Source organism: Rhinatrema bivittatum, chromosome 1 (assembly GCF_901001135.1).
Source record: "Rhinatrema bivittatum chromosome 1, aRhiBiv1.1, whole genome shotgun sequence".
In the NCBI taxonomy this organism is placed as follows: Eukaryota; Metazoa; Chordata; class Amphibia; order Gymnophiona; family Rhinatrematidae; genus Rhinatrema; species Rhinatrema bivittatum.
The window spans coordinates 204,059,902-204,204,080 of NC_042615.1; the positions used below are offsets into that span (position 1 = coordinate 204,059,902).

The 144,179-nt window shown below is 43.6% G+C and overlaps 2 protein-coding genes and 1 long non-coding RNA gene across 3 annotated transcripts in view; 2 read left to right on the forward strand and 1 right to left on the reverse strand.

Annotated features, from left to right (window-relative positions):
• Positions 1 to 27,198: 27,198 nt before the first annotated feature.
• ZNF518B (zinc finger protein 518B) lies at positions 27,199 to 60,102 on the reverse strand. The gene is made up of 2 exons (XM_029590907.1): positions 59,982 to 60,102; positions 27,199 to 33,828 (listed from the first exon to the last, which is right to left on the reverse strand). Exon 2 carries the CDS (start codon positions 33,605 to 33,607, stop codon positions 29,834 to 29,836), a length of 3,774 nt encoding a protein of 1,257 aa, XP_029446767.1. The 5' UTR covers positions 33,608 to 33,828; positions 59,982 to 60,102; the 3' UTR covers positions 27,199 to 29,833.
• An 8,833-nt stretch (positions 60,103 to 68,935) lies between these two features.
• LOC115080256 lies at positions 68,936 to 84,839 on the forward strand. Its single transcript, XR_003853548.1, has 2 exons — positions 68,936 to 69,037; positions 84,599 to 84,839. It is a non-coding gene; the product is annotated as an uncharacterized LOC115080256 (long non-coding RNA).
• A 53,264-nt stretch (positions 84,840 to 138,103) lies between these two features.
• Positions 138,104 to 144,179, forward strand: part of WDR1 (WD repeat domain 1) — a 102,097-nt gene continuing 96,021 nt past the window's right edge. The window contains exons 1-2 of the mRNA XM_029590919.1: positions 138,104 to 138,308; positions 138,894 to 139,015. Of these exons, the coding sequence (XP_029446779.1) occupies positions 138,293 to 138,308; positions 138,894 to 139,015 (138 nt within the window). The 5' untranslated portion in view covers positions 138,104 to 138,292. The remainder of the gene's footprint in view (positions 138,309 to 138,893; positions 139,016 to 144,179) is intronic.

Here is a 144,179-nt window from a genome sequence, read left to right on the forward strand (position 1 = left end):
TCGAAGAGCTCTGAGATGAGTGGAAAGGGGTAGCGGTCCCTTATAGTGATCTCATTCAGACCTCTGGAGTCAATGCATGGACGTAATATGTTCCATCCTTCTTTCCCACGAAGAAAAATCCTGCTCCGGCAGGAGACTTAGAAGGTCTTATGAAGCCTTTCTGGAGATTGTCCTGGGTGTATTCTGACATCGCTTTATTTTCCACTACGGAGAGAGAGTAGACCCCTCCTTTGGGTGGTTCCATATTTGGCTTCAAATTAATTGTGCAGTTGTATGATCTGTGTGGAGGCAACACATCAGCAGCTTCCTTCGAGAACACATCTTGGTAAGATGCATACTGAGGCAGCAACCCAGGCAACAACAGAGTAGTTGGTATGCAGGGTATTGGAGAGACCTCCATTAAGCATTTACCATGATAATCTGGACCCCAAAGTGAAAGCTCCAAAGTGGCCCAGTTGAATTGTGGCATGTGTTCTGCAGCCACGGTAACCCCAGCACCAAGGGGTGCATGGCCTTCTCTAGCACAAAGAAGGAAATAGTCTCAGTCTGAAGAGCATCAGTACGTAAGTTCACTGGCTCTGTCAGCAGGGTAACTTCACCAGGTAAGGGCTCTCCATGAATAGAGGACAAAAGTAATGGAGGCGTCATAGTAGTGGTAGGGATCCGCAAATGTTCCACTAGACGTTTCAAAATGAAATGTCCCCCTGCCCCAGAGTCCACTAAGGCAAGGGTCTGGTATTCCAAAGGCCCACAGATTAAAGATACTGGAAGAGAGAGTGGAGGAGAGGGTGCAGTTAGACCTAAGAAGAGTCCTCCCACAGGACTTAGGTGCAAGCCCAACTTCTTTCGAAATAGTCTCTCTTTAGAAGTCAAATGACTGTGGCCCAATTGCATTGGTTCTTCTTTGCCAACAACAGGCACTGGGTGTGTAGGCATGGGTACAGACTTGACACAAGTCTCTCCCTGAAGTGGTCTTTTGGACTCTTGACCTCTTAGACCTTGTTGTGAATCCGGCGATCAATTTTTGCTGCCAAGTTCATCAGCTCCCTTAAGGTCTCAGGCATCTCACAAGTCACCAGTTCATCTTTCAACCAGGAGTTCAGGCCTTCAAAAAATAGGGTTTTCAGGCACTTCGGGACCCAGTGTAATTCAGAAGCCAATGTCTTGAATTCTATGGCGAAGTCTGGTAAAGGTTTATAACCTTGTTTTAGATGAACCAAGGTTGATCCTGCTGTCGAGTACCGGGCAGGGTCATCAAAGACTTACTTAAACAGTTCAAGAAACCAGGCAGGATCATTCAGGATAGGGTCACTGCATTCCCACCGTGGTGAGGCCCAAGCCAATGCTCTTCCATCCAGATATGAGAGAATATAAGTGGTCTTGGCATACGCTGTGGGAAAATGATTAGGTTGCAGAGAGAAGTGCATGCAACATTGATTAATAAATCCTCTACATTTCCAAGCTTCTCCCGCGAAGTGTTTCGGAGCAGATAGAGGCACTGTAGACTTGTCACTTCTGGTGGTGTAGCTTCTTTACCTGCGGTCGGTGTATTCATCTGTGCGTGTATTTGGTTGAAGGCAACAGTCAAGCTGTCCAACGAATTCTGTTGTTTAGAGATTCGCTGGGCCAGGCCCAGAATGGCCTGCAAAGCAGTGAGCTGAGCCGAATCCATGGAGTTAGCAATCTGTTATCATTTTGAGATGTTGAAGTGGATTCTTGGGCACTGTGGTGATGGCCACTCCCATGGGGAGGAGCCCCGTGAGGAACCACAGTACTAGGTTAGACTCTGTACATGCAGACACAGAGAATTTGTATTTATTATACAGCTTGATGGTACTGCCTGGGTTGGACAGTAGTGAAGGTAACTCAGTAGAAGCAGTCCAGGGGTCCTCGGCAGAGGAGACCAGTCCCACTCTTAGGTAGCTGAAAGGCAGCGCAGGGTAGTAGAGACAGAACCCGGATGTAGACTCCAAGCGCTGAAGCTGAAGGTGAGGCAGACAGAGTGTTAGTACTCACTGATCAGTTGGCTGTATTGATGAAGATCCTGGCAGGCAGAAGCAGATCGGATACAGGCACCAGGTTAGTGAATGCAGGCCCTCGAGGAGCGAGTACCCAGTTTCCCAGATAGGCACCTGAAAGAGAAGAAGGGTCCCCGAGGAGTGGGTACCCAGGTTAGCAATGAATTACCCCGAAGGGCAGAGAGAGAGAGCTTCCAGCTGCTGCTGGGAAGCTACAGAGCAGCTTAGACCGGAGCATTCCAATCCTTGCTAACTCGGTTTGTTAGCAAACGAAGGGCAGGCTAAATACCAGGATATGCTGACATCACTCGGAGGGGACACCCCCGAGGTTCCCACCATGACGTGGATAAAGATGTGGGTGGCTTGCGCGCATGCACCCTAGGAGGCTCTTAGGAGAAACATGGCAAACGCCGTCGCTGTAGCCGATCCGGGGACGCCGGAGAGAGCGACATGAGGACGCAGTGGCAGCCAGCTTCCCAAGGCTTGAGGAGAGAGAAGGAAGATGAGGCACAGAAGTCGAAGCCGTCTGAGACCTACGGACACAACAACCACAAATCTGTTTAAAAACATTTTTCTCAAAAGAGAAATAATTTTTGGTGAGAGCAATCTCAAATTTTGTGTAAAAAATCAGATGAAATCCTTTGTGGTCACGGATGGAATTAAAAAAATAAAGATACAGCAGTAGTAATTGTTTCATTATTGGGGTATACTGGTGTACAACACTTCAACATTAAGTGTGATGAGATATAGATCTCTGGTGTCATTGTCAAACCTTCTAAAAAAGTGATCATGTCTTGCGAATCACAAATGTATGAAGATAATTCCGGTATAAAGGGAGCTAAATAGAAATCAATAAACCATGGAAGAGGTTCCAATAATGAGTCTCTACTTGAGACTATCGGTCGACTAGTGGACTGGATAATCTTTTATGTACTTTTGGTAAAATGTAAAAATACAGGCATTTTTGGATTGGCCTTGATAGGAAAAGCTTCCTCTTTTGAAGTTAAAAAGTTAATATGGAGACCCTCTGAGACAAGCTGCTCAATTTCTAGTTTTATATTTCCCATAGGATCTTGGTCTCGAGGTTTATAAAATCTAGTCTCTCCAAGTTGTCGAAAAACTTCAGTTTCATATTGAGATCAATCCATTAATATTATTTTGCCACCCTTGTCAGCTGGTTTCATGATGAGATCAATCATGCCATGTATCTCACGAATAGCCATGAATTCATGATGATTAAGATTGCTATATAAAAGAGTTGATCTAGGTTAGTCGAGATCTGATGGATCTTCTGAGTCACAAATTGGTGAAAAGCCTTAATGGCTGCATCTTCAGGCCATGGTGGTATCCAACAGGATGGATTCCTCAAAATAGATACTTCTTCCAGTAATTCCACAGATTGAAAATAATGCCAGATCCTTGGATTTCTCACAAATGGTAGACACTCACTTCCATCAGAGTGATGTCAACTGATATCGAGACAAATTCAACACTAAAGATTCTTGTTGGCTTTCAATATGGTCTGGTGTGAGAAGAATCCCGAATCTTTGTAAGGGAACTGTGTTCTGTCTGAACCTGGATGCGAATAGGAAGCATTGTGATTCCCTCAAGTGCATTGCCCTAAAAAAGGAACTCCTGATTGACTGCTAGTTCAGAACGAATGACTTTGTCCATGTAATGCATTATCTCCAGACGAGTCATCACTGTTTGAATCAAACGTGACCTTTTTATTGCGCAATTTGGACGTCGCTTCATTTGTCCATGGATAAATGGAACCTTTGGAGTAATCCTGTTCATCGTGGCTAAATTTTTCAAATTTAATTTTCTTAATGTCAGCCCAAAAGTCAACTGATATCGAGACAAATTCAACACTAAAGATTCTTGTTGGCTTTCGATATGGTCTGGTGTGAGAAGAATCCCAAATCTTTGTAAGGGAACTGTGTTCTGTCTGAACCTGGATGCGAATAGGAAGCATTGTGATTCCCTCAAGTGCATTGCCCTAAAAAAGGAACTCCTGATTGACTGCTAGTTCAGAACGAATGACTTTGTCCATGTAATGCATTATCTCCAGACGAGTCATCACTGTTTGAATCAAACGTGACCTTTTTATTGCGCAATTTGGACGTCGCTTCATTTGTCCATGGATAAATGGAACCTTTGGAGTAATCCTGTTCATCGTGGCTAAATTTTTCAAATTTAATTTTCTTAATGTCAGCCCAAAACTTGTCAATCAACTCTTCTAACAACTTAAGTTGCATATTATATCTTTCTAAATCCTCAGATTGTAGCAAATCATGTTTAATGGTGGTAATTTCTCCTTGCATCTCAATATTTAGATTATTATATTCTACTTTTGGGCACTTCAAAGTGTACTATAGGAATTTCTCTATCCCCACAGGGCTTACAATCTAATTTTGTAAGCGATCTAAGGGGGATCCTTAAAAATAATATGTAACTGTAGAATATGCATTCAGATTCCATCCAGCCAGCTCATACAAGGTGCCACTGGGTCTCACCAACCTTGTGGTACTTGCTTGGTTTGTTGTGTGTCCAAGAGCATCAGCACTCTATATGTGGCTACAGCCAATAGGACTGCATCACTTTACCAACAGACTTCCTGTCTTTCTTAAGAGTTATTTATGCCATAGAATGTCCCTGTGGTAAATTTTACTTTGGCAAAACTAAATGTGCATTTAAAATACGCATTATTGAACACTATTCGAGTATTTCCACTGATTGACTGAATGCAGTGTTAGTGCTACATTGCATTGAATTATCACATGTATTTATTAATGACCTCTGTTTTTCTGTTCTACAACAACCTACCCCAAGTTGGTGGGGGTGATTTTGTTCACAAGTTGCTATGCCTTGAAAAAAGACAGATTTATAAATTAAACACCACAATTCTATCTGGTTTAAATCTTGAGGTGAACTTTAGAGTGTTCCTGGGTTAACAAAATGTTTTTATTTGATATTGTATGAACATGTTTCATTTTCCTTCTTTTCAAGATGAAAACATTGTCACAAGATTTCGCTGATTGGACAAGTTTTTTCACTGATGTGAGAGTATTGACTGCACCATAGGCAATTTTGAATGGGCTGCAAGTTCAATTTTTGGGATGATGTTATAAGTCTGTCACATACCACTAGAAGATCTCTATTCCTATTGGACACATCGTTATCTACGTTAGCATGTTGATTGACATCTTGGCATTTTTATAACCAGTGCCTTTTCCCATGTTCCCTGCTGTGAAACGCTTTTGTCTGGGTTGATGGTACAAGTCTGCTTTCAGCTAAGTATTATTAATTCTTTTAATAGAGAATCTATATTAATTAAATGACATTTATATGACTATAGACAATAATCTGCTTCAAGAAGTATGGATTCACATTTGGTTATATACAACTCCTGATGAAGCTTGTTGTGAAACATTGGCCTGCTGTTGTGCTGGGATAGCAAACTTTGCAGGACTGTTTGTGCTTTGTGGACTGGTTTCTCATTTTTAGATTGCAACTAAAAAAATTACAATTGTCAATCTTCCAGGCGTGATTGTGCTGTCTGAGTTGCCTGTGCAATACAGGGCACACTGTCAGGCTTGCTGATGTGGAAGTAATTTTATAAAATAACATCATATATGTAACACTACTCTAGTGAACAAAATTTTGGCATATTGTTCCCTTGTGTATATTTGGTCTATTTTTTTGGGATCTGGGGTTCTCTTTTGTGTTTATTTACTGTATCTTATTAATGTCATGATTCTGCATTAAAATTTGTGGATAATGCATATTTTTAAATCGTTAGTACTTGGACTCCATAGTGATAAATTGTTTGTGGCCAATAAAGTAATTTATCTTTGATAAAAATAAAGCTGAAAGCTTTTCAGTTTTATTTTAGTTTCTATTTTGGAATGAATTCAGGCTATAGATAATTGTTTCTGAATTAATTTAATTTAATTTGAAAATCAAACTGAAAGTCTGACTGTTAAAGTTTGACCCATTTTAGTCTCAATGGAAAACGTTTGTATCTTAGGCTTCTCATTATAGTCCAAAAGGATGTAGAACACAATATAATACAGACATATTGCACTGACATGCTGATTCCAGTAATCTTTTTGTATAACATTTGGCTTTCAAGAAGTGAAGAAATATTTAAAATAATAAGGATAAAAACATCAAACTTATTTAACTATGTATTTAAGATCATATACCTATGTTTTCTGTATCACACCCCCTTTTATTTTCATTATATTCTATGTACTCTGTCTTATAGATGTAAACTCAATAATTCTCGATCTCGCTCTATGTATTCCAGCAGGAGAGAGCAATAATTCCTTGTAATAAATAGATACATGAACATTTATTGCCATCTGCTGGATCAGACCAAACTTTGCACTTTTTTTTTGTTCACTGTAATGGCTGGTTCAGCTATATGTTGAATAAAGCAGTACACAATTTTGTTTTCTAAATCCAAATGTAATACTAAAAGCTGAATATAGAGTTAAAAAATGTTAATCCACAAATATCATGTTAGAAATATACATAGGATCGTATTTAAATGGGATATTTTCTAATTCTATGCCTAGGGAAAAAAATCTTTATTAATCTCCATCCTTCTGCAAATTACAATTCAAATATTTATTTGTAAAAAAGATCAAATTATCTTATAATTCATATTATGACAAGGGGTAGGCTACTTTCAGTTCTTGTGGACACAAATCTACACTGGTTGTCAGGAAATCCTTAATGAATATGCATGAGAGAGATTTGCATACATATTGCTTCAACTATATGCAAATGTCTCTCATACATTTTCAATAGGGATATCCTGAAAATTCGAATAGATTGGTTTTATGAGGACTGGAGATCGTATACCCCAATTATTACGTGGTATATGTTAAAGTTGATGATGTTTGGTCAATTCCTAAATAAAACATATGTGCAAGTTAGTAACAAAATATTGAGAATGTGCCTAATTTCTAATTGTCCTCACATTGAAGATTATAACTGTTTCTTCTTCCACGGACATTCACTGATATACCATAAAGGTACCAGAACATAAGAACATGCCATACTGGGTCAAACCAAGGGTCCATCAAGCCCACCATTCTGTTTCCATCAGTGGCCAATCTAGGCCATAAGAGCCTGGCAAGTACCCAAAAACTAAGTCTATCCCATGCTACTGTTGCTAGTAATACAGAGGCTATTTTCTAAGTCAACTTAATTATTTATTTATGTGTTTGTTTTTCTATACCGATGTTCAAACATAGACTTATTTTACATTGAAACTTTGTAACATGAGTATCAATTGAATTCACAGCAGGTAATGGACTTTTCCTCCAAGAACTTATACAATCCTTTTTTAAACACAGCTACACTAACTGCACTAACCACATCCTCTGGCAACAAATTCCAGAGTTTAATTGTACACTGAGTGAAAAAGAACTTTCTCCGATTAGTTTTAAATGTGCCACATGCTAACTTCATGGAGTGCCCCCTAGTCCTTCTATTATCCAAAAGAGTAAATAACCGATTCACATTTACTTGTTCTACACCTCTCATGATTTTAAACACCTCTATCATATCACCCCTCAGCCGTCTCTTCTCCAAGCTGAAAAGTCCTAACCTCTTTAGTCTTTCCTCATAGGGGAGCTGTTCCAGTCACGTTATCATTTTGGTCGCCCTTCTCTGTACCTTCTCCATCGCAACTATATCTTTTGAGATGCGGCGACCAGAATTGTACACAGTATTCAAGGTGTGGTCTCACAATGGAGCGATACAGAGGCATTATGACATTTTCCGTTTTATTCACCATTCCTTTTCTAATAATTCCCAACATTCTGTTTGCTTTTTTGACTGCTGCAGCACACTGAACCGACAATTTCAATGTGTTATCCATTATGATGCCTAGATCTCTTTCTTGGGTGGTAGCACCTAATAAGGAACCTAACATTGTATAACTATAGCATGGGTTATTTTTCCCTGTATGCATCACCTTGCACTTATCCACATTAAATTTCATCTGTCATTTGGATGCCCAATTTTCCAGTCTCACAAGGTCTTCCTGCAATTTATCACAATCTGCTTGTGATTTAACTACTCAACAATTTTTTGTATCATCTGCAAATCTGATTACCTCATTCGTCATATTTCTTTCCAGATCATTTATAAATATATTGAAAAGTATGGGTCCCAATACAGATCCCTGAGGCACTCCACTGCCCACTCCCTTCCACTGAGAACATTGTTCATTTAATCCTACTCTCTGTTTCCTGTTTTTTAGCCAGTTTGTAATCCATGAAAGGACATCACCACCTATCCCATCACTTTTTACTTTTCCTCGAAGCCTCTCATGAGGAACTTTGTCAAACGCCTTCTGAATATCCAAATACACTACAACTACCAGATCACCTTTATCTACATGTGTATTAACTCCTTCAAAAAAGTGAAGCAGATCTGTGAGGCAAGACTTGCCTTAGGTAAAGCCATGCTGACCGTTTTCCATTAAACCATGTCTTTCTATGTGTTCTGTGATTTTGATATTTAGAACACTTTCCACTATTTTTCCTGGCACTGAAGTCAGGCTAACCAGTCTGTAGTTTCCTGGATCACCCCTGGAGCCCTTTTAAATATTGGGATTATATTAGCTACTAGGGGTGTGCATTCATTCCCTACGAATTAGCAATCTGCAACGTATAGGGCCAATTTCATTGTATTCGTGGGGAAGCGAAACGTATTCGTGGGGAAGCGAAACGTATTGCGATTACCCACGAATACAACAAATCTTCATCCAGGTGATTTACTACTCTTCAGTTTGTCAATCAGGCCTACCACATCATCTAGGTTCACCGTGATTTGGTTCAGTCCATCTGAATCATTACCCATGAAAACCTTCTCCGGTACGGGTACCTCCCCAACATCCTCTTCAGTAAACACCGAAGCAAAGAAATCATTTAATCTTTCCACAATGGCCTTATCTTCTCTAAGTGCCCCTTTAACCCCTCGATCATCTAACGGTCCAACTGACTCCCTCACAGGCTCTCTGCTTCAGATATATTTTAAAAAGTTTTTACTGTGAGTTTTTGCCTCTACAGCCAACTTCTTTTCAAATTCTCTCTTAGCCTGTCTTTTCAAATGTCTTACATTTAACTTGCCAGTGTTTATGCATTATTCTATTTTCTTCTGTTGGATCCTTCTTCCAATTTTTGAATGAAGATCTTTTGGCTAAAATAGCTTCTTTCACCTCCCCTTTTAACCATGCTGGTAATCGTTTTGCCTTCTTTCCACCTTTCTTAATGTGTGTAATACATCTGCACTGTGCTTCTAGGATGGTTTTTTTTTTTTAACAATGACCACGCCTCTTGCACACTTTTTACCTTTGTAGCTGCTCCTTTCAGTTTTTTTCTAACTATTTTTCTCATTTTATCAAAGTTTCCGTTTTGAAAGTTTAGCACGAGAGCCATGGATTTGCTTGCTTTCCCCCTTCTAGTCAATAATTCAAATTTGATCATATGATCACTATTGCCAAATCCTGTGCTCCACTGAGTAATAGATCTAAAATTGCTCCCTCTCGTCTGTTCCTGAACCAATTGCTCCATAAAACCATCATTTATTCCATCCAGGAACTTTATCTCTCTAGCATGTATTGATGATACATTTACTCAGTCAATATTGGGGTAATTGAAATCTCCCATTATTACCGTACCACCAATTTGGTTAGCTTCCCTAATTTCTCTTAGCATTTCACTGTCCGTCTCACCATCTTGATCAGGCGGACGGTAGTATACTCCTATCACTCTTCCCCAACACACAAGGGATTTCTACCCATAAAGATTCAATTGTGCATTTAGTCTCATGCAGGATGTTTATCCTGTTGGACTCTATGCTATCTCGGACATAAAGCGCCACACCGCCTCCCGGGTGCTCCTCTCTGTCATTGCGATATAATTTGTACCCCGGTATAGTACTGTCCCATTGGTTGTCCTCCTTCCACCATGTCTCTGAGATGCCAATTAAATCTATGTCATTATTCACTGCTATGTGTCAAACAAACTGCCAAAAGTACCAACAGTATGTTAGTGAAAGACGCTTAGTTTTATGATTGACCATTCATAATAGGCTTCATCGTAAGAGCTGTATCGCTATGTGACTCTGTCTTATTTTTAATCATCGGTCAGTCTTAAGTGAACATATTTTTTGTTTTTTGTTGAGAATGAGAGGCTTCAGTGTCAACTCAGAAAAACAGTGTGCATACTCAAGTTAAGTTTGAATCACTCTTAGCAAATACAAAAAATATATGTTCACTTAAGACTGACCGATGATTAAAAATAAGACAGAGTCACATAGCGATACAGCTCTTACGATGAAGCCTATTATGAATGGTCAAACATATAACTACAAATGAAAGAATCCACTAAAGCCAGGAAAATGATGATTTCAACTATAAAAAACGATCCTGTATTAAATAAAGAGTGGGAAAGCTCAGAGAGACCTCATAAATCAGTGCCCACAATTGGGCTGATATAAAGCTTATAATGGCTCAAGCTTTTCTTGTTATAACTTATAATCATTGGTCTCCATGAGCTGTTAATAAACGGTGCTACTCCGATATGTAGCTACCTGAATGCACTGAGAGTCTCTATATGTACTTGTACGTACTCTATATGTACTTGTACGTACAAGTACATATTGTACGTACTTGTACGTACTTGTACGTACTTGTACAAGTACATATAGAGCTTGAGCCATTATAAGCTTTATATCAGCCCAATTGTGGGCACTGATTTATGAGGTCTCTCTGAGCTTTCCCACTCTTTATTTAATACACAAACATATAACTAAGCATCTTTCACTAATATACTTTTGGTACTTTTGGCAATTTGTTTGACACATAAGTATCTACCATAGTCCAAGATATTCATATATCTTTTGGGATCACATGATTTATTGTCAGATTGATCATTCACTGCTATACATTCTATTTCTCCCATCTTACTTCCTAGACTTCTGGCATTAGTATACAAACATTTAAAAGTTTACTTTTTTTTTTTATTTTCATTCTGCTTTTTAATTGATAGGGATAAGTTAGAATTTTTTAGCTCAGGTGAGTTTTTAGTTACAGGCACTTGGACTACTTTTCTTATTATTGGAACCTCACTGTTGGGATGCCCTAATTCTAATGCATCATTAGTACCCTTTGAAGATACCTCCCTCCGAACCATGCGCTGCTGAGCGACTGTCAGCTTTCTCTTTTGTTCTAGTTTAAAAGCTGCTCTATCTCCACTTCAGACTGCGTAGCTCTCAAGTGGCAGGCTGGGCAGAGGGCTTGTCCCTTGGTTTTCTTAGCTGGAGGTGCCATGGTTTGTGCTCTGTGCGCTTAAAAATCTACCTGTGTGCGTAGATCTGTGCTCCAGGAGGCTTAGATGTGTGCTCTGGGTGCGCCGAGCGAGCGGCTGAAAATGTGCATGCAGGTCACTAAATTGTGCGCCTGGGCAAGATGTGCGTGCTGCTATGTGCCCAGAAATATTTGTGCGCTTGGGCCGTTTGTGAGGGCCGCTATGAATCCAGCACTGTTGTGCGCACGGCTCGGATGTGCAGACAATGCGGTGGTCAAGGAGAGGAAATGGCGCCGACAATCACACAGGCAAGATGGAGACACCCCCCCCCCAGAGAGTCTCCATATGTGTGGACCCTCGGACCGGATTGGGGTCTAGCCCCGAGTAGGCTGCTCAACCTGATTTAACCAGCGCTGGGACGATCTGGGCGGCGAATCGAGCCTCGGAGACTGGAGACGTAAGAGAGGTTTTCTACCTTACCTGGTCTAGGCGTTTCCCGGTCTGGTGTCGGGCAGTCTCCAGCTGCGGGGGGGGGAAGGGAGTTACCTTCACTGCCACTCTCGAGACTGCACCCACTGCCTCTCAGCCACCCTGGGGCCTAAGTCCACGCCAGGAACTGGCTACTGGACCGAGGCTTGCCTCTAAGGGATCTTGGAAATCACCTCAGGAATTCTCGACTGGGGGAGGGACCCTTAGATATCATCGCAGGAGAGCGGGGCTCGTCTTCTGGAGGTAAAATGTCTTTCTTCTTGGTTTTAAATTTGTTCACACTGTTCTAGTGTGTGTAGAGACCCAAAGTGCTTAGGAGACAGAAATACTGAAGAGCTGAGCTTCCTGCATGGGTATATGTAGGCTGACGTCAGCTTTGAAATTTGACTCCGTTTCCCAACTGCTATCAGGAGCACATTATACCAAATGGTCCTGAGTCCATCTGGCTACACGCTAGGAAATATATTTATAAATCTATGAGGTATGTAGATTTTGAATTCTTTCCTTGGTAGACTTCTGTTGTTGAAAGTATAAAAATAAACCAGAGCAATTAGAAATTACTACCACAAGATCTAATATGATGCTACCAATCAGCTCACTAGAAATTTGCTTAATTTGTTCTATTTGCAGAAAACATAAAAATGAGCTAATTCACTCCTTTTTCTGGTACCAAGCAGTACTTTTGTCCTTTATCTTGAAAATAAATTACTTGAAGTATCTACTGTGGTATTATTAATTAAGTGCCTTCTGAACTTTATTTAAGTGACTTGATTCCACAATAATTAAATTGTATCTAAATTACTTCCGTGTTATACTCTGCCAACCTAGGTCATGTTATTTTGTGTAATCTAACCCCCTAATTAGGGGGTTAGTCTATAAAGTTTGAATTGAAGGTAGGGGGTGAGATGGATCTCCTTCCCTGCTACTCTTTCTTTCTAAAGCTAAGTAGAAAAAATGCCTAAGAAACAAAACACACAAAAAAAACCAGATATAGCATAGAAAAAATAAATAGCAAAGTTATAATGATCCTGCTATATAAACATAGTAAGGTTATTTCTAATTTTATAGTGATCTCATATAGCGCCACTAGAGTCTGCTGGCTTTATAGATTTAAGCTCTGGAAAGCGCTAGGGCTTTTTAATCATTGGTCACTGCAATAAGTTAAAGATTCTTCAATATGAAGCTATCATGCACTTATCTGAATGATAGGTTAGAGTCCACCTTCTAGTCGAACTTCTAAACGGTCCTGAATGCTGAGTGTCGTTGTGCAGTCCACAATTAGGTCAGACCGGGCTTTATGATGAAATGTCTTATTCTGTCCGACACTGCAATGTTTCGGAGGGTGCTCCTTCTTCAGGGAAACAAAAACGCTTGATGCCAGTGAAATGAGAATCATGGACGACCTATAAGATGTGCAGCAAACACCTTTTAAATTAATTATTACGTTTTAATATTGTGGCATGAGAATTTTGGAAAACACTTACTCGGTCTGTGCAGATTGGTCAATGTACTGTTAAGACCAAAGCATCATTAACGCTGAAAAGAAAGGAAATAACCATAGCTTTTAATGAACACATTATAAAGCATCCTAGTTATGATTTTATCCACAACCTCAAACTTGGACTTACATACGCGGTGTGCAACGTCTACCTGCTGTATCAAAGTGCTGGGTCTGACACTCACAAGTGGCTGCTGAAAATGCCGCCGTTTTAAAGGAGAATTCCACCAGCCATAAAAGATTGATAGCCGGATGTGACGTCTATGCCAGAGATGTGTATGTCCATAATTGGGTACATAAGTAATAGGGAAGCCATTTTGTGATGAGAGGCATTACCATGCTGTCAAATTAAAGAATACCATTCAACTTTTTCGTTCAATCCAAATGGTTCAACAGATGAAGCGATGTATCCACTGATTTTCCTTGTAATTGAGGATCAATTGTCTATCTCCACCGCACCATGCGAGGGGAACATGTTCAAAAATTAACCACTTAAATTCTTCAAAATTATGATTTGCTGTAGCGCAATGCTGAACAATGGGCGCTTTTAAATCCCTATTTTTTATGCGACTTTTATGTTCAGTCAGTTGTGTCCGTATTTTACGCTTTGTGTGGCCCACATACATCTTGAGACATGGGCATTGTAAGCCATAAATCACAAAGTCAGTGTTACAGTTAACGTCCTGTTTTCTGAATACTTTTGTACCACTGTTTGGATCGCGCCACTCTATACCAGTATATGCCTGTATGCAAAAGGTACATTTACCACATTGAATTCGTCCTACCAAGCTGGCAGATGGTTTAATCTGTGGGGATGCCCTAATAACATGCTGCTTGATATTGGTACCCCTTGAGTAGGCAAACATAGGAAGTGTTTGAAAGATGGGATGTGGGCTTAGCACGTGCCAATTTTGTCAGATCACTTGCTTGATCTGTTGAGTTAATTCAGTATGTTGTAAAACTGCTACTCTAGCCTCCAGCGATCGGACTTGCTCCCTGAGAGCCAGGAGCTCTTTGCACCGAGTGCACACATACAATCGCTCACCAGCTGGTAAAAAATCATACATGTGACACTCAATGCAAAAGACTGGAAAGCCCCCCCTCTTGCTGCTGGACTGCTGCCTTCATCTTAGTTTTATTGAGTTCCTAGTTAAGTTTAGGACACTAAGGGAGTTGGAATGAGAGTACTTTAAATTTACAGGTGAATTTACTAAATAATCGGCTAGTGTCCTACAAGGGGATGATTAAACGTTCAATAAGGGCTGGTACAAAAGTATGATTTAGATAAGACCTTGATTGATTTTTAATGAGAAAGTGTCTCGTGCCTAAAAATCAAGGGTTGAGTGAGTGGGAAAGACAGACACTAAAATTAACTATCTCTGGCTTGCTTATTACCGCAGACACACACAAACTCTAAATAATATATCCCTTAATTTCACCTTTCACCAAACTTCTACAAGCCCAAACATTTCAGACAGCTATACTTACCAATCCTCTTTAACTACTGTTAAATTAATCTTCACTCAGTTAATGTAAGGGTTTGAGATGCTGGGAGCAGTATGCAGATGAGCCTTCCAGTCCTCCTCTACTGCAAAGAGTGCGGGGCCTCTGGAAGCTGGGGCTGTGGAAGTCAATCCCTGGATTGCTTGCGGTGACCTCTGGACTCCTCTTCCAGGGGGAATGCTGGGAGCAGTATGCAGAAGAGCCTTCCGGTCCTCCTCTACTGCAAAGGGTGTGGGGCCTCTGGAAGCTGGGGCTGTGGAAGTCAATCCCTGGATCGCTTGCAGTGACCTCTGGACTCCTCTTCCAGGGGAATGCTGGGAGCAGTATGCAGATGAGCCTTCTGGTCCTCCTCTACTGCCCCATTGGGCAGATTGAGACAGGTCTGAATAGAAAGCTAAAATTCACCAAGTTGGATGGTGAGAAAACATGAGAAGTTCCATGGTGGGTCAGATCAAGGTGCATCAAACTCAGCATTTTGTCTCCCATATGGCCATTCTGGGTCACATGTACCCAGCTGAAACCCAATAGTTGATCTATTTTTTTGTGTATCACTCCCAGGGATAAATGCTGACTTTCCCAAGTCTCCCTGGCTAATTAAAATTTATGAACTTTTCCTTCAGGAACCTGTCCAATCCTCTTGTGAACCTCATTGTTTTAATTGCTTTGACCACATCATCTGGCAACATATTTCATAGCATAATTGTCTTAAATGTATCACCTAGTAACTTTATTACATGTCCCCTAGTCTTTTTATTTTTTGAAAACATAAACAACCGATTCATGTTTACATGTTCCACTCCACTCATTTTATAAATCTCTGTCATACCTCCCTTTAGCCATCTTTTCTCCAAGTTGAAGAAACCTAACCTCTTCAGCCTCTTTTCATAGGGAAAGCATTCCATCTCCTTTATCATTTTGATCACCCTTCTCTGTACGTTTTCTAATTCCATAATAACTTTTTTGAGATGTGGTGACCACTTGACAATAGTGATCATAACATGATCAAATTTGAACCAATGACTGGAAGGGGGGCAATATGTAAATTTACAGCTCTAACACTAAACTTTCAAAAGGGAAACTTTGATAAAATGAGGAAAATTAAAAAAAAAACAAAAACCTGACAGGTGTAGCTGTAAAAGTTAAAACATGTACAATAGGTGTGGGCATTGTTTAAAAATAGCATCTTAGAAGCACAGTCCAGATGTATTCCATGCATTAAGAAAGGTAGAAGGACAAATGATTACCAGCATGCTCAAAAAGTAAGGTGAAAGGCAATTTTAGCCAAAAAAAAAAAAGAGTCCTTAAAAAATTGGAAGGATCCATCTGAAGAAAATAGGAAAAAGCATAAGTATTGTCAAGTTAAATGTTAAACATTGAAACTAAAGAACAAAATCACAGAACATATAGAAAAAAATAGTTTAATGGAACACAGCCAACATGGATTTACCCAAGGTAAGTCTTGCCTCACACATCTGCTACTTTTTTTGATGGGGTTAATAGTAGGATAAAGGTGAACCAATAGATCTATATTTGATTTTCAGAGGGCATTTGTCAAAGTCCCTCATGAAAGGCTTCTAAGAAAATTAAAAAATCATGGGATAGGAGGAGATATCCTTTTCATGGATTGCAAACTGATTAAAAGATAGGAAACAGAGAGTAGGATTAAATGGTCAATTTTCTCAGTGGAAAAAGGTAAACAGTGAAGTTCCTCAGGGATCTGTACTTGGACCGATGCTTTTCAATATATTTGTAAATAATCTGGAATGAGATACAAGTGAGGTGATCAAATTTGCATATTCAGCATTGTTAAATCACATGGGGATTGTGATAAATTGCAGGAGGAACAAGACAGGAATATTGAGCGTCCAAATGGCAGATGAAACTTAATATGGACACGTGCAAGGTGATGCATAAAGGGAAAAATAACCCATGCTATGGTTACACAATGTTACTGTAGGTTCCATATTAGTAGTTACTACCCAGGAAAAAGATCTAGGCATCACAGTGGATATAGCAATGAAATCGTTGCCTCAGTGTGGTGTGGCAGTCTAAAAAGCAAACAGAAGTATTACGAATTATTAGGGATCACTGAGAGGAGAGGAGAGGATCACCTTGCTGGTGGCTGAAAGGAATCAGTAAGTTTTTGCTTGGGACATTGTCTTTTTTAAAAGTATTGGGGCAAAGTTAACTATTTAGGAATATTATTTAATATGTTTGTGTTTTTGCACTTTTAATAGTCAGTAAGGCACGGAATAAACAGAAGTTAGACTGTATTTTTAAATAGTCAGTCAGTAAGGCAGCTAGTAAGCAGAAGTTAGAGTGTTTGTATATTTAAAAAAAACCAAAAAAAAAACACAAAACCAAAGTATCCAGAAGCTAGAAATAAGCTAGGAGCAGTGTACATTAAGTAAAAAGGTTGAAAAGTTCATTTCAGTTACTCACCTTGGAAAGGTGTTGAGGTAGTGTGATTTGGTTTGATTAGGTACCAACATTTGTTATTCAAGAGAGCAGCGAGTCACTCTGGCTGACTTACTGAAGTTGGACTGTTTGTGTTTCCCAACCCTCTCACCCCTAGCTCATCATTTAATTTATAGGCAGGTGCCACTTACAAAAAAACAAAACAAAAAAAAAAACATATTGAGAGTTTGATCATTCTGCTGTAGGCCACTACTAGACATATAGTGAATTCACTAATACTTTTAAAGAACATTAATTAGACACATTCCTACTCCCATATCAACCTAAAACTTAAGTAGGAACTGAACAAATTTGAGATGAAGGCAGCAGTCCAGCAGCAAGAGGGAGGCTTCCCAGTTTTTTGCATCGAGCGTCACATGTATGATTTTTAACACGCCGGTGAGAAATTGTACATGTGCATGTGATGCAAAGGGCTCCTGGCTCTCAGAGAACGAGTCCGATCTCTGGAGGCTAGAGTGGCAGACATGGAGGAGCTGAAGCAGACAAAGAGGTATATAGATGGCTACTATGTCCCTGAAGGTCTCAAGTACCAACTTAGACTGGCAGCCCTGGTGCTGCCTTGGAGGAAGAATGTCTCATGATTGGAGAGCATCAACCTGGTGCAGCAGGAAAGGATCCTGTAGCAAGGACCTGCTCTGCAGGTGATGCATTGTCCTTTCTCACCGAGGATATCTCCCCAAGGCCTACTGCCCAGGAGGGAAGGGTTAGGTCGGCCGTCATAGTTGGTGATTCGATTATTAGGAATGTAGACAGCTGGGTGGTTGGTGGGCGTGAGGATCACCTGGTAACATGGCTAACTGGTGCGAAGATGGCGGTCCTCACATGATAGGATTTTTGACAGTGCTGGGGAGGAGCTGGCTGTCGTGGTACATGTGGGCACCAACGATAGGAAAATGTGGGAGGGAGATTCGGGAAGTCAAATTTAGGCTCTTAGGTAGAAAGCTTAAACCCAGAACCTCCAGGGTAGTATTCTCTGAAATGCTCCCTGTTCCACGTGCAGGTCACCTGAGGCAGGCAGAGCTCCGGAGTCTCAATCCGTGGATGAGACGATGGTGCAAGGAAGAGGGATCCAGTTTTGTTAGGAATCAGTTGGACCGTTAGATGATCGAGGGGTTAAAGGGGCACTTAGAGAAGATAAGGCCATAGCGGAAAGATTAAATGCTTTCTTTGCTTTGGTGTTTACTAAAGAGGATGTTGGGGAGGTACCCGTACTGGAGAAGGTTTTCATGGGTAATGATTCAGATAGACTGAACCAAATGACGGTGAGCCTAGAAGATGTGGTAGGTGTGATAGGCCTGATTGACAAACTGAAGAGTAGTAAATCACCTGGACCGGATGGTATACACCCCAGAGCTCTGAAGGAACTAAAAAATAAAATTTCAAACCTATCATTAAAATATCCATTGTACCTGATGAATGGAGGATAGCTAATGTAACCCCAATATTTAAAAAGGGCTTCAGCGGCGATCCGGGAATCTATAAGAACATAAGAAATTAACATGCTGGGTCAGACCAAGGGTCCATCAAGCCCAGCATCCTGTTTCCAACAGAGGCCAAAACCAGGCCACAAGAACCGGGCAATTACCCAAACACTATGAAGAACCCATGCTACTGATGCAATTAATAGCAGTGGCTATTCCCTAAGTATAATTGTTTAATAGCCATTAATGGACTTCTCCTCCAAGAACTTATCCAAACCTTTTTTGAACCCAGCTACACTAACTGCACTAACCACCTCCTCTGGCAACAAATTCCAGAGCTTTATTGTGTGTTGAGTGAAAAAGAATTTTCTCCGATTAGTCTTAAATGTGTTACTTGCTATCTTCATGGAATGCCCCCTAGTCCTTCTATTATTCGAAAGTGTAAATAACCGAGTCACATCTATTCATTCAAGACCTCTCATGATCTTAAAGACCTCTATCATATCCCCCCTCAGCCGTCTCTTCTCCAAGCTGAACAGCCCTAACCTCTTCAGCCTTTCCTCATAGGGGAGCTGTTCCATCCCCTTTATCATTTTGGTTGCCCTTCTCTGTACCTTCTCCATCGCAACTATATCTTTTTTGAGATGCAACGACCAGAATTGTACACAGTATTCAAGGTGCAGTCTCACCATGGAGCGATACAGAGGCATTATGACATTTTCCGTTCTATTAACCATTCCCTTCCTAATAATTCCTAACATTCTATTTGCTTTTTTGACTGCTGTAGCACACTGAGCCGACGATGTTAAAGTATTATCCACTATGATGCCTAGATCTTTTTCCTGGGTGGTAGCTCCTAATATGGAACCTAACATTGTGCAACTACAGCAAGGGTTATTTTTTCCTATATGCAACACCTTGCACTTGTCCACATTAAATTTCATCTGCCATTTGGATGCCCAATCTTCCAGTCTTGCAAGGTCCTCCTGTAATGTATCACAGTCTGCTTGTGATTTAACTACTCCGAATAATTTTGTATCATCCGCAAATTTGATAACCTCACTCGTCGTATTCCTTTCCAGATCATTTATATATATATTGAAAAGCACCGGTCCAAGTACAGATCCCTGAGGTACTCCACTGTTTACCCTTTTCCACTGAGAAAATTGAACATTTAATCCTACTCTCTGTTTACCTGTCTTTTAACCGGTTAGTCTGACTTCAGTACCAGGAAAAATAGTGGAAAGTATTCTAAGCATCAAAATCACAGAGCATATAGAAAGACATGGTTTAATGGAACAAAGTCAGCATGGCTTTACCCAAGGCAAGTCTTGCCTCACAAATCTGCTTCACTTTTTTGAAGGAGTCAATAAACATGTGGATAAAGGTGAACCGGTAGATGTAGTGTACTTGGAGTTTCAGAAGGCGTTTGACAAAGTTCCTCATGAGAGGCTTCTAGGAAAAGTAAAAAGTCATGGGATAGGTGGCGATGTCCTTTCGTGGATTGCAAACTGGCTAAAAGACAGGAAACAGAGTAGGATTAAATGGACAATTTTCTCAGTGGAAGGGAGTGGACAGTGGAGTGCCTCAGGGATCTGTATTGGGACCCTTACTTTTCAATATATTTATAAATGATCTGGAAAGAAATACGACGAGTGAGATAATCAAATTTGCAGATGACACATAATTGTTCAGAGTAGTTAAATCACAAGCAGATTGTGATAAATTGCAGGAAGCCCTTGTGAGACTGGAAAATTGGACATCCAAATGGCAGATGAAATTTAATGTGGAAAAGTGCAAGGTGATGCATATAGGGAAAAATAACCCATGCTTTAATTACACAATGTAGGGTTCCATATTAGGTACTACAACCCAAGAAAGAGATCTAGGTGTCATAGTGGATAACACATCGAAATCGTCAGTTCAGTGTGCTGCGGCAGTCAAAAAAGCAAACAGAATGTTGGGAATTATTAGAAAGGGAATGGTGAATAAAACGGAAAATGTCATAATGCCTCTGTATCGCTCCATGGTGAGACCGCACCTTGAATACTGTGTACAATTCTGGTCGCCGCATCTCAAAAAAGATATAATTACGATGGAGAAGGTACAGAGAAGGGCTACCAAAATGATAAGGGGAATGGAACAGCTCCCCTATGAGGAAAGACTAAAGAGGTTAGGACTTTTCAGCTTGGAGAAGAGACGGCTGAGAGGGGATATGATAGAGATGTTTAAAATCATGAGAGGTCTAGAACGGGTAGATGTGAATCGGTTATTTACTCTTTCGGATAGTAGAAAGACTAGGGGGCACTCCATGAAGTTAGCATGGGGCACATTTAAAACTAATCGGAGAAAGTTCTTTTTCACTCAACGCATAATAAAACTCTGGAATTTGTTGCCAGAGGATGTGGTTAGTGCAGTTAGTATAGCTGTGTTTAAAAAACGATTGGATTAAATCTTGGAGGAGAAGTCCATTACCTGCTATTAAGTGCACTTAGGGCTGGATTTTAAAAGGGGTACGCGCGTAACACTTTTAAAACCCCCCTGCGCGCGCCGAGCCTGTTTTGCATAGGCTCGGCGGCGCACACAAGCCCCGGGACGCGCGAAAGTCCCTGGGCTTGCAAAAAGGGGCGGTCGGGGGCGTGGCCAGGGGGCACGATTTTCAATCGGGGGCGTGTGGGCGGTCCAGGGGCGTGGCTGAGTGCCCCGACACAGCGGCCTGTGTCAGCGCCTGCCACGCGTAACTTACTACTGCCCGGAGGCAGTAGTAACTTTTCTGATAAAAGGTAGGGGGAAGGGTTAGGTAGGGCCGGGAGGGGAAGGTGCAGGTGGGTGGAAGGAAAGTTCCCTCCGATGCCTCGGAGGGAATGGGCAGCGTGCGCAGGGCTCGGCCCACGCAAGTTGCACAAATGTGCACCCCCTTGCGCGTGCCGACCCTGGATTTTATAAGATACGCGCTTATCTTATAAAATCCAGCATACTTTTGTTCGCGCCTGATGCGCAAACAAAAGTACGCGCGTGCTCTCTTTTAAAATGTACCCCTTAGAGAATAGCCACTGCCATTAGCAATGGTAACATGGAATAGACTTAGTTTTTGGGTACTTGCCAGATTCTTATGGCCTGGATTGGCCACTGTTGGAAACAGGATGCTGGGCTTGATGGACCCTTGGTCTGACCCAGTATGGCATTTTCTTATGTTCTTACTATAAGCTAGATGAAAAGTATGCTCCTTGAACAAAAAAACCTCAAAAAATACTAATGAAACTGCATTCTCACTAAAACACAAATATGCAAATTTGTTGTACCTATGTAATTGTATTCTCTAGTTGACCTGCTTGTACAATGAATTTTAAAACAAATTATTACTACTTATTTAAACTGCTAGGGGCTCAAATTTCCTGAATTGCTGAAGCATATGCCCTTTCCCCACTAAGCATGGGAAAAGTAAATAGCTTATTACTACTACTATTGGTAAAATATATAGTTCTGTGTGAAAAATGATTTTCCTTTTAATTACTACTTACCTGATAATTTCCTTTCCTCTAGTAGGGTATGTGAATCCCCACGAGTGGGTTATGCACTTCTGCCAGCAGATGGAGACAGAGCAAAAGGTGACATCACAGCCATATAGTCCCACCCCATCAGCATGCCAGTATTCTCTGGAAAAGCCAAAGTGTGGAAAAAACTGATTATAGTTGAACATTACTATTATCATCTATTCAGGCTTCCCAACTAACAGGAATTCTGAGCTCAACCAAAAGAAGTAACAGATCTAATAAACTAAGGACTAGAGAAGCCATTTACCAGTTTTCAACGAAGAGCAAGAATCATACTCTGGAAAGGTCACCCAAAAAAAAGGCTAACCACATATTTAAACATTGACAGCCGAGGGTGGGTCAGGGATTGATCTGCCCTTACTAGAGGACAGGAAATTATCAGGTAAAGTAGTAATTTCTCCTTCCTCAGTGTTCAGGCAGGTCAGTCACTACGAGTGGGATGTACCAAAGCTAATGTCACAAAGGGCAGGAAGCTGCCAGCAGTTCAATCAATACCACCTGCGCAAACACAGCATCCTCCTAGTCCTAACATCCAACCAGTAATGCTTGAAGAAGGTGTGCAAAGTTGACCACATTGCCGCATGGCAAATTTCAGCATGCAACAACTGAAGGTCCGCCCATGATACCACCTGAGCCCTCGTGGAGTGCGGTCTGTTTTGGCAAAGCAACCTCAGCAGCTAGAGGTTGCCACGACGACTTCCTTAACCCAATGGGCTACCACTGCCCGCATCACCAGTGCTCCTGTTTACCTCCACCATGGAGCACAAACAAGCAATCAGGCTTCTGAACAGCTTTAGTCGTCTCCAAGTACCACAATAAATGACGCTCAACGTCCAGGGAATGCAAAAGACTGTATTCGTCTTTATCTCTGTCACTGTCCAAGGCAGGCAGGGAAATGGACTGATTCAAATGAAACTCCAAAACCACTTTTGGCAAAAAAGGAGGGCACAGTCCGTAGTTGAACTGCACCCGGAGTCATATGGAGAAAAGGCTGAAGGCAGGAAAGAGCCTGCATCTCAGAGACCCAACGTGCCGAACAGATTGCTACTAGAAAACACTGTCTGCAAGGTAAGCAGCCACAAGATAAGAGTATGGCAGCAGTCAAAAAGTTAAACCCACCAAAAACTTGAGGAACAAGTTAAGCTCCCAAAGAGGTATCAGAAGCCGCAACAGGGGGCAAAGATGCTTAACTCCCTGCAAGAAACAGGACACACCCAGATGGAAAGACAAAGGCCCTCCATTACTCTCGCCCTATAACAAGCCAGGGCTGCAACTTGAACCTCTCCAAGGTGTTAAGGGCCAAAACCTTAAGCAAGCCATCCTATAAAAATTTCAAAATCAAAGGAATATCCACCTTGAGTGGTTGAGTACCTTGCTCAGAACACCAGGTCTCAAAGACCCTCAAAACTCTAATAGAGGCTAGAGAAGAAGAAAATTTCTGGGCCTGAAGTAGAATGGAAATTACAGCAAGCAATTTATCCTGCTTCAACAAGCAAGCCCTTTCAATGGCCAAACCGTAAGACAGAATTGACTCGGGTCCCCTGAAATAACAACTCCATCTGAGACAGTAAACTGAGAGGACTATCCAGACGTCTCTGGAGATCAGCATACCAAGGCCTTTGAGCCCAATCTGGAGCCACTAAAAGGATAGTGTTGGTTTGACTTGCAATCTTCTGGACCAGTCTGCCTTTAAAGGGCCAGGGCAGAAACACACACAACAGGGCGCTATGCGGCCACTTCTAAACAAGAAAATCTATGCCCATTGCTTTTGGATTGGCGACAAAAGGACTGAGGCCAGGGGAAAAAGACATGACCTCTGGGAGAACCTCCTCTATAAGGCTGAAAATGCCGGTAGTCTTGAGAGCAACCACCCACTCGAAAAAATGGACAATGGGTTTCTTGTCCTAGGACAATCAAAGGACCTGGGTCTCTCCTCATTTATTTGCCATTTTTTCTAATTCACTATCAAACAAAATTGAGCCCTTGAAGGGCAACTTGGTAAGACTGGACTTTGAAATAGTATCCGCCGCCTGGCCACAATAACTGAAGCAGCTCCTCTAGCAGCTGGCAAGCCAAGTCACAGCCCGCATTAGCTAAGGTGGCGGCCCCCAATTCTATCACAGGTCTAAAATCGGTCACGACACTACCAGTTTCTTGACAAAGACACAAGGTAGCCCAAGCTACCAAGGCAAAACCGGAAGCAATTTGTAAGTTCATTGTCAGTGCCTCAAAGGCTTGCTTTAGGATAGCCTCAATCCTTCTATCCCAAGCATCCTTCAGTGCCGCACCTCCCTTTAATCGAGATGGTGGTACATTTCGTGACAGAACACACCATGGAATCAACGTTAGGGAAACTCAGCTGTTCTTTACTCTGTGGATCCAAGGAGTATAAACACACCCTCCTCTAAAGGACATCTCTGGCGTGCTCCATTGTAGATCAATCAACTTCTGGATTGCATCCACGAGGGGAAAGAAACAAAAAGCTTTGCGTAGGGTGACAAAATACGGGATCCTCCTTCTGCAGCCCCAAGGAGTCAGTCCCAGCCACTCCGAGGGTTTTCAAGGTCTGAGAGATCATGCTCAACAACTCATCTCTATGAAAGAAATGGAAAAGAGTTCTATAAGGCTCCAAATCTGGGGGAATGCCTCCTTCCTCACCAGGAGAACCACCATCATAATCATCGGTATCATAGAAACAGAGAAATGACGGCAGAAGAACAAATGGCCCATCCAGTCTGCCCAGCAAGCTTTCATACTTATTTTTCTCATACTTATCTGCTACTCTGACCGCTGAGTTCAGGGCCCTTATTGGTAACTTTATGGTTCTAATTTCCTTCCACCCTCGCCATTGATGGAGAGAGCAATGCTGGATCTGCAAAGTGAAATATCAAGTTTAATTGGTTATGGTAGTAACTGCCACAATAAGCAAGCTACTCCCATGCTTATTTGTTTACACAGCCTGTGCAATTCAGTCCTTGTTGGTTGTTGTCTGAATATAAATCCTCTTTTCTTCATTCCCCCTGCCGTTAAAGCAGTGAGCTGCACTGGATATGTATTCAAAGTCTTGATCTACCTGCATCCAAGCCTTGTTAGACTGCACTGAGCCTTGGCGCTTGACTGTGGAGACAGATGGAGGAGCATTCAGAGTGTACAGACTTACCTTAGTACATACTGCTTATTCAGAAGATCGGATCTGTAGAAATGTCTGCAATCCCTGGAAGAATTCCACCCAGGAAAAGGACAGGTCCATTCCAGGCCCCATAAGCCCGAACCTGACATCCTGAGAGCTAGTGTCCGCTGATGACCTGACCTGTAGATAGATCAAGGGAAGGGACACATCTGTCGTGTCATCTTCGGTCCCACTCCCCTCAGATAGAGGAGATGGACCTTCGTTGGCAAAATCAGGAGGAGGTAAATCTCTCCGAGCATCCAGATAGCACTGACATAGGAATAAAGAAAGCTCCAGCTGAATGGTCCTAATGTGGCATGCAGCACAAATAACTAAAAGCTTAGGCTTCTTCACCACAGGCACCATGGTTGTAAGCACGCAGACTGGCAAAGGCTCACACCTAGAGTACCCGTGCGTATAAGCCGTGGCCAAAACGAACACATAAAAAATATGCATCCAAGCACACGCACCTAGGTCATCTGTCCAACTAGATGCCCAAACTGGGTTCCCAGTGCAGACACTAAGGAAAATGCTTCAGCTAGACATACAAGATGTGCATCCAAAAGAGTGTCCAAATGGGGGACACAGGCAAGAATGGACATGCACATGGGGCATGCAGGCATGCACCGACGGCCCACAGCAAAAAATGCACAAAATTATCTCGGTCTACCACGCGCCAAAAAGGCAGAATTGTGGAAGCGGAGCCTAGCCCAACCCGCCGTGCCTGCACTACCTCCTCACCTCACAGAACTCCCAAGAGATGTGAGGTCAGCTGAATGCTGAGGAGCAAACCCTTTCTCCTGCTTTTTTTTTTTTTTTTAATAAAGTAAAAACCTTTTACCTGAGCTCAGCCTTCCCTGGCTGAGAGGAGGAACAGGTCCCAGATATGGGGGAGAGGGCTAAAGCCTTCACTGTTGAGCTTCTCTCTGCATGCAACTGCTAATTAAAATTTAGGTCCACACCACTCAAGGCTACCAGACTGAAGGCACTCTACCAAGGGAGGGATTGTATGGTATCACCTCAGGAGACAAGCGGTGCTATATAGGATCTCGTCTTTCCAATATCTCCTTTCAAACTTTTTTTTTTACTCACAGGCAATCCCCCAGAACGGAAATGCAAGTTCTTCATCTGCTTGAGATGGAGAATACTGGTGGGCTAATGTCAGGGCAGGACTATATGGTCATGACATCAGCTTTTGCTCTGTCTCCATCTGCTGGCAGAGATGCATAACGCACTTGTGGTGATTGAACTACCTGAACGCTGAAACATTTTGGTTTATTCTAAAAAGAACATTAAAAATAACTTTCAGAAAATGACTAAATCCCTAACAATCTTCAGACTCAACTGAATCAAGGGAGGTTTATTCTACCTCGACATTAGAACAGTGCCCTTCATTAAATCGCCAAGCAATATTTAATATTTAGCAGATTTTGATGAGTCAAATATATTTAATAATTTCCTTAAAATTACTCAAATTCAAAGGAGCACATAATAAAATCTCTTCCTTATACAGTTAGACCACATTTGTCTGTCCTTGCAGGAGACATAAGCAAAGTGAGACTCCAAGATTGATGATTTCACTAGTTTTGGCACTTTTTTGCTCTCCTGAAAAAAGTAGCAGCATCCCAATGAGACTGAAATTATGGGGCATACCAAGATTAATTGTTGCATAATTCATCTTTACTCTATGCAGATACCTTATGCATGCACAATGTTAAATTAACTTCAAATTAAAGGACAATTAAATATGTTTATTTTAGAACCTTAAAAAAAAGTCATTCGGAACAAAGATTAGTTGTGTCACAACATACAAGTTTTTTCTTTGAGTAAAAAAATTAATCAGTTTTTAATGAACTGTGTGTTTAGTGTTGATAGAAACATATCTTAGAAAACAATTCAAATTTGGCAGTTTAAAAACATATCTAAGGCCATCGGCTGCAGAATTATCCATTAAAAATAAAACCTTGTGGAGTACAGAAGTATGGTAAAACTTTGTGTTCTTTGTAGCATCTCTATGATTTGAGGTCCTTCCAAATTTTTCAGGCAGCCATTAAACATACATCAAGAATATCAAATCTTTTCCACAGAACAACATACATGGTCTAACTTATTATACATGAGATTACAATATCAAGGATCACCTTCTCCTACCTACCATTATTCTATGCTTGACCAAAGTTTCAGACACCTGTCCAACAATTTAGCTACCTGGATGATACATGCAATGTTAAAAACTAGTAAAATCAAAACAAAAAGAAAATGGCCATCAACAAATGAAGAAACTTTCCTGTCACCAACCTAATTAAGGCGATAGTATTTTCACAATTTGTAATATAGAAATACAAAACAAATGCATTCATTTTATCTCCTAGAAATTTGAGTCTGTCTTCACTAGATGGTCCCAACTCCTCAGAGCTTACTGTCTCCTATGTCTCTGTAAAGCAATGCATACTCCTGATAGCACTGTACTAAACTATTTTTCCAGTTTGAAATTATATATGGCCAAGTCACACTGTGGTATGGAAGCGGCAATGCTGAAAAATTACAATAAACAAAAAGTCTGCAACTTTTCAGGCATCTCCACAATTTTGGCTTTTAAAAGTTGTATTTTTCAATTTTGCTCTAAGCATTTAGCTAATCAAGTTCCAGATCATCTGTCCCCTGAAGATAAATGCACAATTGGGAGAGTTTACCAGCAGCTTTAAATAGGCAGGGCAGAAGGGCAAGGGTGAAGAATTGCTGAATGTATCAGGGAAAAGGTTGAGTGCCAATTTTTTTGAAACCATGGCAAATGACAATATAAATTGCAAAACTAGTATATTACTTAAAATCATTTTAAGATTTCCTGCTTGTTTTCATTTGATTTTTAAAGAGATTCTTCTTTCCAACAAAATGGTTTAGAATGAAATGTTGCTTTGAAAACAGATCAAGTTATCTGTATTTGAAGGTATATCTCATATACAGTTTTAGAGATTCAGGCAAATCTTTTCAACAAAGATTTTACATTTTGCTTCCCACCCTTGCAGAAGGGTACACAATATCACTAGGGCCTGAGACTCTCAAAGAGTTCACTTCTAAAACAGAGAACCAGAAAACTTAAAAAATGAAACTGTGCAAAATTTTCTAAAAAAATGAAAAGTTTTCCAAAAAACTTTCAATTAAAATTTCTAAAGATCTGCAATGTCTTGGGAATTTATATGGATATGAAACAATCTTATGGCCAATATCATTTGAGAGGAAAGCTCCAAAAAGAAAATTAAAAAAAACAAATAAATTCACAGATTTCCTGTGTTCCTGTACATTGAGCCACACCACTCAGTAAGATTTTCAAAAAAAAAATGGTCAGTATTAAGTTTGGCAAATATTACTAATCTGGTATGGCATTTTTTTGTGCAGAATAAAATATACCTTGAGAATGTTGAAACAAATTATATTCACGGTCTCATTTCTCGCAACCCTTTCACAATAAAAATACTTAAATATTTCATTGACAGAAATGAATATTGCTATGTGCAAAGTTATCCCACTTGACTCAATGTTTTGTGCCTGCACAAATCAGGAATTTCTTTTTTCTTTTCTGTAAGGAGGGTTTTTAAATCATATGCTGGTGGGTCAGTAGAAAAATGTGGATTGTAAAACAAGGTTTAAATTAAAACTTTCAAAAATATGAACACACCAATAGCTTGATTTCTTATCAAATTATTATAAATCAAGCAAGAACCCCTAGAAGCAAAGTTTTGGTCAAAATAGATAAATGGTATTCATTATTTGTAAGAACATTAGAAAGCAATTTTGATGACAATACTACCGTAGTGATGGTCATAAAATACTAAGCCTTTATTTGTAAGCTGCATAATGTCATTAATGCACTCAATTAACAATTTATATTTTTAATACATGGATAAAACTGCTTGAACCTTCCACAATAGATCCAAAATGACACTGAAGATTTTCTAGACATCAGTGCTCATTCACAGATTATGCAGCTATACCAAATCATATAAATTGATATAGCAGCCAAACCAGCTGGAAAATCAAGTCTTAGTATTTTGTCTCCAAGCTGAATCCTTTGCACATCTATTTACTAAATTATCCGGATAAACAAAATTGTTTCCCCAGTATCATGAAAACTGTTACTGATAAGATCTGCATCTTTCTTTTATGGGGATCAATCTGCTATGTATATACAATACATTCCAGGAGTACAACTAGTTTTGTTTGCTTTACTCCTGCCCATGGTTGCAGAATACACCCCTCAATGCCTGAGTTTAGAAACTGGATATATTGTATGCAAAGATGACTTAACACACAAAGTATGTTGAAATATTTAACCAACTGAAAGTCACAAACTTTATTAAATTAGTCTCAGTTCTAGGTCTTAGATGGAAAAGAAAGAATATCCCAGTCCCTTGTTGCTTCTATCAAATGGCGTTGTCCATGGCTTATCCATTCTTCTTGGTTTTCATACTGTCTTCCACAAAACCAGCACTTAAAAACACACTGCAAAAAATCATCCATTATACCACTTGCTACCTGGCAATTACTTTTTTGAAACTTTTTTAGTTTCATTTTCAGCACATGCTGCTCTTTCACTGGGGCCTTAACTTCCCAGCTCTGATATGTAAGTCTTTTTTGATGCTGTTTTATACCCAAGCAATATATTGTTCTTTCTGATAAAAAGACTTTAAGCACATGTGCCTTGTATTTGCTTATGGTTTTCATCACATTCACTACTTCAAGAGAATCAACATCAGGATGGTTTAACACAACAACAGGCTGATTACGACGAGGACATTTTATCAATTGGCTCATTGAAACTGGCATAAGCCTCAGGCGTCTGGCTCTTGTTAATGTTTCCTTCTCATTACAAACAGAACCTTTTTCAGACTGAAGTTTCACTTTCTTTTTGAGAACATGATCTTTGGAGCTTACTTGCTTTATCTTATTCAGTGGTGATGCTGACCTTTTAAGTTCAAACTTCTGTTTATTTAGATCATCACATTTCCCATTTAACATTGTGGTGCATTTTTTGTTAGACAGTTTGATATCAATCTCTTTTCCTAGTTTGTGGTCAAATGGCCTCCTTGGATTTCTTGATTTGCACAATTCTTTCTTCTTTGACAGAGGTAAGTCTGCAATTATTTTTGCTGATGTAGTAAATGGAACAGGTCTTGGAAGAAGTGTTTCACTACAATATACTGAATTAACTGAAATGCTAGAGGATTTATGTATTTTGACTGCATTATTGCTATTTGAGTTCACCACTCTCAGTACAGTTCCTTTAGGAATAAATATTGGACTACCAATATGGAGATTTTTAGCTAATCCACGTTTTGATTTTACTGCATGAACTTGTGGTTGTGCTTGGCTACAACGTAACTGTTCCTTTCTAGATAGTTCATGCTGATGAAAGACATTTTGGTCAGTCTCATTAACTGAAGTACTTGGTTTCATGATTGAGTTTGCTTCAGTTTCCAAGGACAAAGATAACTGCAACTGATCTTTTTCAGTAATTTGCAAAGCTTCAGTTATGGGTAACTGGTCATGAACTATTTTACCCTCCTTAGATACTAAACATAATTCTTGCTGATTTTTGGAACATGAGAGATCAGGTACTTGCAAACCTAATTCTATATTATCTCCACTAAGATTTCTGCTCTGATTTTCATCTTTTTCAATAACAGATTGTTCTCCCTTGGAACAATTTGCCAAGTTAAAATCTCTATTAGCATCTGAAGGACTTTGATTTTTATCTACATTTAAAACATCCTCATTTGTCTTGCAATTTTGAAGCTGGCTCTCACTTGCTTTGAATTTGACAGCCAACTCATTTACTTCTTCAGTTTTGGGCAAATGTGAAATATTACTTTGTGATAACTCAGTCTCACAGCTGAATTTTTGTTTACAAATAATTGTAGGGACACACTGTTTAGAAAGACTAGAATCTCTGCTGGCATCCATATTTAAACATTTATCATTATATCTTTTAATTTCAGTTGAAATACAATTATCCAAAGCAATATCATCGTGACACAATTTATGGACGGAAATACTTGAATCTTTCTGTGTGGCACTTCCTTTCGACAAAGGTTTACATCCACTATTCACATCAACACTTACCAAGTCATCCAGCAAATCTGAATTATTACAATTAATGGCTTTAGAAAGAAATAAAGATGAAGCAGATTTAATGGAAAAATCAGGAAATCTTAGCTCTGTTTTGCAAGATGGATTTTCATCCCATTCTATACCTTCAGGGATATTTTCTGTACCAGAGCAAAGAGAAAAGACAGATGAAATATAAGGCCCCTCTTTGACATTCATGTTGACTTCTTTATCTTGCTCTTCTTCTAAGGATGCCAATGGAAGGCTGCACATATCAAGAGATTGATACACAGTATGGTCATTGTCGTGGTTCACCTCTGAATATGATACATTTTTACTGAAGCTAGTATTTCTCTCCATTGCTGAAATTTTCAGAGGCTCTTTAGTCATATATGTGTTGGACAAACAATTGTGCAAAGATGTATTTATAGCATCCACTGAATCTTCATTTAGGGCACTTTTATCATTTATAAACAAGTCAGTCTGTGGAGAACAGTAACCATTTTTGCTGTCTAGAACTATCTGTGCTAAATCATCTTGGGGTGGGTTTACAGTGAACGCCAGAGATGTAGATGTACTATAAGTGTTATCTTTTGCTTGTTTATCCTTCATGTAAAATTTATGACAACCCTTTATTTCACTCTCATCTACTTGAGTTTCTGGAAAACTATTTGTGAAATTTGAATTAAGACGGATGTCCTCTAAAAGCTCTTCAGCCATATGTTTAACTTGTGCAGGTATTAGTTTCTTATTTGAAGAACTTAAATCTGAACAAAAACCCGAACAAGTGTTTTTGGTATCTTCTGATAAATGAGACAAACTACTGTAATTCTTTCCACAACATTTTTCTTCACATGCTCTGTTTGTTACTAATGGTCCACTTTGCTCAGCAGAGATTTTATTATTTAACTCATGTAATATTTGTCCTGAAATAGATGTACAACACTCTTCTGTATTTGCAAGTTCAAGACATCTTTCATTCTGTTGGAAGAGTTTAAGAACCAACTGTTGTTTACCATTTATCACCTTGACCTCCAGCAGCTGGGCAAAACTATGAGAAGGAACAACAAGATCTGGTGGTGCAATTGCTGTTAATGTCATTTCAGGAAGTAAAGGCTCATTTACTGGAGAAATTAGTTCAACTTCCAAAGCTCTACTCTCATTAATTTTCACACAAAGTCCTCCATCCATATTTGACTTTTCATCATTTTCTTTAATACAGATTCCAGAATCACTATTTTCCACATTACTATGCAACGCAACAGTATGACAGGCTTCAATCTGACTATCAGGAAATGAATTAGATGCTTTCTGAAAACTAGATTTTAGTTCTTCAACTTGTCCTTTAAGCACAGTATGCCGACTCTGACATTTAGTTGAGATGTTTACAGAATGAGCTTCATGAATACTTTCATGTAACCTTTTAGTGTGTTTAACTATATAGTCATTTCTGACAGCCCCATAGTCACAGTATTCACATTTATATGGAAAAGTTCCAGTGTGTTTCACCAAATGCCGCTGAAATTCTCCTTTTGTGTATGATACATAATTACAATGTGAACAAATAAACTTAATCTCGTCATGTAATAAAGTATGCTTCTTAAACTGTAAGTGATCCTTTGTTGTAAATCGGCATTTATCACAGTGATATTTTTCTAGCCTAATTGCGTTTACTGTTTTCTCCTCCATTTTACTTAAGGTACGTTTTTCTATGTCTTCTATATTTGTGCTGAAAGCATCAGTTATGTCAGAAAAACATGAAGGTAAACTTAGACTGCACTTGCCGCAAAAAGATTCATTATTTGCTTCAGTCCGCCTCAGTTGGTTCTGCAGCAAAGGCTCAAACGAGCAACAGCAGTTTTTACAAAGAACCAATGAAGATTTGCCACTTTCTGCTTCAGCTCCTCGAGAACAATGATGAGACTGATTTACTTTAACATTAGTTACTTGTCTAGGAGAAGAAACTAAGACATTGTTTCTTTCATCCTCCTGGTCAATGCACAAGTTTGGCAAAATTTCCCTCATATTCTTTAGTTGCATTTCTAGATGAAACAAAAACTTATGTTAATGGTAGCTAGTTCCATTAAAACACAAAACCAAATAAAATGATTTTTATGAGTCATGGTTTCCCACTGTATTTTAACATCTTCAAAAGAAAGGAAATATGGCAACGTGTACTCTTCACAGAAATGTAATGATTCAATCCGTATCAATTACATTCTTCAGTCTTCTTTAGCATTGGCCCAAGGTAATATGTAATGCTGAAAAAAAGAAGAAATATAAATAAATTATTTGGTTATCTAGAAACACCTTAAAAGTGTTATAAAATAAATTTGCATATTACTATTTTAAAAAATTAAAAATGAAGAGATTACTTACCTGATAATCTCATTTTCCTTAGTGTATGCAGATGGACTCATTACAAATGGGTATAGTGTGCTCGTGCTAGCAGTTGGAGACTGATCTGACGTCAGCACGGGTACATATACCCCCACAGGAAGTGCAGCAACTCAGTAATCTTCCTTGCAAAAGCTTTTATGGATATATGTGTGACTGACCAATCAATTAAATGAACATGATTACCCTGACCGATTGATAGTAGCTGGAGACCGCCAGTGTTCTCAACCGGAAGGCGTCGACACCCGGCAGGGTGGATGCCCTATATAAGAAAACATGGCTTACCGTGACTCGGTGAATTCCCATGTATACCGGCAGCCGGGCGGGATGCTGAGTCCATCTGCATACACTAAGGAAAACGAGATTATCAGGTAAGTAATCTCTACATTTCCTAGCATGTAGCAGATGGACTCATTACAAATGGGATGTTCAAAAGCTATTCCCGGACTGGGTGGGAGGCTGCCCGAGGTCCGTTAAGGATCGCCCTCGCAAATGCTGTGTCCTCCCTTGCCTGGACGTCCAGACGGTAGAATCTGGAGAAGGTATGGAGGGAGGACTACGTTGCCGCCTTACATATCTCTGCCGGCGACAGCTTCCTAGTTTCTGCCCAGGAGGCCGCTTGGGCCCTGGTAGAGTGAGCCTTGACCCGTAGAGGTGGTGGTTTCCCCGCTTCTACGTAGGCCGCCTTGATAACTTCCTTGATCCAGTGAGCAACAGTCGCCCGTGAGGCCGCTTCTCCTTGCTTCCGACATTTCCAGGTATCTGGACAGCAACCTGCCAATGTCGAGATGGCGCAGTCTTCGACCTTCTTCGGACTTCTTCAAACCTTCCGTGGTTGGTAGGATATGGTTTGGTTGAGGTTGAAGTGTGAGACTACTTTGGGTAAGAAGGAAGGAACTGTGCGAAGATGGATAGCCCCTGGAGTGATTCTGAGAAATGGATCGCGGCAGGACAGCGCTTGTAGCTCGGAGATGCGGCGTGCTGAGCATACGGCCAGCAAGAACACCATCTTCAAGGTTAACAAATGGAGGGACAGGCCTCGGAGGGGTCTGAAGGCGGGTCCCGCTAGGAATTCCAAGACTAGATTGAGGTTCCACAGGGGCACTGGCCACTTCAGTGGCGGGCGAATGTGTTTGACTCCTTTCAGGAAACGTGAAACGTCTGGGTGTGTGGCAATGCTATTGCCGTCACTCCTGGGGCCGTAGCAGGATAGCGCTGCCACCTGAACCTTGATTGAACTGAGGGACAGACCCTTCTGAAGTCCATCTTGCAGGAAATCCAGAATGATGGGGATTTTAGCGGCATGCGGATTGGTGCGAGTTTCGCACCAGGCTTCAAATACTCTCCAGATCCTTATATAAGTTAGTGATGTGGAGAACTTGCGTGCTCGGAGGAGTGTGTCTATTACCGGCCCCGAGTATCCCCTTTTCTTCAGTCGAGCCCTTTCAATGGCCAGACCGTAAGAGAGAATTGAGCTGGATTCTCGTGGAGGATGGGACCTTGTCTCAGCAGGTCCCTGTGTGTAGGCAGGGGAAGTGGATTCCCTGCCAGCAGTCTTCTCATGTCTGCGTACCAGGATCTTCTTGGCCAATCCGGGGCCACTAGAAGAACTAGGCCTCTGTGCCGCTGAATCTTGTGTATAATGGCGCCCAGCAGAGGCCAGGGAGGAAAAGCATATAGCAGGATCCCCTAAGGCCATGGCTGTACTAGAGCGCCGATCCCGTGGGAGAGAGGATCTCGTCTGCGACTGAAGTATCTGGGTACTTGAGCATTGGACCTTTCCGCTAGTAGGTCCATGCCCGGAGTCTCCCACTGATCCACAATCATCTGGAAAGCTGTGGGCGACAGCTGCCATTCCCCCGGGTTTAGGCTTTCTCTGCTGAGGAAGTCTGCTGTGGTGTTGTCCTTCCCGGCGATGTGGACGGCGGAGATGTCCTGAAGATTCGCCTCTGCCCAAGCCATCAGGGGGGCTATTTCTAAGGATACCTGTCGGCTTCTAGTTCCGCCCTGTCGGTTGATGTATGCCACCGTGGTGGCGTTGTCCGACATCACTCTGACTGCTCTGTTTCGAAGTCTGTGGGCAAATCGCAGGCATGCTAACCTGACTGCCCGTGCCTCTAGTCGGTTGATGTTCCACCCCGACTCTTCTCTGTTCCACCGCCCCTGGGCGGTTAGCTCTTCGCAGTGGGCTCCCCAGCCACTCAGGCTGGCATCTGTAGTGAGCAAGGTCCAGGTTGGGGAGGACATCCTTCACCCCCGGCTCATGTGGCCGGGCTGCAGCCACCACCGTAACCGATTCTGTACTCTGGCCGGTAGAGGTAGATGCACGGTGTAGTTCTGTAATCGTGGGCGCCACAGAGATAGGAGGGCACGCTGTAATGGTCTCATATGGGCCCGTGCCCATGGTATCACTTCCAGAGTGGAGGCCATTAGGCCGAGGACCTGTAGGTAATCCCAAGCTGTGGGCCGAGCGGTGCTTAGCAGATTCTGCAAGCGATCCCGGAGTTTCGATTTCCTCTTGGAGGTCAGGCTGATCTTGTCTTCCTGGGTGTCGAATCGGACACCTAGGTATTCCAGCGACTGCGAAGACTGTAAGGAACTCTTGTGTATGTTGACTACCCATCCTAGGCTTTCCAGAAGAGATATAACTCGGTTGGTGGCCTGGTGGCTCTCCTCCGGTGACTTTGCACTGATCAGCCAATCATCTAGGTAGGGATGGACAAGAATGCCTTCCTTCCTGAGGGACGCCACCACCACTACTACTACCTTGGTAAAGGTCCATGGCGCGGTGGCTAACCCGAAGGGTAGAGCCCGGAACTGAAAGTGATGATCCAGAACTTTGAAGCGTAAGTAGCGCTGGTGATCCCGAAGAATTGGGATATGCAAGTAGGCCTCTGAGAGATCCAGGGATGTGAGATACTCCCCTGGCTGTATTGCACTTCGGACTGACCGCAGAGTTTCCATGCGAAATCTTGTGACCCGTAAGTGCTGGTTGACTGACTTGAGGTCCAGGACGGGTCTGAAGGTGCCCCCTTTCTTGGGGACAATTAAATAAATGGAGTAATGCCCAGAATTTATGTCCCATGCAGGCACTGGGATTATCGCTTTTAGGGACAGGAGTCTCTCCAAGGTAGCTGCCAGCGTTGCCCTCTTGAGGGGCGGACAAGGCGATTCCACAAACTTGTCCGGAGGGAGATGAAGGAAGTCCAGGTAATACCCTTCCCGGACAATGGTGAGGACCCACTGGTCCGAAGTAATCTCAACCCACCTGCGGTAAAATAGGGTTAGCCTGCCCCCTATGGCTTCTTTCCCTAGATGGGTCGGCTGATTCTCATTGCGGGGTGCGGCCGGGATCCGACCCCGTGCCGGTTCCCCTCTTGTTGTGCCTGGTCCAAAAGGACTGGTTCCTGGGTCTGAGAACGAGGCGCTTGGTAGCGAGCCCTGTAAGGATTGAAGCGTTGAGAGCTTCTACCTCTGGATGGTCTAGGAAAAGGGCGCTGGTTCCTCCTTGACCTGTCTTCGGGTAGACGGGGTAATGGAGATGCGCTCCATTTATTAGCCAGTTTCTCGAGGTCGCTGCCGAACAGGAGGGATCCCTTAAAGGGCATTCTTGTAAGGCGAGTCTTGGAGGAGGAGTCGGCCGGCCAATTTCGTAGCCAGAGGTGTCTTCTGGCTGCCACTGAGGATGCCACTCCCTTGGCTGCTGTACGGACTAAGTCGGAGGCAGCGTCAGTGAGGAATGAGAGGGCTGATTCCATGTCTTCTCCCGGGGTGTTGTTCCTGGCTTGTGATAAGCAGGAGCGCGTCACCACGGTGCAGCAAATCGCAATTCGAAGGGACACGGCTGCCACCTCAAATGCTTGTTTCAGAACGGCGTCCATGCGCCGGTCATGTGCATCCTTGAGGGCCGCCCCTCCCTCCACCGGAGAGGTGGTGCGCTTCACAATTGCGCTAACTATGGCGTCTACCATCGGGCACGCCAGCAGCTCCTTGGTTGCCGGGTCTAGGGGGTACATGCTAGACAAAGCCCGACCCCCTTTGAATGAAGCGTCTGGCGCATTCCATTCCAGATCGATTAACTGCTGTGCTGCTTGTAGGAGGGGAAAATGGTGAGCCGTTGGACGCAGGCCCTCTAGCAGAGGGTTCATTCTAGGTTCCCCTGGGGTGCCCTGGCCCTGGATAGCCAGCTCCGACAGGCACTGAGAGACCAGGTCTGGAAGATCTTCCTTCGGAAAGAAGCGTCTCATGGTTCGATACGGTTCTATCCCCGAGGGGAATTCTCCCTCCTTGGGGGGCTCGCCTTCTTCCTCAGAATAATCCGAGTCCCCATAAGTGGGGCTTCCGGGTAGCCATGCTTAGGTCTTGAGGGTCCCGGGGCAGGGTCATCCGGTACGTATGGGTCCGGTCGGGGATCAGACTGCATCTTGACGAAGGCATGAATCCCCTTGAATAATTCCACCCAGGAGAGGGAAGCAGGATCTAGCCGTAGGGGCACCAGGTCTGTGGGGTTCCCTGGCTGCCCGTTGCGGCCTGCTAGGTTCGGGGTGTTCCCTGAGGAACTGGCAGTGAAACTGGGCTGAGACCAGCCCTGGCCTGGAACTCCCAAGGCCTCCTCACATTGGGCACATAGGGAGTCTGCTTCCTCGCTCCGTGTGGCTCTGAGGTGGCATGCTGAGCAGAGGCCTAGAGCTCTTATGCCTGAGTCTGGAGGTGCCGGCTCTGCGGCCGCATGGGCTCTCATACGCTCCATCGCGTCTGATCTGCTCTCAATGAGCGCTTATGTGCGCGTATCAGCGTGCGCGTATCAACCTATCAACTTGCGCGTAAGCATGCGCGCATCTCAAACAATGGGCGCCCAAATCTTTTACGTGCGCCTAACATACGCGCCCCTCGCCCTGCTTAGATCGAGGCGGCGAACCAGGGCTGGCGACGGCAAGCAGGCAAAATGGCGACCTCCTTGGCGGGCTGCCCCTTAGGCAGACCCTGCTAATCCTCGCTCTTCGGAGACCAGTAAGTAAAGATGTACACCTTACCTTCGGCGCTTCCCGGCTGCGACCCGGGCGGTCTCTGGCTGCGGGGGGAGAGGGTAATTACCGTCACCGCCGCGCTCAAGGAAGTGCACCCGCTGCCTCTAAGCCGCGCCCGAACTAGTCTCGCTCGGGGGCCAAGTCCTCACCGGGACCGAGGCTGCCTCTATGCCACGCCCGAGCCCTTCTCACTCGGGGGCCAGGTCCCTGCCACGATCTGGCCACCGGACCGAGGCGCTCACCTCCGAGGGACCACGGAAATCACCTCGGGAAACTCAACTGGGGGAGGGACCCGAGGGTATCACCGCAGGAGTGCGGGGCTCGTCTTCAGATAGGATTTCTTCTAAGAATTTGGAAAAACGCTCAGCGAGCGTAAGGGAGCTCCAAACTGCTTTGGAGACGGAAATTACTGAGTTGCTGCACTTCCTGTGGGGGTATATGTACCCGTGCTGACATCAGATCTGTCTCCAACTGCTAGCACGAGCACACTATACCCATTTGTAATGAGTCCATCTGCTACACGCTAGGAAATATGTTCTAATAAAATATCAACACTCTAAAAGAGCATACAATCTATAACATTAGGACCCTGGGAAACTTGCTTCTAGGCAGCAAACAGATTTTCTGCTTAAATCATGCCTTATAACAGAAGTAAGTTTGTGATTGGTTTGCATAAAAAAACATTGACAGCTGACTGCCAAATACATATTAGCATAGAACAGAAGGTTTATTTAAGTCCATAGCCTGACTGTTACTAAACCAGCTACCCAGGGAGAAATCCAGTCAAGAAAGAACTTGATGTGCTTCTCAAAGATCAGGGAAAGATTATACACTTCTTGAAGGTACAAATGCATAGTATAGCCTAGGAATTTAAACCAGAATCAGTGTCAGGAGCTGCAAAGAAAACACCTTGCTCTTTAACACAAGAGAAACTATAAAATAGCTGGCTCATAACCCTAGAAATTGGAAAAGCTCATTTTGTTTAAGGCAGCGGTGGCCAACTCTGGTCCTCGAGAGTTACAAACAGGCCTGGTTTTTTAGGATATTTACAATGAATTTGCATGAGATAGATTTGTATACAATGCAGGCAATTCATGCAAATCTCTCTCTTACATATTCATAATGGATATTCTGAAAACCTGGCCTGTTTGTGGCTCTTGAGGACTGAAAATGGCTACCCCTGGTTTAGAGCCAACAGGCATAGTCTAAACCTAGCACTGAAAGAATTGATCCTGTGCTAGTGCTCGAAGAGCAAAATGTATTTCTTCTATGCTTTTTATACCGTAGTATTGTCATCAAAATTGCTTTCTAATGTTATTACGCCGTACTGTCCACACAACTAAGCTGTGCGCACAGCGGCGCGCACAACTGGGCCGGGTGTGACAATTGTACCATGCACACAACAGCGTGCACATCGGAGTCGGGCGCACAAAGTTCGTATTCCGCACGCATAACCTCTGCGCACCCAGAGGGCACAACTAAGCGTTTCCGCGCACATACCTACATGCACAGCCGAGTTTGAAGCCCTCCACGTGCACAAACCATGGCACCGCCATCCAAGAAGGCCAAGGGACAAGCCCCTCTGTCCAGCCTACCACCTAAGAGCCGCACAACCTGAATTGGACTCCTGCCTATGCCAGCAGTGTGAAGAGGCCCTGGGGGAACCAAAGCAAGGCCCCCTACAGCCAGGAGAGGCATCCGGATTCACTGATGATTGTACCCCGTATCTATGTATCTCTAACTTGGCGCCACCAGCAGGTGTCCCTGGAGATAGATCCCTCATGGCGTTGGCGGAACTAAACCTGCAAGGGATTTCAGCCTCCCACATCACGGGAAAAGACAAAGCCTCTGCGGACTACCTCAGCAGAGAGAGCCTAGACCCAGGGGAATGGACGCTGTCAACCACAGCCTTCCAACTAATAGTAAATCGCTGGGGACTCCCAACCATAGACCTACTAGCAACCCGTCCCAATGCCCAAGATCTTCAGCCACAGACAAGAACCTCAATCCCGGGGAATCGGACGCTCTCGTCCAGACCTGGCCACAGAAAGACCTACTGTACACCTTCCCCCCATGGCCACTACTGGGCAGGGTCATCTGCAAAATAGATCACCATAGGGCACTAGTCCTGCTGGTGGCTCCGGACTGACCAAGATGACCATGGTATGTAGACATGCAAAGAGACTACATGCGGGGAACCCTCTGTGCTTATCCTCCACACAGGGACTTTCTCCAGCAGGGCCCGATCCGCCACGAAGATCCGACTCTATTCTTTCTTATGGTCTGGCCCTTGAGAGGACTCACCTGAAGAAGAACAGATACCGTAAGGCAGTGTTTGACACCCTGCTTCGAGCGCACAAGTTTTCCACATCCTTGTCTTACATCCGGATATGGAGAGTATTCGAAGCTCCCATGGACAGTCAAAATTCCCATGATTCTGGAATTCCTGCAGGACAGTTTGAAGGAGGGGTTGTCTCTCAACTCCCTCAAGGTTCAAGTTGCCACGCTGGCCTGCTTCAGAGCCGAAGTGGACGACAGACTATCAACCCATCCAGATGTCTCCCACTTCCTGAAAGGGGTTAAACAATTCCGACAACCCCTAAAGTGGCCGATGCCCCTATGGAATCTCAACCTAGTATTAGACTTCCTAGCAGGAACTTCCTTCAGACCAACATGCAGCCTGTCACCACGTCTCTTGACCTTGAAGACGGCATTCTTGGTGGCAATATGTCCAGATCGTCGCATCTCTGAACTTCAAGCGCTATCCTGTCGGGAACTGTTCCTTAGGTTCACACCTGGATCCATACAGCTGCGCACTGTCCCTTCTTTTCTACCGAAAGTGGCTTCTCAGTTTCACCTGAATCAAACCAACTCGCTATCATCTCCAGATGAACGTAAGGACTCGTAAGACTCATGCCTCCTTCGCCATCTAAATGTCGGCAGACTCCTAGTCCGAAAGTTCGGAATCTGTGCAAAAGACTGATCACCTATTCGCCCTTCACAGCGGGAAGAAACAAGGGGAAGCGGCCTCATGGGCGACCATAGCCCGCTGGATCAAAGAAGTAATCAAGGCAGCCTAAATAGAGGCAAGGAAGCCCTTACCTCTACAAGTCAAAGCTCATTCGACGAGGGCCCAGACAGTATCCTGGGCGGAAACCAAGCTGCTATCGCCTGCCGAAATCTGTCGAGCGGCAACGTGGTCCTCCATACACACCTTCTCCAGGTTCTACCGCCTGAATGTTCAGGCCCGGGAGGATACAGCCTTTGCAAGGGCAATACCAAGTGGGCCACAGGCAGCCTCCCGCCCTGTCCGGGAGTAGTTTTTGTACATACCATTGGTCCTGAGTCCATCTGGCTACACGCTAGGAATTGGAGAAATTACTTACCTGATAATTTTGTTTTCCTTAGTGTAGACAGATGGACTCAGCATCCCACCCACATATGCCCCAGAAACCGGGAACCTCGGGTAACAAACCTCGAGACTAAAACAAGTACGGGTAAGCCATGTATTACTACTAGTTCAAGTCCATCGGCTTTTAGCCCGTCATCTTTTCCTTTCTCAGATTCTCCTGCCTCTTCTGAGCCCCCTTTCGCAATGTGCTACTTCTCATATCCCTACGACCTTGACTTCCCTCTCTTGAAATGCTCCCTCCTTTAAAGATTTTATTACTTCTGCAATCTGCCATGCATTTTTCCTCATTTTTTTCCTTGCCCCCCCCCCCCATGCATTCACCACACGATTTTCTGTAAATTTAGTACTTTTCTTCTGCGTTCTCTAAAGTACTTCCAATAATCTCTATAAATGTTTCCTTTAATTAATCATTGTTACTAACCATTTAAGGCTAGTTTATTTAGTTAACTCCCCCCCTGTTTGCATTATCATTTATTCTTCTGTTATTCGCTTTCTCTTAGCATTGTTATGAAACATTGTTGACTGTCATTCTCCTAAGTTGAACATTAATTGTAAAGCACTGCCACTAATCTGTTTTTCTAGCGTCGATACGAAACATTAACTGTAAATAGACATGATGTTACTAAAGGAATGTCACTATATAAAAAACTTCAAATAAAATAAATAAGACACCCATAGTTTGCCGGGTGTTGGTGTTAATCTGTTGTGTGCACTGGCGGTCTCCAGATTGGAAATCAGTTGAACCAGTCCAAGTTTAATCAAGTTAATCAAGTTATTTAAGCACACATATATCCACAATAGCTTTTCGAGGAGAATACAGAAGAGCTAAGCTACCTGCACAGGTATATATATAGGGTGATGTCAGCTTGAAATCTGACTCTGTCTCCCATCTGCTATCAGGAGAGCACAATACCCTTTGGTCCTGAGTCCATCTGTCTACACTAAGGAAAACAAAACTATCAGGTAAGTTATTTCTCCATTTCACAATGATAACCCCGGGGCAGCTGGTGCTTTCGATGCCTGCCGGCCACAGACGGCAGACGCATTTGATTTCAATCTCATCCCTTTTATTATGTGCTAACATGTCCACCTCGGTATATAAGCGATGCCCCCCAGTCCATGAGGACTATGTCTATCACAGACCACCATGATAGATGTCCTTTGCCTTAGGACATTAAATGAGGTTGCAGCAAGTGCACTAGAATGAACTCAAAGGGACATACAATCTAGCTTGATAAGATGGAGCGCCTCTTGAGGCCAGAGAAGGCTGAGCCATTGGCATCGAGGTCCTTGCAGCTGCACCATTGGACACCAAGCCATGGACATCGGCAGGGCCATCTGTTCCATCGAACCCGATGGCTGGATAGGAACATCTGAGACCGGCCATTGTCGGGCTCCTCTAGATCGGGGATATCTGGTTCCTCGTCATCGACCTCGGCACTGGGAAAGCTGAAGAAGCATCAGCATCGGTCCCTGTTGATGCATGGGGCAAGGCACGGGGATGCACAGCTTCTGCTGTGATGCCCCGCAGCAAGGAGAACTAGTTCTTCATCGATGCCAGTGGTGTGCCATAGACTCCATCAGTCCTGAGGTCAGCTACTGATCCTCCTCTCAGTTCCAGCAAAGATCTGGTCATACCTCTTCCATCCCAGCCTGTATTGGCTTTGGTGATGTTTGAGGAGAAACTGAAGAAACATGCAACTGGCAGTCAAGACGGCGATGCGCAGCATCATAGCACCATTGCTCCTTGAGCACCTGCTGGAATCCCTGCATGCATTCATTGGCATTTTACCTCCCCAGCTGGCGCCTGTTCCCAGGACAGCATTGATGCCCTGTGGGGCACGGCTGCCTCCCCCTGCCAATCTTGTCCCCGCCAGTTTCTCTTAGGAGGAAGCCCCCCCATCTAGTTCTGTCGGTGGCTGCACTGAGGATAAAGGCCAAGCGCCTAGGGCCCTATGCCCTATCGATGACAGTGTGATTGAGGGTACCTATGAACCCTTGGGGGGGGGGGGGGAATGACTCATTGGGGTCTCCCCTCAGATCCATCTCCAGAGGAGCAAAGGAAGTTCCCACCAGAGGTTCTCCTTCTCACAGGGTTTGTCAGGTTGATGGCAGAAGCAATCCCCTTTCACTTAATAACTGAAGAAGGATACCAGGCACAAAATGCTAGATATCCTCCAGTTTGTGGAGTCTCCCAAGGAGATGGTTGTAGTCCCAGTACACAAAATCCTTGTGGAGTTACTTTTGAGGATGTGGAAACTCCCCCCCCCCCCCAAACACACACACACAGTGCCCCCCCCCCTCCCCACCATGAACAAGAAGGTAAATGCAGTTTATCTTATCCAGAAGGCTTTCAGATTCAACAAATGTCAGCTGCCCTTCCAATTGATGGTAATCAAATCTGCTCTCAAGAAGGCCAAGCATTTTTGGACTCATTCCTCGGCACCCTGGGGAAGGATCACAGAGGGATGGATGCTCTTGGGAGGAAGGTGTTACAATGGGGCTCTTTTTGCTTGCATAGCTGTCTACCAGCTCTGTATATGAGCCACTATACATGGGACATCTAGAAGCAGGTGTGCAGGATGTTGCCGAACAACTGCCTCAGCAGCAGCAAGATACACTCCTGTCGCTGGTGCATAAGGGCATGGAGTGCGGAAAACGCAAGGTCCACTCAACCTATGATGTTTTTGAAACACCATAAAGAGTCTCTACAGCCAGATTCGGCACCTACAGACTTGCATGGATCTCAGACTAGAGGTGCAGGAGTGACTAACGGGCCGTGCACTGGAGAAAATCTCTTTGGAGATAAGTTAAAGGACACAGTGGTTCAGATCTAGGACCACCATGCGACTCCTCAGCTCTCCACCAGCAGTCTGGACCTGTCCTCAATATAGGTCAGCAAGATCAAGGCCGAGGAAATCCATCTACCCAAAGAGGTACTATCATTTGTCTTCTCACTCCTGTCATCAACACCAGAGCTCTCATGGTCGTGTCAGTCAGCAAAGAATCCCAAAACCTCAGCTGGTGCCTCAGCTCCAGAGACAGGGTTTTGACTGGATTGTAGGTAGTGTAGCCCACTCACCCTTATTTGGAGTGATGGGAGCTGCCAGTCAGGGGCAGACTGCAGTTCTTCACAAACCAGTGTGGTAGTGTAACCTTAGATCAGTGGGTTCGTCCACCATGGGTACCAATTGAACCTATTGGATGCCCCAACAAATTGCCACCGAGCCCATTTTAGGACCCAGCAGCACATCAGGTGGTACTAATAAGGGAGCTCTCCTCCTTCCTAATGGCCAGAACAGTCAAACCCATTCTACCAGGACAAAGAGGGGGGAGAATTATACCTCCTGATACCAAATAAACTGGAGGACTCCGTCCCTTCCTAGACTTGGAGTATTGAACAAATTCATCAGAAAAGAAAAGTTCAAGATGTTCTCCCATGGCATTTTGATCCCCTACTTGCAAAATGCCCTCGATCTGAAGGACGTTACATTGAGATCTTCCCAAGTCACCGGAAGTATCTTCGAATGTAGTGGGAAAACAGCACTTCCAATTTCGTGTGCTGCTGTATGGGCTTGCATCAGCCCTACATGCTTTTACGAAATGCCTGGTCATGGTGGCGGCACACCTTTGCAGACTGTGACTGTGTTCCCAACTCTGGACAATTGGCTGGTCAAGAATACTTCTTGGGCAGGGGCCACCGGGTCCATGCATCCAACCAGCCGACTGTTGGATACATTAGGGTTCATCAGTTACCCCAAGTCCCATCTCAGCCCATCACCTCAATTGGATTTTACTGGAGCCCTGCTAGACACGGCTGAGGCCAAAACCTTCCTGCCTTGACAAAGGGACATCAACTGAATAATTTTGTATCATCTGCAAATTTGATAACCTCACTCGTATTCCTTTCCAGATCATTTATATATACATTGAAAAGCACCAGTCCAAGTACAGATCCCTGAGGCACTCCACTGTTTACCCTTTCCCACTGAGAAAATTGACCTTTTTCTCTATTTCCTGCCTTTTAACCAGTTTGTAATCCACGAAAGAACATCGCCTCCCATCCCATGACTTTTTAGTTTTCTTAAAAGCCTCTCATGAGAGACTTAGTCAAACGCCTTCTGAAAATCCAAATACACTACATCTACCGGTTCACCTTTATCCACATGTTTATTAACCCCTTCAAAAAAATGAAGCAGATTTGTTAGGCAAGCCTTCCCTTGCGTAAATCCATGTTGACTGTGTTCCATAAAACCATGTCTTTCTATATGCTCTACGATTTTGATCTTGAGAATAGTTTCCACTATTTTTCCCAGCACTGAAGTCAGGCTCACTGGTCTATAGTTACCTGGATCGCCCCTTGAGCCTTTTTTAAATATTGGGGTTATACTGGCCACCCTCCAGTCTTCAGATACAATGGATGATTTTAATGATAGATTACAAATTTTAACTAATAGATCAGAAATTTGATTTTTTTAGTTCCTTCAGTACCCTAGGATGCATACCATCTGGTCCAGGTGATTTGCTACTCTTTAGTTTGTCAATCTAGCCTACTACATCATCCAGGTTCACAGTGATTTCGTTCAGTTTGTCTGACTCAATACCCTTGAAAACCATCTCCGGAACTGGTATCTCCCCAACATCCTCATTAGTAAACACGGAAGCAAAGAATTCATTTAGTCTTTCTGCAATGGCCTTATCTCCCCAGGAGCCCCTTTAACCCCTCCATCATCTAATGGTCCAACCGCCTCCCTCGCAGGTTTCTTGCTTCGGATATATTTTTTAAAGTTTTTATTATGAGTTTTTGCCTCTATGGCCAACTTCATTTCAAATTTTCTCTTCGCATGTCTTATCAGTGTTTTACACTTAACTTGACAATGCTTATTGTTTTATCCTATTTTCTTCAGATGGATCCTTCTTCCAATTTTTAAAGGATTTTTTTTGCCTAAAATAGCCTCTTTCACCTCATCTTTTAACCATGACTGTAATCGTTTTGCCTTCCTTCCACCTTTCTTAATGTGTGGAACACATATGGACTGCGCCTCTAGGATTGTATTTTTAAACAATGTCTATGCCCGTTGAACAATTTTAACCTTTGCAGCTGCACCTTTCAGTTCTTTTCTAACTATTTTCCTCATTTTATCAAAGTTTCCCTTTTGAAAGTTTAGTGTTAGAGCTGCAGAATTACTTATTGTTCTCCTTCCAGTTAATAGTTTAAATTGATCATGTTATGATCACTGTTGCCAAGTGGCCCAACCACAGTTACCTCTCTCACCAAATCCTGCATTCCACTAAGAATTAAATCTAAAATAGCTCCCTCTCTTGTTGGTTCCTGAACCAACTGATCCATGAAGCAGTCATTTATTACATCCAGGAACTTTATCTCTAGCAAGTCCTGATGTAACATTTTCCCAGTCAATATTGGGGTAATTGAACTCTCACAGTACACTGGTGCAGGATAATAAGTCTTTAATCACCACAAATTCTATGGCAGTTGTAGGCAGTTCCAATAATGAAAGATCTCAATGCTAATAATGGCAACTCCAAAACGTTCACAATGACAATGATATTTGTTTTTATATCTTAGATTTAAATATACCCTTGGTCCCCCCCGACGCAGCCTGGCGAAACACGGGACCGTGTCGGGGGATCAATTTAAACGTTGTCATTGTGAACGTTTTGGAGTTGCCATTATTAGCATTGAGATCTTTCATTATTGGAACTGCCTACAACTACCATAGAATTTGTGGTGATTAAAGACTTATTATCCTGCACCAGTGTACTGTGATACTTGCTTACGTGCAAGGTTTCTGCTCCTTCTTCTTTTGGACTAGGTAATTGAACTCTCCCATTATTACTGCACTGCCAAATTGGTTAGCTTCCCTGATTTCTCCTAGCATTTCATCATCTGTCTGACCATTTTGTCCAGGTGGATGGTATACTCCTATCACTATACTCTTACCCAACACACATGGGATTTCTACCCATATGGATTCTGCTGAGCATTTAGTAACTTGTATGATTCTTTATCCTGTTGGACTCTATAGACTCCCGGACATAAAGTGCTACTCTCCCACCAAGTTGATCCTCCCTATCATTGCAATATAATTTGTACCCTGATATAGCACTGTCCTCCTTCCACCAAGTCTCTGTGATGCCAATTATGTCAATCTCATCATTTGCTGCTATACACTATCTCTCCCATCTTACTTCCTAGACTTCTGGCTTTGGCTTGCAGACATTTCAAAGTGTGTTTTTTGTCTGTATTAACATCCCGCTTTTCAGTTCTTAGAGATAATTTGGAAATCATTAGCTTCGGTGATTTTTACATATAGGCACATGGACTATGTTTGTTTTTAATAGAACCTCTCTATTGGGATGCCCTAACTCTCCTGTTCCATTAGTATCCTTCAAGGATACATTTCTCCAAACCATGCCTTGCTGAGTGACTTGACGTCTTTCCCCCTTGCTCTAGTTTAAAAGCTGCTCTGTACACATATCCTCCAGCCTCATTAGTAGCGAAGACTCTATTGAAGCTTTATGAAGATAAAGGGACTATGATTTTCATAGCTCCTTATTGGCCGAAACAGATCTGGTTTCCAGTCCTGCGGGAGTTATCCATTCGGAAAACAATCAGTCTGGGGATTTCCCCAGATCTCATCAAACAGGCTTGAGGCAGGATGTGGAATCCCAACCTCCAGGCTCTGTCGCTCACAGCCTGGATGTTGAGAGATTAATATTGCAATTGCTCAATCTCTCAGAAGATGTCTCAGGTACTGGTGGCTTCTAGAAAGCTTTCCTCTAGGAAGTCATATGGACTGAAGTGGAAGAGATATTCCATGTGTTATGAGCAGAAGGTGCTTGATCTTTTCTTCTGCTCCACACAAAAAATGCTTAATTACCTTTTACACCTATCGGAAGCTGGCTTGAAGACCAATTCCGTTAGTTTATCTGAGTGCAATTGGCACAAACCACCTATAGTTGTATGTTTCATTTGGGGCCTGCTTCAGTTGAAACCTCCCCTAAGGCCTCCCGCTGCGACTTAGGACCTCAGTGTGGTATTAATTAATTGATGAACGCTCCCTTTGAGCTGCTGCGCTCCTGTGACCTGAAGTACCTAACCTACAGGCTGATACAACCCGCCATTGGACACGCGTTTTTGATGCACTACCGTTACCCCTTATTCAGTAAGGGGCCGAAAACGCGCGTGCAATCCCCTGAACCTAATAGCGCCCTCAACATGCAAATGCATGTTGATGGCCCTATAAGGCATTCCTGCGCGATTGAGAAAACAAAATGTGCAGCCAAGCCGCACATTTTGCTTTCAGAAATTAGCGCCTAGCTAATTTCTTCAGGCACCGGGAAACTGCACAGAAAAGCAGTAAAAACTGCTTTTCTGTGCACCCTCCGACTTAATATCATGGCGATATTAAGTCGGAGGTACCGAAGGGTAAAAAAAGTAAAAAAAAAAAATTTGAAGTCGTCCCATGACTGTCGGGTCGAAAACCGGACGCTCCATTTTGCCGAGAACAGACGCCAGCAAAATTGAGCGTCGGCTGTCAAACCCGCTGACAGCCACTGCTCCGGTCCAAAAGGAGGCGCTAGGGACGTGCTAGTGTCCCTAGCGCCTCCTTTTGCCTGCTTTTACCACCAGGCCTCATTTAAATACAGAATCGCGCGCACAGGAGAGTGGCCTGTGCATGCACTCCATGGACTTTACTGTATTGGCCCGCTAGAAGGTCATACTTTTGGTGGCAGACACTTCAGCATGCGGGGTCAGCTCCAGGTCTTAATGACTTATCATCTTTGTACTAAGTTTTTTCATGACAGGGTGGTCTTAGTACTCACGCTACATTCCTGCCTAAGGCGGTGACAAGACTTCCATCTTAACCAGTCCATTGTCCTGCCAACATTCTCAGGTCCCATTCGTACCAAAGCAAACAAGCCCTGCACAGTTTGGACTGCACAAGAACCTTCGCTTTCTGTCTAGAATGGACAGGAACCCTTAGCCAGTCCACCCAGCTTTTTTATTCTTTTGATATGAATAAGTTGGGTGTTGCTGTTGCTAAACAGACACTTTTTAATTGGCTACCAGACTGCATCTCCTCCTGTTTTGCCTAGGCGGGACTGCATCTTGGGGGACATGGCAGCGTTGGTGGGCCACTTGCAAGCAGTTCCCATGGAGGAGATCAGCAGAACTGTCGCATCGAGTTCACATTCACATCACATTACCATCTGGATAAGGATGGCCAAAATGCCAGTAGGTTTGGCCCGTCTGGCCTTCGGAGCTTGTTTCAGATGTAGAACCAAGCTCTCTTCCTGCCTAGGGCCTGTTTTTGTGTTCACGCTGCCCCCTTGCCCCTATTACCAACAAAACCTGTTGTGCCCTGTGTGAGGACTACCATCCTGCTTGTCCTCAGCGAAAGCAGAGTTGTTTATCTGTATCAAGTGTTCTCTGGGGACAGCAAGATTTTAGTCCTCACGAATCCTGCCCACCACCCTGCACAGTTGTTTCCAATAGGTGTGTTTCTTATCGTTTATTTTTCATCTTTGAATTCTATATTGTAAAACTGAATGGGACCTTACATGGACACAGATATAATGCATGCTCAATGAGACTAAAAATTCTAGAAACGTTGTTTTTCTGGCTGGGCTCCATCTGATAATGTCAGCCATGTGTGAGGACTAACATCCTTTTGTGCTTGGCGAATACCTGTTACAAGTAAACAACTCTGCTTTCTTTCCTGTGCTGTTGTTGCCTGTGGGCCTTTGAGCAGCATTTCTGTTCCTTGTTGGTCTCCCAGTAGCACTTCTGTTCTTTGTAGGTCTCTCAGTGGCCATTCTGCTCCTGGCGCCTCTTTTCGCTTTGCCTAGGCCTCTAGCTCACCTGTATGGTCCTTGACCTGTAAACCTGCCCTGTTTTGTTTTTTTTTGTTGTTTGTCCACTCTTTATGGTCCTACGTTGCACTGTGTTTCCCTATCCTCCCACTCCTGCTGGTCCACTCCCTGTTCCCCAGCTTCTGACTCTGTGTACTTCCCTCCAAAGACCTACTACCGAACTCCCACCAGCTACCAGAACCTGTATCCCCCACTCAAGGCACAGTGGATGGTCAGGTGAAGACCCTATGCCTGACCTACCTGCTCATGCCTCCCTCAGGGCTATAACCAAATCAGCCAGCCTGCGACATAGTAAGAAGCAGGACATAAATCATTTTAAATAAATAATATTAAATAGAAGATATAAGCAAAGGTCTGTCAAAAAGGTAAGATATAAACTTTTCAAAATAGCTTATAATTTGAAATCTCTCAAAAGTGAAGTGGCAAGACATTCCCTAAGGTCTGACCCATCACTGAAGCAGCATTAATACATCCAGTAGCATTATAAAAAGTAAGAACATAAGAACATGCCATACTGGGTCAGACCAAGGGTCCATCAAGCCCAGCATCCTGTTTCCAACAGACAGTGTAAAAAAAAAAAAAAGACAAGGACTGAGAGGATGTGGACAGAGCTGATATTACCCAAAAACAACTGCTAATAAGTGGATTGTGAAAATGAATTTAAAAAAAATATATACATTTAGATGTCTATATGAAAAACAAAAATCTAAAAAAAAAGAAGACAGGCAAGTTAGAATGCATGGCTCTAAACAGAGGTAGACATAGGCACCTCTGAGAGCTGGTGGAAAGTGTTGGTGATGGTGTGTAATCTGTAACTTAGCCTCCCTCAATGAGGGAATTTTCAGAAGGCGCTTATCTTTATTAGAATGCAAGGAGATCCTGCTGATATATTCATGCAAAAATGTGTTCAGGTCCTGTGGACTCTCTCTTATAACAATCATAAATGCTAATGCTAAAACTTTCAAGGTAATCTATGTTATAGGATGCCAGTGTAACTGAGAATTGGAAAAACAATTTATCTGTAAAACCACAAGCAAAATAAGCTGAGTGACTAACTTTTACAGAAACTGTAATGCTCTGATAGGGCAAGTAAGGAGACCCTCATGCAACTATTTGCAATAGTGTCTCGAGATTATAACAAAGGCTTGAACTACAGCATGGAAATCCTGAATGGAAAGGATGCATTTCAGTACTATTACAAAACTTAACTTGAAGAATGCAGATGTTAAAAAACAGCATTTTTTTAAATTAAAATTTAATATCACCTGTAATGCAAGTTAACTTTTATTGTATAGCCAATTGGTTATGTACCCAATGGTCAAAAGAAAGGTAAATTTAAAAAAGTACATGTCATAAAAAGTTAAAAAAAAAAAAAAGTACACATAAGATACTAAAACTCAGCCCATAAGACAGAATGCTAGAGTGACTGGCTTATAAAGCCGTGAGGGCAAAAGTAGCGCCGGCGCCATTTTGAATATTGGCAATACGGCCCGCGTGCAGGAGGTCGCTCCTGGACCCCCGTTGGACTTTTGGCAAGTCTTGTGGGGGTCAGGAGGCCCCCCCAAGCTGGCCAAAAGTCCCTGGGGGTCCAGCGGGGGTCCGGGAGCGATCTCCTGCACTCGTGACGTCGGGTGACAGGAACCAAAATGGCGCCGGCGCTACCTTTGCCCTGTCATATGGTAAGGGCAAAGGGCCACCGGCGCCACTTCTTTTAACGCAGCCGTGGCCCGAGAGCGGAGGATCGCTCCGGGACCCCCCCCCCCCACTGGACCCCAGGTAATTTAAAACATTTTGGGGGGCTTCGGGAGGGTAGGGGATATATTTTAAAGGGTCGGGGTGGGTTTTAGGGTGCCGGTGTTCCCGCCCTCTCCCGATTTAAAAAAAAAACCAAAAACCATGACGATCAGATTTCCCTCCCCCCCAGCCAAAATCGATCGTTAAGACGATCGATCACCAGATTCACATCCCTACTATCCAATATTACCAAGGGTGTAAATATTAGGACCTTCATATATATGGCCAATAGGATCACCAACAGAATTTGAGCTCATGTCAAATCATTCTTGCACCTGATGTATAATCATTGGTCCTTATGTATATCATTCATACAGTCTTATTTTTTGTTATTTTTAACTTGCAAATAAAACAATCCAAATTTTCAAATGCAAAATCCCCAGCTTTTTGTAAGAAAAATCTTCCTGACCTGGTCCATGTTTTGGAACTGTAGACGTGTGTTGGGGGGGGGGGGGAGAGAGAACGGGACGGACATGACTACTCTACTTGCTGACAGCATTTCTGTGAAACTAACCAGTCACATGCATTATATATAACCCCCCCCTTTTTTTTTAAATCTAGATTTATATTCCGCTTTTCACACGTTTTTCAGCACTTCAAAGTGGATTACATTCAGGTACTGTAGGTATTTCCCTATCCCCAGAGGGCTTACAAACCCTGTTCCTCTCACAGCTCACCTGGGAGTGCATTCCACAGGGTTGGGCCTATAGAGGAGAAAACCCTGACACAAGTAGTTTGGATTCTAACATTTCTCATTGGGAGTAGGGTGAGCATTTGTGACACAGAAGAATGTAATGTCCTAACAGCAACATATGGTCTTAACACATTTGTCAAACTACTTGAAAGAAAGGTCAAGGCTTTGTATTTTAACGAGGCTTATAACTGATTATTTATTTAAGGTTTTTATATACCGGCATTCATGATAAAATCACATCATGCTGGTTTACATTAAAACAGTGGTGCATAGAAAGAAAAAACAAACTGGAACTGTAGTGCGGAAGAAAACAGTTACAAAAAACAGGGATGCTTAAACTGGGAGAGGAAGGAAAAAGAAAAGGTTAATAGCATTTAAAATATTTACAACGAACAGTTAAATGAGCTGGTTGTGTTATAGAACTTGAAGTTGAAGGACATTAGCTGGAGTTTTCTCTCTATGCATTTTTGGATGTGATTTATATTATATCATATTTTATTGTATTATTTTTTATGAATGTGATTTGTGATCTACCCTGAGCTATATTCTTAGGATTGTGTGGAATATGTTTGTGTAACTAAATAAATAACTCAATCCTCCAATCCTCAAACTGCATGTGGCATATTCTAATAGGCTGACTGATTAAAAGATATTACTAAATTCTATACATGATTTAAAAATACAGCTATTTTATTAATGAGTACCATTTGACCTCTGGTTGTGTAGTATTCAACCTGTCCAAAATTGCTCTTGCTGGTTCAAAATCACCTCTCTGATAGCACTTTGTCATGAGGCAATTGTATGCAGAGGCGAAGCCAGAATTGATTTTTTGGGTGGTCACAAGGTTAACATGGGTGGGCTGTAGGCATACAGGTATGAGACCTACTAGTTGTATTCTTATTGATAAATTATGCCATATACTGCACGCTACAATGGCTTGCTAAGTAGTTTGCAACAGTCATTATGCATCATGCATGAAACTTTAAAATATTTTACCTCAATTATTTCCAGCACTTACCAGCATTAAAAATTCCTTATTAATCTGTATTAATTAATTTTATATTTATTGTAGTTGATAAATGCACAAGTATATCATGTAAAAAGCAAAGAAAACAATCAGATCCAATCATGTAATAAAACAAAAATGTATGTATTGTTTCTTGAATCCTCTTTGCAGAAAGCCAGAAATCATAACTACAATAAAACAGCATTTAACAGAAGAACATAAGAAAATGCCATACTGGGTCAGACCAAGGGTCCATCAAGCCCAGCATCCTGTTTCCAACAGTGGCCAATCCAGGCCATAAGAACCTGGCAAGTACCCAAAAACTAAGTCTATTCCATGTAACCATTGCTAATGGCAGTGGCTATTTTCTAAGTGAACTTAATAGCAGGTAATGGACTTCTCCTCCAAGAACTTATCCAATCCTTTTTTAAACACAGCTATACTAACTGCACGAACCACATTCTCTGGCAACAAATTCCAGAGTTTAATTGTGCGTTGAGTAAAAAAGAACTTTCTCTGATTAGTTTTAAATGTGCCCCATGCTAACTTCATGGAGTGTCCCCTAGTCCTTCTACTATCCGAAAGAGTAAATAACCGATTCACATCTACCCGTTCTAGACCTCTCATGATTTTAAACACCTCTATCATATCCCCCCTCAGTCGTCTCTTCTCCAAGCTGAAAAGTCCTAACCTCTTTAGTCTTTCCTCATAGGGGAGTTGTTCCATTCCCCTTATCATTTTGGTAGCCCTTCTCTGTACCTTCTCCATCGCAATTATATCTTTTTTGAGATGCGGCGACCAGAATTGTACACAGTATTCAAGGTGCGGTCTCACCATGGAGCGATACAGAGGCATTATGACATTTTCCGTTTTATTCATCATTCCTTTTCTAATAATTCCCAACATTCTGTTTGCTTTTTTGACTGCCGCAGCACACTGAACCGACGATTTCAATGTGTTATCCACTATGACACCTAGATCTCTTTCTTGGGTTGTAGTACCTAATATGGAACCCAACATCGTGTAATTATAGCATGGGTTATTTTTCCCTATATGCATCACCTTGCACTTATCCACATTAAATTTCATCTGCCATTTGGATGCCCAATTTTCCAGTCTCACAAGGTCTTCCTGCAATTTATCACAATCTGCTTGTGATTTAACTACTCTGCACAATTTTGTGTCATCTGCAAATTTGATTATCTCACTCGTCGTATTTCTTTCCAGATCATTTATAAATATATTGAACAGTAAGGGTCCCAATACAGATCCCTGAGGCAAAACAGGTGCAGAGCAGAGCTAGGACAATTCACTTGTGAGAAAAGACTAAAGAGAGTAGGACTGTTCAGCTTGGAGAGGAGATGGCTGAGGGGGGTGGAGGGGGATATATGACAGATGTTTAAAATCACGAGAGGTCTAGAACAAGTAAAAGTGAATCGGTTATTTACTCTTTCGGATAATAGAAGGACTAGGGGGCACTCCATGAAGTTAGCATGTGGCACATTTAAAACTAATCGGAGAAAGTTCTTTTTCACTCAATGCACAATTAAACTCTGGAATTTGTTGCCAGAGGATGTGGTTAGTGCAGTTAGTGTAGCTGGGCTTAAAAAAGGATTGGATAAGTTCTTGGAGGAGAAGTCCATTACCTGCTATTAATTAAGCTGACAGAAAATATCCACTGCTATTACTAGCAGCAGCAACATGGGATAGACTTAGTTTTTGGGAACTTGCCAGGTTCTTATGGCCTGGTTTGGCCACTGTTGGAGACAGGATGCAGGGCTTGATGGACCCTTGGTCTGACCCAGTATGGCATGTTCTTATGTAAACATGAAAAAAAGAATATTCAAATTCTGGTGTCACCTCAGAAAATAACCCTCCAATTGCTATTTTGTGAAGTAATACAAACTCCTGCAAAGAGACATCTAGAACCTTGCCATACCATACAGTCACAGCACTGACTCTCAGGATTCAAATAACAGCAACCTTATGAAAAAGCAGCAATGCAAATACTAGACCAGACCCTAGAACATTAATACATCACCTATCAGAGTAACAGAACAAGCTGGACTACTACAGAGAAACTACATGCTAGCAGAAATACTGCACTTCAGTCACACACATAGGCAAAACAGAGACCGACCCTTACCTAATCTACTAGATAAATGAAGCTTGACCGACGTGCCGCAAATGCGCAGTAGAGAGCAACTCTACCGCGCATGCGCGGGCAGCACGTCGGTCAGAACGGAGCGTGCCCGAAAAAAGAAATGGCGCTGGGTCGTTAGGAGCAGGAGCGGCGGCGGCAACGAGCGGGAGCAGGAGGAGCAGTAGCGGCAGCAACGCGCGCAAGGGAGGGAGGGACACCCCCCATCTGCCGGTTGTGGATGAGCTGAAAGGGGAGGGGATTGAGAGAGGGGGAGTGAGTGAGGGGAGGAGAGAGTGAGCTGAGGGGAGGGGGGAAGGAGAGAGGGAGGGAGACTAGAGGGAGGGAGACTAGATGAGGGAGGTGAGAGGGAGGGAGTGGGAAGGAAATGGACCGAAACTTTTTTTAAATGTAGCCCGTTACGGGCTTAATGGCTAGTATAGAAATAAGAGACTACAAATTAGAAAGAGAAACACACAGACAAAACCAAAATAGAAAGCCCGAGAAACTACTCTGAACAGTGGAATACTGAAGAAAGAGCCAAATTAAAAAAATATAAGAAATACACATTCCCAAAGATGGCATTGTCCAATTGCTAAAATCCCAAATTTATTTATTTATTTATTTATTTATTTTTGTTGTCTGATCTTTGTACTTAGTTAGTCCTGGTCTCTTTTTCCCATTTTTACCTTGTCACTCATTTCCTAATTCCTTTTCAGTGTCTCTTCTCCTACTGTCTTCTTCCTTTCTTCCCTCAAACACACACACACTTTCTCTCACAGACTCCCTAACACACAAGCCCTCACTCTCTCATTTCCCTTCCCCCCCCCCCCCAGCTCCCATTCTCACCCACACACACACACATAGGGCTTTTTCATTAGACACAGCCAAAGTCCTACTTCTGCCACCGTGGGGATGGAATCCCACAGAGACCTGTCTGGCCCCTTCCTGTCCACGTTGACTCTTTAATGCAGTGGTTCTCAACCCTTTTCCCATTGTGATACACCTGACAGACCATGCTCACGTGTGACACATTGCTCATTACAATTCACAGCGGAAATAAAAAATAAAGGTCCAGTATTATTTTTATTGTTAAGAATGACACAAGGAAAAGATACATATTCTGTCTGAACAGAAATTGCATAAATACTAAACATCCCACACCAAAACAGTACCAATTTACAGCACTTAAACAGTAACCATCTTACCTAAGAAAAGGCAACACTGAAAATATTACATCAGGCCTTAAGACACCAATACATCTCCTATTAAGAAAATGGACCAAGTCAGGCTGCAATAGAGCCCTACACAGAAACTACATGCCAGCAGAAAACCTCACCTGAATCACAAAGAATAGAGAGACCAAAACGCTTAACTAGAAACATGCAGACAAAAACTGAATTGGAAACAGCAACAAGCCACAGTCTCTGTATGCAGTATAACAAAGGAAAAAAAGAAACATCACCAGTCCTTATAAAACAAATCAAGAAATATAAAATCAGTAGCAGTAAAACCATACTAACAAAAAGAACAGATTTCAAAACAGCTGATGAATGGAATTATCCAATAATTAAAAAATCATATAAAAAATGTCTAGATACGAATAAAATATTTCAAAATAGCAGACACAAAGACCCTTAATGAAAAATAAGGATACAAAACTTTTTTGCTCTGTATACCTGAGAACATTTGATATCCAGGTGCCCTGAAATTGTTTTGAGTTAGCAGGAGGAGAGATGGTTTGCTTGCAACTTTCTCCTCTCTCACACACAGGCTCTCAATTGCTCACATATACACATGCTTTTTCTCTCACTTACATAGGCTCTTAATTACACATTTACACACATGCTGTCTATCTTTTCACGCTTACACACTCACACAGGCTTTCAATCACACACATACATGCTGTCTTTTTCTCTCATACACAGACTCTCATTCACATACTCACATGCTCCCTCACCTAAACCAGCTTTCAATCACACACATATTCTCTTTCACATACACAGGTTCTCAATCATTCATACATGCTCTCTCACACACACACGATCTCCCCCCCCACTAACTAGCGGCAGCAGCAGCCTCATCCACGTCCATCCCTAAAGGCAGCGCCAACCTCCTTCACTTTTAGCCCTCACGGAGAAAGGAGTCCCATCGGCCGCGGGGGTTGACGTTGTTCCTCGTTTTTCTCCAAGCCACGCTGCTCATCCTTCAAGGCCGCGCCTCTCTTCTTTTCTTCTGGCCGATGCTGCCCACACTAGCAAGGTCTCTTCTTCCCGCACACGCACCCACTGCTCACCACTTCCTCTTCCGGGCCACGGGAAGAAGAGGGCATGCCGGGGCCACTGACTCCAGCTGTCCTGCTGCATTGCGCCCAGGCTATCAGCATTTTAAGCCCGGGCAGAGGACCTATTTCGCTTGGGTAGGGAGCAGCTGGGTCAGCGGCCTCTTCTGGTTGGGTGGGCCTGGGTCCAAATTGGGTGGGAAACTGCCCACCCAGGCCCACCCGTGGCTACGCCACTGTATACATGGTCTATCATTAACCACCTCAAATCAGAGAACTAATGTTGTTACAATATCATTGGTGCATTCAATTTTTATGTGAACAAGCAACTTAAGTGTTCATTGAGTCGCATCCTAACTATTCTTGTGCATCCAACATACACTAATCTACATGGGCATTCTATGGCATGCAAGATACTGAACAATCTGTATGATTGTTGAATTGTATATTTCTCCCATTGTGTGGAGTCATCCATATTAGGCCTGTTATAATTTGAGCATAATGATTACTAGACCCATATAGAAAATTGCCTTGATGCTGTTGTTGCCCTATGGTAAGAAAAAACCACCCGGGTGACATATTCCTTGATGCTTTTACCCCTACTAAACACAAAGCAAGGCATTTTTTTACAAACACTATGCCAAGCTAAAATATGCTAATGTTTCCTGATGATACCCACAATATCTGGGGGAAATTTATCAAGCTGCGATAGGGCTATAACGCGTGTTAAACAGTGTATATTGTGCAATATGGTAACATACATACCGTGTTTCTCCGATGATAAACCCCACCCTGAAAATAAGCCCTAGCTTGATTTTTCAGGATTTTTGGAGTAGAGCTTGGAATATAAGCCCTACTCCAAACATAAGCCCTAGCTTTCAAGTGGACGCGCGGTTCCAACCAAAGACGTGCCCGACCCCCCCAAGACTTACCGAAAGTCCCTGGCGGGGGGGGGGGGCAAACCGGAGGGGGGGCAAACGGGGGTTGTAAAGAAAAAAACGAAACGCCGAAACCCATCCCAACCCTACAAACTTACTTCATTGCAACCCCCCACCCTCCAGACCCCCCCCAAAACTTGCCGAAATTCCCCGGTGGTCCAGCGGGGGTCCCGGGAGCGATCTCCCGCTCACGGGCCGACGGCTGCCAGTAATTAAAATGGCGCCGATGGCCCTTTGCCCTTTCCATGTGACAGGCTATCGGTGCCATTGGCCGGCTTCTGTCACATGGTAGGAACAAGCCATGTGACAGAGGCCGGCCAATGGCACCGATAGCCTGTCACATGGAAAGGGCAAAGGGCCATCGGCGCCATTTTAATTACTGGCAGCCGTCGGCCCGTGAGCGGGAGATCGCTCCCGGGACCCCCGCTGGACCACCGGGGAATTTCGGCAAGTTTTGGGGGGGTGGGGTGTCTGGAGGGTTGCAAGAAGTAAGTTTGTAAGGGTTGGGGTGGGTTTGGGTTTTTTTCTACAACCCCGTTGGAATTAATCAAATGTAAAGGGTTGGGGCAGGTTTCGGGTATGGTTGAGGGGGGGCAGCCGAAATAAAATCGGCCCGGTCGGCCATATGATAGTACCGTACTATAAGTAAGCAAAAGATGTTTCTCTGAAACATGTGCTCTCTAAGGACAACAGGTGATACGGCTTGAACTGCACATGTTCAATCAAGCATATGAAAGGCTTCTAGGAACCTTTCAGTAAATTTTCTGTACCGGGCTCCATTGAGATGACCCCACTCATTTATGAGGACTTCACATCCTGCTTGTCCTTTTATAAATGCTCCTACACAGTTCAGCCTTTATTGCGGTGCCCGTAGCTACTTAAATGGACATCACCCAAAGACTGCCAAGCCTCATACTTCACAACTAGATTGATTAAAAAATAAAATCTCAATTTCTACTAAAGCCCTAAATGTATAACACATACAACTTCCAAAATCCAATTTTAATCAAATAAAGTTAAGAGACCAAATGACAATTATGGCCACGTTTTAAGTGTCTACAATAGCCAATAAAAGGGATACCTGGAAAGAAATGAAAAATGAACTCACCCTAAAAGCAGAATAGGATCAAGTGCTTAACTACAATGTACTTCCTATCCCCAAACATCTGGACTTTATCTTCACTAACAGGGAGGAATTAGTTGAGAATTTGAAGATAGAATACAACCTAGGTGAAAGTGATCAGGAAAATACAATTATTATAAGGAGGGAAAACTGCAAAATAAAGTTCAAGAATTTTACTTTTTGGGCTCAGCCCACTGACAGGGACCATGCAAAAGGAACTGGGTTCAATTTCTAAATCAGGTATTCAAAATTTCCTAGGTTGACTGGGAATGTTGTGGACAGTGTTCTCAACCCCTGTGGGTAGACAGAATCCATCAACTTGCAATGGTGGTACCTTGTAGCCAGACAGAGTCCTTGAATGCTGGATTCCAGAAAGAGCCCTCGTGCATGGCCCCCACTAAGGAACATTGCTGCAATAATTGGATTAAATTCAAATGAAGAAAATATAAAAGGGGGAAAAATCCATAGATTGCAGCAAATGAAGGTTCATGATGCCAGATCCCAGTCCCGATTCTGATTGCACTGAAAGCCCAAAGAAGCAGGAGGAAACTGTAGAGTCAAAAAAAAAAAATACTGGCTCACAAACAAAGGAAACTGGCAGATAAGAATCAAGTGAAACAAATTAAAAGGATATTAACTTCAGGAGAACTGATTCATAAAAGGCAGTAAAATAAGTACAAAGGAAATTATTCATAAGGATAAAAATTATAAGACCAACTTTGCTAAATAAGGAGCTATTCAATAATCTGAAGCTCAAACTGGGATTTCACAAAAAGCATAGAACAGGTCAAATTACAAAGGATGATCATTCAGCTCTCCTCTCTCCTCCTCCCCTTTCTCCCTCACTAGCCTGCCTGCACTTCTTAGTCTTTTTCCATTGTACATATGTATATATTTGCAAACGTTGCTATAATATAATTTAATGCAAACTTTCCCATGTTATCTCCCACCCCCTTTTAATACCTTGTTCGCATGTTTTAATCGTTCAATGTAAAGCGCCATGCCTAGCGCCAGTTTATGTTACAATGTGAACCGATATGATATCCTGGATGAATGTCGGTATATAAAAATTTTAAATAAATAAATAAATAAATAAATAAATATGAGGACATAAGAATTGCCATATTGGGTCAGACCAAGGGTCCATCAAGCCCAGTATCCTGTTTCCAACAGTGGCCAATCCAAGTTGCAAGTACCCAAACATTAAATAAATCTCAAGCTACTATTGCTTAATAATTAATAGCAGTTTATGGATTTTTCCTCTAGGAACTTAGCCAAACCTTTTTTAAACCCAATTACACTAACTGCTGTAACCACATCCTCTGGCAATTAATTCCAAAGCTTAACTATGCACTGAGTGAAAAAGTGTGTCGATTTGTTTTAAATGAGCTTGCTAACTTCACGGAGTGCCCCTAGTCCTATTATCTGAGAGAGTAAATAACTGATTTATATTAACTTGTTCAAGTCCTTTTATGATTTTGTAGACCCCTATCGTATCTCCCCCCCCCCCCCCCCCCCCCCCCCAGTCATCTCTTCTCCAAACTGAACAGCCCTAACTTCTTTAGCCTTACCTCATAGGGCAGCCGTTCCATGCCACTTATTACTATACCTTGTCATAAAAAATGAGAAGGTATAGTAAAAGAAACAGCCAGTGATATAAAGAGAAATAAGAACACATTTTACAAATATAATCTAAATAAAAAGAATGGCAAAGAGAGAGAAAAGCAAGTTTGCTTACCGTAAACAGTGTTTCCATAGATAGCAGGATGATTTAGCCACGTTGTCTGGGTGATGTCATCTGGCGTCACGGGGGGGGGGGGGTGGAGCTATCTCTTGCAAGCTGCAGAGTTTTGACAGTGTGCCTGTGCAGATCTCCTCAGTTGATAAAGTCAAATCCTGTAGATAAATGTAGCCGGCTGTCCAAGGAGGAGGGTGGACTCACATGGATAAATCATCCTATCTACGGAAAACACCATTTACGTAAGCAAACTTGCTTTTCTCTGTCGATAAGCAGGCTGAGTTAGATATGCTGTCTGGGAGTCCCAAGTTAAGGGTTGTTTTGATTGTGAGAAACACAGATAATTCCATCTTGATTCTCTTTTTTTCTTTTTGCAACTGGTCCGACTCGGACAGTCCTGAAGTCCTTAAGGACATAAGAACATAAGACTATGCCATACTGGGTCAGACCAAGGGTCCATCAAGCCCAGCATCCTGTTTCCAACAGTGGCCAATTCAGGCCATAAGAACCTGGCAAGTACCCAAAAACTAAGTCTATTCCATGTAACCATTGCTAATGGCAGTGGCTATTCTCTAGTCTAAGTGAACTTAATAGCAGGTAATGGACTTCTCCTCCAAGAACTTATTCAATCCTTTTTTAAACACAGCTACACTAACTGCACTAACCACATCCTCTGGCAACAAATTCCAGAGTTTAATTGTGCGCTGAGTAAAAAAGAACTTTCTCTGATTAGTTTTAAATGTGCCCCATGCTAACTTCATGGAGTGCCCCCTAGTCTTTCTACTATCCGAAAGAGTAAATAACCGATTCACATCTACCCGTTCTAGACCTCTCATGATTTTAAACAACTCTATCATATCCCCCCTCAGCCGTCTCTTCTCCAAGCTGAAAAGTCCTAACCTCTTTAGTCTTTCCTCATAGGGGAGCTGTTCCATTCCCCTTATCATTTTGGTAGCCCTTCTCTGTACCTTCTCCATCGCAATTATATCTTTTTTGAGATGTGGCGACCAGAATTGTACACAGTATTCAAGGTGCGGTCTCACCATGGAGCGATACAGAGGCATTATGACATTTTCCGTTTTATTCACCATTCCCTTTCTAATAATTCCCAACATTCTGTTTGCTACGTGGTTTAACACTGCTGATTCCACCGAGCTGTCAGATGCTGATTGTTGGTCAAGACAATAGCGGGCTGTGAATATAATTATTTATTAAATTTTAGATACCGGTATTCTGGTACAATCATACTGGTTTACAACATAAAATAAAAAATATATAAAACAGCGTTTGGATTGAAAGAGATGACCACCTGGGATGTACGCCTGATGGACTGAGTTCTTTTCTTGCAATAGGCCAATGCCTGTTTGCAGACCAATGAGTGGAGTGTCCTCTCTCTGTGATTCCCATGTGACTTCAGAAAAAACATGTGCAGAGAGATGGTTTGATCTGGATGGAATGCAGATACCACCTTCAGTAAGAAGGATGGATGGATACAAAATAAGACCTTGTCATGGTGGAATTTCAAGTATGGGGAATAGTTCACTAGTGCTTGAAGTTCACTTACCCACCTCATAAAGTTACTGTGATGAGAAAAACGACCTTTCACATGAAGCATTTTAAAGATGCTGATTCCAGAGGTTCAAATGGGGGAAATATCAGTCTTTGCAAGACCAAGTTTAGTCCCATTAAACTGGAAATTTTTGGATTGGTGGGCTAAGCTGGAGAAGGCCCTTCATAAAGCGAGATACTAGAGGATGAGTAGATATGGAAGGTCCATCCCTTATTGTATGCTACGTTACCATTCTGCTTAAATAAACCCGTTTGGATGCTATTGCCAATCTAGATACGGAGAGTGCATGAAGTTATTCTAGTATGTACTCTGGCATGCAAATTTATTTATTTATTTATTTATTTATTTATTTATTTAAGTTTTTTTATATACCAACATTCAAGACGGTAGTCCCATCATGCTGGTTCACAAGAAACAGGGGTGCAATAAACTTTACAATTTGAACAATGGTGCAGAAAAGCAGTTACATGTAACAGGGAATCAATAACTAGGAGTAAGAAGGAAAATGAAGATCAGATAATTATATATATATATATATAATAACATTATAAGAGGTGGCTATTAATGCTATTACTAGCGAAGAATGTTGATTGGAGGAAGTTAAGTAATGTTGGAGTTAGGAAAGGCCTGCGTGAACAGCCACGTCTTGAGTCTTTTCTTGAATGTTGAGATGCTGGGTTCCATTCTAAGATCCGGGGGAATGGCGTTCCATAAAGTTGGACCAGCTGTGGAGAAGGCCCGATCTCTGTGATGTGTCTGGTAGTTTTGGTTGGAGGTACTTGAAGAGTACCTCCAACCAAAACAAAATAGCAAATGAATGGTTCAATGTTATTGGTGTAACACCAATCCGAATACCTTTTCCATTTGAAGGCATAATTTCTCCTGTTTGAAGGCTCTCTCACTGACATGCATTAAGAAAGGTGGAAGGAAGGCAAAACGATTACCGGCATGGTTAAAAGGTGAGGTGAAAGAGGCTATTTTAGCCAAAAAAGCATCCTTAAAAAATTGAAAGAAGGATCCATCTGAAGAAAATAGGATAAAGCATAAGCATTGTCAGGTTGTGTAAAACATTGATCAGACAGATGAAGAGAGAATTTGAAATGAAGTTGACTGTAGAGGCAAAAACTCATAATAAAAACTTTTTAAAATATATCCGAAGCAAGAAACCTGTGAGGGAGTCGGTTGGACCATTAGATGACCGAGGGGTTAAAGGGGCTCTTAGGGAAGATAAGGCCATTGCAGAAAGACTAAATGAATTCTTTGCTTCAGTGTTTACTAATGAGGATGTTGGGGAGATACCAGTTCCGGAGATGGTGTTCAAGGGTTATGAGTCAGACGAACTGAACCAAATCACTGTGAACCTGGAAGATGTAGTAGGCCAGATTGACAAACTAAAGAGTAGCAATTCACCTGGACCGGATGGTATGCATCCTAGGGTTCTGAAGGAACTAAAAAATGAAATTTCTGATCTATTAGTTACAATTTGTAACCTATCATTAAAATCATCCATTGTACCTGAAGACTGGAGGGTAGCCAATGTAACCCCAATATTTAAAAAAAGCTCCAGGGGCGACCCGGGTAATTATAGACCAGTGAGCCTGACTTCAGTGCTGGGAAAATTAGTGGAAACTATTCTCAAGATCAAACTCTTAGAGCATATAGAAAGACATGCTTTAATGGAACACAGTCAGCATGGATTTACCCAAGGGAAGTCTTGCCTCACAAATCTGCATTTTTTTGAAGGGGTTAATAAACATGTGGATAAAGGTGAACTGGTAGATGTAGTGTATTTGGATTTTCAGAAGACATTTGACAAAGTCCCTCATGAGAGGCTTTTAAGAAAACTAAAAAGTCATGGGATAGGAGACTATGTCCTTTCGTGGATTACAAACTGGTTAAAAGACAGGAAAAAGAGAGTAGGGTTAAATGGTCAATTTTCTCAGTGGAAAAGGGTGAACAGTGGAGTGCCTCAGGGATCTGTACTTGGACCGGTGCTTTTCAATATATTTATAAATGATCTGGAAAAGAATGCGACGAGTGAAGTTATCAAATTTGCGGATGATACAAAATTATTCAGAGTAGTTAAATCACAAGCAGATTGTGATACATTACAGGAGGACCTTGTGAGGCTGGAAGATTGGGCATCCAAATGGCAGATGAAACTTAATGTGGACAACTGCAAGGTGTTGCATATAGGGAAAAATAATCCTTGCTGTAGTTACACAATGTTAGGTTCCATATTAGGAGCTACCACCCAGGAAAAAGATCTAGTAGTCATAGTGGATAATACTTTGAAATCGTCGGCTCAGTGTGCTGCAGCAGTCAAAAAAGCAAACAAAATGTTAGGCATTATTAGGAAGGAAATGGTTAACAAAACGGAAAATGTCATAATGCCTCTGTATCGCTCCATGGTGAGACCGCACCTTGAATACTGTGTACAAATCTGGTCGCCGCATCTCAAAAAAGATATCGTTGCGATGGAGTAGTACAGAGAAGGGCACCCAAAATGATAAAGGGGATGGAGCAATTCCTCTATGAGGAAAGGCTGAAGAGGTAAGGGCTGTTCAGCTTGGAGAGGAGACGGCTGAGGGGGGATAATGATAGAGGACGTTAAGATCATGAGAGGTCTTGAAAGATAGATGTGGATTGGTTATTTACATTTTCAGATAATAGATTAGGGGGCATTACATGAAGTTAGCAAGTAGCACATTTAAGACTAATCAGAGAAAATTATTTTTCACTCAACGCACAATTAAGCTCTGGAATTTGTTGCCAGAGGATGTGGTTAGTGCAGTTAGTGTAGCTGGGTTCAAAAAAGGTTTGGATAAGTTCTTGGAGGAGAAGTCCATTAACTGCTATTAATCAAGTTGTCTTAGGGAATGGCCTCTGCTATTACTGGCATCAGTAGTTTGGGATCATCTTGGTGTTTGGGTATTTGCCAGGTTCTTGTGGCCTGGTTTGGCCTCTGTTAGAAACAGGATGCTGGGCTTGATGGACCCTTGGTCTGATCCAGCATGGCAATTTCTCATGTTAGGTTCTTAGGAGTTGTAGGAGCGGAAGATGAAGGGTGCAGCATGTGAGTGAGAGGATCAAAGAGAAGTATGGCATGTGAATAAGAGGATCGATATCTGGGGGAATGGTGTGAGTGGATCATTTTTTCCAGGCAAAGAAGATCTACCCCACTTCGTTACTCCTCCCCTCATTACATTTTCCTCTTCTCTTTGATTAAGAACATAAGAAACTGCCAAGTAGGTCTGACCGTGGGTCCATCAAACCTAGTATCCTATTTCCAACTGTGGCCAATCCAATTCACAAGTACCTAGCAAGATCCCAAACAGTAAACAGATTCCATCTTGTTAGCACACAGCGATTAGTGCCTATTTCTTAAGTCTATTTGGTTAGTAAGTTTTACTTCTTCTCCAGCTATCTGTCCAAACTTTTTAAACCCAGCAACCCTAACTGCCTTAACCACATCCTCCAGTAATGAATTCCAGAGGATAACTGTGCGTATATTGGGATGCTAGTCGTGTGGATATGCGCGACAGGCTTGAAGCCTGGTTATGGGTGGGGCAGCTTTCGCAGAACAGTTTGATCAGTTGAAAGAGCAGCCCGCACAGGAAGAGTTACTTCATTTGTACTAAAGGAGGAAAAAAAATTATCCAGATCACTGGTATCTGGGCAGAATAGAAAGAACAAAGTCATGGAGTGACAAATTATTTGTGCTTGGAAAGCTGTGTTTAGGGTCTACCCTTGTACCTTGAAATAGGGTGCTTTGGGGGGTTTCTGAATTGGACTGGAGACTGCTTTTTTTTTTCTTTTTCCTTCTCACATTTGTGGACTCTTTTTTTTTTTTTCCCTATTTTGATATTTTCTTTTCCGCTCTTGAAAGCGGTGGCTGTTCATCTGATAAGAGGTGGCGCCTAGTGCACTGTAAGGAGTGTCTTAGCCCTGTGACTGTGTGCCTTTTTTGCTTTTTGGAAAGTAGTATTTCTTGGCATTTTATGTATTCTTTGTTATTTGCCTGGGAACTCTTATTATGGAACAGAAGTCCTCATACGCTGAACCTCTTGCAAATTTGTACAAAGCTGCTAGTAGTTCTTCGATACTTCCCCTGATGGGTCTGTGGCTAATTCTTCAACTGGTTCTTCGCAGAGCTCTTACGTGATAGTAGTAGAATCAGTGCTTTCAGACCTCGTGAGGAAAATTAAGTTACTTCATTCTGATGTAAGCAATGGAATTAATAACGTTAAAGGTGAAATTAAAGTCCTGAAAGAGTTGATCGCTCAGAATGAGATCTATATATTGGTGAGCAGAATGACTCTACGGCTGACTTTTACAGACATATGAAGGGTTGTGAAAAATGACCAAGGAGATACAAGAATACCAGAATGATTTGAAGAAATCGCCAGCGTTGGAACATATCTGTTCTTGGCGTTCCTGAATCACATAAGGGTGAGGATATTGCTACATTACTTGATGTTGTATTTCAGTCCTGAGTTTCTGGTTTTGGAGAATGCCTGATCAAGTGTGATAGAGTACATAAAGTTGGGTAGCTGCTCTTTGGAGAATGCAGATTCCCTAGGGCCACCAAGGCATGTGTGTACTACTCTGAGGATAAACAAGCCCTTCTCAGTTGAACTGGAAGTACTGATGGCTTGGAGTATAAAGGAGCAGAAATGAAGACTTTCCAAGGCTCTGGATAAGGTCTCCGTTTTCCTTCGTCTCTCTTATTTTTGGGTTAAACAGCATGTTTGTCCACTTTCTGGGTGAAGGAGAGTATGGATTGAGGAAGATTGTTTTGCTTTCCCAATCTTGGGCATCAGGCCAGCTACTGTAGATTGGCTCCCTGTGCTGGCCTGTTTGCTTGGTCCTATTTTCCTTTTCCTTTCTTTTTGTTTTTGTAAGGTGGCCTGAAGTGATTTTTCATATGTATGTTAACAGGGTAAGTTTCCCATGTGGATGATGCTGTTTTTTTGCTATGTAATCATGGCCCAAGTTCTTTAATTTTCTTGTTCACTTCATGTGATAGGGCTAAATTCCCCTGTTAAGAGGTTTGCTCCTAAAGAAGGCTCACCGGCATAAAGTTTTGGTTTATTTAATTCAGGAAGCACATTTTAAAAGAGAGAGAATTGTGTCTTTGGAGCAAATATATTGCCTCTTCCTATATTTGCTTCAGATGTTGTTAAGGAGTGATTATTCTTCTTGGTAAACACTTTCCTTTTGTTGTGAGTAAAGTTTGTAGAGATTTATTTTTTGGCGAGGGGGGGGCGGGGGCAGTATATTTTTGTTAAAAGGTAGTGTGGTGTGATGCCCCATAACACCAGCCTTAGTTTATGCTCCAAATATTAATCAAACTGCTTTTATCTCAACATGCTTCACTGAGCTTTTTGATGTTTCAGAGCAAACTTTATTTATTTATTTATTTGTTTGTTTGTTTGTTTGTTTGTGGGGGGGGGGGTAATTTAATTCTTTTTCCTGGGTTAGAAAATGCTGGTCCTGGGATGTTTTGCTCCATAAACTCCACTGGTTTGAAGAGCTGTAAGAAAAACAATACTTTCTGCGCTTCTCATATCTCATCCTCGAGGATTGATTTCATTTTCATTGAGGTAAAGAACTGAGTTCCTTTGTTGTGTTGATGTGGGTAACGCTGAATGGTCTTATTATGCCCCACTTATATTGAAAAGTACTTTGGATATAAAGGGATCACACTCTGAGTAGATAGAGATTGGACAACTGCTTATTATGGGGTGAGAAAGTATGCTCCTCTATCACAGTTGCCACTGAGGAATTTTTTTTGAGTTGAAAGACAATGGTTAAGTATCTGGTTCAGTACTATGGGAGGTGGCAAAAGCTACTATTTGAGGGAAGTTGACAGCATTGAATGTTACTAGGAAATGCTCCGTTCAAGAGTTAGAAGCGCAGGCTAGAGCAGAGAAAGAAAGCTGAGGCCGTGAATCAGAGCTACCCCTCTTCCATTCTACATGAGAGTGTGTTACATAAAAGAGCTATACTGAAATTTATTGTTGTGCAGAAAGCTGATAATTCTCTTTGCTGAATTAAACAATTGTTCTATGATGAATAAGGTGGGTAAACTGTTAGCTTACAAGTTGAAGGCTGCAGCATGTGCTAATTTGATTATTAGGACTCCTTTGGGTGAAATCTCTTGTAATACCAGGATAATCTGCAATGCCTTTTGGGAGTATTATGTCTCTTTATACTCCTTGAGTTGTCAGCTATTGGGGAAGAATCTGCGTTCTGGAGTATTTGGCCCTTCCTGCGTTACTAGGTAATGCTGTTGGGAGTTTAATCCATGAGGTTAGGAGTGCGACTGGTACTTTGAAGCAGGGTAAGAGCCCAGGTAAGGATGACTTTTTTTCTATTTTAAGACTAATTCACTTGCTCCTAGATTAGCATAATTATATAATGTGTTGTTGGGGGGTGGGGCACAGGCAAGATCATCTCTTTTGGCTTCTATTTCTGTAATTGATAAGGCAGGTAAAAAGATCATGTTGACTGTAATTGTTATAGGCCATTTTCAATTCTAAACTATGACAAAAGATCTTGGTCAAGATACTGGTGAAAAGGACTGAGCGGATGCTCCATTTGTTAGTCAAATAGGGATCAAATTGGTTTTATAAAAGGGGGAGGCAAGATACGGATAAATTTTAGGACACTGGACTTAATGTACCAAGCTAGGAATCTGGGAATCGAATCTCTACTGGTCTCCCTGGATTCTGGAAAAGCATTCAATAGTGTAGAAAGGCCATACTTGCATGCATCTTTTACCAAGTTTGGTTTTAAGGGAACATTTTAAAGGTGGGTCCAATGCCTTTACTCAAACTCTAGGCCCAGGTTATGGTAAATGGTATGCTCTCTGAGTTTTCCTCTTTTCAGGAGAATTAGGCAGGGTTGCCTTTTATTGTCCCTTTTATTCACTCTCACCATGAAGCCTTTTTAGCACTAATCAGACAGCACTCTGGTTTCTTGGAACTGATGGCAGTGATAATCAAATTTCATTGTTTGAATAGGATTTGAAACATAAAAGATCATCCACAGATTTTGAAAGCAGTAGTGGAGATGATTAATGTGTTCAGTAGGGTGTCGGGTTATAAGGTGAATGAATCCAAGCCAACAATTCTTCAAACTTTGGTTAGTCCAGAAACAAAGCAACTATTGAAGGAATCTTTTCCCTTTTAAGTGAAGTAGAGACCATTAAATATCTTGATGTGATCATCTCTTATAAAAGTGGAGAAGCTGAATTGAATTACCTGTCTTTGTTGAAGAAGATGAAAAATTATTTGGCTTTGTAGGGCCCTCTTCAAATATTCTGGTTTGGTAGAATGGCTTCTATTAAAATGAATGCGCACTCCTGCTTTTTATTTTTGCTCGATATGTTGCATATTCAGGTTCCTGCTTGTTTAAGAAACTTCAAAAATTGGTTTCAGGTTTTCTATCCTGTCAAACAAAATCAAAGATGCAGTTTCAAGTCTTGACTGCTCTTAAGGACAGGGGAGGAGTGGTTCTTCTTGATTTGAGAGGTTTTACTGGTCAACACTTATGAAGGGTGTGGGGGTTTTTAGATGAACAATATTTAGCAAAGGGTAAAAATTTTGCTTTTCACTTATGGGCCTCTTCCAAATTTAGAAAGCACTTTCATGACTCTCAGCCCTTCATTTCTTTGATTTTAACAGTTTGGTATACTGTATCTATAGGCAAAAGGTTATCCTCTTTTCCCCTTCCATTGTCTCCATTGGGATAACCCAGATTCCCCTGAGCATTTTACTAAGGTCAGCTTCTCTTTGAGGAGCGCTTATGGCTTTTTCAGGGCAGGTGAATTTTTTTTTTTTAGCAATAATTCTTTTCTGTTAAGGATCTTCAGAAGTATCCCTTTACTAATACCCCTGTTTTTCAATATTTGCAACTCAAGAGTTGGGCTCTTTAAGACCTTTTTAAAACCCTTTGTAGTAGAGGCCTGAGACTTTGAAAAAAATTGGTATTGAATCTTTCAAGCAATACGAATCCAATAACTATCATTTATAAGATGTTAATGGATAGGGAGGAATCTTCCTTGAAGGCTATTAAGTGAACTGGTAAAAAGGATACTGGTTATAAGACTAGCAAGGATGGGTGGGCAGATATATTCATTCTAAGAAAAATAACTCGATCTGTGCATCTACTCAGGAGAACTGGTTCAACATTTTTTTTTTACTGGTATTATACTCCAATTAGATTATTTAAAATGGGGTTTAAGAGAGACCCTTTTTATTGAAAGGGTTGTGGGAAATGAGGCATTTTTATTTACATTAGGTGGCAATATCCCATTATTTCTATATTTTGGTCTAAGATCCTGTTATGGATTTATTTGATTACTAAAGTATATCTCCTCTTGTATCCTGCTTTGTTATTGCTGGGAGACAATTTAAAGGTTTAAACTATTGGTGCTATGCAGCATCCTTCTTTGTTAGTTCATTCCTTAGTATCTCCAAAGCACCTCATTGCACTAAAATGGTGCTCCCCTTCTAAACAATCCATATCTTGTTGGTTTCAAAATTTGTGGCATATATATGCCATGGAGCACTTGACATAGTAAGTCAGACGCTGTTCTCAGTTACTTGAAAATTTGGAGAAAATTTTTTAACTTAATGGATTAGAAAGGGAAGGGTTTGTTTCAAGGGGTAGTTAGCTCCACCTGGGATTATTTGCCTTTATTTTGGTTATCCATTATTGCAATTTTTGTTGGCATGTTTTCTTTGTACCCTTGTGGAGCTGAGTCTATGGAGCTTGGCACAACTGACCACTTTTTTTTTTAGTTTGATATTATTTTAGTTTCTTATGTTTTATTTTTGGAGATGAGTTTCTGATAGGTGGTTCTTTTAAAAAAATTTTTGTTGATATTTGTATTCTGGTTATTCAGCTTTTGTATATTTTTCCTTTTTTTTTTTTTTTTTACTATTTTGGTTATTTCTTTTTTTTTTTTTTTTTTTAATTCTTTATTTATTGCTTTACAAACTTAATTACAATAAACAAATTACAATGAAATAGAACTCATGTCAATCATAAGAAAACAAGGAACAAAACAATTTCTGTAACATTTATCCCTTATTTGACATTTATTCAAAACAAGGTAAAATTAGTGAAATCTTCTATTGAATGAATTATTAATAGGTAAAATTACACATTAGGAAAATTTATACATCATATCTTGACCTTTTTTTTTCCAATTACCGGTCATTAGTTTCGAGGAGATCTTTTAAACCTTTGGGATCGGAGAATATATAGTTATTTCCATCTATCTTAATAAAACATTTGCACGGGTATTTTAAAGAAAAAGTTCCTCCTTTCTCAACTACTTTTCTTCTATATTACAAGAAATTTCTTCTTCGGTCTTGAGTTTCCTTAATTAAATCAGGGATAATCCACACTTTTTGGCCGTAGAAAGTAGTTAGTCTATTTCGAAAAAAAGACCTCAAGGTATTATCTCTATCCGTGGAAAAAGCAAATTGAATTAATAAAGTTTCCCTTGTTTTTACTTCAATTTCTTCTTGTGATTTTTGTAGTAAGTCTGATAAATCTATAGAGTTCTCTTCTATTTCTTTTTCATCACTATTCTTTATTGGCTGTTCTACTTCAGATTTTTTCTTTTTTCCAGTTAAATAAAAAGCTTTTACGACTACTGGCACACATTTTTCAGGGATTTTTAACACTTGGATGGCATAATTTCTAAATAACTCAATGGGGTCCATTTTTTTTATAACTGGAAAGTTGTTAATTCTTAAATTTAATGACCTCACCGTATTTTCCAAATTTTCTAATCTCTTATTTGTTACTTCTTCTTTATTAATCTGATGGTTTTGAATCTTTTCTATTTGAAGTACCCGTTTGTCTATCTTATTTATATCATCTCTTTGTTTAGCCAAATCATTAGTATTTTGATATAAAGAATTTGATGTCTTTAATACTACTTCAGTTAAATTACCTATAGCAGTATCTAGCTTTTCCATATATGCCCATAAACTATCCATAGTTACATTTGCAGGTTTTGACCATTTCTTGTCTGTTTTTATTAATACCTCAATATTGTCAGACTTACTTCTAACAAGATCAACATTTCCAGGTGTACTAGTTTCTATCGGCATTAGAGAGGAATTTTCCAATATACTCATTCTTACTTGTTGTTCCAAACCACTTAAATCCAACTTCCCATTAACTTTCCCTTTTCCTATTACTATTTCTTCTCCAGAATCTTTGGGGTTTAAAGATCCCTCTAATAAACTGCTCGGACTTATTGGGGACAGACCCCCTTTTCCGGGCGGAGATGGAGGAACCGGTTCCCCTGGGCTCAAGGATATCTCAGTAGTCAGGGAGGAAGCACTTCGTTCTAGTGGATTTCCTCCAGCGACTAACACCTGTAGGGGATTCTGTGGGTCAAGCCAATCTAATACTGTCTTTTGTCCTACTTCAGGAATTGTCACTTCACTAGAAGGCCGTATTCTGGCCTTTCTCTTAGTGTGCGGCATATTTAAGGAAAAAATGTTTAAACCATGAAGAACAAAGAAGTATTCAATGGTAGATGTATATAAATTTACAAGATTTCACTAAAGAAGTCAGAAGGAGGTCTAGCTCTTACCTAAAGGGATTTTTTCAGTATGTTCGAAGCATTTTCTGTGGAGTAAACATCCAGTTTTCTAGAGCGAAATCCCAGCGAAGGCCCGGCAAAGCCCAGCTTTGCCGCGCGCCCCTTAAACGCGCGCGGCTTTAGCAGCGCGCCGGCTCTGCTGCGCGCCGCTACAATACTTGAATTTAAAGGTCGAAGCCCTGGTCCCGCCTCCACTGGAAACGCCCCCTCAGACTCAGGAAATGAAGCAGCTGATGAAAGTCAAGCCGTCGGGGCAAGCTACCGCTTACCCCCGGTATCTGCTTCAGATAGGAAAAAGGTGTAAACGCTTAGCTCTCCTCCCGGCTCGGGTTTCAAGGCACAGCGACAGCAATTTAAAGGTCCAAGCCCTGGTCCCGCCTCCACTGGAAACGCCCCCCTCAGACTCAGGAAATGAAGCAGCTGATGAAAATCAAGCCGTCGGGGCAAGCTACCGCTTACCCCCGGTATCTGCTTCAGATAGGAAAAAGGTGTAAACGCTTAGCTCTCCTCCCGGCTCGGGTTTCAAGGCACAGCGACAGCAATTTAAAGGTCCAAGCCCTGGTCCCGCCTCCACTGGAAACGCCCCCCTCAGACTCAGGAAATGAAGCAGCTGATGAAAGTCAAGCCGTCGGGGCAAGCTACCGCTTACCCCCGGTTTCTGCTTCAGATAGGAAAAAGGTGTAAACGCTTAGCTCTCCTCCCGGCTCGGGTTTCAAGGCACAGCGACAGCAATTTAAAGGTCCAAGCCCTGGTCCCGCCTCCACTGGAAACGCCCCCTCAGACTCAGGAAATGAAGCAGCTGATGAAAGTCAAGCCGTCGGGGCAAGCTACCGCTTACCCCCGGTATCTGCTTCAGATAGGAAAAAGGTTGTAAACGCTTAGCTCTCCTCCCGGCTTGGGTTTCAAGGCACAGCGACAGCAATTTAAAGGTCCAAGCCCTGGTCCCGCCTCCACTGGAAACGCCCCCTCAGACTCAGGAAATGAAGCAGCTGATGAAAGTCAAGCCGTCGGGGCAAGCTACTGCTTACCCCCGGTATCTGCTTCAGATAGGAAAAAGGTGTAAACGCTTAGCTCTCCTCCCGGCTCGGGTTTCAAGGCATAGCGACAGCAATTTAAAGGTCCAAGCCCTGGTCCCGCCTCCACTGGAAACGCCCCCTCAGACTCAGGAAATGAAGCAGCTGATGAAAGTCAAGCCGTCGGGGCAAGCTACCGCTTACCCCCGGTATCTGCTTCAGATAGGAAAAAGGTGTAAACGCTTAGCTCTCCTCCCGGCTTGGGTTTCAAGGCACAGCGACAGCAATTTAAAGGTCCAAGCCCTGGTCCCGCCTCCACTGGAAACGCCCCCTCAGACTCAGGAAATGAAGCAGCTGATGAAAGTCAAGCCGTCGGGGCAAGCTACTGCTTACCCCCGGTATCTGCTTCAGATAGGAAAAAGGTTGTAAACGCTTAGCTCTCCTCCCGGCTCGGGTTTCAAGGCATAGCGACAGCAATTTAAAGGTCCAAGCCCTGGTACCGCCTCCACTGGAAACGCCCCCTCAGACTCAGGAAATGGAGCAGCTGATGAAAGTCAAGCCGTCGGGGCAAGCTACCGCTTACCCCCGGTATCTGCTTCAGATAGGAAAAAGGTGTAAACGCTTAGCTCTCCTCCCGGCTCCATTTTGGTTATTTCTCACTTTGTTCTTAATAAAAATGTTAAGATTTAAACAAAAATGCCTTGCAGGTTGCTGGTTTCAGAGGCCATTATGCACACATTTTAAAGTTGAAGAGAGAGCTAGTTTTGTGTTTTTATGTCATCTTCCTTCAACTCCAAGTTGATGTAAAAAAATTGAGGTGGTAAGTGTTGCGTCCGTCAGTCACAGAAGGCTGTGACCGCTCTGCCTCACCTCTCTTTTGCCTTTCTCCTCCTCCATGGGAAAGTTGGCTGCCTCCAGTGCTGAGTGCCGAGACCCTCAGCATCTTCCAAACAGCATGGGCATCCCCGTCCGCCATGCTCCTTCCCGTGGCCGCCTAGGGCACGTGCGTGCACGCTGCCCACGCTTAGCAATACATCATGGCGGGAACCCCACGCTTATCAATACATCATGGCGGGAACCCCACCGCATGACGTCAGTACCTTTGGGTATTTAAGCCTCCGCTTCGCACCAAATCAACGAGTTAGAAAAGACTACGGTTCTGCTTCTCTGACCGCTTCTAAGCTGCTCGCTTGAATTCCTCGCTACCCTCCGTGGTATACTTCTCCTAACGAAGTTCTGGGTACCTGCTCCTTGGGGGGCCTCTTGCTTCCATGTACCTTCGGGGTTCTACTCGCTAACTTTAAGGCAATCGCTCCTCAGGGGTCTTATTTACTCTCTCTTATAGGATTCCTCAGTGCTCCTAGGTACTCACTCCTCGAGGGCCTTGCCAGCTCAGGGTTTCCTGCACCACGGACCTCAGGTCCCTGCTGCATCCTGCTACCAAGGAGGATTCCTGCACTGCTACCTCTGTGAGTGCTTTTATGCTCCAGCTCTCCAGTTCCACCCTCCAGGTTTGGCTTATCCCGCTCCATGGAAGCCCACCAACCTTTGCTACATCCTGGTGAGATCATCTACTACTAAGTCTGTCCAAGCTTATTGGAAGATCGCTGGACTACATTGCTATCCTCTTATTGAGCAGGTATCTTCAACCTACAGCAGTACAATAAAAGCTTCCTGGCTATTTAGTTTTCCGAAATGCTCTGCTTTTATGAGCTGTTTTGCATTGATAAATATTACAGACCATGTTGAATTTTACACCGAGTTTCTTATGGTTAACACCATTATGGATGCTGACTTCTACACCTGAGGAAGCTCATATTGGAGAGAACTTCATTGGTTGCCCATGCAATAAATTATACATGGGTAAGACACTGAGAATGATTAAAATACGTATAATCGAACATAGGTCAAATATTAATAACCTAAGGGAGAACGCACCGTTAGTTGAACATTGGGTACAATTTTCTCATGCAGTAACAGATTTAAAGTTTTTTGTTGTGGATGTGGTTTGCCCTCCGGTGTGGGGAGGAAATTTTTCTGACATTTTGATTAGAAGGGAACAAAAGTGGATCTATCTTTTGGACACGGTAGCTCCTCGCTACTCGCCAGCAACAAGAGCCGTGGCAGCAGTGATAAATACGAGTGAAGCGGTATTTAATTTATCGTCCCCCCCCGTTATCGACTCCTGAGATGAAAATACTTGCAAAAGTTCTTTCTTTTGTACCTACCATAAAACATGATGACTTTAATCTTCAAGTTCATCTGTATCGTTTCTTTCGTACATTTAAATTAAAATTATTTTTTGCCGGGTCTCCCAGCCCCCATGATGGATCATTAGTCTGTATAAAATCCAAATGGGTCCCTCCTCTCCCCGCAGACCCGCTGCTAATTGCTTTTGAGAAACTTGTTCATTCTGACTTGAAAGATCTTAATTTCTCCCAGGATTATGTCTTTTTCAATTTATCAAAAGATGAATGGCGAGCCATCAGATCACTGGCAGAGGATCACAGAATTGTCATAAAACCTGCTGATAAGGGAGGGGGAATTGTTATCCTAAACAGATCAGATTACGAGGCTGAAATATTTCTCCAACTAAGCGACACTGTTTTTTATCACCCACTTTTGATGGATCCCACCAACACACTTAAGGCTTGTATTAAAGATCTTGTACAGGAAGCATTGGATCATAAATTTATTACAACTCGGGAAGGTCAATTCTTAGTATCTGAGTATCCGGTTACCCCTGCTTTCTATATACTACCTAAGGTCCATAAATCCTTAGATAATCCACCTGGGCGACTCATTGTATCTGGGATTGGATCCCTTTTAGAGCCATTGTCTAAATTTATTGATATTTTTTTAAGACCATTTGTTCCAAAGATCAAGTCATATGTCAGAGACTCCTCGCACCTTATTTCTATTCTTCAGCTACTTTCAGTACCAAGTGACTCTTGTTTTTGGTCACTTTAGATATAGTTTCACTGTATTCAAACATCCCCCAGGAAGAGGTACTAGAGGTTATTGAACATACTCTGAGTTTGAGATCTGGTCGCATTAGAGTTCCAACAGACTTCTTCCTAAGTTTGGCTCGCCTAGCCTTAACAAAAAATTTTTTTGCATTCGGTTCCCAATTCTATCAGCAGGTAAAAGGCACAGCTATGGGAGCCACGATGGCTCCCAGTCTAGCCTGTCTTTATGTTGCAATGTTCGAAGATAAATATATTTACCCTTCTGGTTGGTCTCAATTTTTATCGGTATGGTTGAGGTATATCGACGATATATTTTTAATCTGGTTAGGTACCGATATACAGTTTTTTGTTTTTCTGGATTGGCTCAACAGTTGTGATGTTAATTTGCAGTTTAATTTTGATATTCAACCTACTTGTATTTCTTTTTTGGACATTTTGATGTCTATGGATAACAACCAGTTTCATACTAACATTTTTCGCAAAAGTACTGATAGGAACACTCTTTTGAATTATGATAGCTGTCACCCCCACTTTCTTAAGCAGAACATTCCCACAGGTCAGTTCCTTAGGTTGCGCCATCTGTGTTCTACAAAGGATGAGTATGTCTCCCAAGCTAAGCAGATGATGGCTCGGTTCATCTTGAGCGGGTTCCCCCGTAGGATTTTGAAACAGGCATATAAGCGGGCTTTGTTTGTAAATCGAGATCTTTTGTTTCTACCCAAAAATCCGTGTGAAGATGACTCTGTGAATTGTATTCTCCCTTTTTCTGTTAAAAGTAAGGATATTTCCAACATTATTCGTAAACATTGGGTGGCATTGTCCCTGAATCGTCTTTTTAACTCTTCCCTTCAGTTCACGTATCGTGGGGCAGAAATTTAAAAGACATGTTGGTTCACACTGTACATAACTCTGAAGCGCCTGTTGATGGAGGTGGCCACAGACCGTATGGCCACTGCTCAGTGTGGGCCGGATTTTAAAAGGGTTACACGCATAAGGTACGCGCGTTACCCTTCTAAAACGGCCCTGTGCGCGCCGAGCCTATATTGCATAGGCTTCCAACGCGTGCAAAGCCCCGGGACGCGCACAAGTCCTGGGGCTTTCTTGGGGTGGGGGGGTCGGGGGCGTGACGCGGTTGGCGCATCATCCAGGGGCATTGTGGGGGCGTGACGCGGTCGGCGCGTCATCCGGGGGCGGTGCCGCGGGCGTGGTTTCGGCCCGGGGATGTTCCGGGGGCGTGGCTGCAGCCTCTGGACCAACCCCCGGACCGGAACATTGCGCATGCAAACTTACGCCTGCCTTTAGCAGGCGTAACTTGTGCGATAGAGGTGGGGGGGGGGTTAGATAGGGCCAGGGGGTGGGGAAGGGAGGGGAAGGTGGGGGGAGGCGGGAGGGAACGGGCAGCACGCGCAAGTTGCACAAATGTGTACCCCCTTGTGCACGCCGACCCCAGATTTTATAAGATACACGCGGCTACGCACGTATCTTATAAAATCCAGCGTACTTTTGTCTGCGTGCACGCTGTGTTTTAAAATGTACCCCTGTGTTCTCTAACGATGGTTATTTCCAACTTTATTCATCCGACCACACAAAGAATTTTTACTCTACAGAGTTCCTCTGACTGTAATTCTGCTGGGATGGTGTATATCAACAGTTGCCCATGCAATAAATTATACGTGGGTAAGACACTGAGAATGATTAAAACGCATATAATCGAACATAGGTCAAATATTAATAACCTACAGGAGAACGCACCATTAGTAGAACATTGGGTACAATTTTCTCATGCAGTAACAGATTTAAAGTTTTTTGTTGTGGATGTGGTTTGCCCTCTGGTGCGGGGAGGAAATTTTTCTGACATTTTGATTAGAAGGGAACAAAAGTGGATCTATCTTTTGGACACGGTAGCTCCAAATGGACTCAACTGTGACCTCGAGTGGAGTTTCTTCACCTGAGAGTACTCCCTGTTTTGTGTACTTACCTGCCTTGTTCTGATTGGCTACCAATTCTCATGCTGTGATTGGTTGTCCCTATCCGCGCCAAAATGTTCGTGGCGTTTAAATTCTGGTTGCGCTGTAACTTTGTTTTTACATATTGAGAAGGTATGTTTTATTTGGCCTTTGATTGTTTGACTTTACTGTGAGACTAATATACAAGTTATCTGTGTGTCGGTTTTTACCCTTTGTTGTTGTTGATCCGTGGTTGAATGTATTTATATCTATTGTTACAGAACACTTGATTTAACGGTGTTGTCCCTCCCGATGCAGCCAGTGGGCGAAACACGGGGTCTGTGTTGGGGGATCCCTACTTTGTATTGGAATAGTACAATTAACAGAACAGTGGAGTTGCCATATGACTACATATTAAATGAACTTTTGGATCTACAAAATCTGGTCTGCACGTCTCGTTATTCATATTATATAATTTTATACAATGCACTGGCTCAAGGACAGCTATTTGTAGCTAAGTTGTTAAATCCAGTCATACACCTTGTAGATGATTCACTGATTGAGTGGTAACCATTTTAAGTTTGAGTACAGGGGTTATATGGTAAAGTCCCAGACCCGCTGAAACTTGCCATTGTCAAACCCCTCCTAAAAAAAACCCTCCCTCGACCCCCAATGACCCAGCAAATTTCCGACCTATTTCCAGCCTGCCCTTTATCTCCAAAATCCTCGAAAAGGTAGTCAACACTCAACTCACGGACTTCCTCAAAGACCATAACATCCTACATCCATCACAATTTGGTTTCCGTAAAGTACGCAATACTGAAAATCTTCTACTAGCAGTCACAGACACCGTTCTCAAAGGTATGGACCATGGTCAATCGTATTTACCGGCCCTCCTAGACATCTCGGCAGCCTTTGATACTGTTAATCACCAAATCCTAATTTCCTGCTTAGCTGAGATAGGCATCTCCAACACAGCCCTGTCATGGTTTTCCTCCTACCTCAACCATAGAGAGTACATAGTAAAAATTGATAAGGCTGAATCCTCGCATTTTCCCCTCACACATGGTGTCCCACAAGGCTCCTCTTTATCTTCCACCCTTTTCAATATTTATCTTTTGCCATTATGCCACCTACTCTCTGATCTAAGCCTGAAGTTTTTCCTGTATGCTGATGACGTGCAAATTCTTATCCCTATTCAAAATTCCCTTAATGAATCCATACAATTCTGGGAATCTTTGCTTGTCCCCATCAATTCCCTCCTAACTAATCTCCATCTCGCTCTAAATGCTTCAAAAACAGAAATCCTCATCATCTCTAAGCAATCGGACCACTTATCCCACCCTACCATCCAGAACACTGCCCTGGCTCACACCCCACTGCACTCGGTCAGAGACCTAGGCGTCTCCCTAGATCAACACCTAAATTACAAACCTCACATTATGTCTCTTTTAAAGGCTGGCTTCTATAAACTCCATGTCCTTAAAAAAAACTTAAACCCCTCCTCCACACCCAGGACTTCCGCACAGTCCTGCAGACGACTATTCTTTCGAAACTAGACTATTGCAACTCCCTTCTCCTGGGCCTCCCTTCATCCACCATCAAACCCTTGCAAATACTACAAAACGCCATGGCGAGGATCATAACCAATACTCGTAAAAGGGATCACATCACCTCCATACTAAAGGATCTACACTGGCTACCTATCCCCTTCCGCATTCAATACAAAACACTTACTATCCTACACAATTCGCTCTATAAACACAATTCTCCCTGGCTCGAGGAAATGCCACGTTTCCGCTCTTCTAACCGTCCCACTAGAACCCCCCCTTGCGGGTACCCTGCACACTCCATCCCTTAAAACAGCACACCTTACCCTCACCAGAGAAAGAGCCTTCTCCATTGCTGGCCCCTGCCTCTGGAACTCCCTTCCCAGCAATCTCCGTCTAAAACCATCTTTATACAATTTCAAAAAAGGCATCAAGACATGGCTTTTCAAACAGGCCTACCCGGATGCAAACCAAACTTAGACAGTTACTCCCTAGATCGCTTTCTGCCCACCTACCTTTCCACCCTTCCCCCCTCCCTCTTTCCCCCCAGTGTAGCCTCTGCCATTTCTGCTACAGGAATTCGCCTTGGTATCTTGTATATACCTGTATTTAGTTCTCCAGTTTTAACTTATTACATATCTTATAATGCGAATTTAAGCAAGTTAATATGACTATCCTGTTTTTTTCTGATCTGCTTTCCTTTCCTTCTAACTTAGTCTTATCCACTCCTGCCCTCCTTCCTCTCTCCTCTTCCAGCCTGCTCCCCCCTTTCTCCCCCTCCTCTTTTTTGTAATTTTCCCTTTCTTTTGGTTATTTGTAAACCGGTGTGATGTGTTCCATGAACATTGGCATAATAACGTTCATAAATAAATGTTGATTCCGCTTAGTACCAGAAATTAGACGAGCAGCAGAGTTTAACAGTAATTGCAAAGGTTGTAATGTGGAAGCTGGCAGACCAAGGTAAAGACTTGATTGATGACCTATACTGTAATCATTGGAGAAAAAACTGCCTGAACAACTGTTTAAAAATATAAGGCAAAAGTAAATGCCTTAGAACTGCAATTACTCGTTTTGAAAAATCCAGATCTAACGACATATTTAGTCTGGGGTTTAAAAGAGAGGTGAGAGTCAAATCAATACTCTTAGACTTTTAATCAAATTAGAAATACTGAACAAATAGTTTCCCAACAAAATCGCTGGGTAAGCTTTTGTGGTATGAGATGGAATTATCACAAATTCTGTTTTGGCCACGTTCAGGGATAATTTATTATGATGTAACCAAGACAGAATGAAGGACAGACATATCTAGGAGCTCCATCGATTCCTCCCAGGTGTCATGCAGATGAATGAAAAACTGTATCGTCTGCATAAATTTTATATCCATCACAAGCAGTTGCAAGCAATTTTGCAATGGGAGCCAGATAAATATTAAATAGGACTGCCGAGAAAGCAGAACCTTGCAGAATTCCTGTATCCCATAGAGATTATTTGTGAAACTTTGTTACTACATTACCTGTAGTGATCGATTCCTAATAAAGGATGTGAACCATTCTAAAACTTTTCCAGCAATGCCGCATTCTTGAAGACGAAATAAAAGTATGCCATGATCGACTGTATCAAAAGCAGCAGAAATATCAAGAATTACTAGAAGGAATTTGTTGCCACTATCAAGCCGCCTTCTAAAAGAATCTGTGAGAGATGAAAGCAGAAGCTCTGTACTCAGATTTTCTAAAACTAAATTGGTGGGGATCTAAAATCTCATTTTTTTCAAGATGAACGGTTAACTGTGTCAAAGCAGCATTTTCAATTACCTTTGCAACAAAAGGCAAAGAAGAAATGGGTCTATAATTGCTTAAATCTGTTAAATTAAGTGTTTTTTGTTTTTGTTTTTTTTAATAGGCTTCACTATGGCCTTTTTGAAAGTATCCGTGAACAACCAGACTATCAACCACCTGGTACTAGAGTTCTTAACAGTCTGCAGATTTCTTCTGCCAAGTTGCTGCTCTCTCCAAATTGCAGCGCACCTACAGACAGGTTCTTCAGAAATGCTGGACCAGATCATCATCCACAGGAATTTCAGCAGTTGCGGCAGAAAGTGGAAAGAAACAGGATTCCAAATAAAGAATGGGACATCCCTGCAGATTCACTCATATGGTTATTGAGAACAAGCATACCACAAAGAGAATGAAGAGTAGAATCCAGGGAAATGTAGGATGCGGACAGTAGAACTCACACACACACACACACACACACACACACACACCACCTTTCTCAATTGTGTGTATTTTATTTTTCTTTCAACAACAAAGGACTAGATTTAAGTATTAATTTATCTTATAGCTGATAAAAATAGAATTGGACATGACTTATCACACCCACCAATTAATATTTATTATGAAACTGTTACAGTACATAAGAACATAAGAAAATGCCATACTGGGTCAGACCAAGGGTCCATCAAGCCCAGCATCCTGTTTCCAACAGTGGCCAATCCAGGCCATAAGAACCTGGCAAGTACCCAAAAGCTAAGTCTATTCCATGTAACCATTGCTAATGGCAGTGGCTATTCTCTAAGTGAACTTAATAGCAGGTAATGGACTTCTCCTCCAAGAACTTATCCAATCCTTTTTTAAACACAGCTATACTAACTGCACGAACCTGGTTAGTTGATATAATTTAAGACATTTTATGCAACATGAAGTTATGTGCCTTATTGTGAACCGTTGTGACGGCATCTAGCTTAACGACGGTATAGAAAAGATTTTAAATAAATAAATAAATAATAAATAAACTTGGCTCAGGAAAGTAACTTCACCCAGTCAGTCTGATGAGCAGAAGCTGCCCAAGGTCTTCATTGATTCCTTTCATCAGGCCGTAAGTCTGGGAATTATATCCTGAAGAGATCCAGAGCTCAACATCCAAGTCCTTTGAGAAGACCTTCCGAAACTTAGTTTATCACCAAGATCTTCAATCAGAAGCAATGGAAGTTGGGAGCCCATACAAACAGGTAATTTACTTTATAAAAATAATGGCAAGTTGTGGTGCTGATGGTAGCTTAGGCATGGAAACGAAATGTACCATCTGTGAAAAACAATCCTTTACTACCAGGCACATTATATATTTGGATGAATTAGAAAGAAAAGTAATAAAGTCCATGGAGAGATGTATCGAAGGAACGGGGAATGATATGTCAGAAAGGCTTTCATGGGGGACACTAATTCTAGTACACACTGGACAGTCCAAGAGGTAAGTCTTACAATCCTTATGTAGGGATGGCTACCGGAAAGTTTTAGTAATCGTGTTTGTTTTTTGTTTTGTTTTTTTTAAATCTCCGGATATCCCAAGATCTTGGCATCATATCCCCATTTGAAAACATCCAGGCAACAGTTATCTAACATGAAATTACAGCCAGTCAAAATTAACACCAGAGGTTCCCAAGCTGCGGATTCTTGAAGAATCTTTTTCAAGTGATCGCTCTTTATAGCATTTGCGAAAATCCAAGTATCTGGTATAATAGATCCCTTATCCTGAAGCGTAGGGACTTCCTCTGAGAACTGTCAGAAAAGGGAATCAGCCCTGACATTCACTGAACTAGGACATTTAAGAAATAATAAACTGGAATTGGGCAAAGACATGACCCATCAAGCCTACTAAGTGTTCAGTCATCTAACAGCTTCAATGTAAAGTAGATTCTTATAATCAGTAGGAATTGTAACTGGAAAAATAGCTCCTTCCAACAGATGTCTTCACTGTTCCTACCCCATTTTATGACTTATGGAAAATATATATTATACATTACATTCTGCTGGAGAAAATTGATCAGAGAGGCACCACATCCATGGAGTTGAGAACCTGAATCTGGTCTTTTAAACAATATTGCTCCTGCTCCAATTTGAGACATCAACTTCCAGAACAAAAGGCAAGGCCAAATCAAGGTGACATACAATTGGAGTTAATACAAAGAGTTGTTTCAATCTCTCCAAGGCTTGCTGGGCATGGGGAGCCACTACCCTTAAGAAATCACAGAACAGAGAAATATTAAAGCAGCAAAAGACCATTTTGGTCTATATAGGCTGTTCATACAAACAAGCTATTCAGCTTTACAATTCTTATCACTCCTCAGAGACCCTGTTTATCTGATGCTTTCTTGAATTCAGATGGAGACAACGGCACAACCACCTACTCAGGGAGGCCGTTCCAAGTATCCACTACTCTCTCTGTAAAGAAATATTTCCTTAGATTACTCCCGAGTCTACTTGCTTTCAAACTTATCCTATGACAACTCGTTCTAGAGCCTTTCCTTTGAAAAAGGCTCGCCCTCTCTGCCTGGAAACCTTGGAGGTATTTAATTATCACTATCCTCTCTCTCACCATTCCTCTAGGATATAAATGTTTATAATTCTGCCTCCATATGCTTTAGAATAAAGATCACTGATCATTTTAGTAGGCATCCTCTGGATGCCAAACAAGTTCATATCTTTTTGAATATGCAGTTTCTAGAACATAATAAGTTGTGTATTGTTTCTCTTACTAATGAGGAAATGCTGACAGGTTGTGCATTAAACCTCAGACTCTGAACAATCAGGAAACTTCCTTCATTAAGATATGCATATGCCAAGTAACACATAGATATCCAGCACTGTGATGGATGTGTACTCAGGTCACAAGAAAGTATTATACAAGAAAGGCAGAGGAAATACTTTATATGGTCAAAGAAGAAATGCTGGTGTGTTCAAGATAGGAAAAGGTATAAAGGTGTGACTGAAGCAGATGATCAGTGTCTGGTATTCACTTCTGCTAACTTTTTGGCTGGACAGCATAGCAGATTGGATATTAGTCCCTACAGAATCTTTTCTTGTACTTTATTTGCCTGATTGATTTTATTTAGTTTTTATATAACATTCTGTAGTGCTTTCTTACATCTCTTGCTAATAAAGCGTTTTGCTTAAGTTTTTAAAGACTGCCTGAATTGTTTATTTAACAAACAGGATTAACATTTCTGATAGCAGAAAATGGTTTGAGAGGTAAAGAAAGCAAAATAGACCCGTATATTCTGTAACTTTTTATAGCTGGACTATAAGAATAATTAGGTTGTTACAAAATCGTAAGTTGCACAGTGTCCAGTGAGTGCCTTGGACTATGTGGAAACTTGCAGATTAACGCAGGGGAGACCTGCAGAATAACGCGGTGTTGAGTGAGTAACTTGAACCGTATGAAGACTTTGGATGAAGAAAGTTTGAAGATAAGACAGCATCATATCATCAACACAGTAAGCGTAGAGATGTACCTGCAGCCATACCTGAAGATGAAGCAATTGAGAAGTCTTTTGAATATATAAATTCTACATACCCTCTTACTAAAGTTCGTTTGGACTCACTATCATGGACTTCTTGGATTCCCATATTTCAACCTCCAGCAGTGACTGCAGAACTTGGCATGGCAATTCGCAGACTTCAATCACTGTTTCATGTTATCCCACTTGAAATGAATAAGGCAGTTGAAGCACTCCAATTGTAAATTTCCTGGCGTGTAGCAGATGGACTCAGGACCAATGGGTATAGTGTACTCCTGTTAGCAGTTGGAGACGGATCAGATTTCAATCTGACGTCAGCCCCTAGTACATATACCCCTGCAGGAAGTGCAGCTCTTCAGTATTTTCCGTCTCCATAGCAGTTAGGGACTATCTGCATGCTCTCAGAGCGTTAGACCAAAATTAAAGAACAAAACCCGAAATTTAAAGAAGAAACCTACCTGAAGACGAGCCCCGCTCTCCTGCGGTGATACCCTCTGGTCCCTCCCCCAGTTGAGTTTCCCGAGGTGATTTTCGTGGTCCCTCAGAGGTGAGCCTCAGTCCGGCAGCCGATTCACAGCAGGGACCTAGCCCCCGAAGCCTCGGGCACGGCGTAGAGGCAGCCTCGGTCCGGCGGCCGATTCGTGGCGGGGACCTAGCCCCCGAAGTCTCGGGCGCGGCGTAGAGGCAGCGGGTGCACCCTTGAGCGCGGCGGTGAAGGTATTTGCCCTCTCCCCCCGCAGCCGGAGACCACCCGGAACGAAACCGGGGAGCGCCAAAGACAAGGAAAGGTAGAAATCTTCTCTTCATCCGGTCTCTGAGGATCGAGGAGGAGCGCAGGTCACCGATCGAGACCAGCGCCACCGGGTTGATCCGCCCTAGCAGGGCCAGGCCCCGGTTGTTTCCAAGGGTCTACCCACGTGGAGACCCACCGTGGATGTCGACATATTGCCCGCATGCTCACCGCTGCCATCTTGGCCCTAGTTGCCGCGCCGCCCACCGTTCAATCCGAGCGCACAAATCGAGCTAAACGCACAAAATCCTTGTGCGCATAAACTTAGGCGCACATAAACCCTTAGGCGCATAAGTTGTGCGCACAGACCAAAGCGCATATCTACGGCTAGGCGCATCTCTGCGTGCACATTTCAGGCGCACTGGAGCGCACAAGAACTTACGCGCCTACAGACATTGCACCTCCAGAGCCAGGAATAAAGCTCAAGGTCTCTACCCAGCATGCCACATCAGAGCCACACAGAGCAAGGAGGCTGACGCCCTGTGCGCACACTGTGATGAGGCCCTGGGAGATCCAGGTCAGGGCCTGTCCCAACCAGGGCCCAGCGCTAGCTCCTCAAAGGGGCACCCCGGACCTAGCAGGCCCCAGTGAGTCCGCCCCACAGTCGGGGACCCCCAGAGAACCGGTGCCCCTCAACTTAGACCCAGCATCGAGCTCTTGGGTGGAGTTGTTCAAGGGGATTCACGCCTTTGTTAAAATGTAGCCTGAACCCCGGGCGGAACAGCCACATGCGACACCGGAGGACCCTCATGCCCCAGGACCATTGAGGCCTAGGCACAGGTTCACACTATCCAGAAGCCCCACCTACAGGGACACGGATCTCTCCGAAGAAGTCGAGCCCCTGGAGGAGGGAGAACCCTCTCTCGGGGACAGAGCCTCACCAAACCATGAGGCACTTCTTCGCAAAGGATAAGCTTCCAGACCTGGTATTCCAATGCCTAACGGAGCTCGCTATTCCAGGCCAAGGCACCTTGGGGGAACCTAGTATGGACCCCCTGCTGGAGGGCTTTCTTCAGACGTCGCGCCACTTTCCTCTCTTACAGGCGGCACAACAGCTAATTGACCTGGAGTGGAAGACTCCGGAGTCCTCATTCAAGGAGGGCCGAGCCTTGTCAGCCATGTACCCCCTGGACCCAGCGACCAAGGAGCTCCTGGCGTGCCCAAGAGTGGACGCCATAGTCTGCGCGATCGCTAAGCGCACTACCATCCCAGTGGAGGGAGGAGCGGCGCTCAAGGATGCACATGACCGGCGCCTGGAAGCTATACTCAAGCAGTCATTCGAAGTTGCAGCCCTGTCCTTACAGATTGCGGCCTGCTGCACCGTGGTGACACGTACCTGCTTATCACAAGCCAGGAACAACACCCCGGGAGAAGACATGGAATCAGCACTATCTTTTCTCACTGACGCGGCTTCCGATCTAGTGCGCACAGCGGCCAGAGGAGTCTCATCCACAGTGGCAGCCAGGAGACAGCTCTGGCTTCGAAATTGGTCGGCTGACGCCTCTTACAAGACGAGCCTCACGAGGATGCCCTTCAAAGGATCCCTCCTGTTCGGCAGCGAACTAGAGAAACTGGCCAACAAATAGGGCGACTCTCCATTACCACGCATGCCGGAAGACAAAACAAAGAGAAACCAGCATCCCTTCCCCAGGTCCACTAGGGGCAGAAGTTCACAGCGCTTCAACCCTTACAAGAGCAACTATCAAGCGTCCCACCCTACGGGCAGGAACCAGCCCTTGTAGAACAAGCACACCAAGAGGGGAACCAGCTTGGGTACAGGCCCCGGCCGCACCCCACAATGAGAAGGGGGCAGACTAGCCCTATTCTACCGCAGATGGGTTGAGATAACTTCGGACAAGTTCATGGAATACCCTGCCACAACCCCCTCAAGAGGGCGGCAGTGGAAGCTACACTGAACAGGCCTCTGGCCCTCGAGGCCATAACCCCGGTACCTACACGGGAAATGAATACTGGACATTACTCCATTTACTTTATCGTACCCAAGAAAGAGGGTACATTCAGGCCCATCCTGGACCCCAAGTCGGTCAACCGCCACCTAAGGATCCCCCGCTTCCGCATGGAAACCCTACGATCCGTCATATGGGCAATACAACCAGGGGGAGGCCTACTTACACATCCCAATTCATCAAGAACACCAGCGCTTCCTACGCTTCAAGGTCCTGAATCATCACTATCAGTTCCGGGCACTACCCTTCGGGTCAGCCACTGCACCCTGGACATTCACCAAGGTGATAGTAGTGGTGGCGGCAACACTCAGGAAGGAAGGAATCCTCGTTCATCCCTACCTGGTCGATTGGCTGAGCAGGGCAAAGTCACTGGAGGAAAGCCACAAAGCAACCAGCAGAGTCATAACACTACTGGAAAACCTAGGATGGGTGGTCAACACAGACAAAAGCTCCCTACAGCCCTCACAGTCGCTAGAATACCTAAGAGTCCGATTCGACACCGAGGGAGACAAGGTCAGCCTGACTCACGAGGAGATCAAAGCCGCGGAACCGGCTTCAGACCTTACTGAGCATCCCTCGTCCCACAGCATGGGATTACCTGCAAGTCCTCAGGCTGATGGCGTCCACACTGGAAGTGGTGCCGTGGGCGTGAGACCACATGAGGCCCCTACAACGCTCACTTCTATCGCGGCGGAGTCCACGATCCCAGAACTACACCGTACGTCTACCACTCCGGGCAGAGTCCAGACTCAGCTACGGTGGTGGCTGCAGAACAGCCACATGAGCCGGGGATCAAGACTATCCTTCCCAACCTGGACCCTGCTCACCACAGATGCCAGTCTACACGGGTGGGGAGCACACTGTGAAGAGTTAACCGTCCAAGGGCAGTGGAACACAGAAGAAGCGGGATGGAACATCAACCGCCTAGAAGCGCGGGCAGTCAGATTAGCCTGTTTGCGGTTCGCCCACACATTTCGAGACAAAGCGGTCAGAGTGATGTCTGACAACGCCACGACGGTGGCCTACATCAACCGACAGGGAGGAACCAGAAGCCAACAGGTGTCCCTAGAAATAGATCTCCTGATGGCGTGGGCAGAAGCAAATCTCCAGGAGATCCCCGCCGTCCACATCGCCGGGAAAGAAAATATCACGGCAGACTTCCTCAGCAGGGAAAGTCTAAACCCAGGAGAATGAAAGCTGTCGTCCACAGCCTTCAAGATGATAGTGAATTGGTGGGAGACCCTAGACATGGACCTTCTAGCAAGCAGATCCAACGCTCAAATACCAGATACTTCAGCCGCAGGCGGGATCCGCAGTCCCAGGGGATCGAGGCCCTGGTACAGTCCTGGCCACCGGGGACCCTGCTATACACCTTCCCACCGGGGCCCTTGATGGACGCAATCATTCACAAGATACAGTGACACAGGGGACTAGTTCTTCTGGTGGCCCCAGATTGGCCAAGAAGACCCTGGTACGCAGACATGAGAAGACTACTGACAGGGAATTCACTACCCCTGCCTCCACACAGAGGCCTTCTCCAACAAGGCCAGATTCTTCACGAGGACCCAGCTCAATGCTCTTACGGTCTGGCCATTGAGAGGGCCCGCCTGAGAGAGAGCGGATTCTCATGGGCAGTAATAGATACTCTCCTCCGAGCATGCAAGTTCTCCACATCGCTAAAGTACATAACGATCTGGAGAGTTTTTGAGGCCTGGTGCGAAGACCACAACGTCAAGCCACGCTCCTCTAAAGTTCCCGTGATTCTGGAATTCTTACAGAATGGACTACAGAAGGGTCTGTCCCTCAACGCCATCAAGGTACAGGTGGCAGCATTGTCATGCTACGGCTCCAGGAGCGAGGGCGACAGCATAGCCTTGCACCCAGATATATCACGCTTCCTGAAAGGAGTCAAACACATTCATCCACCCCTAAAGTGGCCAGTACCTCTGTGGAACCTCATCCTTGTCTTGGAGTTCCTAGCGGAATCCACCTTCAGACCTCTCCGAGGCCTGTCCCTCCGTCTATTATCTTAAAGACAGTGTTCTTGCTGGCCGGTGTTTGGCCCCGCCACATCTCGGAACTACAAGCACTGTCCTGCCGTGAGCCGTTCTTCAGACTCACCCCGGGGTCCATCCAACTACGCACGGTGGCCTCCTTCCTCTCCAAAGTGGTCTCACACTCCACCTGAACCAAACCATCTCACTTCCAACGATGGAGGGCTTGAAGAATTCGGAAGAAGCCCGTAGTCTACGCTACCTCGCCATCGGCAGACTCCTATCCAGATACCTGGAAAGGTCAGAACCAGTACGAAAGACTGACCACCTTTTCGTCCTTCACAGCGGAAAGAGACAAGGGGAAGCGTCCTCGCAGTCAACCATTGCCCGCTGGATCAAGGAAGTCATCAAGGTGACTTACGTAGAAGCGGGAAAGCCACCACCTCTACAGGTCAAGGTCCATTCTACCAGAGCCCAGGCGGTGTCCTGGGCAGAAACTAGAATACTGTCACCTGCCGAGATCTGCAGGGCGACAACGTGGTCCTCCATCCATACCCTCTCCAGATTCTACCATCTGGATGTGCAGGCTCAGGAGGACACGGCATTTGCAAGGGCAATCCTAAGTGGGCCAAGGGCAGCCTCCCACCCGATTCGGGAGTAGCTTTTATACATCCCATTGGTCCTGAGTCCATCTGCTACACGCTAGGAAATGGAGAAGTTACTTACCTGATAATTTTGTTTTCCTTAGTGTAGACAGATGGACTCAGCATCCCACCCTTGGCTGCCGTTATGCATGGTTTTCAATGAAGTATGGGTAAGCCATGTTTTAACTTACCTAGAGCATCCACCCTGCCGGGTGTCGATGCTTTCTGGTTGAGTACACTGGCGATTGCCAGCTATAGTCAATCAACCAGTTCAAGTTAATCAAGTTTTAAATGTTATTAACAAGTTAATTAAGTTAACCATAGGATGAAGTTAATCAATCAGTCTGTCACACATATATCCACAATGCTTTTCAAGGAAGAATACTGAAGAGCTGCACTTCCTGCAGGGGTATATGTTGGAGGCGGAGCAGATTGAAATCTGCTCCGTCTCCAACTGCTAACAGGAGTACACTATACCCACTGGTCCTGAGTCCATCTGTCTACACTAAGGAAAACGAAATTATCAGGTAAGTAATTTCTCCATTAATGAACTTATTATAGTCACCAAATATAACAGACAAGGACTTGATTACATTTTTGCTAGAGAAGGAGGATTATGTACTCTTCTTAATAGTAGTGAATGTTGTACTGTTATTAACCGTTCTGAAATCGTTAAACATGCTATGGAAAAGATATTTTCATGTAATTTAGCCAATGAAACTGATTTTAAAGGAGGAATTGATACTCCTCCTGGACTTGGTGAAATGCATATACAGATTGGCTTAAGTGTCTGGGTGAAGGATTACAGGGTATTTTAGGATTTGTATTGATTTTCTTTTGTATATTATTTTTGCTCGCCTGTTGTATACCATGCATTTGTTCTTTGCTTTGTCCACTTTTTGCCAATCTTGTTTTGAACACCCAAACTAATTAAACTACTCTGCTCCTTGCCAAGGCATCGGAGCGCTATACATCTCTGTTTCACATGGAAGATGCTGAGTGTCCTGAACAGCTTGGCCCCAGAAAGAGAGAGGTGCCCAATGACGGGTAACAGGTTGGAGATAGTGGATCAGTGCCTGAGTCTCTATCTGACTGGCCGAAACTAAGACAGGGGCTTCTTGCGTGGAAAGGATATGCACAGTAACAAAGATATGTTGTGAAACCTCTGAGTGCATTACACGCAAGGTTTCAAGAGGGGAATGAGGAATAATAAGTTGTGTATTGTTTCTCTGTTCCTAATGAGGAAATGCTGAAGGGTTGTGTATTGAACCTCAGACTCTGAACAATCAGGAGACTGCCTTCGTTAAGATATGCATATGCCAAGTAACACATAGATATCAAGCACTGTGGTGGATGTGTATTCAGGACACAAGAAAGTAATATACAAAGAAAGAGGGAAATACCTTATATGGTCAAAGAAGAAAGATAGGAAAAGGTATAAAGGTGTGACTGAAGCAGATGATCAGTGTCTGGTATTCACTTCTGCTAACTTTTTGCTGGACAGCATAGCAGATTGGATATTAGTCCCTACAGAATCTTTTCTTGTACTTTATTTGCCTGATTGATTTTATTTAGTTTTTATATAACATTCTGTAGTGCTTTCTTACATCTCTTGCTAATAAAGCGTTTTGCTTAAGTTTAAAAGACTGCCTGAACTGTTTATTTAAGAAACAGGATTAACAGTACACAGCATTCCAAATGTGGTCTCACTAGGCAGGATCAATATCACCTCCTTTTTTCTGTTGAGTAATCCTCTCTATGCACCCAAGTATCCTTCTGGCTTTGGCTGTTGCCTTATCCATGTTTGGCCAACTTAAGACCATGAAATACAATCACCCTCAAATCCCACTCTTTCATGTTTATAAGAATTTCACCCCTATATTGTATTTCTCCCTTGGATTATGGCAACCTAAATATATTACATTTTTTAGCATTAAACCTTAGTTGCCAAACCCTAGACCATTCCTTGAGTTTTGTTAGATCCCTTCTCATGTTTACCACAATTTCCTGGTTGTCTATACTGGTGAAGATTTTGGTTTCATCAGCAAAAAGATAAAGCTTTCCCCATTAATCCTGCCACAATACCATTCATGAAAACATTGGAAAGAACCAGTCCAAGGACCGATCCCTGTGGCATACTGCTACTAATGACCCCCTCCTTGGCATGAAATCTATCACTACCCTTTGTGATTGGGAGTCCGAGAAGGAGAGACTGGGAGAGGGGCTCCAAATCGAGCGGGGTGCCTGGAGAGACTGACCTGTGTCGGCTGGGAGGTGAGAGACCCCGGAATATCCACAGTTCCAGCTGGGAGCCCGGCAAGGGGGAGGCGCCTCAGTGACATCATCGGTCCGTGTCTGCCGATAAATTTGGACGGCAGACGCAGAGATTTGGAGTCCGAGAAGGAGAGACTGGGAGAGGGACTCCAAATCGAGCGGTGTGCCTGGAGAGACTGACCTGTGTCGGCTGGGAGGTGAGAGACCCTGGAATATCCACAGTTCCAGCTGGGAGCCCGGCAAGGGGAGGCGCCTCAGTGACATCATCGGTCCGTGTCTGCCGATAAATTTGGACGGCAGACGGCGCACCGCCACCGTCGGTGCGCTGCCTAAGCCGCGTGCTCCATAAGGGGCGCGCGGCTTGGTCCGGCTTAGGCCGGCGAAGGCTAGAAGGCTGCCCAACTCTTTAAGGTTCTGCTCATTTTGGACTCACTAGCTCATATCTCCTTCTTTAAGTACATTTTTTTTTTTTGTAAAATAGGGCAATCGATTATCCCTCATAGTCGTTTAGGTACTATACTTAGTACTATGCCACATACAAAACGCAAAGGCAGGGTTAGACAGGAAGCCTCGACCCCTGTACACCCTGCCTTGGTTCAAACAACTATGACAGGATTTTATCCTTCAGCAGAAATAGAAACCCCGGAGAGTCCCATTGGGGGAAGGGATGGGGAGCAACCGACCCCCCTCCAAGGAGAGGTCAGTCTTAGTCCCGGGGCTCCAACAACACCTACTCCCCCTTGTAGCAATGCAATCAACCAAGAACTAGGCTTCTCTCCTATACGGAATGCGTCAGATCAGGGAAGCCCGATTGAGGAAGTTCTAGGTTTGAGTTTGGCAGGGCAAAGAATGGTGGGAGAAGTTGAACTCCCTCCATCAAGGGTGGAAACTAGTGGAGAAGGAATCTCCACTAGAAGGAAAGACTCTGATTCATCCTCGGGGAGCAGTAGCAGACAAGACCCTTCTGGGCAGCAATTAATAACTTCAGGTCCACAATTAATATTAGGAAATCCTACAAATGTGACAATGGATACGATTTGGCAAGCCATAGTGGCTTTGCAAAAGAATATCCTGAATTTAAATGGTAGCATTAAGGACATGCAAATGTCTTTACTTAATTTAAATCCAACTGTTACTGGTCAGATAGAATCAATAACTAAGGTAGAAGAAGAAATCAAACAAATTAAATCAACCCAAACATCTATCATTCAGGGAGAATTGATTTTGCAAAAAAAAGTTGAAAACAGAGAGAATTCTATCAGGTATAAAAATTTGAGAATAGTTAATTTCCCAAAGTGCAAATTGATGTCACGGAAAGAACAACTGAAAAATTATTTTTCAGAAGTGAGGATGGAGAGCAGTTATCACACCACAACTTGTGGCAGTGCCTCCTAGAGGCATTACAAGAGATTTTATGACAGCTATTTGCTGAATTAAAGCACATCAGAATGATAGGTTAGCCCAGGAGTGTGTTGAAAATACTGTTCAATCATCTAAATTGCAAGCACAACAGGGTATTTATTTTACGCAGCCCAGAGCCACAAATGTTAAGATTATTGACATCTCAGATGCGTCAAGAAAATACTACTGAAAATGGGAGCCTGCAGATGTTAGAAAATATAGGGAAATATTGGGTACACCCAGAAGGACAGTGGTGCTGCAGTTTAACTTCTCTTTATTTTAGTCAGTGCGTGAACTAGCAGACAGCACTGATATGCACACGTGTCCTGGAAACTATTATTCCTTCATTGATGCTGGAATTCCCGAGCCATGGTCAAGTCCAGAGTTTTCAGATGCTCTGCCAATGAAGCATGCTGTGTTCCAAGGAGAGGAGGTGGAATTTGCCTCCACCTCTCACCACAGGAAGGATGTCCAATGCAAAGTAATTCTGTTTCCCATTTAGTTCTATGAAACTATAATTTCACTTTAACCATTATATTAATTTTTGTTGCATGCCAGATTGTATATTTTTCCAGATTGACAAGATGAAGCCTTCTTTACCACATGGGATGCATCACCTGAAGATGCAATTTTTCTCAGTTTGATTTCTTTTCATTTTTAAACAGATCTGTTTTCATTCAGACTTTTTCTTTGGATCCAAATACCTTTTTAAGCCTACTTTTTTTTTTTAGCTCAAATGATTGCTATTTGCTTAATATTTTGTTTTTGTCAGTATCTATTTTGTGTGTCACTGGGATAGTGCAATAAAGCACTTGTGCATTTGTACCATCAGTCCAGTGAAATACATGTTATATGTTATGTTGCTTTTTTTTTTAATGTTGTGTATTACCTTATAAAAAAGTGACCTCATAGCTTGAAATCATCCCACCCTTTGTCACAGACGTTATCCAGACTCCTTCATTTCGTGGACTATTACTGGTACCTAGTTAAATACTGACGTGCAGATGTTACTATTTTGATTCTCATGTTAATGCTACTTACACAGTTTGCAGATTGAACAATGATACTTCCCCATGTATAGACAGAGCATCTAAGGAAGTGCCAGGATTTCTTAGCCTTTTTTTTTTTGTATATGGGCCCCATTTTAGTAATTTGTCTGCCAATGTTCATTTGTTAATAATTTTACCCAATTATATGTAGGACATTACTGGTTGTGCCAAGGTCGGGTATTCATATTCTTACCTAAAAGTTATGTTTTAGTTACTTTTAATTATTTTTCCAGCATTGTACCTTTACAGACAGCATCCCATCACCAAAGTTGCATGCGTAGGAGTGTTCCTGCAGCTATACCTGAGGATGAAGTGATTGAGAAGTCCCATGAATATATAAATTCTACATACCCCCTGACTAAAGTTTGATTGGACTCACTATCATTGACTTCTTGGATTCCCATATTTCAGCCTCCAGCAGTAGTAGCAGAACTTGGAATGGCATCCACAGATTTCAATCACTGTTTCATGATATGACACTTGAAATGAATAAGGTAGTGGAGGCGCTCCAATTACAAATTAATGAACTTGCCATTGTCACTGTTATAACAGACAAGGACTTGATTATATTTTTGCTAGAAAGGGAGGATTATGTACTTTGCTTAACAGTAGTGAATGTTGTACTATTGTAGTTATCCATTCTGATATTGTAAAGAATGCTATGGAAAAAGTTGTCTCTTTGTATTGTTCACTTGCTGCCTGCCATGGATCTGTTCTTTGTTTCGCCATCTCTTTACTAATTTTTTTTCAAATTCTCAGATTAATAATACCACTCTATTTGCCCAGGCTTCTGAGCGGTATTCTTCTTTGCTGTCTAACCTGAGCCAACTGACCCCTAGGAAGAGAGGAGTGTCCAATGAAAGGTAACAGGTTGGAGATAGTGGATCAGTGCCTTGGTCCCTATCTGACTGGCCGAACCTAAGACAGGGGCTTCTCACCTGGGATATGTACAGTAACAAGAGCATATAGTGAAACCTCTGAGTGCATTGTACATGAGGTTTCAAGAGGGGAATGAGGAGCCTTAATATTAATTTTTAGATAATATTAGATGCAGTTACTTAGTGCTGTCTGTATACGTGTCAGATAACATGCATAGATCAAGCACTGTGATAGGCATGTGCTCAGGAATGTGGTCAGTATCCTATGGAATTCACCAAAAATGGGCAAAGAGTAAAATGTAGGCGTAACAGAGATAAGAGAAGTATAAGGCCTGGCTGAAACAAAGGATACTTCGACTGACTTCTTGCTTTGCTAGTTTTTGGCAGTGTAGCAGAGAAAGATCTTCTGCCACTCAGAAACTGTTAATCTTTCTGAGCTGTTTGTAGTAGCTCCTTACTTCTGTGAATAAACTTTTTTCTTTTACTAAATGCTGCCTAGATTGTTTATTTAAGAAGAACAATTAGCACCTTCCCCTTCGGAGGAGCGGTGACATTCCCCTCCAGAGGTTTTAACTTTCACTGTGTTGGTCCATGCACTGGCCAAAGCTATTCCCTTCCAGCTGGCGAGCCTACGTCGAAGGCCTCCATACCCAGGGTCTCTGGACCATGCAGGAGTCGCAGTGCCAGATCAACCTCTTGGAATTGAGGGTGATCTGGTATGCCCTGTGGGCCTTCCAGGATCGCTTGGCCAACAAGGTCATCCTTATTCGGATGGACACCAATGGCATGTAGTATATCAGCAAGCAGGGAGGTACCAGGTCCTTCCTCCTGTGTTGGGAGGCAGTGTAAATCTGGAGCTGGGAACTGGCGCGGTGAATACTTCTCTGAGCAGTGTACCTGGCAAGTACACAACATCCTCGCGGACCTCCTGAGCCATACCTTACAACCTTACGAGTGGTCTCTGAAATGGGAGGTAGCGGATCAGCTCTTCCATCTCTGGGGGACCCCGGACATGGATCTGTTTGCCTCCCCTAGCAACGCAAAGGCACCCCGATACTGCTGTCTGACCAGATCGGATGATGTACCACCCACAGATGCATTCGTGATCCACTGGGGGAAGGGCCTCCTGTATGCCTATCCACCTCTTCCATTGGTGTTGAAAATTCTCCTGAAACTTCGCCAAGACCGGTGATCCATGATCCTTATTGCCCCACATTGGCCACGATAGGTATGGTTTCCACTTCTGTGGCATCTGGCTAGGCGGAACCAATCCCTCTGGGGACGGCTCTAGACCTCCTTTCCCAGGATCAGGGAAGACTGTTCCCTGTTCCTCACAGCATGGATGTTGAAAGGTTGATCCTGCAACCTGTGGATCTATCAGAGGACATGACCAGGGTCCTGGTGGCTTCCAGGAAACCATCTACTCAGAAGTCTTATGCGCTGAAGTGGAAGAGGTTCAACGTATGGTGTGAGCAGAAAGGTCTTGATCCCTTCTCTTGCCCTCTCCGACACCTCCTCAACTACCTTCTATACCTCTTGGAGGCGGGTCTTAAAACTAACTCTGTGTGGGTGCACCTCAGTGCCATATGTGCATACCACCAAGAAGTGGATGGTTCACCCATATCGATGTAACCTATTGTGGGGCGGTTCATGTGAGGGCTTCTTTAGCTGTTGCCTCCACTGTGGCTCCCCGTAGTCTCATGGGTCCTGAACGTGGTGCTAGCCTAGCTAATGAAACCAGCATTTGAGCCGCCACGTTCATGCATTTTCAAGCATTTGACTTGGAAGGTGGTCTTCTTAATAGCGATTACATCAGCATGCAGGGTCAGTGAGTTGCACACCCTAGTGATTTATCCACCCTATACTAGATTCTATCATGATAGGATGGTTCTGTGCATGCACCCCTCATTTTTGCCAAAGGTGGTTACAGGTTTCCATCTTAACCAATCTGTTGTGCTGCCTATGTTCTTCCCCCGGCCTCATGCAGGCCCAGGGGAGAAGACGTTACACATGCTGGATTGCAAAAGGCCCTTGGCCTTCTACCTGGACCATACGACGGGTCACAGGCTATCCACCCAGCTTTTTATATCATTTGACGCCAATCGACTGGGTAGGGCTGTTACCAAGCAGATTCCACCTGGATAACAGACTATATTTCTTTATGACCTGCACCTAGAGTGTCCTGCTACAGCGCTCTCTGTTAGGGCCATGGCGACCTCCGCAGCCTGTCTCCGTGCAGTCCCGATAGGAGAGATTTGCAGAGCTGCAACATGGAGTTCCCTTTACAGTTTTGCTGCACATTGTCTGGACATGGATTGCCGATGAGATAGCAGATCCAGCCATTCTGTCCACAATTTGTTTCAGCTGTGAACCCATCTCTTCTGCCGGGGGCCCTGGTTTTTTGTTCAGGATGTCCCCAAGGTCACCACCAGCACCTCTGTTGTGTCGGTTGGCACCTGTTCGGTGTCTATTGGTTCCATTGAGTCGGGTCCTGCCTGTTGCTGTTAGCACCGCCGGCTGCAGCAAGCCGTGACCGGGGCCGGGTGTCATAGCCGCCGGCTGCGGCCGGTCGCAGTCAGGTCCGGGCCGGCGGTCACGCAAATAATATTACCCGCGGCATCTGGCATCATCGTGGGCTCCTGCGGGTGCAGGCAGCCCTCTTCCTCTTCCTTCAGCGGCCGCTGCCGCGGCCAGAATCGGCAGCATGGTCCCGCAACGATTCGACTTCTCCTCCTCTACCTTCTCTTAGAGCCGCGCGTGTGGCTGATGATTACTCTTATAGGAGCCATGACAGGAAGTAGTCATGGCTCCTCCTGAGACTCCTCCTCTAGCTTCCTGTACTTAAGGCAAGGTCTGAGCCTCAGACCTTGCCTTGGTATCAAGGTTCCTGGCTGTGTTTGTTCCTGTGCTCTTGGTTCTTCTCCCGCTCTGCTTCCTTGCTCCGTGGATTGACTCTTGGCTTCTGACCTCTGGACCGGTGTGCGTGTTTCCCTGGCTTGATTCTGGTACAGCTTCGGACCCTTCTCCTCATTTCTCCTGGACTGGCTTCGGACCCTTCTCCTGCTTTGATCTTGGACGGGACTTTGACCCCTCTTGTGTACCGAACCCTCGGACCAGCTTTGGACTACTCTGTGACTCCATCCTTAGAATACTACGACCTGCTGGAGGCGCCAGCCGTCTGGAATCCATGACTTGCAGGAGGCGCCTGCATCCAGACCTTTCTTCAGTCTTCAAGGGAGTCTCCTAAGTCCCAGCGGCCGGATCCCTACGGGCTTCTCCTGGGGGGATCACGAGCTTCCAGGGCGAAGTCTTCGTTCAACAGCTACAGCCTTCGGCCTTGCCATTCGACGGTAGAGACCTAAAAGGATTTCTTTCCTTTTAGGTAGCGCTGACTCTACCTCGGAACAGGGGTCCACCTTCCGATTCATAACAGTTGCTAGGGATTCACCCATGTGTGAGGACTACCATCCTAATTGTCCAAGGAGAAAGTGTAGTTGCTTACCTGTAACAGGTGTTCTACTATGACAGCAGGATGTTAGTCATCATGAAACCCGTCCGCCACCCCACAGAGTTGGGTTCTCCTGTTTGTTTTGGCTTTATCGTATCTGCTTTCATGACTGAAGAGAGACCCCTTGTGGACGCAGGGATAGTGGCATGCTGGGCATGCTCAGGGTGCCAACCAAAGTTTCTAGAAACTTTGACAGAAGTTTTCCGTGCTGGGCTCTATTTGATGATGGCACCCAAGGATGCGGACTAACATCCTGCTGTCCTAGGAGAACACCTGTTACAGGTAAGCAGCTGTGCTTTATGATGTTAGCTACTTTATATGGAGTTAAATATTTATTGGGTAATGTATATGCATCTAATGTTTGTTCATATGTTTTTCACCAACTGATTTCTAAATTTTTATTGTAAACTGAATAAAAAATGATTTTTGGAGGTGATTTCAACACAGTGGCTGCTTGTAGTGAAGACTGCAAGTCTTCTAAAATAAAAAAAAATACAAGATCTAAAGAGGGGGTAAATCTGATTATCCAAATGCTTGGCTTTCTAGATATTTGGAGAATTCATCAGGGGAACAGAATTATTCTTTTTTTTTTCTAATCCACATAAAAGTTATTTTAGAATTTATTACCGTACATACGTATCTATGATACTATCTTCTCTATGGTACACTCTGCTACTATGGGAGCTATCAACATTTTTGACAACACCCATGTGCAGTTAACTTTGAAAGTAGGTGGTTACATGGTGCAGAAGTTGGAAGATGAGCCCTGATCTTTTTCATTATTTTTTCTGTGAGGTTTTAAAACACATATGTGTGGAATATATTGATTTTAATAAAAATCCTGGGATATCTCCATCATTGTTGTGGTAAGCGAGTGAGACTGTGATTTGGAGATAAGCGATGACCTGTATAACAAATGTAGAACATGGAAAAAATACCAGAGGCCTCAAAATGAATTAAGGCTCTGAAGAAAGAAGAAGAAGCTATGGTGAACTATGGCCTAGTTTTGCAAAGCAACATATGAACTATGGCCTAGTTTTGCAAAGCAACACACACATTAGCAGAATCCAGGTGAAACGTCAACAAGTGAGTCACAGGATGAGCATGAGATAACAAGATAACAGATCTGAGAAAGGGTATCTGTGAAGATAACAGATCTGAGAAAGGGTATCTGTGAAGAAAGTTTGTGCATATGAAGTAAGATAAGATCAAATGGGAACAAAGAGTAGCTGCATTTAGCAGCAAGGTTAACTGAAATCTTGTGGTTTGGAACAAATAGTAGTTATCAATTAGCTTACAGAAAATGTATATAAAAAGAGCTTGCAAAAAGAAAAAAACAAGCAAAAGTTCCAGACCTCGATGTGCTATGTACATGTTGTAAGTATACCTTTGCTTCCTAAGTATACCTTTGCTTATACTCAGTATAATAAATATATTATTGTGTGAATTAAGACTTGGTCAGAGTTGTTTATTTACAAACAATTGGTGGAGAATGCGGGCATTCGTCACATGTTTGCGGAAGCAACTCTGATTATTTCTTGGGAAGAGTAGAAGATTCACGTTCTTCTGGTGTGATTCCCTAGGGCTCAGATTGATCAACTGCAGCCCAGGAGTAATCGGTAATTAAAGCCAAAAGTCCTGTGTGAATCGTGGTGATAGTTTTGAGAAAAGGCGCCTGAGGTTTTAACGCTGCAGCAATTGTTGTTTTTCTTGTATTTACTGTGTGGGTTAATATTAGCGTGTATATATTTTGTGTTCTTATTTTGTCTCGGTTACTATATACAGTTATATGTGCGTAGCCTAAGTAAACGACAGTTTAAAATGGTTAACACACACCCAACCCCTAAAAGGGTCCCAGAAGGACAATTAGGACAGCCTAACACGTTACATACATTATATGTTAACAGTGATGATACATGTACGGCTGTCCAGCATGTAATTAATTTATTTCCATTTGATAAAGACCTTATTAAGAAAACAAATGACAAATGGGGTAAATACTCTGCTAAAGATTCCTTTCTTTCCTGGCCCATGGAAGGATCCTTGAAACTTAGTCATCTATTGCCATTGTTAACATTCCTACAAGATAATAAAAAGAAAAATAGTCTAGAGAAACATCTGCATGTGTGGAATTTATTTTCAGTGACAGGTGACTTATATACAGCTGATAAAGAAATAAAAAAGAAAAATAAGGTTATAGGTGAAATAGGATCAAAATCCCTAAATCCGCCCCCATATGTGACTACATGTCCCCTGCTGGAAGACAGTGATCACGAAATTTTAATGCCCATACCAGCAGGCTATGGTCCGTTGAAAGGTCCTGTACAAAAGCCTAAACCCTTATATCCGGACTTAGAACAAGTACCTAAATTTGAACGGGAAACTGCTGAGTTTTTCCCTGGAACAGATAATTTTAAAATTAAGGGATTAGTGCACCTGACACCTGCCAATGGCAAGGACTGTCAGCAATTACGGGCTGATGTGTTATCAGGTGCCCCCCAGAGTCCTTTATCAGGAATGGCTCGAAAAGAGGAAGGGTCATCCTTGTCACCAGAGATAATTAAAGAAAGGATTAAAATGATTGAGGAAGGTTCATATGGGGCTCCATGGTGGACCACTGTTAAGACAGAATTAGGCAATGCAAATATAAACATTCCTTGCCACCCAGAAGGGCCAGTAAATGAAGCACAGCTTGCAGAAATAAGGGAATTAATCAGCAAATATTGTAAGGAGTCAGAAGATTTGGAATATATTCAGAAAGGTCTAGACATATGGTTAAAATGTATACAAGATTTAAACTCGCCACCCTTTAAGGGAATAAGAAACAAGAAAGATAATTTGGAATTTCCTATCTTCCTAAGAGATAATGGGCAACAGCCACCCATTGCAGCTTATAAACCATATACACCAGTAGATATTAGTACGATTATACAAAAATTGCCTAGTATACATAAAGGAGCAAGGCTCTGGCTCGAGGCAATAGATACTAATACGGCCGGAACACATTTAGCCATAGGGGATTTTAAGGCGCTATGTGCAGCTTGCGGCATTAGTTTACCGCAACTATCAGCAGTAAGCGCACGTCCACGACTTATAACTCATATTGCTGATGGACTTCCTTTTCAGGGACAGGACAGGATAGATTTGGTAAATGCTTTAAATGTCCTGTATCCTACCAGCATAGATTTTACAGCCATCACCGCAGCCAAGTGGGATGGCTTAACTGATTTTGCAATGCACTTGACAAAGGGGCGGATTTTCAGAGCCCTGCTCGCGTAAATCCGCCCAAAACCGGGCGGATTTACGCGAGCAGGGCCCTGCGCGCCGGGAAGCCTATTTTACATAGGCCTCCCGGTGCGCGCAGAGCCCCGGGACTCGCGTAAGTCCCGGGGTTTTCGGAGTGGGCGTGTCGGGAGGCGTGTCGGGGGGGCGGGGCGGAGCGCGCGGCGTTGCGGGGGCGTGTCGGCAGCGTTTTGGGGGCGGGTACGGGGGCGTGGCTACGGCCCGGGGGCGTGGCCGCGCCCTCCGTACCCGCCCCCAGGTCGCGGCCCGGCGCGCAGGAGGCCCGCTGGCGCGCGGGGATTTACGCCTCCCTCCGGGAGGCGTAAATCCCCCGACAAAGGTAGGATGGGGGTTTAGACAGGGCCGGGCGGGTGGGTTAGGTAGGGGAAGGGAGGGGAAGGTGAGGGGAGGGCAAAGGAAAGTTCCCTTCTAGGCCGCTCCGATTTCGGAGCGGCCTAGGAGGGAACGGGGGTAGGCTGCGCGGCTCGGCGCGCGCAGGCTATACGAAATCGATAGCCTTGCGCGCGCCGATCCAGGATTTTAGCCGATACGCGCGACTACGCGCGTATCTACTAAAATCCAGCGTACTTTTGTTTGCGCCTGGAGCGCAAACAAAAGTAGGCTGTTCGCGCTCGTCTGAAAATCTACCCCAAAATGTATGGACATGTATAAGGCACAAACCGGGCAGGATGCTGATATACAGCCAAACATCCCTGTATTTTTACATTTATTCTATGCTACTTTGCCTGCAAATATGCAGACTAATTTGAATAATGTTGTGGCACTTTCAACAAAAACATGGCCAGAGGTGAGAAACACTTTAATGCATTTCGCCTCAGTGCATTGCAAAATGATAAGAACTTCTAATAAAGAGCAACAGAAAATGGCTAGCAAATTAATGACATTACAGATAGCGGACTTAGAGGAGAAAAAGAATATGAAAACACAAAGAAATCAGGATACAGTAAACCTACAAGGCAGTGATATACAGGATTGTTATGTGATACAGGGTCCACTGCGTACCCCGTATGAAGGAATATATCAGGGAGCATATCCCTCCTATATCCCCCGAGGTCGAGGGATGAGAAGGGGAAGGGGAGGAAGAGGTTTTGCACAAGGGCTAATGAATAGACCATCCCCTGATAGAAGAGCTCATGTGCAGTGTTGGAATTGCCAGTCATTTGGACACTATGCAACTGAATGCAGGCGATCAGGAGTCCCTGATCACACACAACAAACATTTTTACAGACACCGCCGCCGCTTAACCAAACATTGCAGACACCGCCGCCGTTATCTGCACCAGATCAGTTACAGGCTGGCCAACAGCCCTCACAATTCCCTGTGTGGGGCCAAGGTAATTATTGACAGACTTCGGGGAATGAAGGCATTATGCAGGGTGATACTGTGTTTTTACAGAATTCAGAGCCGTTTGTGCAATTATTAGTAGGTCCTCAGCAGGTTCCAATGCAATTTTTGATTGATACAGGCGCTACATCATCTGTTATTTGTGTTAAACCAAGCGCTGTAAAAAGATCCATTGAAACAAACATCACTATTGGCTTTGATGGCAAGCCCAGTAAAAAACATTTAACTGAATTAACCCCAGTAGTAATTGACACTACACAAGGTAAAAGAGAAGCTTCAGTTAAATTCTTAATTGCTGAACATTGCCCTGTAAATTTACTAGGACGAGACTTACTTACTCAATTTGGATTAACTCTCACCTTTAAAATCCCAGCATCTAAAAGCCTCCTTTCATTACTCACTTCAATAGGAAGTGAGGAGGAGAATGAAATCCCGGATGAATGGAAATGGGATCAACTACCTTTAGATTTATGGAGCACAGAAGAGGCTCCTTATGGTAGAGCAAAAACAGCTCCGGCTTATCGAATTAAAACAGTACCATATGAGCTGGGACCAAATGTGAGCCCTTATCCAGTAAAAGAAAAATTAATGGAACCTACTATGAAACATATTGCTAGATTGTTAAAACATGGTATTATTGAAGAATCACAGTCACCCTATAATACTCCTTTATTCCCTGTGCCAAAAGGAGAAAATGATGTCAGAATTGTTCATGATTTACGTGCATTGAATGATATAGTGATTCCACAATATCCAGTTTGTGCTAATCCTCTGACATTATTACAAACACAGCCCATATATAAGTTCAACTCTGTCATTGATTTATCTAATGCATTCTTTGCAATTCCTCTACATACTGCTTCTCGTGATCTAACATCTTTTGTATTAGGCACAAAAGCTTATCGGTGGGCACGCATGCCCCAAGGTTTTACGGATAGCCCGACTGTATTTTCAAAACAATTGAACAAGGATCTAGAGCAGTTCAGAGGTATTTTACCTAAATCAGTATCTTTATTTACATATGTTGATGACATATTGCTTTCTGCTGAAACTAAAATAGAATGTTGTGAATGGACATTTAAATTATTACAAAGGCTTGGTGAGGCAGGATATAAATGTAATCAACAGAAATGTGTATTAGCTAAGACTCAAGTAAATTTTCTAGGTCAAATAATATCCTCAGCTACTAAACACATAACAAAGGACCTATTGTTAGAACTACAGAAACAGGAGTTTCCCCAGAATTTAAAGCAATTACGAGGTTTATTGGGAACTTTTAATTACTGTCGACAATGGATACCAAGTTATTCAGCGCGCATTTCTCCTCTACTGAGGCACAGGTACCGGCTGGTACTGGTTCTAATGCGCAAATAAAATTGACTGAAGATGACGAAATGGTAATACAAGATGTATTACAGACTTTACTACAGGCTGAACCCTTAGGTACTGTAGACCCCAGGCTGAAAGTGCATATATGGGTCCGAGACATGGGAAACACATGGGCTGCTTTTGTAAATCAAGAAGATACACCGAAACAAGCAGTGGCATTTCTATCTGGATCCTATAGTCCAGTGGAAATGGCTCTACCTGAAATTCCAAAGTTATTAACTGCTATTGTCGCCGCTATTGGTAAATGGCGAGCTATGATGCCATATAGCTCGTTAATTTTACACTGCGCTCATTCAATACACCATTTGCTAACGACTAGTCAGGCTGCATTGACAGCAACCAGATTTGGAAAATATCAAACAATATTGACTGGCCAAGATATAGTAACAGCACCTCTCACGAAAGCTCAGAATAAGTTATTAGATTGTTTTTTTCCTAGTAATGTACAGAGACAAATTGAAAGAAAAGACATCCCGGACCTTTTACTGACCCAGTTTGATCCCCTTGACAAGGGACTAATATGGTTTACAGATGGGGCACAGAAAGACCAGCAAGCGGCGTTTGCAGCATTAAGTGTTACACCCAGTTTAGATATTATTACCAAAATACAGTATCAAACAGGGAAAGGTGTAACAGCACAAGAAGCTGAACTCCTTGCTGTAATAGCAGCTTTGAAATCTTCAGGAATGAAAGAGCACTGCACAATCTATACTGATAGTTCATATGTAGTTAGTTCTCTACAATACCATTTATTGAAATGGAAAAGAAGGGGAATGATTACTGCAACAGGTCAGCCCTTACAACATATCAACAACTGGAAACAAATACTGAACTTATTATCAAAAAGGGAAGGGGTTGGTTCTAAAACTGCTATAGTATGGACGCCAGCACATACTGGACACATGAGCTTTGAGGCACAGGGAAATGACCTAGCAGATAAAGCTGCTGCAGAAGTGCTTACCGTGAAACTAATGACTATGCAAACACGATTTAGCTCAGAATTAATGCATACTCCATATCCCATGCCACTTGACATATTCCATGAACAACCTAGTGGTGAGGAATTACAGAAATGGGTGACAATTGGATGTTATCAAAAAGGGAAAGAATGGCTCCACCCTAATGGAAAAAAATGTTTGACAACATCAGAAGTGTTGCGATACTTCTTTGCATGGCATGCAACCATGCATCTGTCTGCCACTGCACTATTAGCAGGCATACAAAGTAATCATTGGAACCAGAATCTTTATGCTTTAGCTGTACAGATAATTCATAACTGTTTAGTCTGTTCTACTCATATAGCTCGTCGAGGCCCAGCTGTGAGTCCTGGTAACTTGCCTATCCCCCAGGGACCAGGTTTGGAATGGCACATTGATTACACTGATATGATTGAAGCAGTTAAAGGAAAACGGTATGTATTGGTATGGGTGGATAGCTTTTCACATTGGATAGAAGCTTTCCCATGTACAAAAGAAACAGCTCATGTAGTTATTGATACCTTTTTACATAGAATTTTACCAGCCCATGGATGTCCGATCAAAATTGTATCTGATAATGGGACACACTTTAATAATCAAATTATGAATGAATTACAAGAGATCTGTAATATTATCCATCGACGTGTGTCAGTCTATAAGCCAACCTCGAATGGTTTGGTAGAACGATATAACGGAATATTGAAAACCAAATTGAGGGTATTGCTAGCAGCATTAAATAAAAACAAAACAAACAAATTATATACCTGGTTGGATGTATTACCATTGGCCTTAATGAATATACGGAATACGCCAGGTACAATCCATGAGATTACTCCATTTCAATTACAGACAGGACGGATTATGAATCCGGTGAGAATAAGACAAACTGATACTCAAGTAGAGTATTGGAAAAAAGTTCAGCCCCTAGTAGCCATGGCAGCAGATCTAATACAGACTGAATCGAAAAAGGTTCCTAAACAATCTTTTTGCGCTTCCTTTTCAGTAGGTGATCAAGTACTACGAAAGAATTACACCCACAAGACTTGGAAGGATCCGATATACGTTGGACCTTTCACTATCACAGACCTCAGCCATACTGCTGCTAAACTATCTGAACATTCCACTTGGGTACATTTGTCGGATATACGGACATTTAATCCGATACTATAATTGGACTGTTGCATTATCTTTTCTCTCTGAAGTAGACTGAAGACTGCAGGAAATGAAAATGTTATGTTTACTAACCTGTTTATATGTACTAACGTATACATGGCCACTTGTTACTTCTTTCCCTCTCCAACAGGCCCCTGTTTCAGGATTAACAAATTTGTGGGTACAGACAATACAAGAATTAGTAAAGGCTCTTCCAGCAGATATTACACATGTCCCAGCCATTTCCTTTCCAGTTCCATTACACCATATTTTAGGATTTAAAGATAATGGACAACACAATATGACCATAGATCCATTAGCAGGACAAACATGGACACAATATTTGGGTAATGCCAAACCTCCCCCACTTACAGCCGATTTACCAAAAAATGGTTTTCTTTGCCTTAGTAATGTTACTTCCCCGAACCCTATTCCTTGCAACTATACTTACTCCACATACAATACAACATGGATTATTCGTAAGGGAACCATCTTACCCAGCACTCCTTTCACTGACATTGTAATAAGCTGTAATTGCACATTTTCACATATTACTGCATCTCCTCCACCAGGTTGCCTCCCATGTATAGCAAATCTGTCCAAGATTGTACATGTAGCCACCGACACCCAATACATACGCACTTTCAATTCCACATACACTGTCTGTCCACGTCTGTGTGACCTTTTCAACATAGCAGACAATAACTGTTCATCTGAAAATGACTTATCTTTGGTTCCTTGTAGTGTATTAGGAAAATATAAATCTCCTTTTGTTTATGGCCCTTATGACAATAGCAATGATACCGTAATACAAAACTTTGCAAATCTTTATGTTGGACATTATTGGTTGTGTGATGGAATAGTCTTCCTCAAACTCCCTGCATACTACATTTAACTATTTTTCTCGAATTATTCCATTAAATCACCCTATGCATACCCGCTCCCGAAGGAGTGTTCCCTCAGCTGTCCCTGAAGATCAAGCAATCCAACTCTCGTTGGATTATATTAACTCAACCTACCCTTTAACTAAAACTAGATTAGATGCATTAAGCTATACCTCATGGTTACCATTTGCCCAACCTGCAGTTGCAGCTGAATTGGGAATGGCCATTCGGCGACTACAATCTGTCCTCCATGTAGTCACGCATGAATTAGAGATCGCCCTTAAAGCCCTTCAAGACACGGTAGATGAATTAACTACTGTTTCTACATATAATCGACACGGTCTGGACTATATATTGGCTGCCCAAGGCGGATTGTGTACAGTACTTAATAGCTCTGAATGTTGTACAGTAGTGGTCAATCGCTCTCATATAGTTTACAACGCAATGCAAAAGATACAAGAACTGGCTAGACTTCAAGTTAGCGATTTTGAGGGAGGAATCTCAGTAACTTGGTGGGATTCCATAACCTCCTGGTTTGCTAACTTATCTAGTCATTTGAAGGGGATAGTAGGAGTTTTGTTCGGATTACTAGTTTTAGGCATAATATTATGTTTTTGTATTCCATGTATTTGTTCAGTATTACAATATTGTCGACCAAAGATGCCAACACCAAAACCAGTAACCAATATGATAGCGTATAGCAATATAAACTTGAGGACTACTAGAATGATCCAAACCACAATCAGTACAGATGATAGCTGGGAAACGGAAAGTGAGAGCAGTTAAAAGGGAGGTCCTAGGGAGGTGTCCACAGATACAAAGAAGAAAACCCTAGTCTCTATGCTGTTCCCCTGTGTGAAGAATGAAGACACCTAATGTGAGCCAGAGTCAATCTGGCTCAAGGGAGGATTGTAGAACATACTGATGGAAAAAATACCAGAGGCCTCAAAATGAATTAAGGCTCTGAAGAAAGAAGAAGAAGCTATGGTGAACTATGGCCTAGTTTTGCAAAGCAACATATGAACTATGGCCTAGTTTTGCAAAGCAACACACACATTAGCAGAATCCAGGTGAAACGTCAACAAGTAAGTCACAGGATGAGCATGAGATAACAAGATGAAGGATCTGAGAAAGGGTATCTGTGAAGATAACAGATCTGAGAAAGGGTATCTGTGAAGAAAGTTTGTGCATATGAAGTAAGATAAGATCAAACGGGAACAAAGAGTAGCTGCATTTAGCAGCAAGGTTAACTGAAATCTTGTGGTTTGGAACAAATAGTAGTTATCAATTAGCTTACAGAAAATGTATATAAAAAGAGCTTGCAAAAAGAAAAAAACAAGCAAACGTTCCAGACCTAGATGTGCTATGTACATGTTGTAAGTATACCTTTGCTTCCTAAGTATACCTTTGCTTATACTCAGTATAATAAATATATTATTGTGTGATTTAAGACTTGGTCAGAGTTGTTATTACAAACAGCGCTCAGCTAGGTGCTTTTCAGGGCTATCTCAGCTGAGTGGCCAGCTTAGCTAGGTGTCTTTCTGGGCACTCGGACAAGATAGGTGCTCAGCTACATGCTTTTCAGGGCACTCGGGCACCCAGAAAAGTGTCTAGCTAAGCTGGCTGGTCGAGAACCAAGATAGGCGCTCAGCTAGGTGCCTTTAGGTGCTTGGTCGCATAGAAAAGTTCACAAAGTGGCTGCTCTGATGCTGAGATAGGCGCTTTTGAGGGTGAATGCATACGCGCTTAGGGGCGGATTTTAAGAGCCCTGCTCGCCTAAATCTGCCCAAATCCGGGCGGATTTAGGCGAGCAGGGCCCTGCGCGCTGGTGAGCCTATTTTACATAGGCCTACCGGCGCGCACAGAGCCCCGGGACTCGCGTAAGTCCCGGGGTTTTCGGAGGGGGGCGTGTCGGGGGCGGTACCGAGCGCAGCGGCGTTTTTGGGGCGTGTCGGGAGCGTTCCGGGGGCGGGCTCGGGGGCGTGGCTACGGCCCGGGGCGGTCCGGGGGCGTGGCCGTGCCCTCCGGACCTGCCCCCAGGTTGCGTCCCGCCGCGCTAGCGGCCCGCTGGCGCGCGGGGATTTACTTCTCCCTCCGGGAGGCGTAAATCCCCCGACAAAGGTAAGTGAGGGGTTTAGACAGGGCTGGGCGGGTGGGTTAGGTAGGGGAAGGGAGGGGAAGGTGAGAGGAGGGCAAAGGAAAGTTCCCTTCGAGGCCGCTCCGATTTCGGAGCGGCCTCGGAGGGAACGGAGGTAGGCTGCGTGGCTCGGCGCGCGCCGGCTATACGGAATCGATAGCCTTGCGCGCGCCAATCCCGGATTTTAGCGGATACGCGCGGCTACGCGCGTATCTACTAAAATCCAGCGTACTTTTGTTGGCGCCTGGAGCGCCAACAAAAGTACGCCTATTCGTGGTATTTGAAAATCTACCCCATAGTATTACTAACTTTTATGAAGGCGGAACTTCCTGTTTTTTTGGATGTGTCACCACAATGCCTCCACCAGTGTGCCAGCCAAATTTTACCACCAGGGATGTTGCCCTTTTAGCACACCTGCTGGTGGCTAATGAAGCCAATTTATATAGATGCACTGGTGAGAGGCACAACCGGAGGAGGATGTCCAGAGCCTGGGAGGAACTCAAGATTTAGTTTAATAGAGGAGCCTCACACCCACTTGGTGTTGCAGTCTCCGCCGCTTTCCCTTCGCCAGGTCTGAACGGTGCCTACCTCCGCTGCTGGAAACGCCGCGTTCTGCGTGGCTGGGACCCCGGCGACGCTGCCTGCTCCATGTGGCGGCCGCCATTGCTTGCCCGTCTCTCTGCGGCCTCGCGCACACAGCTCCCGGAAGTCTGGCCCCGCCTGCGCTGATGACGTCACGCCCTAAGCCCGATATAACCGGCGTCCGGTCTCCGTCTCCTTGCCTTGCAACGAGGTTCACTACTGCCTAGTAGTTCTGAGTTGCGCTTCGTCTGTTCTTCGTTCCTGCTTGACCCTTGGACTGCCTTTGACTCGCTTCAGCCTGCCGCCTGCTTCTAACCTTGGTTCGTTCCCGACTTCGCTTCTATTTGCTTGTTCTCGACCTTGCTTCAGTCCACAGCCTGCTACAGACTTCATTCCAGTCTACAGCCTGCTTCAGTCCACAGCCTGCTACAGACTCCATTCCAGTCTACAGCCTGCTTCAGTCCACAGCCTGCTACAGACTCCATTCCAGTCTTCAGCCTGCTTCAGTTCCAGCTTGCTACAGACTCTGCTTCAGTATCTGGTTAGCTACAGTTCCCGCTGCCGCCTGCTGTCCTGATCAGCTGGCCCTCGGCCTGTACAGCCGGTCCTCGGACTATCTAATACTTTTGGACTTCCTATACTACAGTTCCGGCCTAGGCCATTCCTGCCACTGGACTTTGAGCCTATTCCCCAAGTCCCAAGGTTCCAGGACCCTACGGGCTCCTCCTGGGGGGCTCCTGGTTCCTGGGTGAACACCGCCTCCCGGCCTACCCTGTCATCCTAGGTGGGTCGGCCCAAGGGTCCACTACCTCGCCTGTAGTATCAGACTGCAACACTTGGAGTAAGTAGTTACCTGGGTTAGGGATTACAGGGGCTTGGACTGGTTACTTAATATCTGGGATGGGATGTCTAGGGGTTGGGAGTTTGAATGCTATGCATGGGGTGTGTACTTATTACCTTGAGAGAGGCTGTAGGGGCCCATTTTTGTATTATACTACATGGGATGTGAATTGGAATATTGTACATTGTATGATACATTAGTATCTGTTGTGAACTTTATGCAAAAAGCCATACGTTTATTTCTATTAAATTATTCATGCATAATGTGTAAAGCGGTGTTACATTTAGGTTTGTGCATTTTCATGTTATAAATGGAGGACTTCTAGAAGAAGGCCAAATGGCTTTGTTTTAAAAAAAAAAAAAAAAAGGAGGTGGCTGGAGCAGATGCGGGCTCAGCGGGTCAGGACTGGTGGTTTTATGTCTAACCATGTAGGTCATAATTTGTTTGTATGTATCCTGTTTCCAATAGAATTTACACATCAGCCCACTGCTAAAAAAAAAATCATTTTAACTCTGCGTTATATTATAAAACCTATAGTATGTTTTTTCAAATGTTACTTGTTGCAAGCCATATATACACAAACTCATGATGTTACATGTAAAACTGGAATGTACTGTCTATGGGTTAGGTTGCTTGGACCTATTATTTTTTCCCTTTCCCCATTTGCCCTTTGAGTGCAAATTACCTGACACAGTGTTGTTCTTTCTCTTCACAGGTGATAACTTTTGAGTCGCTTGAGGAGGAGGAGGAAGATAAAGAGATGGAGGCCAGGAACACAGCTAGGCAGCTGTATCCGCTCCTAGGGAGGAGCAAGAAATTTCTCCCCCACCACAGTCGAGTGACCTATCCCCCACCCACTAGGGCCTCCTCCCCGTTCTCACCAGGGCAGTAGGGACACATACTGGACAGCCTTTGCTGCCTCACAGGCCGATACAGTACAGTGCGCTCCGGCGGAGTGCACTATTAACCCGTGATTGGATGCGGGTTTTGGACTCGCTAGCTTTACCCCTTATTCCGTAAGGGGTAGCAGCGCGTCCAAAACACGCGTCCAACCCCCCTGAAGCTAATAGCACCCGCAACATGCAAATGCATGTTGATGGACCTATTAGGTATTCCCACGCGATACAGAAAGTAAAATGTGCAGCCAAACCGCACATTTTACTTTCAGAAATTAGCGCCTACCCAAAGGTAGGCGCTAATTTCTCCAGGCACTGGGAAAGTGCACAGAAAAGCAGTAAAAACTGCTTGTCTGTGCACCCTCCGACTTAATATCATGGCGATATTAAGTCGGAGGTCCCCCAAAAGTTAAAAAAGTAAAAAAAAATTGAAATAGGCCTGCGGCTCGCAGGTCGAAAACCGGAGGCTCAATGTTGCCGGCGTTCGGTTTCCGAACCTGTGGCTGTCAGCGGGCTCGAGAACCGATGCCGGCACAATTGAGCGTCGGCTGTCAAACCCGCTGACAGCCGCCGCTCCTGTCAAAAAGGCGCTAGGGACGCGCTAGTGTCCCTAGCGCCTCTTTTTACCGCCGGCCCTAATTTTAATAAATTAAAATACTGTTGTTGCAGTTGAACACTGCTGGCGAGATAGTGGACCCTTGGGCCGGCCTACCTAGGGTGACAGGGTAGGCCAGGGGCGGAGCCACAGGCAGGAGGTGTTCACCCGGGAACCAGGAGCCCCCCGGGAGGAGCCCGTAGGGCACTGGGACCTCGGGACTTGGCAATACAGGCAGAAAGTCCAGGGACTGGGATATGCTAGACCGGGACCAGAGCAAACAGGGGGAAAGGAAGTCCAAAGGTACCCAGGAAGCAGGGGACTGGCTGTACAGGGCCGAGGGCCGGCTGAAGACAGGGCAGCGGGCGGCAGCGGAGTCTAGCAAATCGGAAGCTGAAGCAGGCTGGAGGCTGAAGCGGAGTCGGCAGCAAACCGGAGGCTGAAGCAGGCTGTAGGCTGAAGCGGAGTCGGTAGCAAACCGGAGGCTGAAACAGGCTGTAGGCTGACGCAGAAGCAGGCCGGGGTCAGAGGCTGGCTGCGGGCTGAAGCGGAGTCAGAGGCAAACCGGAGTCAGAGGCAGGCAGCTGGCTGAAGCGAAGTCAGAGGCAAACCGAAGTCAGATGCAGGCAGCAGGCTGAAGCGGAGTCAGAGGCAAACCGGAGTCAGAGGCAGGCAGCAGGCTGAAGCGGAGTCGGAAGCAGACTGGAGTCAAAAGCAGGAAACGTGGGAATCACCAGGAACGCAACTAAGAACAACTATGGAGTTGTGAACCTCGTTGCAAGGCGATGAGAGAGAGTTTGAGCGCCGGTTATATCGGGGCTTGGGCGTGACGTTAGCAGCACGGGCGGGGCCAGGCTTCCGGGAGTTGAGCGCTCAAGACGGGCGTCCTTGCGCGCGCGAGACGGATGAGAAGCAGGCACGTAATGGCGGACGCCACGTGGAGTGAGAGAAGCCCCCGGGGTCCAGAGCGGGCGGAGTGCGGAGATTCCTAAGGCGGAGGTAGGCAGGTTTGAGCCCTAAGCGGAGGGAAGCGGTGGAGACCGCAACAGTACCCCCCCCCCCTTTACAGCCCCTCTTGAGAGGACCGGGTTTTTCCGGGTGGTTACGGTGGAACTGCTGTAACAAGGACTTGTCCAGGATGTTGCGGCTAGGTTCCCAAGTGTTGTCCTCATCACCGCAACCTTCCCACGCGAGTAGATATTCCCACCTGCGGTTGTAGAAGCGAACGTCCAGGACCTCGTGTACCTGGTAAGTGGGATCATCGTCGATGGTAGTAGAAGAAGGATCCGGAGGTTTGCGGTGATAGCGGGAGAGGACTACGGGTTTAAGCAAGGATACGTGGAAAACATTGTGGACTCGAAGGGAGGACGGCAATCTCAGCCGATACAAAACCGACCCCACTCTTTCGGCAATCTGGAATGGCCCACAGAATCGGGACACAAATCTTCGTGAGGGGAGACGGAGATGGATGTTTTTGGTGCTAAGCCAGACCCGGTCTCCTGGTTGGTAGGTAGGAGCTGGTCGTCTGTGGCGGTCAGCTGCCTGTTTGGCGGAAGAGGCTGAGCGGAGCAGTTTGTTCTGGGTCTTCTGCCACAAGGTCTGTAGCTGGCGCGCCGTCAACTGGGCGGCTGGAGAGGCGCTGGGGATAGCGAGAGGCAGTGGGGGTCTCAGCTGTTTCCCGAAGACTAGCTGGAATGGTGAGAGCCCGGTGGCTGCATGAGCTTGATTGTTATAGGCAAACTCGGCCAGGGCAGTAGTTCCAACCAGTTGTCTTGCTTTTCATTGGTGAAGGCTCGAAGGTAGGTTTTCAGAGACCGATTCATTCTTTCGGACTGTCCGTTACTCTGCGGGTGGAAAGCTGTAGAGAAGCTGAGCTTTACCTTGAAGCCCTTGCAGAGAGCCCTCCAGTAGCGTGCAACAAACTAGGGTCCTCAGTCGGAAACGATGTCCTGCGGGAGGCCGTGTAGCCTGAAAATGTGCTGAGCAAAGAGGAGAGCTAGTTCGGGTGCAGAGGGTAACTTGGTCAACGGAACAAGGTGCACCATCTTAGAGAAATGGTCGACGGTAACCCAGATCACCGTTTGACCGCGAGACGGGGTAAGTCCACCATGAAGTCTGTAGCTAGATGGGTCCAGGGCTCTGTGGGGACTGGCAGAGGCTGTAGGAGACCGCACTATTCGATTTACTTCGTGGTTCCCAAGAAGGACGGCTCCTTTCGTCCCATCCTGGACCTCAAGGAAGTTAACAAGGCGCTCCGGATCTCCAGGTTCCGCATGGAAACACTTTGCTCTGTCATTGCGGCGGTGCATCAGGGGGAGTTCCTAGCCTCCCTCGATCTAACAGAGACCTATCTGCACATTCCGATCCTGCCGGCCCATCGGAGGTTCCTTCGCTTCAAAATCTTGAGTCAACATTTTCAGTTCCAGGCGCTTCCCTTCGGGCTGGCGACCGCGCCCAGAACCTTTACCAAGGTCATGGTAGTAGTGGCAGCCGCACTACGGTGGGAAGGCATCCTGGTCCACCCTTACTTGGACGACTGGCTCATCCGAGCAAAGACTCTGCCGCAGGGACGGGCGGCGGTCGACAGAGTAGTGACCTTCCTCCAGTCCTTTGGCTGGGTGGTGAACTTCAGCAAGAGCAGTCTGCTGTCTTCCCAGCAATTGGACTTCCTGGGGGCGCGCTTCGACACAGCGCAGGGCAGGGTCTTCCTTCGTCCAGACAAGGCTCAATCCCTGTGAGATCAAATCATCTGGTTTGCTTCTCTTCCGGTACACACGGCGTGGGACTACCTCCAGATTCTGGGTTCAATGGCATTCGCGATAGACCTAGTACCCTGGGCCTTTGCACACTTGAGACCTCTGCAAATGTCCCTGCTCTCGAGGTGGAAACCAGTTTCTCGGGACTACCAGGCGATACTCCCTCTTACTCCGACCGCCAGGTTCAGCTTGCGGTGGTGGCTGGATCCCAGGAACCTGGCCCAAGGATGTCCTCTGGAGGCACCGGACTGGGTAGTAGTCACTACCGATGCCAGTCTGTCCGGTTGGGGGGCAGTTTGCCTCAGGAGCTCGGCTCAGGGTCAGTGGACAAAGGAACAGGCGACCGGGCCGATCAACCGCCTGGAGACCAGAGCTTTTCGTCTGGCACTCATGCATTTCCTGCCCCTGATCAGGGGTCGGGCGGTTCGAGTACTCTCGGACAATGCGACAATGGTGGCTTACATCAACCGGCAAGGGGGCACCAGAAGCCGTCAGGTAGCTCTCGAAGCCGCTCGTCTGATGGCATGGGCGGAGCGTTTCCTTGACCGTCTGGCGGCCTCACACATCGAGGGGGTAGACAACATTCAAGTGGACTACCTGAGTCGTCAGGTGTTGGATCCAGGAGAATGGTCTCTCTCCGACGACGCGATGACGCTCATCTCCCGGCGTTGGGGGACGCCCTCGATGGATCTCATGGCGACCACCTCCAATGCAAAAGCCCCCTGGTTCTTCAGCCGCAGAAGGGAGCGTGGCGCAGAAGGGGTGGATGCTCTAGTTCTCCCATGGCCCCCCCAGCTTCTACTCTATGTCTTTCCCCCTTGGCCTCTGGTGGGCAAGGTGCTACGGAAGATAGAGTTGCACCAAGGATTGGTAATCCTAGTGGCTACGGAATGGCCGCGGCGGCCGTGGTTCGCGGACCTGCTCAACGTGGCGGTAGATGGTCCACTTCGGCTCTCGCACCTGCCTCGTCTGCTTCACCAGGGTCCGGTATTTTTGGATCAGGCGGAACACTTCTGGCTTTTGAAAGTAGGAGCCTCCTGCGCAAGTGCTACGCAGTCTCCGTGGTAGACACCCTCCTCAGAGCGCGTAAGACCTCGACATCGGTCGCTTACGTGCGGGTGTGGAAGGTGTTTGAAGTATGGTGTTCGGCACGGGGTGCCCATGTGACCGCAGCCTCCCGACAGCAGATCCTGGCGTTCCTACAAGAGTGCTGACACTTGCACTCTGAGAGTGCAAGTGTCAGCACTGGCTTCCTTAGCTCGCTCCTCGGGAAGGCCAGATCCATCGTCCCATCCAGACATCTCACAGTTCCTCAAGGGAGTCAAGCATCTGCGGCCACCATTGCGTCAGCTTTGCCCTTCCTGGAATCTCAATTTGGTGCTGCAGGCCCTAGGGGGCCCCCCTTCGAGCCCCTGCATCAGTCCTCTCTCAAGGATATCACTCTGAAAGCGATTTTCCTGGTGGCCATAGCCTTGGCGCGGCGCATTTCTGAGCTCCAAGCCCTGTCGTGCAGGGAGCCCTTCCTTCGGTTCACGGACTCGGGGGTCTACATACAGACAGTCCCTTCGTTCCTGCCCAAGGTGGTTTTGTCGTTCCACTTGAACCAGATAGTGGAACTACCGTCCTTCCCGCCGGACGCCCCTAGATCTCTCAGGCGCCTGGACGTAAAGCGCATTCTCCTACGTTACTTGGAGGTGACGAATGAATTTCGGGTCTCCGATCATCTCTTCGTACTCTGGTCCGGGACTAGAAAGGGCCACCAAGCATCGAAGACTACAATTGCGCACTGGCTCAAGGAGGCGGTGGCTTCTGCATACATTGGCTCCGGGAAGGATCCTCCGGTAGGAATCAAGGCCCATTCTCTGCGAGCCCAGGCCACCTCCTGTGCGGAGTCCCAGTACGTCTCCGCTCAGGAAATCTGTCGGGCAGCGACTTGGAAGTCGCTTCACACATTTTCCAGACATTACCGGCTTCACGTGCCGGTAGCTGAATCAGGCTCTTTTGGGGACAGGGTTATTCGAGCAGGGTTCTCAGGGACCCACCCGGTTTAGGGAAGCTTTGGTACATCCCACCGTCTGGACTGATCCTGGTACGTACAGGGAAAAGAAAATTATTCCTTACCTGCTAATTTTCGTTCTTGTAGTACTAAGGATCAGTCCAGACGCCCGCCCTGGTCGTGTTCGGATCTAGGGGTGAACCTGCTCGTCTATTCTCTCTCCTGTCCTACTGTTTAGCCTTCTCCTTCTGGTCTTTTTGGCTGTATGTTTGTATCAGTTCGATAGTTCTCTTTGCAAGTTGCATAGTTTTCTTTCAAAGTTTACAGTTTATGTTTGCGAATATGCTTGATCCATCCTCCTTGGTCTGTCCAGTACTCTGGCTTGACTTTGATATTCTCGATACTGAGGATCTAGGAGGGGTGCACCAGCTTATATGCCAGCACCCTCCGAAGTTTGCTCTGACTCCATCTGCTGGACGGGGGACATAACCCACCGTCTGGACTGATCCTTAGTACTACAGGAACGAAAATTAGCAGGTAAGGAATAATTTTCTTATAGAGACTGAGGGTGACATGCTGTTGGGGAATAGCTGGAGGAGGGGAGTAAGACTGGTGGGGATAGGATGGGGTTCCCTAAAACGTTTGGATGTTGAAAAGGGGTGTCTGTACCTGAAAAGGTTGGGAAACCCAGTTTAGAAGCATAAACTATGATTTACGTGCATTGTGTGCAGAAATCATGATGTCTGCACATAAAGAGTTGTGGTGCTCAAAAAAACATGAGTTAGGAGAATAAAATGTAATCCTAAGAATATATGGCATTATATGAGGATATAGACTTCTTAGGCATCTCAGAGACATGGTGTAGGATCATTATCAATGGGATACTGTTAAACTAGGTTATAAATTATATACTAATGAGACAAGGCAGATCAAATTGGCGGAGAGATGGCACCAGAGCTATTGCCAGGCAATTTGGTGCCTATGGCCAAGTGAAAAACTGCACCTTCACCCATTACACAAATCATGACACCACGAGTTGGGAGACTCTGTTCAATGTTTGTACAGCAATGCCCATGGCCAGTGCAAGGGTATTAGGTGCCCTAGGAAAACTTTATAGCCTTGCACCCCCCACCATATCACACCTTCACACACAATGAAAATGTATGCATTTATAATAGATTTTACATGAAAAAGAATATTCAAAGCAGTCTTCTGAAGTAAAAATATCACTTACAATATGTATATTACATTTACATGCACTGCTGAGGTGCCAACCAGAAAACCCTGCAAAAAAGCAAGAGATACTTGGAACCTATATGGTATTAGGCCTATTGTAATGCATCTTGGGCATGGGCATGACCCTCAGAGAGCCACGAGGAAAAAAGAATTTCTATATCAAAACAAGACTAACTGCTAGCACTAAAACAGCAACAAACCTATCAATGAAAGTTAATACTATAAATATTACACCAGGCCTAAAATAGTAATAAACCCCCTATTAGGAAAACAGAACAATCCAAGCTGCTATAAATCCCTACATAGAAACGACACGCTAATAGAATAACTCACTTCAGTCTCACATGCAAAACAGACCCTCAAATACAGAATAAAGAGACCATACAGAAAACATAGAAATGTACAGACAAAAACTGAACTGGAAACCTCAACAAGCCAAATTCTGTAGGCACTGCAATAATGTAAAAAAACAGAAACATCACCATGCCTCATAAAACAAAATAAGTAAAACCATACCAAATAGAAAGAGTAATTCAAAACAATGACAAGAATAACATTCAATAATTACAAATTAATTTAAAAATCTTCCAAACATAAATAAAATATTTCAAAACAGACATATCAAATAACACCCAACAATTAAAATAAGGATTTAAAAAAATTCCCCATTTATCCTTACCTTGGAACTTTTGATTTCCAGATGCCCTGAAATTGTTATGGATTAGCAGGCAGAGAATAACCGGGATAGTAGTGCACACACATGCTCCCTCTCATACATACACATATTCTCTCTACTTCCCCACATACACACACATGCTCTCTCTCACTCTCCAATACACATGCTCATCTGCTCTCTCTCATCTTCTCTCACACATGCTCTCTCTCATTCTCCCACACATAAGCACACATGCTCTCTCCCACACACATGCTTGCTCTCTCACTCTCCCACAAACATGCTGTCTCTCACACTCTCCCACACACAAGCACACACTTATTTATTTATTTATTTATTGTTCTATACTGGTGTTCAATTTTACATATCACATTGGTTTACGTTCAACAACAGAGAGCAGGAAATTGGGCGTTTCCTTTGTCTAATACATTGAACATTTGTAACATGGAAATGGTTAACAAGGGAGAGGAATGCAACATGGAGATGGTTAACAAGAGAGAGGAACATTAACAAGGTCAAAGTGTAGGAGCTCTAATACAGTAGTCAGGCGTAGGATTTACATCTTACAATTAAAACACAGGCGAAAGGACTTACAGTGGTCAGGCTCAGAAGTTATATCTTACAATTCTCTCTCCCACTCTCCCACACACATGCTCGCTCTCTCACTCTCGCACAAACATGCTGTCTCTCACACTCTCCTACACACAAACACACATGCTGTCTTTCAATTTCCCACACACAAGCACACATGCTCTCTCTCAATCTCCCACATACATGCTCTCTCGCATTCTTCCACACATATGCACACATGCTCTCCCTCACTTCTCCACAACATGCTCTCACTCACTTCTTCCTTGACTTAGTAGGCAGCAACAGTCTCCTTCAGCCCCTGTGGCTAAGGAAATGATTTCCAGCCATGACTGAGCCAGCTCTAGCATGGACTACTTCCGGTAGGTTGTGCTCCTCCTCCTCCTCTGAAGCAGCGCAGCCCCTGCCGAAATTGAGGGTGTGGTAAGCGCGGCCTTAGTAAGTAGAAAAGCAGTGCAGCCCACCAGAATCAGCAGTGTTGCCAGTGGGGGTTGTGTTGCTTTTTCTTTTGCTGAGAAACCACCAGCTACACTGCTCTTGTTGGCATATGGCAGCCCTATTGGCGCCTTTTGATAGCGGCGCTTATGGACTGCAGGAAACATGCACTGTGGAATCCTTATGGATAGAAATTCCATGTATGACAGGTAGCAGTAAGTGTATTGTATTCAAGTTAAATGTACAGATAATCTGAATTATTTAGATATCAGATAAAATACAAACCAATTTCATTAATAGACCCAAATTCTTTACATCTTTTTTGTAGTTTACAGTAATTTTATTCTGGCAATTAAGTTACTCAGAGGTTGATATTCCATGCCACTTAAGAACATGCCATACTGGGTCAGACAAAGGGTCCATCAAGCCCAGCATCCTGTTTCCAACAGTGACCAATCCAGGCCACAAGAACCTGGCAAGTACCCAAAAACTAAGTCTATTCCATGCTACTGTTGCTAGCAATAGCAGTGGCTATTTTCTAAGTCAACTTAATTAATAGCAGGTAATGGACTTCTCATCCAAGAACTTATCCAATCCTTTTTTAAACACAGCTACACTAACTGCACTAACCACCTCCTCTGGCAACAAATTCCAGAGTTTAATTGTGTGTTGAGTGAAAAAGAATTTTCTCCGATTAGTTTTAAATGTGCTACTTCCTAACTTCATGGAGTGCCCCCTAGTCTTTCTATTATCCGAAAGAGTAAACAATCAATTCTCATCTACCCATTCTAGACCTCTCATGATTTTAAACACCTCTATCATATCCCCCCTCAGCCATCTCTTCTCCAAGCTGAAAAGTCCTAACCTTTTTAGTCTTTCCTCATAGGGGAGCTGTTCCATTCCCCTTATCATTTTGGTCACCCTTCTCTATACCTTCTCCATTGCAACTATATATTTTTTGAGATGCGGCGACCAGAGATGCACACAGTATGCAAGGTAGGGGTGTGCATTTGGATTGACCGCATTAGTAAAACGCAACTCATATTTTTTTTTTACTTAAAAAATTGATTCGACATAAACGATCGGATTTCCCACATATCGAACATAGATATGTTCGATATGTGGGAAATCGCGATTGTTGAGCCAAAATAAAAATATAAACCCCCTCACCCTCCTTAATCCCCCCCCCCCCCGACTTACCACAACTCCCTGGTGATGGAGCGAGGAGTGAGGACGCCATTTCTGCAATCCTTGCCGGGAATCACGTGACGTCGGCGTCACGTGATTCCCGGCTCGTTCGCGCCGGACGGCTCGTTCGGCCCAAAAAGAACTTTTGGCCAGCTTGGGGGGGTCAGGAGGCGCGAACTTGCCGGGAATCACGTGACGCCGCGTCTGAGTGACGCGGCGCCACGTGATTCCCGGCAAGTTCGCGCCGGACGGCTCTTTCGGCCCAAAAAGAACTTTTGGCCAGCTTGAGGGGGTCAGGAGGCCCCCCCAAGCTGGCCAAAAGTTCTTTTTGGGCCGAACGAGCCGTCCGGCGCGAACTCGCCGGGAATCACGTGACGCCGCGTCACTCGACGTGCCACCAACGTCACATGCTTCTCGCCAAGGATTGCAGAAATGACGTCCTCACTCCTCGCTCGATCACCAGGGAGTTGTGGTAAGTCTGGGGGGGGGGGATTAAGGAGGGTGAGGGGGTTTAAATTTTTTTTTTGCACATATGTACATATACCCAACTCATTGGATTTTTTTTATGTCCATATTGGCCGCAAGTGGGACCCCCTTTCGGACATAAAAAATATGAACATAAAATTTTGCTCTGCACATCCCTAATGCAAGGTGTGGTCTCACCATGGAGCGATATAGAGGCATTATGACATTTTCTGTTTTATTCACCATTCCCCTTCTAATAATTCCCAACATTCTGTTTGCTTTTTTGACTGCCGCAGCACACTGAACCGATGATTTCAATGTGTTATCCACTATGACGCCTAGATCTCTTTCTTGGGTGGTAGCTCCTAATATGGAACCTAACATTGTATAACTATAGCATGGGTTATTTTTCTCTATATGCATCACCTTGCATTGAAGTCTCAGCGGCACAAATGCTACCTCCTCCCTTCTTTGCTGCTCAGTGTGGCACAGTCGCCGCCTCCTCCTGCCTCTGCAACTCAGCACGTGATTGACGCCACCAGCCCTCATGCCCAACGGCTCTCCCTAGGCATGCAAACGTCCAACTTCAGCACTCTTAAAAGGGCCATGGTGAGAATTTGCCATGGCACTCTCTGATGACATCAGGCTCCTCCTATTTAAGACCTCTTCTAAGGGGCAGAAGATATCTTGGCAACAGGTTCCCTGGTGTGCCTTGTATCCCAGTGTGTGTTGCTAGTTTGTCTTGTTGTTTTTACCTTCTCCATGCCTTGCCCTTGCCTTGCCTTGTTTGTGCCTTGTCTTGTATGTCTTATTCTTTGTTTCTTCTTCACTCAGCTTGACTTCCTGGTTCTGACCCCAGCTTGGATTCTGACCCTGCTTCGTCTGCCACCTGCCCTGACCACTGGCCTGCCTCTCGTCTCTGCTATCTGTCCTGACTCTTCGCCTGGACTCGGACTCTGTTCTCCTGGACTGCCCTAGGGACCCACCTAAGACCTGTTGGTTGCCAGAACACAAGGGCTCAACCTGCAGACAAGATGGCTCCAGCCAGTATCACCTAAGGACTTTTCCTCCTACTGTCAGTGCAAGCCTGGTGAGTTCACCCACTAGGTGGATCTAATCGCACCACAGCACAAAGAGTCCACTCTTCCAGTCAGTGTTACACCCCAGGGCTGCCATTTAAGGTGGTCAAAAAAAAAAAAAAAGGATAAAACATAAACTGGCCATGCAGTAATGTCCCGTGCCCCAACCCCCCCCCCCCCCCCCTCCATTCAATCCAATCCCTCCAGTCCAATAGCTGACTTCCCTTCTTATTTCACCCCACAGCAAGTGCTGTCTCTCAACTCCCCTTTCCATTAAATTTAAAGCCAGTTGGGTCTCACCAACCTCCCCCCAAATATCCCTGGTGGACTAATGCCCCCACCCCTGAACCCCACCTGACCCCTCCCATTACATTTTAAAAATATCATTGATGAACAATGGAGGGCCCTGTGGTGCCCCTTAGCTCTAGGCCCAATCGGCACCATTTTCCAAAATGGTGCTAAATGGCCTTTGCCTCTAGCACATGGTACAGGCAAAGGCTGGTCACGCTGTTTTGGAAAATGCTGCCGAACAGGCCCGGGGCTATGGGGTGCTCTGAGCCCTCCACTGTCCACCAATGATATTTATAAAGGTAAAGGGAGATGCCTGGTGACTTTTATGTCAACTTTGGAGGGGGAGGGGATCATGGTGGACTACATGACCCTTTATTTCTAGCACTGGAGCATTGGGAGCAGTGTTAGGGTCCTGGGGCTCCTGCACTAGAATAACTTTCCCAAAAGTTGTAGTTAAAATAATGTGGCTGAAAAATTCCTAAGTTAGCCATGTTATTTTATTTACATAGAATTTACTATGCATTAGCTGCTTTGATTGCATTATATGATTTTTATGCATGCAAAGCAGTTCATTTTAATAGGGGGTGGCTTTTATGCAGATATAACATTCAATATCACCGCAATAAGGCTATATTGCATGATATATAGCATTTATGAGTGTTATAGTTCTATCACGGCTCGATAAATATCCCTATTAGTTGGATAAGTGCTGATAGCCTTATCCAGTTAAATTAGCTGGATAGGTTAGACCTGCAGCAGATAAACCTATCCAGCTAACTATTAGATAGCCAGGTATATTCAGTGGCATGGCTATGTTAGACAGATTTGTTTATCTGGCAAACTTGCTCAGCTGAATATGAACTTCACATTAAAACAATGTCTAATCTTATTTAGCATACCAAATCATTCTTATCCCAATGCCTTGAAACTTCTTATGTCTGCTTAACCTCATCTTGCACTTTTAAAGGCACATTGCAGTCTAGACAGCCAACATAAGTGAATAACTAGTCAATCGTACGTATGCAGGAATGTGTGAAGACATCTTGGCAGTCTCTCTATGGCAGTCCTTACTGTCTGTTCCAAAGCCTGGGTCAGTGTCTCATTCTGGCATGATGGCAGCCAGCTGTACCACCAGCTAGCAGGTAAAAGGTTTGACACTCTGATGTCCAAGACGACAGATGACATTTCAGCAAGCTTGAAATGGGCAGAAAGGCAGGAACTGACAGGAAACTTGGCAGGCAGAAGACTTTGTAAAACCAGAAGAAGAATCAAGATTAGACTAATCAAAAGGATGTGAAGCCACTGAACACAAGGGAATAATTAATTGGAAGGCTGCTAGTGAAAAGGAAACAGGGATCTGGACCACTCAACTGCTTCATCAGAACTAGATATAGAAAGATCCAGTCCATCAGTGTTCCAACAGAGCTTCACATATGCCCTGAAGAAGCTGATAGTTTCTGACATATTTTGTAAAGTCAATTCTAAAAATGTAAGTTGTTTACCATTTGTCCAAAATGAAAAAAGGTGATTTTGCTATTACAGATGTATTTCTATTTAATTTCAGAAAGAGGGAAATTTTACCAAATGCCTCTCTAGAAGAAAACAGTTGCTCTTTAGGACTCATAAGATTGAGAATTTTCCAGTTTATAAAATGTTTCATCATATATTATTTACTACTATTTCTTGTAAAAAAAATAAATAAATAAAAATGATGAGTTCATATCACCCCCCTGTATTTTTGGACTTGAGGATGAATATTTCCACATGATCAACTGTTTCTGAATAGCAACTATTCTGAAAGGGTATTCACAAAAGTATTAAAAAAAAAAAAAGAGAGAGAGATTTGGCATGGCTTAAAAAAAGGTATTTGGGGTATACAAGATGCTCCATTAATGTCCTTGCTCCTCACTTGGATATAAACACACAGAGGCTTTTATTAGCCTTAAAGGGTCCTCAGACCCAAATATACTTTCTTTTGCTTCGCACAGTTCCCATTATAATCAATGGAAAGAGTTTTTTTTATTACTTCTTTTCTTCTTATGGCAAGAAAACAAATTTTGCTTGCAGCAGCCCATACCATTTTACTCTATCATATATTATGAAAGAAAATCTGTAACAATCTCGTTGTAGCAAAAATTTCTTGCTACAGTTTTGCATGATTAAAAATGCATTTCCTCCCCAGGAGATGGCAGCACTCATCTTTCAAAAACCACTTGTCAGAACCTACATCCTCCAGTCTTTTATGAAATCAGTTTGGTAATATAAACCTACCTCATGTTATCCTCTTTTTTTCTGTCTAACATAATGCTCATGCCCTCTCAGTCATGTACACACACTATACACTTGCATGCAAACTCTTTCACACATTACCTACATTCCTGATCACACATAGCAAGACTCAAAAGATTTACTAGACGTTTTGCATACAAAAGCACACCGTCACTATAGGCAGTCATTTCTATTCCAAGCACACTCAAAACTCCATCAGAATCACACATTCTACCACAAAGTTGCATTATTATTGTAGAATTTCTTCACAAAGGTCCTATCTGTAATACATATAACACATTCACTGCAACACATATTATTTCCTCAGTCATTTTCCCACACCATAAACATAACCATCCAGAGGAACTTTCACCACACAGTTTATTAAAAAAAATAATAAAATAAAAATATGCTGTACAAAATTAACTGCTATATTAATGGGGGGGGGGGGGGGGGGGAGAAGGGGTCAGAGGAGTGCTGGGCAGATGGTGAGGGGGTGGTTTAGGGAGATGCTGGGCAGAAAATGAGCCTCTGATGGGGAATGGCTTTGAGGGAGCAGCAGCAGATCAAGTCCTTTGGGAAGGGGGTGGTAGTGGGAGCAAGATACCCATCTAGGAGGTAGAGAATGGGGAGGGAGAAGAAGTGACTGTGGAGAAATACAGAAAAATACCAAACATGGAGGACAGAAAAAAATATTCTGTGTTATTTAAAATGTATTTTTATTTATTTATTTATTTATTTTAATTTCTGCTTTTCAACACTTCAAAGCGGATTACATTCAGGTACTGTAGTTATTTCTCTGTCCCCAGAGGGCTCACAATCTAACAGGATCATTCATCAAAATGCGTTATAGCATTAACGCCCATAATAATGACATAACGCATGCATTAATGCAATAACGCTTGCGACAATCACAGTACCACATGGCGCAAATGAAAATTTTTCAAAGGCGTGGGACTGGGAAGGGGTTTGGGCAGAATTAATGAAAATGAGGGGCAATATTGCACAGTGCGATAGCATAATGCAGCGATTCTCAACCGGTGTGTCGCAACACATCAGTGTGTCGCCAACACTGGCAGGTGTGTTGCATTTCCTGGTGACCCACTGCCCTGTTGAACTTTCCTTCTCTCTTTCTCCAGCCCCCGCAGGCCAATGGGAAGCCTCCTTCATTCTGCCTGCCCCCGCACAGGCCAATCAGAAGCCTTTCCCTTCTACCTGCCAGTGGGAGTAGGAAGAAGAGAGGAAGCCTTTGACTGGCCGATGAGGCAGGAATCGCATAGCCCGGGGGTGGGGAGGGAGGAATGGCAGTGTTGAACTCTGATGAAGCAAAGCCGCCATGGGAGCTCATCCCCGTGGCGGCGAAGAGGAAACCCGACCCCGACTGAGACCGCCATGGGAGCCCATCCCCATGGTGGTGAAAAAAGAAGGGCCGCCGGATTAAACTGCGGTGAAACTGGAGCCCATCCCTGCAGTAAAGGAAGAAAAGGTTTTTGGTGAGAGCTTGTGTGTGTGAATGAGTGCCTGGGTGAGAAAGATGGTGTGTGTGGGTGTGAATGATTGTCTGGGTGAGAGATGGTGTGTGTGGGTGAGAATGGGTGCCTAAATGAGAGTTTGTGTCTGTGGATGTGAATGGGTGCCTAAGTGAGAGCTTGTGTCTGGGTGTGAATGGATGCCTGGGTGAGAGCTTGTGTCTGTGTTTGTGAATGGGTGCCTGGGTGAGAGCTTGTGTTTGTGGGTGTGAATGGGTGCCTAAGTGAGAGCTTGTATCTGTGGGAGTAAATGCATGAGAGCTTGTATGTGTGGGTGCCTGGGTGAGAGCTTGTATGTGTGGGTGTGAATGGGTGCCTGGGTGAGAGCTGTTGTGAATGGGTGCTTGGTTGAGAGCTTGTGGATGTGAATGGAAGCCTGGGTGAGAGTGGGTGCGAATGGGTGCGAGAGCATTTGTGTGTGATTGAGAGCTTGTATATAAATAAGAGAGCATGTGTTTGATTGAGAGACTGGTCAGGGAGGTGATGTGTTTCTGTGTGAGAGAGAGAGAGACTGGTCAGGAAGATGACTGGTGTGAGAGAGACTCTGAGACTGGTCGTGGGGTCTAATTGGGGGTGTGTGTGAGTGATTGGTTGTGACCCTTGCTGCTTCTGGTAAGTGCAATTGGCCTGGAAGGGAAAGGAGTAGGAGAGTTGCTGGAGAGGGTACGTAAAGGTGGCTTTTTAAATGTATTTTTCTTGATTGACTGCCATTTTAATTATTGGGTATTATGCGATGTCTGCTGTTTTGAAATATTTTATTGATATTTGGACATGTTTTAATAATTTTTATGAGTTTTTAATTGTTGGGTTTTATTCTGTTCAGCAGCTGTTTTGTAACATTTTTAGTATAGCTTTACAATTATTTCTGTGGGGGGCTCTATAGCAGCTTGGCTTATTCTGTTTTCCCAATAGGAAATGTATTAGTGTTTGGGGCCTGGTTTAATAGTTGTATTTCTTAGATAGGGTTGTTACTGTTTGAGTGTGTTCCATAATTCAGGTGTAACTTTGTGCGGGTTAGTTTGTGTGCATTATTGCAGATCCTGGGACTATGTTAGGTGCTATATTTCTCTTTCCATTTCTCCAGGTTCGCACTGCATGCAGAGTGGCTTTTTTAGTTTTCCATTCCAGTTTCTGTCTCCATATTTATAATTTGTGGTTTTCTGTACTTGGTAAAGATCAGTTCTGGGTGTTTGACCGAGGTGAGGTATTTTATTAGCATGTAGGCATTTGTATCAATCTTATTTGTTGTGTTTTCTCAATAGGACATGCATTAGTGGTAAATTACTGTATTTTCATAAGGAAGGCTATTGTGCCTGGTAGTAAAAGGAGTTTGTTTTGCTTTTACTGGAATGTCATCAGAACCAGAATATCTTTATTGTTTGGCGAGTTGTACAGGGTAATGCTTTAGATCTGCTCTGCACTCATTGCTGGGGGTTGAGGGGATTCCTGTGGATGCAAAGTGCATGTTTACATTTAGCCCCGTGATAGTCACATGTTCAGTGTGTCACACATGTGAGAACCATCTGTCAGATGGGTCCCAGCCAAAAAAAGGTTGAGAACCACTGGCATAACGCATGCTATTGCATGTTTTTAATGCCGGAAATAACTACACTTTTTTTCCTGGCATTAAGCTGTGCGATATGCCTGAAATGGCCATAATGCAATTCGCGATAAAGATTGCAAATTGCATTTTAGCCATGTCTGGCCTTGGGGAGGGGAGAGCGAGAGGGAGAAGGAAGAGAGAGAGGAAGTGGAGATAGAGAGTGAGAGAGCCTCTGGGGAGGCCTTCATAGTATTCAACTATTTATATCACTATAGGAGGGCCAGCTAATAACTCGAGGTGAGGTTTTGGTGGAAGTTTAGGGTTTTGGGGCCAGTTTGACATGCAGAGTGAGACGTACAAACTAGAGATGTGCATTTGTTTTTGACGAATTTGACAATTTCAACGAAATTGTCTAATTTGGCATGGTTCGGGGGCAACGAAACTCAAAAATTGGAGGCCCACGAAAAAAAAAATTCAAACCGCAGGAAAAACGCACTGAAAACTAAGCCCGAAAAGATTTTTGAAAACTATGCACATCTCTAGTACAAACAGTACAGTACACCTACGGGTGAGAGAACATTGTAAAAATCTCATCTTTTTGAGACTTTCTTCACTCTAAAGATGTCAAATCTTCACTGAGATGTACTGTGCTGTTCGTACGTCTCACTCTGCATGTCAAACTGACCCTAAAACCCTAAACCTCCACTAAAACCTCACCTTGAGTTATTAGCTGGCCCTCTTATTGTGATATAAATAGTTGAATACTATGAAGGCCTCCCCAGAGGCTCTCGTTCTTTCTCTTTTTCTTATCATCAGCGTTATCCATGCAAAATTATAGCATTTTGATCAATCTAGGGGTAAGTTTGTACCTGAGGCAACAGAGGGTAAAGTGACTTGCCCAAGGTCACAAGGAGCAGCAGTGGGATTTGAAATTAATTTACTTCAAAATTTTCACTCACTGCAACATAAAATTATTTTATTCCTGTGTTGCAGTGATAAGAGGGAGTGTTACAGCACCATGTTGGATGAAGAACATATGTATGTATGTTTTTGCATGCACATATGAGAGAAAGAGGTCCCAGAAGTATTCTTTGTTCATTTGAATGACTTAGGGGGTTATTTACTAAAGCTAGCGCACGCGAAAAGGGATGTTTTGCATGCGAGGACATTGTGGACAGCAAAAAGGTAAGAACCCTTTTCGCTGCCCATTTTGCGCCCAATAGCACCACCTTTTATGTTGGTGCTATTGGGTGCGAAAGCCGGCCCGCCCCCCCCCCCCTCGCTTCGCTCCCCCGCCCCCCTTTAGCACGCGATTCAGGGAGCCCTGCGACATTGGTAAATCTAGGCCTTAGTATTATTAAATTATTGTAGTGTGCAAAAATACTTACATATATTTCTAAGAATGTTCAAATATTGCTCTAACATTTTTTGTAATAAATAAATACATAATTTTCATTAATTTTGATTTTTTGCCTTAAAGTTCCTTGGGGAGTAGAACATACTTGGGTAGGCTGGTGATATATCAGGTGATGGTATAGCCAAGTTGGTACTTATCAGGCCAAAACTCTCCAGAAACCAGCCAGATCACTGCTGGCAGATTTATAGTGGTCAGGTGCTGTCCAACAAGGCCATGAGGAGCTAGGTGGATGGACTGGTTGCTTGTACTGCTGCAGGACTTGGGGATGACAAAACAGGTTTCAGCGAGAGGAGGTGTGCTAATTTATTCACTTTATTTGTATTCTGCTTTTAGGCACTTCAAAGCAGGTTACATTCAGGTACGGTATTTTCTTATCCCCAGATGGATTACAAGTTTGTACCTGAGGCAACAAAAGGTAAAGTGACTTGCCCAAGGTCATAAGGAGTGGCAGTGGGATTTGAATCACTAGACTATTGCTCCATGTTAATTGGTGATGGACTGGGTATGGAAAATATTAATCATATTTAATGGATGATCATAAACTCATCAGGCCATGCAAAATCACATAAGTGAATTTAAGATTTATAGTACTTAAACAAGAATGTTTTCTTTTACTTTGCAGATGCCAAAGATAAATGCTACAAGAAGTGGTATTTGCTGAAGTGAAGTTGGTGTCAGTCTCAGGCACTAGTGGGTCACTTGCTGGATTAATATCAGCAACAGTGATCCCTTTTTAGAAATGGGTAGTGCAATGTTCTGTTCAATTACTAATCTATTGTTTTGTAGTTTAATGATGTGAATGCACATCATACTGTTTTATGGGAGATACCAGGAAGTCTTCATCCATAGTTTAGAAGAAACAGTAGCAGTTATTTAACAGTTATTTCACAGAAACAAACTGACATCTATAGTAAACACTGCACTAGATTTATTTTGAGAGACATGACTTCAGTTAATTATAATAACCAAGGTTTGTGATAAAGAGGTTTGTTATGAGAGAAAAGCACTATATTTGTTTTGTGTTTTTTCCCCCCTAAAACTCTTGTTTTCAGTCTATTATTATGCAGAACTGTTATTATACCACAGTGTGATGACTCATTGTGCACATTTAGGAGGGCACAAAGCTCTCTCTTCATCATGATTCATGCTGGAATATAATCACACTTCTCATACCCATGGCAACTTGTACCAGGATTTTTCTCAGAGCAGTTTCCTCAACATATTAACCATTGCATATGTGCAAGTAAACAATTCCTTGCTTTATCAAGAAGTCATAAATTCTCTGGTGGCAATTTTTAAAAAGGTTTCCACAGGTAAACAGGTACTACCTGAGAAAAAAAACACACCTTTATAGATTGTAAACAGCACCCCCCCACCCCCAACGTCTATGTGGGGAAAAATATGTGCACTATCCATATGTGAAAATGTCCTTATGGTGAAAAGGGGCAGTACTGGCGATGGGTTTAAGGCAGGCCCAGTGAAGATATGTTGCATTGCTAGGACACATTAAAACTCCCACTTGTATAGTTTTCATTTTCCCAATTTTATTATTTTTTGGTTAATAAAGTTTTTATTTATTTAAAATATTAGCCGCATGTACTTACCCATGTAAATCGGCTGTCTGAAAATTGCCCATTATGTATGCAGGTAAAAGTATGCACATAGTTTTACCCAGAATATGGCTAGGTCAGAGGAGAAAATTACACATAGTTTTGGATTTTTAAAACTAAAGGCCCCATTCACTAAGTTGCGGTATTTTTACCAGAAGGATTCACCATTGTAGATGACCCTGCGGCTTCGTGAATCATCCTGGTGTTTAGTGAATCCCATAGTATTTTTCCCCACAGGAAAATATCATGATCCGTGGTATTTTCCCACAGGAAAAAATACTGTGGTAGCAAAAGGCCCCCACAAGTACTGCGGGATGGCAGCCCCATAGACGCTACCCCCCCAGGTCCAGTAAAACTCCTGGGTCACAAATTTGAGTCCTTGGACTATGGTGTGGTTGATACAGCCTAGCCTGTGGAAACAGTTCGTCTCACACCGACAGCAGATAGGCACACTCAGGCTGGGGCAGGATAAAGGCTTCACCTGTATCAGCCTCTTCCGCTGCAGGTTGAGTCCTTGGGTTCCAAGGCTGGCAGGACTTAGGTAAGTACCCAGCAGGAGAGTGATCAGATGGAGTCAGAATCACAGCAGAGATAAAGTCAGGCGGCAGTGTCGGAATCTGGTCTGAGGTCAGGGCAGGCGGCAGTCAGATAGTGTTGGTATCCAGTCCAAGTTCAGGCAATGAGAAATCAGGCCAAGGAAGAGCAGGAGAAGAACAAGAACAAGGCAAAGCAAGGGCAAGGACTAGAACAGGGAAAGGCAAAGGCAAGGGCTGGAATAAGGCAAGGCAAAGGCTAGGGCTGGAATAAGGCAAGGCAAAGGAAACAGGTACTGAAGCAATGAGCACAACTGTAAAATGTTTTTTTTTTTGTTTCATTTTTGTTTTCATTTCATTTTAGTGCGCACACAATTGTTAGGGTGCAGTAATTCAATTTAGTGTGCATTAAAAAAAAACTAGTGTGCAGCACTGTGCACTAAAAGCAAAAACACAAAAAAAATGAATGCACATCTCAACTGTTGTATGTATGTGGGTGGTGTAAGGCTGTAGGCAGTGGAAGCGGTATAACTGGGAAGATGGATATGTTTTTGAGTAGACAGGCAGTTGTGTGAGTGAGAGGAATTTGTGGAAGATAAGTGTGTAGAGGATGTGAGGTGTGTTTTTAGGGTGTAGTGGTGAGGGTGGGGGTTGTATGTCTGTGTGGTTTTTGAATATAGGATGTATGTGAGGGTAAAGGGGGTTGTAGGCACTAGGGTACCTGCCAAGTACCTGCAGGAAGTGTAAATGGCGGGAGGGGTCATAGCTGAATGTGTTTCTGTGCGTGAGGTAATGAATGGCAGAGTTGTGTGTATAAAGGGGGATTGAAAATGAGATGTGATCTAAAGAAGCTTAAAGAGAGGTTGAAAGCTTGGCAGTTAAAATTCAGTGTGAAAAGTACAAGGTCATGCATTTGGAGTGCAGAACTATAAAGAAGCTGTATGTGATGGGGGTGGGGGGGTGTTAAGAGACTGAAAAGCATGGACCAAGAAAGAGACCTTGGGGTGATAGTATGTGACAAGGTGGTGGCTAGGGCCAGAGGGATGTTGAGCTGCATAGAGAGAGGCAGGTGGGATGGATGTTTGTGTGGAGTGCATGTGCAGAAGATGTGGCTTTGAGATGTATGTGGAACAGGATATGAGTGAGGGGCATCAACACTTCAGAGTGTAAGGGAAGCAGCTTTAAAGCTGCCTTTTGATGTCATTGGTATGCAGCTGCTTGCTATTTTTCCAGACTGCCTTTGCAGCTATGGCAAAGTTCTGGAAAGGGGGAGGAGAAGGCATTTGGAGGGGGGAATTGTCAACAATCTAACAGATCCAGCAGTATCTAACAGTTTCACACAGTAATCAATGGGGATTTTTTTTTCTTTGAGGCTATTTTCTGAAAATGCTGGTCAAATGTTTCTGGTTTTCAAATACTTCCTGCATGCCAACTTTCGTGAATTGTCATGACTTTCTGGAGCGTTATGTGCAAAGAAACATCAATCCCGTTTATTTAATGCTTTCCAAAGTTTCCTTTGCTGGAAAGCATAAAAAAAAACCCCTCTAAATTTAATAATAACAATAGTCCACAACTCTAAAAGAGAATATGGGAGAAAGCTAAACCAATGCTTCTCGACACAGGAACCTCGACCAGTTTTAAAAAGCACGTGACGTACTGAACTCTACACAGATTACTCTTCCCTATACGTAACGAAAACAGCGGGGGTGCTCATGCATCTACATAGCGGGCACCCGAGTCTCAGCATCGGCACGCCCCTAGCCCTGCCCAAGAACGAACATTCCTCCTCGTAACCTCTAGTCATTCCTTCATCTTCAGCGAGAGCGCAAGCCCGGTGCTTGGCAACGTCACTTCCGCCTCGAGGCTGGGCTGGGGAGGAGGGGGCGGGGGCTGACAAGTGATCGAACGCAGGAGAAGAGTTGACTATATATGGTTACAGCCGCGGGAGTGCCGTGCGCTTGGTGCCTGCTTCCGGGTTTGCGGTGACTGGTGCTGCTTGGTGGCTGGGCTGAGTTGGGTGCAAGTCGGTGGTGGTGGTGGAAGCAGCAGAAGAAGGGAGAGCTCGTGTGTGATTCCACGGTGGAGTGATGTCTTACGGGATCAGTGAGTCTGATTTCTGCGATCTCTTCCCCGCCGGCTCCGTGCATGTAGTAGAAAGGGGGCTTGCTGAGCCTCTCCGGGCGGAAAAATGTTGAGCGCTCTGTGCAAGAGGGAGGGGACGGAGGCTTTGGTTATGGGAGCTGTTTTGATTTAATTTGAATGATCTGGGGAGCTGGTCTGATTTTTAATTTGAATGATCTGGGCATGTAATGCGGAAACGGCTTGGGGTTACGTTACAGCGTTCTCTCGCATAGTAGTACGAATTTCTGGTTCTCCCCCCTTAAGTTTTATGTTCATTAATGTTGATGGCTCAGCGAGGTAGCTGTACGTGCGGATCATTACGGTTATCTTGTTGTTTTTATTTATAACAAAGCACACTCTTTAGTCTCGTTAGCTTCTGAATTTAAAGGAAACCACCCTCCTTGTGAATCTGACTCCTATTATTTATAGCCCTATGGCAAGAATTTTTTTTTTTTAATCCATGAACTGTAATGGCGATTTACGAATTAGAAAGCAATTTAAAGGGAGCGTTTAGCTTTCAAAGTAATGTACGTTGGAGAAAACTTACTGCAGATTTTGTCTTTGCAGAAAATGTATTTGCTAGCCTCCCACAGATTGAAAGGGGTGTATCCAAAGTTTTTGGAGGTGACCCTAAAGGCAACAACTTCCTCTACACCAATGGTAAAAGCGTCATCATTAGAAACGTTGAGGTAACAAACTATACTGTTGCTAATTACACTATATGATACACTCGTACTTGTTTCATCTTTTATAGACAATGTTGCAACTAGATGATCTAACGTAATGGCTCACTTTTTTTTTTTTTTTGAAAAGTAACTGTAGAATGATTCTGCTAGTTTCATCTTTTCCCTAGATCTTTTTGGCCTTAATATTTAATGTATGTTTGATATTGTACAGCACAATAGGATTGTGAGCTATAAGTAATAAAAATATTGTCTTTATTTTTTACAAAATGCTTCCAATATGGCCATCTTATTTTTTAAAATGACTTGTCCTAGATTTTTCTAGTTGTTTATGTTGTAGTCCTGTTTGATAGAATATGATAAGGCCCATGTAATCTAGCTGCCCAGTTTACTTTCTATTGTATCAACTTTTGTCTCAGTTGAGAACAGCAGTCAGGAAAAAATATGGGAATTTAAAGACCATATGTCAAAATCTGGGAGAAAAATGTTAGAGGATGGTGGATGCTTGGAATCACCAATCAGCAGATGTGATAGATACATGAGCGTACAATAGTAGTGAGGGCAGTGAAGGAAGCTGACTGGAGATGTCAGTTTACTGACTGACACACCTTTTCTGCAGGCCAAGCCCACACCCAATACAAGTTACAATAAGCATTACACATGCTCTGTCCAGAGTAGGGTTTGCAGTAACTCAAAGGGATCAAGGGTCAAGAGATCTTTTTTTTTTTTTTTTTTCCCCTCTTAAGTATGTTACCACTAAGTACTTAATTGAAGCCTACTAAACTTGGTAATTGTGTGGTTGGTGTTTTGTTTTACCAAGTTTCTCCTCTTCCCTCTGTTTTCCAGAGTATGTTTGAGTTTCTTGAGCCTTCCTATGTAGGGCTTGGGTTGCATGTCTTGCACTGTGTTTTGGTAGCTGAACTGAAACCTGAATTGGAATGAACTAGAGAGAAAAACAAATTTGCTTGGCAAGCAATTTTTTTTTCTTAGTGCTGCTTCTTTAAAAAAAAAAAAAAATCTGAATTGCAGCTGTCATGAATAAGGTTGTTTGTTTTTTGTTTTGTTTTGTAATAGGACATTCAGTCAAAAGATTAACATGTTCTGACTTATTTCTTGTTTCTTTTCTTTTGAAATGGTAAAATAGTTTATCCTGCCCTTCAAAGATAAATATAAATCAATCTACTGTTCCCCAGACCAGAATTCTGAGATTGCTTTCATGTTGCACTAGGCATATTCTTTCCATAACTGACAAGCTTCATGTCAGTGTCTATCATAATTACATAGTAAATGACAGCAGATAAAGAACCAAAGTGGCCCATCTGGTTTTCCTAGCAATGACTGGTCTGCTCCAGGCACGTGTGTATACAAATTCCCCCCACATAGAACCCAACACCCACTCCCTTCTGTGTGTACCTGCCGCTCTGTGCAGCCACACCGCTACGTGTATGTTACACCATATCCTCTAGGAAGCCTAATGCAGTTGTATCACTGCTGTGTAGATGTTTAACTGCCAGTCTGTGCAGGTTACCTCTGTGCTTTAACCATTCCTCTTGCCACTAGGCATCCTCTGTGTTTATCCCTCACTTTTTTTTTTTTAAGGAATTTTGCTGTTCCTTCCATCTTCTCGTGGAGGACAATTATAGGCATCCATCACTCTTGCAACGACAAACCTATTTTCTTAGTTATTCTTGACTCTACTACCCCTGTTGAGCTTCATGTCGTAGAACTAGGGATCACAACTTCCTTTCCCTTGCTGCTTATGCAGGAATACTTTTCAGAGGTTTCAATGTCTGTATCATGTAGGGATGTGCATCATTTTTATGATGAAATATTGTACAATATTTCCTCTTTTTGTCATGTATCAGGGGTCCCTGAAAATGATAGGAAAACCCTACGAACTTTCATGTGGGGGTTTTTTATTGTTTTTTTTGGGGGGGAAGGGCACACAGGAAAAAAAAAACCCCCAAACCCAACCCTTCAGATCTAATTATATACAATTCCCCCACCCTCTCACCCCCCTCCCAAAAAAAAAACCAAACAACTTGCCTAAAGTCCCTAGTGGTCCAGTGGGGATCCCGGGACCGATTTCCTGCTCTCGGGCTGTCGGCTGCCAAAAGTTTGTATTCCTGCGGATTAGCACCTTTTTTTTTTTTGTATAAAATCGTTTCCGGTTTAGCCATCTTAAATAATGGCACGGTCTATCCATTTGCTCCTACCATGTGATTGGGGCCGGCCAAATGGGACCGATAGCCCCTGTCACATGGTAAAGCAAAGGGCGACCAGTGCCATTTTGTTTTTGGCAGCTGATGGCCCGAGAGCAGGAGATCGCTCCCGGGACTCTGCTGGACACCAGGGACTTCAGGCAAGTTATGGTGGGGGATTGAAATATTAGATCTGAAGGGTTGGGGTGGGTTTGGGTTTTTTCCCATGGCTTACTCGAAACCGAAAGTGGAAAACGATAAGGCATCCGATGCACATCTCTAGTATCATGTCCCCTTGTCTCATTACATTATTAAGGTCCTTCAGTTTGTAGGGTTTTTTTTGTACAAACTCAACACCGCTTTGGTTGCCCTTCACTGTGCCGCTAGCCTCTCTGCCCTTGATACCGTCTCTAGAACTGAACACGCTACTCTTAAAGGTGAATTTTAAAAGCCCAATGCGTACATCAATTAAAAAGGCCCAGGTGGCAGCATGGGTACTCCGGGATTGTAATCCTAAAATTTGCATATAAATACTTATGTACAACTAGTGCACACCAGGGTCCCTGCTGTGTAACTTTACTTCTGTCTGCTATGTAATGTCACCATACATTTTTTTTAAACCAAAAAGATCTAGGCTGATCAGTGGGATTTTAAAGTTCAGGGCTAACCAGGGGAAGGAAGGCTATTAACTAGGAGGGTTTTGAAGTCCTATCCCTTAATTGGGGAAAGTGGTCAATATCGTCAACTTGCATGCCTTTTAAAATCCCCTTCAGTTAGGCTGTGAAGTGGCATTTGCGCGCACAGTTTTATTTTATAACGTGCAATGTTATAAAATGGCTGCATCCCTGGGTGCAGGCTGACAAATGTGCCCACACACCACTTTGAAAGTTACATCCCTGTGAGGCCTCGCCAATGACCTGTAAAGATGTGGCATTACCTCTTCTTCTCCCCCCCCCAGAACCACACTAGTTCTGCCTTTCCCTGTGCACTCTGACATCCCCCTGGTTTCTGGCTGCTGCCTTATCACTCTATTTTGCTATCTTGAGTTTAGACTCTATCACTTGATGTGTACTGACTAGAGGAGACATTTAAACTCTTCACCACCTATCTTACATTGCTTTTAGTTTTTCTGTACCCCTGGTGCATGATTCTGCACTTTTTTTTTTTGCATTGAATCTTAAATGCCAAGGTATTTGATCACTTTTTCATTGTCTGCTCTATTGCATATCTTTGGCCATTCGCAAAAACGCAAACTTTTTTTTTCTTTTTAACCCTAAATCTTCCTATGTTGCTCACAAAGATATATATTGAACAGAACTATTCCCAAGATTTGATCCCTGATGTACTCCATTAATCACACCTCTCTCAGATTGGAGTGAATTCCTTTTTCCACTACTGTCATCTATGGCTCAAGCAGTTTTTTTTATAATCCAGTCTACTTACCTTGGGACCCACCCCCAGGCTTCTCTGTTTATTAATGATCCGCCTTTCTGAATTCCATTATCTGGCTTCATGACAGCATGCTGACAGAATAGGTAAGTGCTAGGCGTGGTTTCATATGAACCGTCTTTAGTATTGTATATTGCTGCACTGCATGTGTGAGTTACATTGTATGCAGCAAATCTGATGTTCCCGTCCATCTCCAGAACAGAAACGTTAAGGACACAGACTGAGCAAACCAGATGATACTTATTTTTCTAAATACTGTACAGTAGTCTAGAACAATTTGCTCTATTGGTGCTGCAGACCAGTTATTAGTTGAAGAAACATTGGAAAATATATTTTCATTGGCAATTACAACTATTTTTTTTTTCCTTCAATTTGCTTGGCTTTGTAATTTGTAGAATCCAGCATAGCGGATGTCTACACCGAACACGCTCATCAGGTGGTTGTTGCCAAGTATTCTCCCAGTGGATTCTACATAGCATCTGGAGGTATTGTGTTTGGTGTGTGGTGTGTGTTGTGTGTTTTAACTTGCAGCTCCCAATGCTGTTCTGAAGTTTAAAATGATTTTGTGTTTTGGTCTATGTCCTAGGAGTTCTGTAGTAATGGCAATTCTGTGTTTCTGATGTACCTGAAACTATCAAGCAGCCACTGCCACATTCTATTAAACAGGAACTAAAAAGAAACCTGAAAAATGCCAGCTCTGAATCACTATCACTAACCCTGCCCCATTATGTGTTTGAGGGGGAAGTTTAGCAATATCAATTAAAAAAAAAAAAAAAAAAAAAAAAAAAAAAAATCTGGGGAACCTGGGGTTGAAATAACAACAACATAGTCCTTATTGTCTTTCTGCAATCACATTTCTTTCTATCTAGTCTGCCCAGCTATGCAACTTTACAATTCCTACCACTCCCTCAGATCCCATGCTTTCTAAAATTCAAATATTTTTTTTGTCTCTACTACCCTCCATGGTGAGGCTTTCATGCAGTCACATCTCTCAATCTCTCTCAAAATATTTCCTAAGGATTACTCCCTTAATTCTGTCCCCTTTCATCCCTCATCCCCAAGTCTCCTCTTTCTAGAACCATCCTTTCCTTTGAAGAGGCTCGCATCCTGTACATGAAAACATTGAGATATTTAAAATATCTCATCATATCTTCCCATCCCGCCTCTCTTCTAAGGTATACGTGTTTAGATCTTTGTCTATCCCATATGCTTTAGAACGAAGACCACTGAAAGTGTTAGTAGCCACCCTCTGAAGTGATTCAACCAGTTTATATCCTTTTGAAGATTCTGTCCTCCAGAATTATACACGGTATTCCAAGTGAGGTCTCACCAAGGACCTATACTTTGCCAATGCCTTATCCACCTGTTTGGCCACCTGAGCTCATCTGATACAATCACCTTCAGATCCTGCTCTCTTAATACTTATATCACCCTTATACTGTATCTCTCCCTCAGGCATTTTGCATCCTAAATGCATAACTCTACCTTTTTTTTTTTTTTTTTTTTCCAAAGCATTAAAT

What these genes read in the sequence shown, in the direction of transcription:
- ZNF518B (XM_029590907.1), bottom strand. Translation starts at nt 33,607, where the DNA reads ATGCAACTAAAGAATATGAGGGAAATTTTGCCAAACTTGTGCATTGAC.